The sequence below is a fragment of the Tachypleus tridentatus genome, chromosome 5 (assembly GCF_004210375.1).
Source record: "Tachypleus tridentatus isolate NWPU-2018 chromosome 5, ASM421037v1, whole genome shotgun sequence".
Classification (NCBI taxonomy): Eukaryota; Metazoa; Arthropoda; class Merostomata; order Xiphosura; family Limulidae; genus Tachypleus; species Tachypleus tridentatus.
In genome coordinates, this window is record NC_134829.1 from 23,071,892 (window position 1) to 23,216,070 (window position 144,179).

Genomic DNA, 144,179 nt, shown 5'->3' on the forward strand with positions numbered 1-144,179 from the left:
CTATCAGCTATAGCTAACAAACCTGAACATAAACAGTGAAGTCAAATTATAGCAGTCTTGAAGCCAGTTTCTGATAGCAACACCGAATTCACCAGCTTAAATGTTATACAACAATAACAAGTCTCTGATTGCAAGGCTAGAACCACCTCCTAAGCTACAAAAGGTGCTTCTTGACATGGACCAAACCACCTTCTAATTCTGTGCTTTTCAGAAACCGAATGCATAATCTAATACGTAAATACATACCAGTTACATAATTACAATCCGACTACGTCATATTTCTTTATTAGTATAGCGAGTTTCAAAATGACGCAACATTAAGTCACTTCACTCTCAGCCAAAGCATAGCGGCTCATAGAACGGTTGAGTTTTTGTTGTTGTTGTTTCTTTTTTTTAAATACAAACTTTTAGCTTATAGCTCCGTTATCTCTTGACCGATTTGGAATCTAATTAAAGTTTTGGATTCATGGGGTTAAGCACTTTCGATTGATGTTTTACGCTGTGAAGAGTTACTTCACCCAGATGTGACGCCCAAAGTGTTCCATGGATTTAAAACGTTTAAGAATCAGTTTCGTGCTATTATACAGTACAGACTAACGTTCAGATATAAAACATATTCTTAACTGTTATACAGTACAAACTAATGTTCAGATATAAAATATATCCTAAACTGTTATACAGTACAAACTAATGTTCAGATACAAAACATATTCTAAACTGTTATACAGTACAAACTAATGTTCAGATATAAAACATATTCTAAACTGTTATACAGTACAAACTAATGTTCAGATATAAAACATATTCTAAACTGTTATACAGTACAAACTAATGTTCAGATATAAAACATATTCTAAACTGTTATACAGTACAAACTAATGTTCAGATACAAAACATATTCTAAACTGTTATACAGTACAAACTAATGTTCAGATATAAAACATATTCTAAACTGTTATACAGTACAAACTAATGTTCAGATATAAAACATATTCTAAACTGTTATACAGTGCAAACTAATGTTCAGACACAACTCATTTTCTATACTATTTTACAATAAAATTAATGTTCAGAAACAATCCATCTTCTAAACATTTATACCGTAAAAACTGATGATCAGCGGTAAAGTGGTTATTCAGTTATAGGTGGATACAACGTACAGGATAGAAACTGGGCCCTCGAACGATTGTATAGGAGGAAGGCGATATATCTGGTTTGGTTTGGTTTGAAGTTCGCGCAAAGCTACTCGAGGGCTATCTGCGCTAAACGTCCTTAATTTAGCTATGTAAGACTAGACTCACTAGAGGGAAGGCAGCTTGTCATCACCACCCACCGCCAACTCTTTGGGCTACTCTTTTACCAACGAATAGTGGGATTGACTGTAACATTATAACGCTCCCACGGCTGAAAGAGCGAATATGTTTGGCATGATGGGACCATATCTGAACGATGACTTCCTTATGTCACTTCCCGGGGGATTTGAGAGCACATGTCATGTTTAATGACAGTGGATCTAGCAGTTCGTCTATTACAAGGGTGTCCCACACAAACTTTTGTCGTATAAGTATTTAAAAGATTTCTCCATTACACAATATACTTATTCAGCAATATTTTATCATTTCTTTTCAATGAATTTTATGTTTCATAAATGAAACTGAAACTGTGATATTTTATTTAAATATTAATTAAGTTTCGGATAAATTATTTAAATAGTTTAAAATTTATTATATACAATTACAGAATGAGAAAGAGACATAGTTTAATTTTGTAATAATATCAACCTATTGGAAAAATTTTATGCTTTCAGATTGATTGTTTTTGAATTTCGCACAAAGCTACTCGAGGGCTATCTGCACTAGCCGTCCCTAATTTAACAGTGTAAGACTAGAGGGAAGGCAGCTAGTCATCACCACCCACCGCCAACTCTTGAGCTACTCTTTTACTAACGAATAGTGGGACTTACCGTAACATTATAACGGCCCCACGGCTGAAGGGGTATGTTTGGTGCGACGGGGATTCGAACCTGAGACCCTCAGATTACGATCCGAGCACCTTAACCCACCTGGCCATGCTGGGCCAGTTAGATTGTGATAAATATGATTAACACGTGGTTGCTTTTCTTTTTTGTAGTGAATGTTTAATAAAGAATAGCAGACACAAGCAAAATCGTTGCTGTATAATTCCAAATTCACAAACACAAAATTATGATATTTTGATTAGTTATATAAATATTAAAAATACGAAGAGCCCCTCAGTAATACGGCGATATGTCGTGACCTTAAACGCTTTAAACCTAGTTTTGATACCCAGGATGGCAGAGTACACATTGTGTAACTTTGTGCTTAACTTCAAACAATAAGACATGTAACTTTCTTCACATTTCTTCAAGAAAATATTAAACAATACGAGCATTTATTTCTTCTTCTTGATGAAGATGTGTCACGATTTTAAATGACTTAGAAGATCCCCTCCAGAGTGAGATAAACAACTCATTAAGGGGATGGTGCTATTTTGCTTTGTTTTTAAAATATTAACGTTCTATCCTTCCCCTGAATTTATGTACTGGGTCATTCTTTTTCAAAATGTTTAACTCCTTCTCATCTTCTGTACGCGCTCCTTGAAGTGTATGATGTTTGTAAATTAGTCATTTTCATATTCTCTCAGTAACAAGTGCTTTTGAAACAAAAACACCGTATAAAAAAATGAGACCGTCATAACTGATCAGACAGCACACAACTTCATTGTGGAAGCTGAAGTTGCAGAGCATTTAGGCTCAGAGAAAATGCCTGACCATTTATTTTGTAATGTCCAGTAAAGCCTCACGTTTAATCGTATAATCGTGAAGCACTGAGCAGAGTGTGAACGAGACATTGAACATCATAAGATATATTTAATTTTTTTGTTAATGCCATAGTCAGTGCAAGAATAATAATTGAGCAAGCACTTGTCTACATTACAATACTGATAAACCATGACTTTAATCACAGATCTTGGAATAAGGCGAATGAAAATGGCATGCACATTTTGCCAAAGAAGAACAGATCTGTGAGTCGAAAGATAAACGCTTTAATCGGTTAGCCCTCACATATGCTATTGACCTGTATTATTGTGATGATGTTGTATCACTTCCGGAAAAGTTTGAACATGTGACAAATTAGTTGACATACGTTGTTCGATGCTTTCTAGATTTTTACTTTTTGTGTTATTGCTCTTCTTTGAGTACACTTTGAAGAACCATTCTTGTCATTCACTATATCCAGTGCATCTACGTACTCAAAACTCGTTCCAGTTTTCAGAGAGCTTTACAATGAATTGATGGAAAAAATAAACCAAGTAATTCTGTTGAATTGATAGAAACCAGCCTTTAAGTTTGTTACAGTGGGTAGCTTTCAGCATTTAAAGTACAAGAATGAGATATGTGAGGCTGTTGAAAAAGTATCTCAGGAATACCACCAACAAGCTATAAAGCTACTCGGGCTTATGTTTCCAGCATTAGGAAAAGCATTCCGGAAATGAAAAGAAGATATATTGGGATTTGGTGAACATGATAAGAGGTCACAACATCATGCTCTGTCCAAGATGGACGATGAAAATTTTGACAAAGCACCATTCATAATCTCGATTCAGAGAAGAATGTAAGATTGATCGATTTCGAATTGCCAAAAGAAGAGCAAACCAGCTATGTTCATCTTCATCTTCACAGATTAAGGCAAATCAAAGAAAAGATTGATACAGGATCATACAAACAGAAGGAGAAGCTTATCAGAAGAGGCAATTTGATCTCTGATCCTTACCTAAAGTGGAATTCTAAGCAAGTAGAGCTTGAGAAGATGAAACTTGAAGACAAAAAATAACCAACCTTAGATTAATGGTTTGGAAAGTCTGAAAGCTTCAGATGGTCCCTTTATATCTTCCAAGCAGGTAGATTAATATCTTGAATCAGAGGCAGATACCAACACACAAAATTCATGAGGCTTTATATAAAAGTTAGGCATTCAAAGGACACCTTTCTATCCCTACTAAAAAAATAGTGATATTTTTATACTTATGAAGGATGATAAGAAGCTTCCTTTGCAAACATATGTTGCAAACTTTTAGCTGTATCGAGAAACGCAGTTTTAAATGGTGAGATCACGATAGAGGAAATCAACAGAACAATTTATTATAGTAATGAAAAGTGTCAGATGGCAAATTTGATAATGATTGAAGTTAGTTTTATATGTATGATTTCTTATGTCAAAACAGCAAACTGTCTTTGATAACATTTTGGTGGCACTAACTTCAATTGATCCAGATTACATTGTAAATGATGTAAGCAATGTGACGATATTTTAGATTTAGATTTAAAACACGATATTATGAAAGGAAAAACATGAGTATTCTTACATTAATCTAAATTTTCTGCCATCACTATGCTTTGATTAAACTTCATGCATGTAGAAGTCATGTTTAGTGGAATACATGTCTAAATATTTCAATAATTAATTAGTTTTTAAATTTTTGCTTGTGTTAGTTTCCAGATGTACTGTACAGTGGGTTATATTTTTAAAAAGTTTAGAAAAAAAAGATTTTTTATCAGTTTTTATTCATCTCCATATTTTGGAGGGTGTAGAACGTGAAGTTGGTATTAACCCCCCCCCCCCCAAGAGTCACATCACTGGTTTTGAGGTAGTGTATTTCACTCATTTAAAATTATCAACGTATTTTATACGATTCATTCAAGAAATCAGATGTTTGCCTTTCTCATTAAACATTACTGAATCTGGAAGTTTGCCAAGGGGAGGATTCTGGAATTGTTGAGAATGTCTTTCAATAGAGCCTTAAGTATCTGTTATCATGAAGTTTCTGATAAAATAAAATAAACGTGCTTTATTGTTGATAAAATATAATTCTGTTGTTATCGTAGTAGCGCCATTCAGTAATTACTTAGATAACCAGTGCCAGCCTCAGTAAAGCGATATCACGTGACAGTCCAGATTATTGAGCTCTTAGATTAACATTTATACATACTGACTGTTCAGTGGAGGCCTGTTTCATCACTCCAACATCTGAGAGCCGCAGAGACACATAATTCAGTGCCTGATTCAGTATTAACACAGGTAAGTAAATGAAAATTTGTGCTTTTTTCTATGGAGTTTCAAGGTATTATATGACGTGATAAACTGAAACAAAAACCAACGAATATTTACTGCAATTAAGTTATTATCAATCTATTATAGGCTGAATTTCTATGACGAAACGTTGAAAAGTACAATCATAAGTAATTTTGTTTAGGTAAAATTGGTTTATTTTTTATCAGACGAATAAAATAAAGTAGACATCGTTTTGCTAAGATGCTTCTTACAAATATATACTATGCATTGAAGTGTTGTTTTTTTTGTTTTTTAGGATCGTGAATTCTATTATTGGCATGGGGTTTGGTTACTGTATTGCTTTCATAAATAAGAGTGAAATTCTGTTGGTGTCGCGAACCAGAAAATTGCATATCAAATACAAAACTTTCAAACTTTGGATATTATTAGTTTTTGTCCCCATTATAACAGACGCCTGATCACTTGAGTAAGAGTTTGAAATGTGGCCCGGCATAACTAGGTGGTTAAGGCACTCGACTAGTAATCTGAGGGTCGCAAGTTCGAATCCTTATTATCCCCAACATGCTAGCCTTTTCAACCGTGGTGCCGTTATAATGTTACGGTCAATCCCACTATTCGTTGTTAAAAGAGTAGCCCAAAAGTTGGCGTTGGCTGTTATGACTAGCGGCCTTCCTTCTAGTCTTACACTACTAAATTAGGGACAGATAACCCTCGTGTAGCTGCGCTTGAAATTCAAAAAAACAAACCAAATGTTGATTTACTTATACTTTGTACGCATAGTTCGTGCATCAACCTATATCAGCTATCATAGAAATTTTAATGTTGTAGCGCTGATAGCCCTAGCCGTCCCTAATTTAGCAGTGTAAGACTAGAGGGAAGGCAGCTAGTCATCACCACCCACCGCCAACTCTTGGACTACTTTTTTACCAGCGAATAGTGGGATTGACCGTAACATCATAACGCCCCCATGGCTGAAAGGGCAAGCATGTTTGGTGCGACGGGGATGCGAACCCGCGACCCTCAGATTATGAGTCGCACGCCTTAAACCAACTGGCCATGCCGGGCCCTTATTCATTGGTCATTTGCAACTTTCGTGACGATATATTAATGTGTAAAACAGATTATTAGCTTTGCTCATTTTAACAACTTATACTAAGTTACGTTTTACTTTAGTACTCATAACTAAAAGACGCTAACGGGTTGTGTTTTGAAATATGAAATATATGTACTTACATAAGTTTGAAAATAACATCTTAACATACTCGTTAACATGGAACATGTTTGGGATTGATATTATGCTCCATTTTTTCCAGACAGGTTATCATGTCTTACAAATTAATCGACTACGACTTCACCACTGAAGCCGATTTGGCTCGTTTGATTCTTGATTACAAGGGAATAGAGTACGAATCTGTAAGATTGAGCAAGGCAAACGCTTCCGAAGCAGAAGCAAGTAAGATCTTTCTAAATGTGTATTATTAGTCATAAACTAGTTATTTTATCACCGCCAACTGTTTTTTTTTTTTTAAAATGGGTTCAACATTTTCAATACAGGAGGCAGTTAAAACAAAGAGTACTAATTATTTCCCGCAGTTAACATCTCATAATACTAATACTCTCTCTTGAGTCAGCGGTAAGGTTACGGACTTACAACACTAAAATCCAGAGATCAAATCCTTGTTATAAACATAGGACAGATAGTCAATTATACGGTTTCGCGCTGAGAACAATTCTCCGGGAATCGGTAAATATCCCACCCACCCCCAACAACATCAAGTGATACAGTCCTCCGTTTGAAATGCATGCTAAAAACAAACAACAGCTGAGCTACTCAGTGGCTCAATAGTAATTCTGTGGACTTACAACGCCAAAAATCGGGTCTGTATACCCGTGGTGGCCCATTGTGTAGAACTGTATTTATCTACAAATGCACTAAGAGAAATATAATCTAAAATTCATTTTCAATGTTTACAAGGTCCTCCAGTTAAAATTTTTCTCTAGATTTTCTTGTACAAAATTCAGCAATGTTATTACATATATTTTTCTCACACGTGCGTGGAATAAGCAACTGAGCCTGTAGAAACATCAAATAGCTCAAATTTCGTGTGCAGAAATGCCAGCACTTTGGTCATGTTCAATGTTAGAAGTTTGTGAAGAATTACGGCACGCGCCAACATGTTCGAAACCTAACTTACAAGCAAAAATTAATTAACAATATAAAACTGGTGTTTGTAGCACGTAATATATATATTGAGTTATCAATAAGAGAAATGAGGATATTGAAATTCATGCAACCTGCTGTTAAAATAACTAACTGGTATTTAACAGTATTATATAACAGCAAGTAAATTAGCTACTTACATGTACAGAATAAAAACATGAACTGTTATTTTTACTTATTTTACACAGAGTATGTATCACTGTACGGGGTATTTTTATATACGTTTTAATGGGATAATATGTTTTAACTGCAACTATATAATTCAGCATATGTCTGAACATTTATATATAAATAATTTGCAATTATATCGTTCACACACGTATACTGCATTTTAAAACTACCTTTCGAAATCTACTTTCCTAATTGGTTACTTATTAGTACAGTTTCTTTACAATAAATCAAAATCAGACGAGAGTTTACATCACAAATCATGTCAATCAGTGTGTGCTCCTTGAATTGGGAGGGGGAACCCTCTCTCCAAGGGTTTTTCTCTACACCGTAAAATTCTTGAATTATGTTTATAAAATCATGTCGCCCATTTTGTTCTTTTGTTGCCAAGTGCTTGAATTTTGATATTCGTTTTTATAGTTGCTTTCACATTTTTAGGGTTGTGAATTACATATTTTAGCGCCCCCCAGTGGCTCAGTGGTATGTCTGCGGACTTACAATGCTAAAAACCGGGTTTCGATACCCGTGGTGAGCAGAGCACAGATAGCCAGTTGAGTAGCTTTGTTATTCATTCAAAATAACAACAAAAAAACAAACATATTTTAGTGTTTCTATGAACAGGAATTTCAAGTAAATGGAATCAGCAAAAACTGTCTGATAAGCCAATTTAATACCTCACTGCGTTGTAATTAGCAGTGTAAGACTAGAAGGAAGGCAGCTAGTCATCACCACCCACCGCCAACTTTTGGGCTACTCTTTTACCAAAGAATAGTGGGATTGACAGTCACATTATAACGCCCCCACGGTTGAAAGGGCGAGCATGTTTGGTACGACCGGAATTCGAACCCGCGACCCTCGGATTACGAGTCAAACGCCTTAACACACTTGGCCATGCCGGGCCCATTATTGCCGGTATACAAGTAGCTAACAAATAAAATGCAATATTAAAGAGATATAAGTTACAACAATGCATTAAATCAAATCTAAGTATAATCATACATTGTCCAGTTTAATGAATTTAAACAATCAGTTTTTCTTTTGGAGTACAACATATTTTTAATATAAACTATTAAAGCTGTATAAACAATGCCGTATCGTAGGTGTTCTTTCATTGGGTTAGTCTTTTAGATTTCCTGGTGAGGCTCAGTCCACATAACCAGGGCCGTATTATTTATTAGGCACAGTACTTAGGGCTACGAAAACTATGGGTCCATGAAAAATTTCCTTAAAAGTTAATCTTTGATTTAGCTTACATGGCTGGCACAGCCTAAGAACAAAAGGTGCCTTGATTCGGCACTGTGCATAACGATAACAAATTAGTTTGCTTCTTTCACACTGTTTGCCACAGGTTTCCTTCACATACCCACAGTTGTATCAATTAGTTTTTAAATAACGTTTTCTACAGAATGTTGTTTTTTTCTAACTGGTTCCCATATTTTATTCAGCACTACATCACAGTTCGTATTTATAAGGTATCCTTGTTTCTGTTTTGAAAAGTCTCTCAACAGTTAATATTTATGAAAATTCTAGGAATACTTTAATAAACTTTCTAAATATACTATTATCATCCTGTGTCTTTCTAGCAAAAACTAAATTAAAACATTAAAAGTGCTGCTTACAACAAAATATTTAAGGTTTCTTATTTATTAGAAATAATGTTTCGTTAAACGTTTTCAGTTTAGCGACTTTTTTTCTTTTTTTGAGCTGTTTTGTTATACACTAATCTGTTGCATTTGTCTCAGATGCCCCCTTCGGAAAGTTACCAATCTTGGAAGAAGATGGAGAAGTTACTGTTGGAGGGCCTGTATTACCATCGTACTTGGCAATGAAACATGGTTAATAAAATATTTTAGGTTCAATATCCACATTATTTTGCTAGAATATATTACTAATTGATCAAAGTTTAATAGCAATATCACTGATAATATGTTCATAAGATTTTTGTTGTTGTTGTTGTTATTTTGCTGTTTTTTTTTACTTGCAAGCCTAAAAGCTGTAGAGTCGAGTTTGTAATTTATAGAACTAAATCAGTGGCTTTCGAATGTAATCGCTTTCATACATTTATATATTGTTGCCTCATCATATCAAGAAAATTATGAAAGTATAATATTTTAGTGATGAGCAAAACTGGGTTTTACTTGATCCAGACTTTGCAGGATTAGACTTCAAACAAAAAGGCAAGTGTGCTACAATCATCGTTGGACTTCGTGAGATGTTCGTTAAATTTCGGCAGGAAGATATGATGAAACTGACTCAGGAAGAGAAGGTGTGTTTGTTTTTTTTTAGCATGAAATAATTAGGAAGTAGTTTATGTTCTAAAAAAGTAAAAGTGCATTTTAAAAATGTTACAAATAATATATAATCAACGTAAAAGCTGATTCTAAAAATATGCTATTATAAAGCCAATACTCTAAATCTGTGATAAAAATATTTTTTCTTCATATTCCTATTAATTTGTCCATTTTGCACTCGAAATGACAGGCGTAAAATAAATTTTAGATCTATATTTTGTTTCCCACAAGTTACTACGCCGTTTGTTAAATTCCATTACACATCAATTGGACTAGACGGTGATTGTTCGTTTGTTTTTGAATTTCGCGCAAAGCTACACTGCGCTAGCCGTCCCTTATTTATCAGTGTAAGACTCTTGGGCTACTCTTTTACCAACGAATAGTGAAATTGACTGTAACGTTATAACGCCCCCACGGCTGAAAGGGCAAGCATGTTTGGTGTGACGGGGATTCGAGCACGCGAACCTCGAATTACGAGTCAAGTGCCTTAACCATCTGGCCAAGTAGACGACGAAACAGACTATTTTCTGGAACGCTATTTATATACAGAGTAAAGAACTTTACATTTCTGTAATAACTCTAAACTTTGACACTGGAAACCAATTGGCCTTTGGTTTAACATTTAAAATGTACAAATTAAAAAAAAATTGTAACAATAACATTTGATGTTTACGCGATTTTTGCTACAAATTTTAAGCCTATTTTACTTTTTTCCCCATGAAAGTATTAAATTAAGTAATTTGCTTGCACACTTGGTTTTCTTTCGTCACTTCTGTTTGGCACATAGATATTGCTGCATTGTTCACCTTAAGGAAATGGAACGTAGGATTTTATTATTGTAAATCTGAAAACTTATTGTTGACTACATAGAGGACGATACATCACAAAGAATTTGGTTTTATCTCATTTCTTCTTCTTCACTGAGCTTCGGGTCATGTTGCATTTGATAACTAATAACGCAAAACTGCTCCAAAACATAGTAATTCTCACAAGATATTATGTATATTTTTCAGTAGTAATTTTAATTTGTATCCAAGCCAGACATTACATAATTCGTTGTTTTAACGGTGCTTCCAAGGGCCAGGCTCGCAGTATTTGAGGTGTATGTCAGACCTTCATATATAACTTCATTCTTCAAATGAAATTCCACACAAAGCTTTACGAATGAAAGTGTAGATTTAGTGACGTTATCGCAAGTTGTTGACTCTCACAGTGCATAGTAATAAATTTAGTCTTTTTGGTGAGCGTCTACCGCAGAGGTACGTTCGGTGTTGTTGCCTTAACCTCTTGATCTCTTGGCTAAGATTAAGAATAGTTTGTTATGTTCTTGGCTATTTGTTCGCGTTCTTTCTCTTTACTTTCAGAATATACACGAAGACTTTGACCTTGGCGTCAGTGAGATAATTCTCATAATCGTAATCAGTGGTATTCTACTACTTTCAGTGCAGGTCGTTTACAGTTATACTAGACAGAACGTACTGTAGCTTCTTATTGAAACCCAGGCTCTCCAGTGGTTCAGCGGTATGTCTGCGGACTTAAAACGCTAAAAACCGGGTTTCTATACACGTAGTGGGCAGAGCACAGATAGCCCATTGTGTAGCTTTGTGCTTAATTCAAAACAACAACTGAAACCCAGACTTCAATCGAGGAAAGTGCTATTTAGTTGTTTCAAAAGCTTGTTCTCCAATCTTCAATTTCTCTTTCATTTTTTTTTTAATGTCACCCACTAACATAGCAGTCAAAGCATACGTTTTTTTCTAAATATATTTCCCTGAGATAGTCTATTGCACATTGTTGGCAGATGAGGATAGTTTTGTGTCATATTTCTTACAAATGTCGCTTCCAGTCACGTTCATAAGACCATATGGATTTCCTTGGAGTACACTGGTGCAAAGAATCCTGAATACAGTCATGCAGAACGCAAACAATCGATTGTTCTTGTCAAGAGCATTGAAACTTGGTGACTTTTGTCAAACTTCTTCATTTAAAAAGTTTGATGTCGCTGTGGTTCAGTACAAAAAAAAATCCAAATTGAATAAACAACGTTCCCACGCCCTTGTTGGAATACTAAAATAATATATTGCTTTCACACTTGAGTTCTTGGAATATCTGCTTGTTTCTTCGGTGTCATGAAATCCATGGGCTCTTCAGAAGTGTCACTCTTCAATGGAATATCACAATCAATCCTTCCTATTTTTTCTTTTCTCGTGCTTTTAATTTGTCCTTTGGCTGCTTCCTACCTGCTTTTCGTGTCATTTTAACCTCTGGGTCTAAACTGTTGCATCCACATTGATAACAAAGGCATTTACCACAAGTACTGCACATATACATACCTTACATTTACAAGCTATTTTCTTCTTTTCCTGTGTTAACATTGCTTTACAAATACAAGATCAGTACAGTTATTCACTGAGTGTCGATAGTTTGTCGATATCTGTTGTGTGGGTAGCTATGAATCCGGTTTTTACAAAGGGTGAGGCAATCACCTACTTTTTGTCCAGTCAAGGTTTTGGCAAAAATGTTAGTCAATAAACAAACGATCCGAAATTACCTGAAAAATTTGGCTCTGCAAAATTCTGGGTGCTTGGGCCCAGATAGTTAAGAGGTAGATCTAAGAACTTCTCACGCCAAAGATCGGATTTTGACACTCGTGGTGAGTATACATAGCTAGTCCATCTTGCAGCTTTGCATTTAAGAAGAAATAAACAAACAAAAATCATATAAAAAAGTACAATACGATAAAACATGTAATGTCTGACGAGAACACAAATTAAACTAACCATTGAAAGATATTTATCAAATGTGATGAGAATCAGCGTGATTTGAAACAGATTCTGACATAATTTTGTGTCGTTAGTTGTCTAATGTACTGTTCTTTTATGAGGTGGACGGCGTTTGCCGTCCGTGCTGACGACTGGGGTTCAATTTTCCCAATACTCCCTAGAACTCAGTAACAGCTCTCCTCTACCGAGGCTCAGCATAGCCAGGTGGTTAGGGCGCTTTACTCGTAATATGAGAGTCGCGGGTTCGAATCCCCATCACTCCAAACATGCTCGCCCTTTCATCTGTGGGAGCATTATAATTCGATAGTCAATTCCATTATTCATTGGTAAAGTAGTTGCCCAAGAGCCGGCAGTGGGTGATGATGACTAGCTACTGTCCCTCTAGTCTTAAACTGCTAACTTTGGAACGGCTAGCGCAGGTAACTCTGGTGTAACTTTGCGAGATATCGAAAAACAAACAATCCTCTGTGTGCGTCTAGTGAAATACCGCTTTTTTTTTTTTTTTAAGGAAGTTGGCTTCAAATATCATTTGCTTTCTTGCCATTTAAATTTGAATTGTACATAAATAGGTACCATTACCTAGAAAAAAATCTTGATACTCCTGTAACCTTGTGTCTCGTCACGTACTTTATTCCGAATTTTCTTTTGGAAACTAAGGTCTATGTGATACATTAAAATTTTCAAGTTAAAATAATAAATCATTTCAGAAAATTTAACTCAATAAATGTAGTTTGCTATCTTTTCAGAACGTCATCTTTTTCACGGTGCGGCATGGCCGCGTGTTTGACTCATAATCTGGAGGGTCGCAGATTCGAATTCTTGTTACGCCAAACCTGCTTGCTCTTTCAGCCATGAGGTGTTATGCGACGGACAATCCTACTATTTGTTGGTAAAAGAATAGCTCAAGAGTTGGTAGTGTTTGTTTTTGGAATTTCGTGCAGAGCTACGCGAGGACTATCTGCACTAGCTGTCCCTAATTTTGCAGTGCAAGACTAGAGGGAAATCAGCCAGTCATCACCACCCACCGCCAACTCTTGGGTTACTCTTTTACCAACTAATAGTGGGATTGACCGTCACATTATAACGCTCCCATGGCTGAAAGGGCGAGCATGTTTGGTGCGACAGGGATTTGAACCTGCGACCTGGCATGGCCAGATGGGTTAAGGCGTTTGACTCGTAATCCGAGGTTCGCGTGCCAGTTGGCAGTGAGTGATGCTTTCCCTCTAATCTTACATTGCTGAATTAGGGGCAGCTAGCGCAGATAGACCTCGTGTAACTTTACGCGAAATAAAATTTGAAAACAGAACTTTTTCTGTTTTTCTCTCTTTTTGACAGCCGCTGTAAGTATAAGAAACAACTAAAAAAATTTTTTATTATTATTAGAAACTTCGACAGCTAGTTCACCAATGATTATTATGTTATTGTTTGTTTGTTTTTAATTTCGCGCAAAGCTACTCAAGGGCTGTCTGCGCTATATTATGTTATAAAATGTTCGCCTTACGATATAAAATCTATAATACATTCTAGAGTGGCCAAGCACGGCTTAATGGTTAACTAGAATGGACTGCAAATCTGAAGGCTACTGCAAAATACGTTTCGAAATTTGGAGCTTTAGATGTTATTATAAGAGTAATGTTCAAATGTCACTACTACTGGATCGCCCAAGAGATGGTGTTTGATGATGATGACTAGCTGTCCTGCCTCCATTTTGTCAATTCAAAATTAGGGACGTTTATGCTCACATAAAAGTCTTACGTACTTGTGTGAAAATTGTAAAACGAAAATGTTCTCTGAACTATTAAATTAAGCGAAACTGTAAATTACTCTGTTCATACTTTCGATTTTTTATAGGTTGTGATTTGGAAGAAACTATTAGAAGAAGACGTTCCTGTTTACTTGGACCATTTTGAAAAACTTCTAAAGAAAAATGAAGCAAACGGTGTTTTTGTTGGAGATCAGGTGGGTGATTTATCCGTTTTCAGAGCTTTATATCGTCGTATTGGTTATCAACCTGTACAATCAGTGAAGTATAATTATGTATTTACTACTTTGTTTCCCTGGTTTTTAATTTATAACCAGTTTTATCTTGACTGATCTGGCAGGACCAGATTGTTTGGGCGCTCGATTCGTATTATGAGAGTCGCGGGTTCGAATCCCCGTCAAACGAAACACGCCCTTTCAGCAGTGGGGGGTGCTATAATGTTACGGGCAAACCTACTATTCGTTGGCTAAAGAATAGCCCAAAAGTTGACGGTGGGTGGTGATAACTAGCTGCCTTCCCTCTGGTCTTACAGTGCTAAATTAGGAACGGCTAACGCAGATAGATCTTGTGTTGTTTTGCGTAAAGTTCAAAATCAAACCCGTTTTATTCTATATTTTGGATGTGTATCTGCTGTCGTCTTTAGGGAAATCCTGAGGAGTAAGTTTGTGGTGGTAGATCGGTATTATAATCTGACTGATGTGCTATTCACTTGCCTGGTATATACTCTATTTGAATTTTAATCAATTAACCTATTTGAATGTTTTCTAGGGGTGTAAACAGGTTTTGTTGACTTCTAATTCAAAGTTGGCTGTACATATGTTTTATTAGATGGATGTAGAAGGATCCCTTTATTTTTCTTATGTGTGGTACAAATTAGTTCCAGTGGATATCTAGACGGCAGTAGACAAGAGGGCATGGCCCCCTCTAATAATTGTAAGGAAAGCCAAAATATCACTTGTCTTCACCTAGTATTTCAAAAAACTGTGTTCCAAAGAGAGAAATGGCAGTCACATGGTGCCTTTAGAGCTACGGAACTATAACTTATGGAAGCCAATGTCTCTTGCTTGCTGGCGGGCCATGTATCTACCAAAAAACAGTTGTTTCATAATTCTACCACATTTTTCTCTAGCATGATAAGCTATTGGTTTTCTAATGTTAAAAAAAAATTCCAGAGAAATAAGTGGTAGTTGTGTGATAGCTCTATAGTTACATTACTATAATTTATATGATATAGGAGAGACCACTGCACTGATTGGTTATCTGTTGACCAAGAAAGTATTGTTCTATTTTTTACTGACACAATGGTCTATTTGTATTACCCAGTTTTCTGTTTCTTATGCTCCCGAATTCTAATTTTTGATGGTATTTTTATTTCTTCAGTGTATTGGAGTTAATGTTTGCAATGAATACGTGTCAACTGAAATCTTATTGTGTTGCATCTTCTAAATACTATTTTGACTTATGCTGTTTTAATGTCTGCTGTGTGTTTTTAAACTGAAATATGATTATCTTTATCATAGCTTCTGGATGTCCATTGTTGATGAGGGTTATAGTGATGTTTTTTTCTGAATTATAGAATTATAACTGAAGACAGTAGAAAATTAGAAGCTTATGAATTAGTTAATAATGTAAAATAGAAATAATTACAGAGGTCACAAAGGCTACTAACCATAACAGTGTTTAATGTCATATTTCTGCAACTCTACCATAAGTACTTTTATGAGGATATTGGCAAGGGTCTACTATCTCATTCTATTTATAAACAGCATAGCATCATATCATGATGGTTTTCAGTGTTGCCAGTGTCAACTTATTCTATAAGCAGACTACCATTAAGTTTGTTAACTGAAGCTCAGTCTATCTTATCAAAACCTTAAATTTATTCAGCACAAAGAAGTTATAGAGGCTTTTATCCTGTTGATTCTACAGAGTATTGTCAACTTGAATTAGATTACCTCTTACCCTTCTCTCTTCAAGAGAAAATAAGATATCTTAACTTATCCAACCCTGGTATGATCCTAGTAACTCTTCTCTGAACCCTTTTGAGTAAGTCAGTATTTAGAATGTGAGTAAATTAATGATTTGTACAGAGACAACTACCTCTTTCAATTTTAATCAGTATGTTTATAAGTAAACCCATTAGCTGTACCACCAACAACTGAGTACCGTGCTGATATCTTAAGTGACTCATCTACTGTGTGCTTTTTTTCAGTTTTGTTACAGAGCAGGTTCCCATCTATACTAAACATGTCATCCAAATTATGATAATCTGAAATGGACCAAGATGTGTTTACTATAATCTAATGTTATTTGCGACCGTTGTACATGTAAAAGCGGCTGGTTTGTGTTGAGAAAATGTAGAGGAACAAACAACGTTTCGATCTTCTTCGGCTTCAACCCAAACCAACTATTTTTACATATATATTTTTCTCACAAGTGGAATTTCTCATAATCACTGATTATTATATGCCACCTATTTTACAATCTTATCAACTGATACAAGTTAGTCTTTTTGCCACAAATCCTTTTTGATTTCTTTTTTTTCTTTAACTAGACCTCTAACTTTCCTGTAAATTTAAACCTTTTGATTAATGTTGTATTATCCCCACTTTATACTGTATATCCTTAATAAGCCAATTAGGTTTGATCTTTTCTATTAAACTTTCTTCTTTTTTTAAAAACATTTCTATCTCAAGTTAGAAAGAATTTTTATGGATTCATACTCAGCTTGTCTGTGTAAAACTTAAATTCATAATTTTTACATTCTGAACTTTTCTTTTTTCCTGTAGGTGACATATTGCGACTTTGGAGTAGCTATTACTTTCCATGCCATCTCTCGTCGTATGCCAACGCTACTTGATAACCACCCTTTGCTGAAGGCTCACATGGAGAAAATCATGGCTATCCCAACTGTCAGCGAGCATGCAAAGAAACGTGAACAAAATAAGTGATCACACCCTTAAACGTTTGAACTTATGTAATTGCACAGTGAACAATAAATACCTGCTGAAAAGAACACGTGTTGAAACTAATTTAATCCAGTATCAATAAGTCTAATGTCTTGTTCTATTTACTGTGGTTTTCAGTTACTGTTATAGGTAACACTGTCTCTCATATTAAAATAACTAAGATATTTTCAAATCAGTAAGTTCCATCATAATACTTGTAACAATATGTTTATTAACAAATGTTCATATTACAAATCACTGTTGTTGGAATGTCTAGATTCCAAAACAAATGTTGAGAAAAACCTGCTTAAAGTTGTTGTCATAGTGCTGCTATTTGTAATTACTCCAGTGTTTAAACCTGATGCACAACATCCTTTTAGAAGTTTTTGTTACTTTGAAATGGTAAACAAATAAAACAATCTATGCATTAACTATTTCAGTTCTGTGAAAAAACCAAAACAAAGACATTTACATTCATTTCGATATTCCTTCTGAATCCATCTTAAGTTTCCATCCTTAATAAAGCTCAAGTTCTAATTCAAAATTGGATTTTTTTATTTAACACACATGAATATAAAGTTACATATTAAATGAAACAGACCAAAAACATGCTTATAATAGATATCTTTATTTGAACTCATATCACAAAATTATACTTTCAAAATGGGCATAATATTTCATCTGAAACAACAAAATTAATTATTGTAATTATTAGGGTTGAAGTTAATGAACCCTGTAATTATGTTATAATTATGGTACCAGTAATTTCACACTTGAATACTGTACGAAATATATTTGACTGGTTACTGAAACTGAATATTTTACAGGAATGATACCTGAAATGTTTACAACAGGAAGATGCATATCAGCATCTCAAATGATGTTAAAACTCTGATACTTAAGGGTTCATAACAAACAGATGTATGAATGAACATATTTATTTCAATTTTTTTTTATCCTATTACACTAGTAACCAGTCCATCTATAAATACTTCATTTTATCTCTAAATACAACTAATGCTTGCTTTATCTTCAATACTGTTTGTAAATAAAATAGCTTCTAAATTGGAATGGCACATAAACCCAGCTAATGCCTGGAAAAAACATACAAACAAAAAACATTACATTTAAGTCATTCCTTTAAAGAATTTCAACTTGAAACATCAAACCACATTACAAAATCACTTGTATTACTTAAACACAACAAAGTTAATAAAACTTTTCCCTATTATACAAAAAAACCCAAAAAAACAGTTATCTGCTTTCAGTCTTTTTTTAACACACTTATATAGAATTACATCTTACCATGTGAATGGAATGAATGATGCAGGTAAATTGAAAAATGAGAATATATACCTCTAAATCTAATTTTACATAATGAAGGGCAAGATAATATTGGTATTCTATTATACAAAAAATTACCTGAAATACAACAGACAGCAAAGAACACAACAAAATACAAGTTTTAAAGAAAATAACCTAAGCATATGAGGAACAGAAGAGATATGATTTATATGTCAATGAAAAGGAAAAAGGATCTTCATTTACAAAACAGTTTACATTGAAGAAACTGGTGTTAATTAAGTTCTTACTTCTCTTAGCCGTAAAGGTTCAAAATTTTTAACTTGTCAACAAACATTTAAATATCATACTTCAAGTAAAACCTTTCCACAAATTTGTTATACCGGCCAAAAAAATAAATTAACTAGTAACTTCTAGTTAAAAGGCATATTAGTTTGTTTTTTTTATTATAAAAGTATCACAAAAATAATGAAGCATGTTCTAAGGCTAATATAGAACAAATTAACATACTTTTTAGTTTTAATAAATTTTAGTTTCAAGTTATTACGTGAAATGAAAAACTTTTGACCACTTTTTTTACCACAGAACTCTGTCAATTCATGTTCTTTCCATAAAGGTGCAATAAAGCAGTTTTCTTGCCATAATATTATTAATATTTCTTCTGATTTCTCAGTTCTCCAAAATTCTAGAAAGAACATTATGAAAAAGTCAATATTTGTCATTTTCTGAACTTTGCAGTGCTTTTTGTCAAAAACAAATTGACAGATTATGTTACACAAATGACAAATTTTAATAAAAGACCATTCCTCCAAAGAAGACCTAAAAGTCTCACCTTTGTTACTAAGTTAAGCTCAGTTAAGAAATCAGAACTGCAACACAACAAACAATAAGTCTGGCAAAAAAATAAACATAAAACCAAAAACCTTCAATGCCAGACAGGAACTGTAGGAGATAGAAAAAGTTCTTGTGCATGAGAATGTACCATACAATGGAAAATACTGTACTATAAAATCACATCACTGAGATCAGCAGTGCATTAATCCTAGAAATGTTATTTTTAATCAAATTTGTCACATAGTTATTTCAATGAATCTAAGCACTGCCTGTATCATAGAGATCTAATACTGAATTAACTTACTACACACACCTGCAGATTATATTAACAAAAACAATCACTTTAAAATGAACCAAGCACCCCCAAAGAGATGTCCTACAAAAAAAACTTTTCACACACATTTAACACTTATTAAAAGTAAGCCAATGTTATGTCTTTATAACTCACTGAGGACTGGCTGGCAGAGTTAGACACAACTAAACCTGTAACATATTTAAAATTACTGTAAGAGGTATACAGCTCAAGCATGTTCAGTTTGTTGTAGCAATTATAGGAAGTTCTAAAACACTTCATTACAGGTATTATGTTCAACTTTAATGTACTTCAATTTGATATAAGAAGTACATGGAGCTGAAAGGTACTTTAGTTTGGTATAGGAGCAACACAGAACTCCGAGATATTTCAGTTTGTTGTAGGAGCAACATCAAGCTGGTAGATACCATATTTTGTTATGGAGCTGTTAGATACTTTGTTATAGAAGTTATACGAAGCTGTTAGATATTTTAGTTTGTTATGGAAGCTATATGGAGTTTTGAAACACTTTACTTTGCTGTTGGAGCAACATGAAACCAAAATATTTTAGTTTAGTGTAGGAGTTGTAAGATACTTTAGTTTGCTGTAGAAACTGTATTGAGCTGTAAGATACTTTAGTTTGCTGTAGAAACTGTATTGAGCTGTAAGATACTTTAGTTTGTTGTGGAAACTGTATTGAGCTGTAAGATACTTTAGTTTGCTGTAGGAATTATATTTAGCTGTAAGAGACAGTTTGCTGTTGGAGATATGCAGAGCTATGTGATACTTTAATTTGCTGTATGAGCTATGTGGAGCTGTGAAATATTTTAGTTTACTGCATAAGCTACATGGAGCTGTGAAATACTTTAGTTTGTTATGGAAGCTACATGGAGCTGTGAAATACTTTGGTTTGTTATGGAAGCTGCATGGAGCTGTGAAATACTTTAGTTTGTTATGGAGCTGTGAAATACTTTGGTTTGTTATGGAAGCTACATGGAGCTGTGAAATACTTTGGTTTGTTATGGAAGCTGCATGGAGCTGTGAAATACTTTGGTTTGTTATGGAAGCTACATGGAGCTGTGAAATACTTTGGTTTGTTATGGAAGCTGCATGGAGCTGTGAAATACTTTGGTTTGTTATGGAAGCTGCATGGAGCTGTGAAATACTTTGGTTTGTTATGGAAGCTGCATGGAGCTGTGAAATACTTTAGTTTGCAATAAGTTGTACCTGTACATTAATTAAAACATTAAATCACTGGCCCATGAGATGTCAAACTGAAAGACCATTTTATCATTTTTGTGCTTGTTATATATCATGAATATTATATTCTCTTAGTGCATATTTGGCTTTCGCAAGATACTTTTTATAAACCACTAAAAACATCAATTGATTATTCCTCAATATATACACTAAAAAATAACAATTTAACACACACAATGGAATGATACCAGCTAATCTGTATATAAAATATAAAGACACAAAACAAGGCATAATAAAATAGTAATTTCAACTGAAGTAAAGAAAAAAGCATGCTAGTTCAGTTAGTTATACCTATATATATATATTTTTTTTAAAATATTAATATTGTCTCCAAGCTAGGCCATTAGAAAAATTTAAATGTTTTATAGAATAAAGCACAATAACAACTTTACTAACTTGTTAATGTGTATGCATTACAGTATATATGTTATTTTAAAATGCTAGACAAATTTATTAAGTTTGTAAGTGTTGCTTTCAACTCCATTTCTAGTAGTATATGCATTTATTTTTATTTTTTATCTGCTATAGGATCTCACAAGACATATAAATGTCTTTGTTTTTATACTTAAATACTAGAAGTTATCAATAAACTTTCCGGGAATAATATATTTGAAAAACTTATTACAGCCATTACTCTCACTTAGCTTATTAAATACAATTTTGTAGTTGACAGATTAAAAATATGTTTATTATGTCATCTTTTCTCCCCATTGTTTAATTCAAATTCATACTCATATCTGAAAAATCTAACATTTATTAATAACACAGAAGCCCCTATTATATTAACTTAAAGAGGCGTATCCTCACATAACACTGTAGTTACTAGACATAAACTATTACTGAACTAACTTGCACTAGGTAATTACACTGAATGTGATATTTACTACCAGACATATTACTAATGCTTCTTGATGAACTGTAACAAATCAAAAATATGCTTGACCATCAATGGCAGTGGAATAGTTAGTCATCATAAAATATGATTACTTCAAAATACAATTTCCATACTGATATCTAAGGTCATTCTGTATTACAAATACAACTACTTAACAGCACATGTGAGGTAAAACAAACACAAATGTTAAAATAAATGGAGAAAACTTGGCAATATGAACTCCAAGAAGAGAGGAATGAATTTATCTGAAAACTTTCTAGATTTCAAAGCAACAATAATGACTCCAGTGTATTAAATGGTGCTAGTAATTTACATATTTTCACAACATATTTTTGTCATATAAAAAAAAAAGTGTTGCTTTTATTTCTTTACACTAATGGAATAAAATATGCCTGATTTTTTGCTGTTGTTTTTAACTCCTGTTAAAACTGTAAATAAAAGTAAGGTTTAGCAACGTGGTAACACTATGATGCAAAAGGTACTACTGGTCGAGACTATAATACCTCTAGTACCTCATTATAAAGATCACTATAAGAACAGTAAAAACGTGAAATTTAACATTAACAACCTCGAAGTCAGCCCTGGTTGATATCTAGTTAAATCTAATTATTTCAAAATGAGTTGAGAGACTGAGTACATATGAATCAATGATGAACTTACTTATCCATCTAGATAATATCCTGTCTTCTTTTTAAGCATTAGTAAATCATAAAAGGTACAAAATTTTCTCACAGTACGGCTCATATTCAACATACGTAATACTATGTATCTTTACTGGTGCACCAGTTTCCATGAATAAGCTATTATTTCAGCAACATTCTATAGGAAGTAAACCTTAATAAATAGCTACAACTTTGGGATTTAAGTCAGTAATTCAGAAAGCCTGGCCATTGATCTTTGATTGCTATAAGAACACTTACTTCAGCATATGACTTACTGTTATCAAAAATACAGTAGTTTTGTACACAAATTACATTAACAGTGACAACAGCATTATACGTAAGATACTTGGCCCTTAATATAAAGCCACTAACCACCTTTCATGATTCTAAAATATAAACTACCATATTGCTACTAGAATTATATCTTTCCACATCATTAATAATTTCTTAATTAGATAAAGCTCTTGTATACTAAAACACCAATGCAAAAAAAGTATTCATTAATCAATAATGCATTTAAAGTACAAACTGGTACAAAACTATGTATTTATAATCAAGAAGTACTATTTTAGTCTCCTTGGAGATGTTTTAAATACATTAATTTGAATACAGATGCTTCTAAGACTTCTCTACTTTACCATTATTTATCTTTGATAACATTTGTCTTAAAAACTTCTTTATCTATAACTTTGGTAACAGTTGCTTTTAAAATTATTTTTTCATATGTCTTTATCCATCTTTGACAACAGCTTTTTTCAGAATTTCTTTGTCTATACACCTATTTATGTTTGATAACAAATACCTTGGTAATTTCTCTGTTTATAACTATTTTTGATAACAGCTACTCCTAAAATTTCACTATTTGCATCTTTATTTGTGTTTGATAACAGCTGTTTTTAAAATACCTCCTTATTAAATGTTATGATTTTGTTGAGTTTACTGCTGGAAATAGTTTCTGATAGAGACTTAAACTTACAATGTTACTTGGATGAAGCTCTATATCAGAGTTACATGTTATCCGTATGAAGGTTACAATGTTGAGAGTTTATTGCTGGAAATATTTTCTGATAGAGACCTAGAGTTACAATGCTACCTGGATGAAGAACTATATTAGAGTTACAATGTTGCCCGGACAAAACTCTATAGGTACAATCTTTCTTACACGAAATACTTTCTTAGATTATAATGTCACATAAAAATTTATTATTTTTTATCCAGTAAAGGGTTATCATTTAATAATTTCCCATTAGTGTGTTCAATTCATTCTTTCAACAACACATTTTCAGTTTGTTCTCAGTATTCTGTGTCTAAAAATCAAAAGTGAGTCTATAACAGAGAAGTTTAGCAGACAGAGAATATAATAGTATAACTTAAAATAATAGCAGGGTATTATCTTTACAAATTACATGCTTATATGATCATATCACATAGATAAAACTGTTTCTTGCCTCAGACCAGCAGTAAACCATACACAACATGCAACACAGAAAAATGTTGAAAATACAGCAACAGTTTCTGTTTCAGCTGGAAAGTGATACTAATTAACTAGATTGTACTTACATCCATCCATTCACAGAATTTATGTGTTATCTCACTTAACCCAGTTAAAGCTTTAAAAACTTGAAATTCTTTCTAAAGCTAAGAAAAATAAATATACTTCATTGATTGCCATATATTCTTCTGTAACTTCAGTTTTTTTTTCTCACCACATAATAATCAATATCTTAGTCTGATTTCTTGGAAAATCTCAGACTATCACGACTTTCAGACCAAATGAAAAATAATTTCCATCACCATGGATGGTTTGGATAAGGCAACTTTGCTTCCTGAAATGATACAATTAAGCCACATTTTATTCTGTTTTGTCTAGTTTTCAAACAGTAGACGTTAGTTTCTTTATTCTGTCAAGTTCCACTTGTAATGCCATACGAAGTTTCTTCTCCTCATCAACTTCCTTCATGAGGTCCACAACAAATTTACTGTAGTGCTTTCTCTGCATTTCTACTGAATCTTCAAGTTGTTTAACCTGGCAATAAAATGTTAGTTTCATTATCTGATGTGTCCCATTACTTAATCTTAAGTTACTTACATGGCACAGTAATCATCACTCAACATTAATTACTTTACCATTACTTAATCTTAAGTTACTTACATGGCACAGTAATCATCACTCAACATTAATTACTTTACCATTACTTAATCTTAAGTTACTTACATGGCACAGTAATCATCACTCAACATTAACTACTTTACCATTACTTAATCTTAAGTTACTTACATGGCACAGTAATCATCACTCAACATTAACTACTTTACCATTACTTAATCTTAAGTTACTTACATGGCACAGTAATCATCACTCAACATTAACTACTTTACCATTACCTGACAATACCTTCTTCCCTTGACACAATATGTAACTCCACTATTTAGTTTTATGTTCTTCAGCTCAGTAAAGTGTTATGTCAAAAACACACACAAAACAATCATTATAACTGAAGTGCAATAAAACCATTTTATAACCTAATTTACCTACAGTTTTTGATAAAGGCTAGCATCACAGATAAGGCTTTTTGTTATATCTCTGCTTTCTGACTTACCAGACAAAAGATTGACAAACAAATAAACTGGAAAACTTAATTCAATATCAGTTCACATCCTCTTAACTGTTTCTGAAAGTTTGTTTTGTTACTTAGGTACATTTGTAACTACAAAGTATTTATTCTCATATAAGATATTATGCTAAGGTTGTTCTTACTTGTTTCTGAAGATCATTATAATCTCCCTTGTTGACACTTGTGCTTTTTAGCAAATTCATCTCTTTCTTTAAGTTGTCAACTTCTTGCTGTAAGGTCACCACATCAAGGTTAAAAGACGATGGGCAGTGAGTGGAAGGAGAAGACTGAGCACTGATGGACAATGTCGGACTTGGAACTGGCTTGATTTTAGACTTATTATCTGTTAAACATACAGAGGAACAAAAATAATTCTCAAACAAGGAATAGACTCCTGTTCTACTTCCTATAACTCATTAATACAATAAAAATTAGAATCAAGTAAATAACAAGCTGTAACTTCCGTAAGAAGTCTTATTCAACAAATACCAGTTAATAAAATTTCTAAAACAAACTAAAAACAAATTGAACTTGAAACTTACCTTCATCTTTAGTGGAAATCAGAGAAAATTTTGAACTGTTAACTTTAGCTGGTAATATCCCAGTCTTTGCTTCTTTGTTAGGAGATGTTTCCTGTAATTTAAAGAACATTTAGTAGAATGTCATATAAAAATTCATTAGATGTAACATTTGCTCATTCAAAACAATACCAAATTCACTGAATTAGAAAGTAACAACTATTTCTCTAAAGAGTTAAAACTATAATATTAACACTATAAAAACAGAAAATCACATTTTTTCACATTTTCCATACCAACAATTAGACTGATTATAGGTGTACAACAAAAACAATTGGCAATTGTTTTTACACCTCAATGTACTAATAATTCTTTTTCAAACAGTAAATGTGTGTATCACCAAAATCTTTTTGGATGATTGTAGAAAAGTAAAAATAAGCAAGTAATTTTAAATTTATATGGAGTAAAATTATGTAGATTTTTGTATAGAAGATATAAAATACAAATTTAATTATTAATACATTTTTTATCAAATATTTGTTATAATGATGTATTGAGAAATCTTGATTTTATACCAGCCTCATTATATTACTAACAAGCCCCATATAAAAAAATACATTGGAGTTACACATTTGTAATGAGAATACTTTTTGCTCTAGTGTTAAAAATATCATAAGAAATTAAATAAAAAACATTAGGCTACAGCCTTTCATGAACAATAACTCATTCTCATGTTGAGTTTGTCTATAGAACTCATAACTATTCGTACTTATGTTGAATTTGATTACATAACTCATGACTACTCATTCTAATGATGAGTTTGGTTATAAAATAAAACCCATTACTACAACATTCTTGTGTTGAGTTTGTTTACATAACTTGCAACCAATTATCCTCATGTAGAGTTTGGTTAAAGAACTCATAATAACTCATCCTTGTGTTGAACTTACAAGAGTTACAACCACTCAACATCCTGTTGAGTTTGGTTAAAGAACTCATAATACCTCATCCTTGTGTTGAACTTACAAGAGTTACAACCACTCAACATCCTGTTGAGTTTGGTTACAGAACTCATCCTTATATTGAGTTTACTTTCAGAACTTATCCAATAACCAAACAAAAATGCACATTTTCAAGTGAGTAACAAAAAAAATCCAGGTTTCTTTACATCTTGGGCAAAACAATGAGAATTATAAGAGTGAGAGTATATTTCTATTATCTCTATGAAGCTTCAGGGGTATCACTGTCAACATGTTCCGTTTATGTGATAAGATCATGTATTAAGCATGAGCCTACCAGTGTTTTTTTAATTAGATTATTGTTAACTAAAAAGACTTCCTCCAGAATGACAAAATACAGTAATATATTTATGGTTTACTTTAGACACATTATAAACATTCCACTGATGCTGATGAAAATATATTTATACATGTATTAAAAATTGTCTCCAGATACTAATTTTATAAAGCTTTCTTCTGACATTCAAATAAGAAACACAAAGGTGCTGCAAAAGTCCTTAAAAACTTCGTGATTTATTTGCAGAAATAAAGATAAAAACATCAAGTTTACCCACTATACCAAGCATTATTCCAACATGAAATGTTCTATAAAACCTAATGTATGAAACATGGAAATTAAACCCTTGCCTTAAAACTTGTGATAAAATCATGTAAACTGCCATTTTCTTTTTTTCCTTATTCCTCTTTAGTTTTTTTATTCTGAATTCAAAATCAGAGGCATGTAAAAGTAACATTTCAGATCTGTCACAAGTCATGGACAAGAGGCTTTTTGTTAAATACTAGAACTCTTCAGTTAAGCCACATGATGAAAGACAAGACTTTTGAATACCAGTTATACATCCACAGTATAATAGTTCTAAAGTTGTTATTGAACAAAATATCTCTTGAGCAAAGATTTATTGGAGATAAAAGAAGAAAAAAAGTGTCATACTTCTTTTTACATCCTTCCAATTTTTAATATAAAATGCAGATATTAAGTGGAAGGCGAAAAAAATTGAAGCTTACGTTGCTTTTGTGACAAATTTTAGGCACGTCACTTTATTAATGTTTCTCAGCTTTCTGCATTTAAATAAAAAATCCTTGTCTTGTTATATTTACGAGAAAAAATAAAACCCCAAAATACAAACTAGTTTGTTGAGCTACAAACAACTTTGAAAAGGTTTGTTGATCAGAAACAAAAATAAACAAACTAATAAGAAATAGATATTTCTAAGAAAACAATTAATATACAACAAAAAATGGAAACCACTAGTCTTTTTAAATACCATGTTTTAAAATTCTTCAGGTGAAAATGTATCAAATGATGAACAAAAACAGTTTCACTCAAACACTGACCATCGTCAAAAACAAAACAGTAAAATGTGTTCAATGGAAAAATGGGATAAAAGTTACGAGACTACAGATTGGATCCAATTATTACAGCAATTAAAAAATACAGTAAAATATTACCAATACTTTAATGAAAAACTACTTCATAATGTGCTAGACAATAATAAAGCTTACCTTAATGTCTTTAGTTTCAGCATAACACTGACTAGCACGTTTTGACTGAGATTTGAGGAGTTCACATAACCAAGGTGGCTGTTCTGAACCCAAAAGATCTCCATTTTCTTTTCCCTGTAAAGAAATGATTAATTTTAAAAATATGGGCATACAGAGAAGAAATATGGAGGAGAACAATCAACTGAATAATGCATGTGGTACAAACACCTATATGGTTCTTGTACTGAAAAAATACAAAGGTAGGATAAAGATATAGAAATCCCAGAACCATCACAGCTATTAAAAATGATGTTACTTTCTCTATTAAATGGCCATAGCAAGGTATAAGAAATATATATTTTTAACTGTAAGCAGTACAGACGACAGAAACTCAATTCTGTATTAGTTTGGATTATGTTTTAACTGTAAGCAGTACAGACAACAGAAACTCAATTCTGTATTAGTTTGGATTATGTTTTACATTTTGCAGTACAGACGACAGAAACTCAATTCTGTATTAGTTTGGATTATGTTTTAAATTTTGCAGTACAGACAACAGAAACTCAATTCTGTATTAGTTTGGATTATGTTTTACATTTTGCAGTACAGACGACAGAAACTCAATTCTGTATTAGTTTGGATTATGTTTTAAATTTTGCAGTACAGACAACAGAAACTCAATTCTGTATTAGTTTGGATTATGTTTTACATTTTGCAGTACAGACAACAGAAACTCAATTCTGTATTAGTTTGGATTATGTTTTACATTTTGCAGTACAGACGACAGAAACTCAATTCTGTATTAGTTTGGATTATGTTTTAAATTTTGCAGTACAGACAACAGAAACTCAATTCTGTATTAGTTTGGATTATGTTTTACATTTTGCAGTACAGACGACAGAAACTCAATTCTGTATTAGTTTGGATTATGTTTTAAATTTTGCAGTACAGACAACAGAAACTCAATTCTGTATTAGTTTGGATTATGTTTTACATTTTGCAGTACAGACAACAGAAACTCAATTCTGTATTAGTTTGGATTATGTTTTACATTTTGCAGTACAGACGACAGAAACTCAATTCTGTATTAGTTTGGATTATGTTTTACATTTTGCAGTACAGACAACAGAAACTCAATTCTGTATTAGTTTGGATTATGTTTTACATTTTGCAGTACAGACGACAGAAACTCAATTCTGTATTAGTTTGGATTATGTTTTAAATTTTGCAGTACAGACAACAGAAACTCAATTCTGTATTAGTTTGGATTATGTTTTAAATTTTGCAGTACAGACAACAGAAACTCAATTCTGTATTAGTTTGGATTATGTTTTACATTTTGCAGTACAGACGACAGAAACTCAATTCTGTATTAGTTTGGATTATGTTTTACATTTTTTCTGCCTAACTGTTCATTTACCAGTTTGTAATTTTCTAATAGTATTTTAAAGTATAACAAGTTATTCTGATGTTAAATAAATCATAAACTCAAAGACAATAACAAAAAATATTTCCTACAAGAACTTACCGTTTCTCTACCAAGAAACTGGGACGGAGGTCTACGATTGGGTGCTTTAGCTCTGCTAGCTGTTAGGTGAGTGAGTTTGTCAGGAAAAACTTCAACACTATCAAATGCTGACTTATCTGTCCAAAATAAAATTCAATCTGCCGTACAACAATACATAACATTTGTATAAAAATGGAAAGATATGTCACTGTTTATATATATGCTTATAAGTTTTATTTATTGTAAATAAATAACATCATTACTTACTACCATTCTGCAAGCTGTACAGTGTACAGTAATTAGATAAGTTCAGGTTTCACCAAAGAATGTGCTTCTAACCATCAAACACTGTTTCACATCATATTAACTATTATGAATTTTTGTACTAAAGCAATATGCTTATATTAATTTGTTTTACACAACTTCATCCATTTTATATTCACTTGAGTGGACTGACTGTATCAATACCCCACTATTTTACTATAAAAAACAATCTATACGGTTTGAAAAACTTTTTAATGTATTTTTGTATATACAGTAACAATACTAAAACTAATACACATAAAATGCCCATTTTGTTTATTACTTTACCAACAAAATTAGGTTTTTAATTATTATAACAACAAAACATCAATTTATACACTGAATTTTCCATATCATCCATTTTTCTTATGAATGTTTAAACACGGGGCTACAGTTTTTTATAGTCTACCCTACACAAAAGATTTCTGTATAATGCAAAAAATTGCACAAGATTTAAGGACTCACATATGCACTAAAATAAACTAAAATCTAAACCTAGAATACATTTTTGTTTGATGAATTTCAGTCAAAGCTACATGAAGACTATTTGTGCTAATTGTCCCTAATTTTGAAATGAGAGATTAAAGGAAAGGCAGCTAATCATCAACACAACCAATAACCAGCTTTTGAGTGACCCTTATTACATCATGTAGTTTGACCAACACAGTAATAAAAAATTCATGACCTCAAATAACTTTTTTTTGTCATCTGGGGGTAACAGAATGTAAACTATGAAGCCTCAGACCCAAGCTTAGCATACTATCCAGTGGCCCATGATTATTTCTAGGGTATGTTAAAACTACACCTCCAAAGTATCTTCTATTTAAAACAGTAAAAATTCTATCTGTACAATTTAATGTTCTTCACCCTCAAACCACCACCTTGTTTAATACTATTCACTATGAAGTAACTTTGTGTTTACACTATTCTGTGTAAAGATCTGACCAGGACAAGCAGCTGTTTATCACTTGTTTGTTATGTAAAAGGAACCCTGGCAGTATTTGAGACCAATTGCAATACTGATAACATTTTTGTTTATATTTTTTCTGCAATATGTTTATTATTTTAAACTCTCATGTCGTCATGAAAATCGTCATGTCCTCACAGTTGCTATGTAACTAGATAATCACCTCCATAAACGCAAAGTGCTGAAAAACCTAATAACTTAAGGAAATCTCTGTAAGCTACTGTGCGATATTGGTAAATAAATGGCTTTGGATAGTGCACGGTTGAAAGCAGAAATCTATAAAGGGGTACTACTTTTGGAATAAGACAGAAGTGACTGGCAATATTTTATAATTCTCACTGAAAATGGTGCATTTTAATGGTATCTGAGACTGTTTTTACATATTTTAATGTGGTATCCAAGACTGTTTTTACACATTTTAAATATGTTGTAATCATAAATATGGTGAAATTTAAAGGATATGATCTTACCCGCCCCACTCCTTTTACACATGTGCAATATGACATGATACTTGAATGCTGACAGAAAACAAACCAATGAGGTTAAGCTTTATTTATTGACATACTTATCTTCATCCTGATTACAGCCCCTACGATTACTCCATGAGGATGCAAAATAAATTAATTTCAGCACAATTTCAAACACTTATTAACCAACTGTTCAAGTCACTTTAGGCCCACCTTGTAAATGTATGCATGGTGAACACAGACTAAATGGGGGTAAAAAAATTCCAGGACTAAATTGTCATTTCTAAAGACCAAATTTACTGATTTTATTAGAACATAACTCCATCAGATTAAAGTAACTAATGTTTTATTATATTTTTAAAAAATACAGTAACAGCTAGGCTAAACATTCTAGAAACACTAGTACAGTAACAACTGAACTATCACAAAATTTTTATTCATGCAACAAAAAATAGGCCACTGGAAAAAATTCTAAATGGTTGCATGCTACTGAACAAATAATTAATTAATTCTTAATGAATTATAACTCCCTAAAAACATATTCCAACTTTTCTCAAATTCAGTTTAGTTTGGGCCAGACCACAGTGTTTGTAAGGAAGATGCAAGGCTTTTATCATTTGTTATTAAACTGAATTTGAGAAAAGCCTTGTATCTTCCTTACAAACACTGTGGTCTGGCCCAAACTACAAACACCTTTAGCATTTAACCAGAGACAAATGTTATTTCAATATGCCAACAAGACAGCAAGTCAACTTCTACCTAACTTGGCTATTGAACATACATCACAACACATCAACTAAGCAAAGATTTGCAATCATATTGTTAAACACATTAACAGTGTTTGTACATCCAAGATTTTCCCACATAATTGCATTCAATTATTTTCAAATGTTTTCTCATTTTACTGCTTATATTTCCACCTAGCACAAAACTTTTCAAAGTGTTAATCTTGTGGGTGAATAAAACTTTTATATTTCAAAATGGTTTTCAGCCTGTAAGCTTTCTTTTATGATAAACACATTAAAACAATGTTTAAAATAATTATTATCCTGAAGAAATTTATTTGTTGACAAGAACATCATCATGTGCATCAGTTATCATAAAATGTGACGATTACATTGAAAAATAATGAGTAAATTTTTTAAAGAAGTTTATTCATTTCATATCTAAAAGAAAAAAGTAAAAACATAGAGGGACAAAGTAATATTAATACCATGCTTCATAATATGCAAGTTCTCACTATCCTACTTTATGAGAAATTGCCCAGATTTATATATGTATATCTTTAATTACAATCTGAGAAAGAGCACTAGCTTGAAATAGCGCCTTCCAGAAAAAAAAAAATATTAGAACATCCAAATAAAAAAAATCGAATTTCCAGGATTTCCTGCAATGAACAATTTGTTTACAAAACTCCATGACTTTCTAAGATTTTATTGAGCTGAGCATACCCTATACAAACACATACTTCTGTGTACAGACAACATAATCTGTACACTCAACAATACCTTCTGGTTTCTGTTGCTGGCACCTAACCTTCATGTCATCAGTTAAACGTTCTGTTGTAACTGGTGATACAATGGGTGTAGAACCTGAAGGAGAAGCAACAGATGGTGAAGGAAGCTTACTTGTTCCTGGAATCGAAGCTGTAGAAGCTGACGACATCAGAATGGAAGAAGTTTGTGGTGTCAATAATGTTGAAGGTTTGACTGGAGAGACTGAAGATCTTTGAGGCTTTTTCTTGGATTGAAGTAATGGTTTCTTACCTGGTAGTGGTGGAGCTGGCTTGTCTTCTGAGAGGAAAAAAGAAAATGAACAGCAAATTACACAGCAAAGAGAAAATGTTAATTTTCTCTCAGCAAAGAGAAATTGTTACTTGATTTGACATTGTTTAAGTATATATAATTCAACTAAGTGGTTTAAAAGCCTTTTATTAATTTTTACATTGGTACTAGTTCACTACATTTCACTTCTAAATGTACTTGCAGCAATAAATGCTAAGATTAACTTGCTAATCTGCATTACTATAATTTAACTTGAATGACTGATTGTTTGTTTCAGATATTCTCAAAATAGCTACATAAAGGCCAATCACACTGGAATAGGTGGCAACTGCCTTTTATAGAAAAAAAAAAAAGTGTAGTGACTACATTTCAAACGTCTTCTATCTTCAGAGCAGTGTGTGTATATAATGTAACTACGTAACATAACAGGTATGGCAGTTAATTTAGGTTTTATATCTAACAAGCCCTGAAGTAGATTGAGAGATAACCAGGGTTCTCAGAAAGTGTTGTTTCTCCTTACCCCACATGCAATTTTAAGATTGTAATTATATTGGATAGTGATTATTTTAAAAACACCATGACAGGTATGATATATACCACTAGTTATAATAATGTTAAGGTATTTTATAGACATGTAAAGAACCAAGATTTAAAGATCAAGTGCTACTTCACATTGGTACAGTTATATTTAACTATACTGCCACTGTAGCATCTGAGAAAAGCTGAGAAGATTGCATTGCATAAAAGGATGAGTTAAGATGAACTTGTCTTCATTAAAGCTTAAGGCATGGAAAGACAGGAGCATGTAGGAAAATGCATGTGTGTTTATTTAGTGTGTTAGTGAAGTCCAGTTGTGAAGGTTACCACTGTCAGAGATGTGAGCAGCATGCCCTGCTGAAGTGAATCATTTAGTGAAACACAACTGAGTTTTAACTTTTAAGACATTACATTAAGTTGACATAACAGAAAAATTAAACTTATATTGGAAGAAGATGGTATAAATTAGATTTGAGTTTCAGATTAGACTGGTAGGGGAATTTTCAATATAAGTAAGCTGTTGTGGGTCTTTCATCCTGGTAAATTGTAGAGGACTTGTTGTGATTGGTTGTTTATCCTTAGTTCTGATTGGTGGAATAGCTTCTTGTGGCTTTAACAAATGGTTGCCATAGGTTATTCACTTCTAATCCAGAATACCTTTTCAGTGAAGGTTTTATTGTACTGATAGAGAAAGTGTTTATTTTCTTGTTTTCTAACTGTTTTCAAACAAAAGGGAAGGCACGTAATCAATTTCACTCATTAACAAATATTGGGGTAATCTAATCAAATAGTGTTATTTAACAGTCATCTTATTAGGCACCCATGGCCCTAATGTATATAGAGGATATTTTGCAGTAAGCCATGGAATCCTCATATCCACAATCTGGCATATTAATCACTAAGTCACATCTAACCTGATCTGAACTCAACATTTCTTTATCTGGTGCACAAGAAATCCCTCTTTCTAGAAAATGTGCTACAGTTTATTTTATTTACATGTATTTCTTAAAACATGGCTACCTATTTAATGAACTATAAATAACTACATGAACAACTCTGTGTTTTGTATCAAATAAAGATGCACATACTCAGCTACCACTAAAAAAACTAAAATCATTTCAAAAATTCAAATTTTATCACCCATAAAATTACTTTTATAAAACTGAGGATAAATATTAGCATTTCAATTTGTCAAAGATTTTTAATATTCTTTGTAATGATGACCTCTTGTATTAATACTTTCATTCAAAAAGCCATCCCATCAACAGTCAGAAAAAAAAAGAATAAATGCAGGAAAGATTTAATGTAAAAGCAGGAATAAAATAGAGCAATAAAGGAAGACATTTATAGAAATGTAAAGATGAAATAGGACATTAAGAAAATAATTTAAGAAGAAAGTGAAGATGAACTATGACAATACAGGAAGACAGAAAAGAAGTATGACAATATAGGAAGACAGAGAAGAAGTATGACAATACAGGAAGGCAGAGATGAGCTACAACCATACAGAAAGGTAGAGAAGAAGTATGACAATACAGGAAGGCAGAGATGAACTACAACCATACAGAAAGGTAGAGATGAACTACGACAATACAGGAAGGCAGAGAAGAAGTATGACAATAAAGGAAGGAAGAGATGAACTACAACCATACAGGAAGGTAGAAATAAACTACAACCATACAGGAAGGTAGAGATGAACTACAACCATACAGGAAGGTAGAGATGAACTACGACAATACAGGAAGAGAAGAGAATAATAGAAGAAGTATGACAATAAAGGAAGGAAGAGAGGAACTACAACCATACAGGAAGGTAGAAATAAACTACAACCATACAGGAAGGTAGAGATAAACTACAACCATACAGGAAGGTAGAGATGAACTACGACAATACAGGAAAGTAGAGATGAGCTACGACAATACAGGAAGGCAGAGAAGAAGTATGACAATACAGGAAGGCAGAGAAGAAGAACGATCAACAAGAAAGAAAAGAAAAGCTAATACAGGAAGGCAGAGAAGAAGTATGACAATACAGGAAGGAAGAGATAAAGTACAATACAGGAAGTTAGATAAATCAAGAGGTAAGATGAATAGTACAAGAAATAGCAGAGAAGAAGTATAAAAGAATGGTAGATGATAATACAGGAAATACAAGGCAGAGATGAAGAATATGACAAACAGGAAAGCAGAGGAAGACGAACAATAGGAGCAGATGAAATATGACAACAACATAGAAAGGGCAACAAAGATGAAGTATGAAAACATAGAAAGCAATGCAAGACAGATGAAAAGTATGACAACACAGGAAGGTACAGATGAAGTATGACAACACAGGAAGGTACAGATGAGAAAAACAAACACAGGAAGGTAGATATGAGATGACAACAGGATGACAACACAAGGAAGAAAGTAGAGAAGAAGTATGACAACACAGGAAGGTAGAGATGAAGTATGACAACACAGGAAGGTACAGATGAGAATGACAACACAGAAAGGTACAGATGAAGTATGACAACACAGGAAGGTACAGATGAGAAATGACAACACAGGAAGGTACAGATGAAAAATGACAATATATGAAACATTTAAGAGAAACATCTGGATGAAGTACAGCAATAAAGAATGGATTTTAATGAAAGGGTAAGCGTACAGTAGAAGTAAGGGACTACTAAGACTTAATTTTACTTGGATAGTTGTTGTTGTTTTTTGTTTGTATTTTGTGGATCCCTCACAACGTAACTCTTAAAACACATTTATATTATATTCCCTCTGAACCTGGCATGACCTGGTGGTTAGGGCACTTGACTTACAATCTTAAAGCTAGGAGTTCAAATCCATGTCGTCAAACATGCTCCTCCTGTATGGATGCTGTCTGGGCTGATAAAGTGGATGTAGAAGTTCTTGGCTTATAAGATTACCAGCCAATCTCAAATTAATTGAGATGAGAATTGTTAAGGGGAATATAATGTTATACTTATTTTGTGACAACCCACTTTTATGTATTTCACTTTTTTATCTTTGCAAAACCAGAAGGCATTTCCTGGTTATTATACAATATTATTTTAGATATTAACAGTCTTAAATTAATCAATAACCTTTGTAATTAACTAATTTTTCATTAAAAATAATAATGTATTACAACATTTAGGTTCACCATATGGTGCCCTTCTTCCTGATAACCTCACAAGTATTTTAAGCAACAGGTTGCAGACAGTATGTTGAGGAACAAATGTAAAACAAAGTCAGATATTCTAACAAAAATTCATGATTCTTAGAAGTAAGCAAAAGGTCTGGAATCAAAAGAAAAATCATCACACCTCAGCAGGAGACCACATCACATCTGTCCCAGGTATACTCAACTTTTTATGACTGTGTTGTAAACATAAAAGGTGGAAAAGCATTATAAAATCCCAGAATATATATGACCAATCAATGGAACTCTTGAGCGATTAGTGACTAGGGCAAAACAGGCTGTAGTGAGAGTTCAACTTCATCCAACACCAGGTGGTATCTGGAATGATACATCAGATCTTCAATAGGTAGAAGATCATCTACCTCTTCACCTCAACATGGAAACTGGTAGGTAAGACAAGCTTTTGTACCAAAATCCATCTCCACTTGTATCCATTTGCAACACAATCAACACCAAATCATGCAGGAATTGATATCCAGTGGACTGTAGGAAGGTGGAGAGCCCTTGGGGAATGACATTTCTGATCCAATACCTGGCAACAATGGATATGGTACTTCCTGTAGGAAAACATGTTGTGTCAATCTATAACCAATCAAAGATCCCATGGAAACTGGAAACCAGCAGATGGTAGGAAGGACTGCAAACCTGGGGTGCATCTTCAGTCAAAAACCTGGTGATAGTGGGAATTTGTCATCCAGTTTGGAAAAGGGTTACTAGCCTGTTCACATATGAAGACTTTCTTAGTTAGACCATCTCCAACCAACACTGTACTCAATAGGAATATACATCCTGAGAGAAATATTTCAATTATATATATTTGTGACAAGGAAAAGTGCTTCAACCAAAACCTGGCAGCATCTGGAATTATGCATCAGGTCCACGGTAGGAATAGTTATAATGTAACTGGCCATCAAGCATAGTCACAGGATAGAAAGTGAAGTACAGATTTTCAAAAAAACAGTACACCTGGTCAGACACCACTTGCCACAGAGTGGGATCCAATCCACAATACATTAGCCAAAATGCCCCTAAAAAAATAATAGTTGAAAAAAAGCAACCTTATACAATTAAAAAAAATTAAGCAAATAGTAAAGAAAACTAAGTTTGTAGTACAAAGGCAAATGTTGAGAAATATGCAAGCAACAACCAACACATCTGGAAAGAACTGCTTACTGAGAAATAATGAATGAGTACATACGTAAGAAGGGCACTTGGTTACAATAGGAATTGGGGGATAGCTATTGCACAATCATCTGCATGTGGATATGCAAAAGCAGAAAGTGGAAGGCTAGTAAGAAGCATTGAAAATATGCACCAACAGAGGGCAGAAGTAATCAAGAATTGTTTTGTGAGAATAGATAACATACTGTATATCAGAATTATAATTTTGATGGTTAAGATTCTTTGTAGTCTAAAATATTCCATGAAAGCAAAAAGAAAAATAGCACAAAATATTTGCTATGGCTTTGATCATCAAAAGAAACGAGCCCCATAACACAATAAAAAAATACATTTTTCTCTATCTCTACCATTTGCAGAGTGTCAACAGTTCAATTAATTTTTCCACTGACGTGTAAAGGTCCAAAGAATTAAAATAACATTCTGTCAGGCTGTAAAGAGTCTTAGAAGAACAAGTGAACCAATATTATTTTCCAAAAAATAATATGGTTTGTTTTCAAATGTATGGAAATATACAAAAAAATCAAGATTAATTTTAGCCTGTATAAACTGTTTGAAATTTTCAACATTCTTCTTATTGCATATAAGGGAACTTTCAGTGTTTGAAACATTTGAAGTGGTTTTTTAACACAATATCTGTGACTTCCAATTTTGATAAGATTTTATAAAATGTTTTCCTTAGTGTGAAGATATTCAATATGAATATTTATAAGAGTGAGCAGAAACAACAACAAAACACTTTAATGAATCAATAGAAACACAGAAACACAATAGGGTTAAATATTCATTTAAAAAATATAAAAAATAAGGCAACGTTATAAAGGATGTCTACCACTGCTTCTAATTTTGAATTACTAATGACAAGGCAGATCAGTCAGCAACACCCTACCACACCTTCTTGATAATGAGAAACCCACTTGAATTAAAAATGTATCTCAGAATGGCTGGTTGGGTATTAACAATTTTACTGATAAGGAGAGAACAGTGTTTTGACCTTTCTAGGTCATCTTCAGGTTAAGAAAGAGAGAGTGTTAACCTGAAGATAACCTAGGAAGGTCAAAATGTTGTTCTCTCCTTATGAGTAAAAGTGTTAATACCCATACCAGCCTTTCTGAGATACACCCTACCACACCAACCACAGCTTAAGGTACAGGTAAAAATTTGTGGTATTACTTAGATTTGAACCTGGCTCATCATCTTCAAAATCCAGAGCTCTACCACAATGTCTACCTGCAGTTCTCAAAAAATCTTAAATTTTTTCTGTACCCTCAATAAAAGCCTCCATGAATTTATCTTAATTTTTAAATATGTCTGACTGTTTAACAAGAGCATCATAGTCACATGGCCTCAATAAAGTTTCATTTTTGCTATTTTTCTTTTCCTTCCCAATTTTTGCCCTTTTCTCCTTTCCCATGACCCAAAAATTCTTCTCCTACCATATGGACACATATTCAGAGGAATATTTTTACCATAACACATCAGTAAAGCAACAACAGAAATAATTCCACACATCATCAGATTTGAAAGTGAATTATGTTCAGGATGCATAGAAGAAGAAAAAAAAATCACACCTTTCTTTGGTATAGCAGGAGGAGAGATTTTGGAGCTTGCTGTACCCTTCTTGGTTACTTTCTCTGTTATTGGACTGTCCACTATACATGATGGAGCATTTGTCTGAGTAGTTGAATGTACATTTGTAGCTAAAACAGCAACAGCAGGCTTTTCTGGTCGCTCTGGCTTTCTTGATTGAGCCTAAATTGTAAACGAAAGGCATTAGAAATAAAAACACACAACTTAAACCACAAAGGAGATATTCTACCACACATAATTGATGAGTCTTTAATACAAAGTTAGTAGAATACAAATTGAACAAAACTACATTGTAGGTTTTTTTTTTCTTGAATAAACATAACAGTAGTGGATGAATCACACATTACATGATCTAATTTATCTTGATACTGCTTAATTAAACACTCCACTTTCAGATTTCTTCTTTTACATGTTCTATAAATACAAGACAAACTGTGGTTTATTTTTAAGTTCATTTACCAACTACAAGAATGGGGTTGTTCTTTACAAAACATGTTAAAAAATTTATTTGAAAATAAATATAATTTTTTAAAGTATCTGTACCTCATCTGCTTTGAGTACTTCCACAAAATTGTCTGGGAAAACTCCAATTTTTCCATTTAGTTCCCCTTTCCACCAACCTTTATCTTCTACATCCTTTGTTACAATAGTGATGATGTCCCCTTCTTGTATAGTCAGTTCATCTTCATTCTGTGCCTCATACGAAAATAGTACTTTCACTAGTTCTTTAACTAAATGTAGTAAACAAATAGGAAAATATTAACATAATGACATAACTGCTTGTGTTTTCAAGGTATTATTCACAACAATGTTTTATATAGAAACAAAAACAAACATTTGTGAATGTAAAGTAATTTTTTTAAAAAACAAGATACTGATTTTAAAACAAATTTAGCTTTGCTGATTAAAATACTTGATTTATGGTTTAAAATACACAACTTAAAACCTTTATTTTGTAACTATCATCAGTATCAAAAACAGATGAAACTCATGAGGACAATGCAGTTACATTCAATACACTGAAAGCATCATTTCCATGTGAGATAACAGATGGTTTCAGAATACAGATTTTTGATTGTGTGTTTTAAAAAACCAATCATGTTGAAAACTAAAAATTAATGCTTAATCACAATGAGTTAAATACATTTTTGAAATCTGTTTGATAGTGTGGTATTTTTAATAACACAACTTAAACAACTTTATTCAAAAATGTTCTCTTACTCCATTTTGTTTTTCAGTATAAAAATTATTTAAACATTATTTCCTACTCTCTATTCACCACAATAAATGTCTCCTTACCAGTACTGAAATGAACATTTGAATGTTAAAATTTGATTATAAAATGATGAATATTCTATTTGTAGTTGAATGAATTGATTGAACTTTCATAAAGTTGGTAAAATTGTTTCCAAGACTATCCATATTACTTTTTGTTTCAAATTTTGAAATATTCCCTGCATTCTGCATCTACTATAAGACAGCTTCAGTTTAGGTCTAAACTTTAGATGCTGGCAACAGTTTTACAGCAGGATAGAAATAGCAGTATGTAGGGATACTTCAAATCATATAAAATCAAGTTGATTAACACAAAAACACCATATCAAACAGTTTAATGAACAAGTTCTAAAGTTAACATTTTCCAACACTGAAAAGGTATTTCTGAGAGATACTTACCTCCTGCCACATAACAGCTTTCCTTGATTTATACTGCCCTTTATATGATCAATTTTTGCTCATTACTAGCCTACAGGCTCCCATGTAATATCATGTGATTACATGTGATGTAGCACACAAATAAGCATGTGACAACCTTCCACCAATAGGAGTGTGACACACCATCCTGGTGCAGCTGACTCTCTCTGTACTGAAGAGAACAATCATCATTTCAAGATTAGGCAAAAAAAAGAGATGCACCATAAAAGATGCAAGTGTCTATCGGAAAGCATTTTCAGTGTTGGAAAATGTTATCTTCTGATATGACACCTTATCTCTACTAATATCATAGCTAGAATCCTACATTAAAGAGGTGGAAGGAATGGTGCAAAAGTTACCCAGATGATCACTCTTCAGAAGGTATCCAAAGAGAACTAATAGTGTGTGACACCATAAAATATAGGGTCACACTTTAGGAATACCATGTCACATATGTATCAGGATATACTCTTCACTCACTCTAAAGATTTTTGTCACTACTTCAAGTAAAAAAGATACAAATCCACACAGTAAATGAACAAGTCAGGTGACACAGAGTGGCTAGACTACAAAAGACCCTATTTGCAGTATCAACTTCAAACCAAGCAGCACCAAGTATGTGTCTCCCAGAACACAATAGAAGGAGGGTCCCAACTATCTTCATTTCAAAACCAGAAAGTAGAAGGAAAAATAGCAACATCCATTCTGGCAACCTAGTCATGACATGTGTGTGCAGATCCAGTATACCCAGCCACCTGTGAACCTGACATCTTGACAATAATAGGAAGGGAAATTAAAACAAGGAAAGCCAATTTCAGTTCAAAATCAGATGGTGTCTGGAAATTTTCATCCAGTCTGTGATAATAGGAGATTCCCTACCAACTAAATGTGTGAGGACTCACACTGGCTAGTTGTCTGGTCCTATTCCAATCCAACACTAGGCCACATGAGAAAAAGACTTCTAGGTGGCAGTATGATAGAGGAAAACCAGCCAGATGGGTGGACTGTATGCACTAGATTTGTCCAGTCTAAACTCAGGAAGACTGAGCATTTATCTTATAGTCTTAAGTAGAAGGAGAGCACTCATCATCTACAATAACATAACACCATCTCCCTACCTTCAACTGAATGGAAGTGGTCACACTCTGAAAGAAGCCTCTGTGGTCTACTTCCCCAGAAGCTCAGAACTGATAAGTGGCAAGGGCTCCTTTAATCTATTGAATAAAATAGAGAAATAATGCAGTGAGGAATCTGAGGAACAAAACACCTTAAGCTTGTAATGGATAACCACAAAATTCCTATTTTTAAATACAGGCCAGTCCTGGTTTATTCAACTAGCAATCCCAACACTGCTTTATGCATAATAGGCCATCAGTTGGTATGGTCTGGAAAATACTTTATTTATGAAGCAATATACAGCAAGAAACCCTTGAGCAGTCTTGTGAAACACCCTATTTTCTCAGTGAGCATCATAGGCCTTCAAAAGGTTGCATGGTACACATTTCACGAAGAAATGTCTGTGAACCATCCAAAAAAAATAAAAAAGTTCTAATAGATGAATTAAGAGACAGCATGTCATGGTACCAATGACCCAAGTTCATGTAAGAGGTAAGACCCCAAACAAGAGGAATACCCACTATAGGAGTCATTTTATCAAGTCATCAGGTGACATTTTTTCGAAACAATGTCTTTGTAGATACTTCTATAGAAAAACATGTAAGTCTGAAAAGTTTTTAAAAGAAAAAGAAATATTTCATTACACCACACACACACAAATGCCAAATCAAGAAGTGAAGGTTATGCTCTACAGTAAAAGGAATAAACTGCACTACGAAGATGAATTTCACTCCTATTGGTGGAGATCTGTTATATGCTCATTTGCCTGCTATAATGCAACTATACCACATGCAAACACATGTTGTTAAGTTAGAAGCTTCAAAACTAGCAGAGAGCAAAAACTGCAAATATAGAAGGCAGTACAAATCAAGGTTTGAAGGTTTGTTTTGAATTTCACGCAGTGTTACTCAAGGACTATCTATGCTGGCCGTCCCTGATTTAGTAGTGTAATACTAGAGGAAAAGCAGCTAGTCATCACCACCCACTGCCAATTCTTGGGCTACTCTTCTACCAACGAATAGTGGGATTGACCATCACAGATGAAAATGAGAGCATATTTGGTGTGATGAAGATTTGCACCCATTACCTTTAAATTAAGAGTCAAGTGCCTTAACCACGTGGCTATACTGGGCCAGTACAAATCAAGGAAAGCTATTATGTGAATTGAGATAAGGTATTGTGCTGGAAGTATCACATTCTCAATGCATGTTAAGTAACCAAAATAATCAGACATTTTTGCATTTGTCTTAATTATTAATTTTTTGTTCATTAGTCATAGCACAAGTGTTACATTTTGAATTCAACAAAACTTCATAGTGACATAAAATTTCAGTAACTGATGGAGTAAAAGACAATTTTTCCTCGACTGTTTTAAGTCTAAGTTGTTGAGAAATGTAATTGCTGCATTTTTAAATAAAAATAGCATATTCTTTGGAAATCTTAAAAACTAAGAAAATATAAGAGAAACATAATACACTTTTTTCTTTCTTTTCTTTTTTTTTTACAGGAGTTCAATTTTTTGACGTTGCATAGTAGTCAAGGATATTCACTTTACAAATTGTACAAAACCCAGTCACTCTTTGTTCATTCCTCAACAGGAATCCCTCATGTGAACAAAACTTCAGTGCATGTATGAAGTGAATAATGAAACATGAAATGAATAACCATCATAAATATTCAGACAGCAAAATAAGGTATTCATTTCAACACTAATCTTTACAAAAAGAAATGAAAGAATCAATCATGATTAAATTATAACTTAAAAACATCTGAATGAAGAGTCTTAACTATAGACATTTCTACTTTTAAGTAAACATACAGCAAACAAAGCTTATCTGAATGTATAACAAACACAGGTAGTGCCATTCTGAGCTACAAATATTTCATTTCTGTAATATTCTTTTCACTGTTTTTTTATCAATATTTAAAATCTTTTAAAAAACTCTTTATGAAACCACATTTCTCCCTCATTTCACCATCATGGATTATTAACTTGCAGAGAAAACACTTTCCAAAAATCATACAGTCATATTATTTCTTTCACTAAGTACACAGATAGTATGAAAAATAATATTATTCAAGGAAGTAATTACACTGCACAACAAAGTTTTTGCTTCTTGAACACTGTTGGGTGTTCCTTATAAATTTTTGGCTGCTGATCACGAGAATCATATCCAAATTTGCCCATCATGTACCGTTTCATCAAAATCTTCAGTTTTGCTGCAATGGAAAAACGATATCAGGGCAACTGGAATCCGTCAATGCTTGCTGACTACTATTGGACACTGCAACGTGATGCACCGGACACTGAATACAAACAAAAATCAGGAGCAAAACACTTTTAATTATGTTGAGCTTGATAGCATATTAGAAACATAAACGCAATTAAATACGTTATTGCCGGAAAAGAGTTAACTGTCTATTTCTCAGAGTCCCTATGTGATAGCGCAAAACCAAAAGTATATTTGTGCATACCCACCAGTTACCTGTCACAAGTAGCAAAACGTTTTCAAAAAGCAAAACTTTTCAAAAAATTGTTGTGCATTGTAATATAAATAAAATCTTTTAATTTCATTCAGATACATAATTTGAACATTTTTAATGTCAATAAAACATTACTTAAATATAAATCAGAACTTTTGTTTTTACAATGCACTTTGAAATAAATTCTTTTTTTCTAAAATCTAATGTAAATGTGTACTAAGAGTCATGTAAAACATTACTTTAAACAATCTTTTTTGTTTTGAGTTTCTTTATGGATATTTACACAAAGCTACTCAAGGGTTATCTGTATTAGCCATCCCTAATTTTGAGATGACAGATTAAATGGATGGCAGTTAGTCACCAAACTAAATTGTAGTACTTGGCCATCACTGTTGAATGCATCCATAGCCCCAAAGTGCATAAAACAAGATTTTTTTATTGCAGTAAGTGGACACAAACAATGGACTAAAAATTCCATAGCCCAATATGCTATCCAATGAATCAAGCTCAGCCCTCTTAGAGTGAAAACTGTGAATAAACGAAGTAAATGATCCACTGACTAAAACCTAAGCTTCTTCCACTAGCACTGATTTCAAAATGAATTATGAAACCATAGACAGGACAATATTTTATAAAAATTTTGTACTAGCTATTGTAGTTTTGCTTCACAGAAATATGAGCAAATATAGTTTTCTCATAGAGGTTAGATATAAACAAAATTATCATGTATGCACACTGTCAAATCTGATGATTTTCACTAACCCTAGGGCTGTACAGATGGTGTTTCATATTCTGTTTAACATTTGATTTTCACAAATTTAATTACTTTCTAAAGAAAGTATCAGTTAGAGTCAGTGCTCAAAATGGATAAAATAACTAATGATATGGAAGATCAGCACAAGAGAAAAGTGGTGAATACTTAGACTATTTCAAAATGTTCAGTGCAATTATTAAAACTCATTACATATAACATCATTTTTAGCAGTAATTATATAAATTTTAGTGTAAGCTTCTTAATTGTGGCTAACAAACATTAACAACAGTTTAATATTAGTAGGTGGATGAATAGAAGAAAGAAAGAAAGCTGCAGGTGCAGATGAGTAAGTAGGACAAAAAGTTAATTTTAGTAGCAAGTGCTACAACTGTCTTAATGAAAAACCTCAATCACGACCAATTAAGAAAAAAACACACAAAAATGACTGATCAAAGAGCAATCTGAAGTTCTTTCATGTGAAGATGAAAGGTGCACCTTCCTAAGGAGTTTCAGTCAATGTTTTATTAGCTGGGAATTGTTTGGTTTTTAATTACTTAATCACTTAAATGAAGTAATTAAAGTTGGACCATCAGTTGAGGTAAAAGTGTTAAATACTTAAAGAAAAGCTATACAAAGAAATGATATGCATTTCAATGGTAAAAACAAGGTATTTAAAGAGCTAAGCTGCCAGCTTAAAACCTATCAATTATTTATTTTCTTTTAAAGCCCAAGTAATGAGCTCACAAATTGATAAAGGCTTTTTGTAATTAGTTAGATGAAAATAAACAGAAAAAGGTAATTGTTTTTCACTTAACATTTAAATTGTTAATAATTTGTGATAAAACCCTAAAATACACGTTTTTAACTTCCAAAATTTGAACTAACCAAAACTTCTTAAAAACACAACTTCAACTCTGATACACACGTATTTTTCTGTTGGAGTAAATCTATGACACTGACACAAATTCATGTATTATTCTCTGTAATGGAAGCATGTACTAAACTGACATGTAAATAATCTGTTAATCATAATTAGAAATATCATGGTACTATACACTTTCTGGCTTGTACATTTTACTTGTGAACAAAATGTCCGAGGGTGTTTTTTTTCACTTTCAGAACAAATAGTGAAAGAAAAAAAATTTAAAATTGATCACCTGGTTTGGGAGGCAGCTTTGGAGCATCTGAGTCTGTTGGTAATTCCAGCTTCTTTTGAAAAGAAGGATTCTAAAAGCAATGTAACGGGCTCACAATAAAAACTAGTTACTTCTTGAACAACATAAGTATAAAGAAAAAGCAGATTACCAAATAAAACTATCTTACTTCATTTTCCACAGAAGTATAATACTAAATAAAACTGTTAATTATGTAATCAACTGCAACTTTGCTGAAAACTTGAAACTGTAACATATTCTGGTTATTAACAATTACTACTTTTATTTTCCATATCATCTTCAATTTATTCTAAGCATCATTTTACAAGTTCTCTCACAGCAACTTCTACTTTACATGTAAAATAAACCAAGATTTTAAAAGCAAAAGAAAAAATAAATGGCTACCAAACTCTTCTACCATACTGAATAGTTTATGATGATTTATAACTGTTACAAAGAGTTTCTATAATAATTTTTACATCTTCATACACATTTTTACAGAACAAAAATGCCATAACAACTTTTTACATAAACAATGTAAATGTTTTTACATGCCATATAAAATCCAGTTAGTACAATTTTAAAAAATTCAAATGGAATTTTTTTACAACACATAATAACTACAAGGAAACTTAGAACTTATGATACAATTACAGTAAAAAGTTGAAAGGAAAACTACCAACGTACTCTTTTAGCTGGGCATGTAGGTTTTAAATTTACTATGCCATCTTTGAAAATGTTGCCATATCCAATTCCATGTACTGGCTTAGGCTTAACCTCTTCTTGTGTAGGAGAATTTGGTAGAGAATTCTCTGTGAAAAAAAGTTAAGAAAGAAAAGCACAACTCATGAAAAATACAATATTAATAACTGTGAGTATGAACAACCCAATACCAGCATATAGCAGTCATATGATAACTGTGTTTTAAGCTGAATCAAATGTGTATTGTTTTTAGGTGAATAAAGATATATTAATCTGCTGTGAAAGTTTGGAAAGTCATACAAGTTGTAGTGAAGACTTTAATCAGGATAAATTTATGTTATGTACATGAACTGCATAGAGAGTTTGGTCATTACGGTGCCATAAGATAAATATTTATTTAGTGACTTCCTTGGTTTCTTGATGACCTTTTGTTTTTAAAGATGGTATATTCTTAATAATATCCACTGTTTTATGAATCCAAGTGTAAAATGTTTCACAACAAATATGTCATACTGATTTTTTATTTCATTGTATTGCATTATAAAAACTTTGAAAACTATTGAAAAAAAGACAGCAAAAAGAAATAAATAACTAATGTTTCATAAGGAGTTCACCAAGGCTTCTTGAGATGTGTATCAACCACTCCCAGAATATTGATCAGCAGGAAAAAAAACAAACTGGCAAAAAGGAAAAAAAAAATCACACTAAGCAGCAGAAAGACGTTCACACTGGTCAATTGGATAAAATTAATATTGGCTAGTAGATAAAAGTGCAAATTGGTCAAAAGAAAAAACCCACATTACGTTGTGGGACAAATTTCACACAAGATATTTACAATGAAAAGCACTCAAATAACTTAGGTTGTTGTTTAAAAAAAAAAAAAGACACTGACATTAATTTCAAGAATTTATTGATTGGAATGTACAGTTAAATAATGAGTCTTTGCATTTGAAGGGGACAGTTCTTTTATTGTGTTCATTTAGTGACAGTATAAACTATAAAATTCTTTATAAAATCATGATTAAAATCCTCATATCACAACTGGTGGGCTAAAAAAACACAAAGTATGAGATTCTCAGGAAGTCATAAGTTAATTAAGGAAAATAGTGATTTTTCATTTTCTTTTCATTAAAAGTTCAGAGATTTCAGGTATTTCAACCTTCATTATAATTTCAAAATCTGCAAAAAGGTTCAATTTTCAATATTATAATAACTTATAATGGTTAGGACAGGTTAAAAGCAAACCCTTGTTGCAAAAAGGAGAAACACCAAATCTTAATAAAAACTTACATAGAGCAAAACTGAATGAAAATATTTATTAAGAAAATTATATTTATTATAGTGGTATATCAAGAGATTGTTTTCCTTCAAAACTGTCTATAAACTGTTCAGAGTACCTAACTGACACTGTTGTTTTTTTCTCTGTTTTTTCTATATAGCTTAGCTATGCCTGGCTATCAGCTGTATCCATTGAGGTGAATTGAACCTCTGATTTTAGCTTTGTAAATCTTTAGTCTTACTGCTGTCCCACTGGAGAATCTGATACTGTGATTAGTGAGAATTACCACATTTTTGAAGCATAACAATACAGGAAAAGATATGTGGCAACAATGTTTTAAACATAAAATAACAAATAATTATAAACAAAAGCCAAAAATTAATAGATGGAGGTAAACAGAAAAAAATAACCTATTAAAAATAATACAAAATAAACTGAAAACAGTAACACTGATTTTAAAATTATACAAATACTGAAAATAAAATAACAAAACAGTTGTTATAAAGTACAGTACAAAGATAAAAAAAAGGTTTGATCTACATCTGAGTGGTTGTGTTGATTCACCCAATAAAAAAATGTTAGTCTTTATCTATTTTGAACTTTAGTCAGTGCATTTCCAATAATAATTCACAGGCCACTAAGATTGCTCTTCATTGCTTAAGTGTCATCCCATCAGTTGGACAACATTATGCTGTTTAATGTAACAGTAATAAACTTCTTGAGACTCTTTCTATAGATTAACCCTTATCTGTCATATGTATCACAACTATAGATATTCAGATTTCCAGAAATGTTACAAAGTAGATAAAACATTACAGTCTGCAAACAAAATGCTATCTCATTGTAGAGGTAGTTTTTATGGCCTTTAATCTTACATAGCATTGCTAATGCAGCCATATGTACTGCCTAAGTCCACGAAGACAAACAAAAGTAAATTCATCTTGATACAACAACAAGCAAATATAGCTATCAACATGAACAAAACATGACAGTTTTATTTTCCTCCATATTATATCCTTAAAATTTCATAATTATTCATTTCATTATCATTACCTAATTGCACATCAAATACTAATGCCATTCAATGCAGATTGGGTGGATTTGATTTCGTTACTCATGGTTTACGATGATGTTTTTACTTTTCATGTTATTATTCAAATCACTAATATAATTGTAATTCAATTAATAAGTCAATAATGGCTAACAACATCCAAAGGCTTTTCAATTTTCAACACTGCTAAAATTGTAAACAATAATATTAAAATAAAGCAATAAAAAATTAACTCAAATTACTGCTTTACATAATGAAAACTCATTGGTATATTATGCATATCATTAGCATTAACAGTTTAAGATATATTCATGTTTTGCCAGAAGTTTTAAATATTAAGAAAAGGAAAGACATCCAAGAACAACATCAAGGTGGCAGGATGTTGTCATTCAGAATTTCAACATCCAACTGACACAAAACAGTAAAATATAATAATAGGTATATAATAATTTCCTGGTGAAGATTTTTTGTTTGTTTTTTTGCTTGCTTGTTTGACTTTAATTTTGTGCAAAGCTACACATGTCCTATCTGTGCTAGCTGTCCCTAATTTAGCAGTGTAAGGCCAAAAAAAAGGCAACTAGCCATCACCACCCACCTCCAACTTTTGGGCTACTCTTTTATCAATGAATAGTGGGACTGACCATCAAATTACAGTGCTCCCACCAATGAAAGGATGAGCATGTTTGGTGTAATGGGGATTCAATCCCACAGCCTTCAGATTGCAAGTCAAGCACCCTAACCACCTGTCCATGCTGCACCCTAAATTTGTAAAAAAGGAATGGAAGATATTCTTAATGTTGATGGTATTATGAAGATGAAGCACTATCACAACACTGTGACTCATTACACTTACACTAACATATGATACCCTATAACTCTTAATTCTTTTTAAAGGTGGACCTTTCCTATTCAGTTAGCCCCTGAAGAATCATGAATACACTTTATTAAACAGACCATAACTAGCTGGCTTTGATGTCAACAGTATAATGATCCAAAACATACTGCCTGAGTGACCAAAAGGTATTTAGAAGAGAAGAAAAGAATAGATGACATGTAAGCAATGAACTGGTCAGTCCAAAGTCTCAGTAGTTTTCCAAACAAAAATTCGTGTCACTAGTATAAATAAATTAATAGAATAAAGAAGTCAACTAATCTATAGCAATTATAGATTTTGCATAGCAAATACTGAAAGAAATACTAGTTGACAGTGTCAAAAAATAACATCCATTCTTGTTCAATGCTGTCACAGTTTAATTCAGAGGAAGGCCAATTAAATTAAGAGGGTTAACTGCACTTTATTTGTGTGATTTTTGTCAATAATACAGTGGCATGTCACTGCACATAAAAGATGCCAATGTCAACAAGATTAGCACCTCTCTTTTGGTCATTCATTCTGCCTTCCTCTAATGCCTTGCAGCACTGAGGGAAGACAGGGAGTGGTTTTTTGTTCATGTCCTGTGTCATCATGTTCCCAAGAGTGATAAAGGCACCTTCAATCCACAGTCTGCATGGTTTAGTTTTCTATCCATTTATCTGTGTATTAAAACTTTTTGTTGCAGATACTTTGTATGTTGTCTTGGTGACTGAACAACTTGACTTATTGTCTCTTGATGCACCTTTTCTCGTGAATGGCAAAATCCTCACGATAGACTTATGACTTGAAGAGTATAAAAAGCCTTTCCAACAGAAAATATTCATAAAACTAACAGCCAAAGAAAACAATATTTCAAATAAGATAGCTTTCACTGCTCTACAATGGAATAAAAACACTTATGCAGCAAAAAATTTAGAACAAATTATTCCCAAAACCACATGTAAAGTCAGTTCAGAACAATATCGTCATGTGCAAATTCCTGCGAAATCTGTGGTTATAAAATAAATATCTTCAGCCCACAAAAGGGCCACTTCAATGAAGCTGGGTATATCTCCTGATACCATTACTTATTTTTGGATATTTGCACAAAGCTACTCACTGGCTATCTGCACTACCTCTCTATAATTATGAACTGATAAACTAGAAAGAAGGCAGCTAGTCAACAGCACCCATTGTGACCTCTTAATTTGCACACTAATGGGATTTGGCAATCACCCTTATGCTTTTGCTGTAATGTAACCTGCTGATCCATAGGGCAGCATAAACCACACTCATCCCTGGTACAACTAACAAGATAATAAATAAATATTTGAAGTGGATGAAGGCTCACACACTTCCAGGTATAGCTATAAATTAACAACTCTTTTCATAAAACAAACTGATAAAAATAACATGAAATAAGGCAGTAGACAACTACATGTAGACAACTACATGTAATAATTTTTAAACTTGATTTACATATAACCTTTTCATGTTTCTTTTTTTTTAGGTGATTTTTTTTGTCCACTCAAGCAGTTACATAGGCCAAACCAGTCTACTACAAACAAGGTCTAACACAGTATGCTTGGTGAAATTAAACAGTTTATTGCAAAATGATTCAACTAAGCTTACCTCACCTTGTTCCACACGAATGAAAGTTTCTTTTTCTACATTACTTCAACATCATAACTCATATGAAGTATAAGATTATAATGTAAGCTTTAACAAAACCATCATGGCCATATTTGTAGTTCATAGATATCTTTTCTTCTAGCAACCTTATCACAAAGTTAAATTTTATCACTATTTTTTTTCTTCCAAACTGTATACAATGTTCTACTAAACTGGAAGTCCTGACAGCTTTTACTGTTCAAGAGAATGGACAAAAAAAAAAGCTTTCACAATGTCTAGATCAATAGCTTATGACTTTTCAAATGTGAGATATTCACAAGTACATCATACTATGACAACTATGACTGAGGAACAGTGATTGTTAAAATTTGATAAAAGTACATTTATGTAAATGTTACAAGAACAAATATGATGAATACTGTAATCCACGATGACTAGAAACCCACTGGAAGTAAAAATGGTATGTGTATTAAAACTTGAATTAAAATAAAGTACAGAACAACATGAAGATGACCTAAGAAGGTCAAAACATTGTTATGTACTTTATTTTAATTAAAGTTTTAATACCCATATCAGCCACCTTGAGAATACATGAAGACTATTAAGTTTTATTATAATACTTTTCTCCTGAGAAACTATAACTACCTCAGAAATATGTTTTGAAACATTCTTCAATTAATAAGACATCTATAGGTATTTAGGAGTAAGCTCCAGTTCTAAACCATTGAACATGAAAATGCATCATATGTATATGTAATTCAATAAAAACCCTGTAACAAGCTGAAAATATAATTAATTGCATCCCATATGATTCTTTTTATAATTTTTCTTGAGAATATTATAATAAAACCAAATAAACTAATTATTTGATAAAAAAGAATTGTTCTTAAATTCCATGCAATAAAACTTGTAAAGACTGTTGTCATAGTATGTGATATAATACAATTTAGCGAAAACAAAGTATTGCTGACCCTAAAAAAAAGCAAAGACATAAAAACATTTACTATTTGGCAAGAAAACTTTTGATAATACTAAGTTATTTTTTGAAAAGATTAAAATGATTCAAAAGCCAGTAATCAAGACATTAAATGGATGAAAGCAAGTAACACTACAGCAAGGTCCCACCCAATCAGACACAAAATTCAGATGAAGGTATCAATGAAAAAAAAAATGAAAAAAATCTGTACAGAGGAAGATGACAGGGGAAGAAAACACTCTATCGTACATGGAAAGAGAAAAAGTAATGGATGAGGCTTCCTTATAACCAGCAATGGTGGAGACCAGCAAACCATTGCCAACAATCAAGTGAAATGGCAGAAAGGTATGTCACGGTAGGACAACATGGAGGAAGAGAGTAGCAGATGGACCAATGATGAAAATCTTACCAATTATATTGATAGACAAAGTGGAAACATGATATTAATGGGATAAGAAGAAAAACCTACAAGATTAGTGAGTCCAGCCTGAAGAGTGACAGACTGGACAAACCCATGCATGGGGATAAAGGAATGATACTCTTAAATGGAAAATGGTTTGTGTGTTTGAAGCAACAGAGATAGAAAACTAGGTAAAGGAAGAATAGTTTGGACACCAGTCAAAGCAGAGGAAATGAGGACTGAGCTGGTGAAAGGAGCACCACTTATAGGACCTGCCAAGGTAAGTTGCATATCAAAGTGAATACCCAAAGAAAAACAGGCATACATTAAAACGTGAGGTCAGTCCTCATTGAGAGCATTGATGGCTAAAGCCAAAGGATGAGAAACTGGGGACCAGAATAGAGGAGGCTTGAAGTTGACAAGAAGTAAAAGTATCCATGGAATGTGGGTTAAATGAAGAACAAACCAAAGAAAAACCTGGAGGTGAAGAAACCATCCCAAAGGCAAAATACAGATTGGCCAAGAGAGGCAATCAGCCACAAGGTTCAAAGCCAACAAGCAAAAAGAAGAACTTTATGGGATAGAGTCTAGTAGAAGAAGTTCAACACCTGAAAGCAAAGAGTCTTGGAGTAATTGCCCCCTCAACAGGTTAGATTAGAAGCAATTGTGGAATTGTCAAAGAGGATTATGACTAACTAATCCATCATAAGAGGTAAAAAAGGGAGCATGCCTCATAAACAATAAGTTTAAGTATGTCAAAATGAAGTGAACTTTCTCCCCATGCCCAAATACCAGAAGACATGGTATCATTTAGAGGTGCACGGAAACCCAAAATGAAAAAAAACTGTTAAGAGATAAATATCTAGTGAAGGGGTGGTAATAAAGTTTTGGTACAGGCATATTCTAGCCATCAAGACAAATCCTCCAGAAGTTCAGAGTTGAGAATAATAATATTCCACTGATTTCTTATGGATCTCTGGAAAAGACATGTGGGTGCACCCAAAGGAATTAGTAGTGGTTCTTAGAAAAACAAAAGCCCCCCCAAAAGCAAAATAATTTTATGCACAGGATAAATATGGGAAATGTACACCATAGTGACCAAATATTCTATATCTCACAGGCAAAGAGGTAAAAGATGACCAAGATGAGGTTAGAAGATAATGCCCACAAGTACAAAATATCAAGTTGGCATGCAAAAGAACTTGCAAAGTGTGACATATCATTCCAATCAAGCAGTATCCTGCTGAAGAAAGGAAGATATGACAGTATATCTTCAAAGAATAGGGAAGTAGAATTCAATGGATCATAGAGAAACAAATATAAAGACCTAATCCATGAAGATGAGAAAAGACCTTCATGACAAAATTGAGAACATAAAAAAATTGATGCTATTCCAAAGGGAAAAATACATACATGAAAAGCTAAATTCTAAGAAGAGTAAATTTAGAATAGTGGAGAGAAAAAGATGCAGAAGCAGAGAACTAAAAAGTGAAAAAAAAAAAAAAGATTCCAAAGACAAGGTGTCCAGAAATGGCAAAGAAAAATAGCTGGAAGTCAAAACAAAAGAATCAGTAATGTGAGGTTGGATCAAGCATGTGGATATGAATGTCAAGCTGTTAAAGAAAAGAATCAGCATAAACCCTAATATTCAGTAAAGGAGGAATGATAAAGCAATCCCAAGAACTGATTTCATGAAGTAAAGACATGAAGAATCAAAAGACCTGCTAAAGATAATGAAAGGAACAGACCCAAGAAATCACATCAAGAAAAAAATTTCAATGTTAACCACTGCAAACCCAAGTGAAGTGGAACAGTCAATTAAATTTGTTGTACACCTGGTCAACAATAAACTGTAGAGAAAGGACATCAGCCAAAAGGATAGGAAGAGGAGAACCAGTTTATCCAAAGGAACTCACAACAAGTTGTACAATAGCTTTAACACTCTCAACAGCCAATTACCCTCCAGAAACAATAGTACAAATAGGTCCTATGTTTGTAACTCGGTTACTCTCACAGGACAAATCAAGTGTTACTATCACTTGAGAATTCATTATGTGTTAATCAATATTTTTCAAACAAAAACTATAGCAGATCAATAATGTAAGCTTCATAGATTATTCCAAATCTCAGTAAACTGAAGAGAGACCTGAAAAAACTAACACATCTTCAAGGTAATGTTGTGGAAAAAAAAGAAGTTATTTTGAGTGCAAGTGCTTAAGGCAAGTTACTACACATGGAGATTGTGTCACACTCCTATTAAAGGAGTTGTTGTTGCATGCTAATGTCCTCATGTACCAAAGCAGTTCACATTAAATATGTGAATTTTAATGGGACTTAGCTCAAGGCCAGTGGCATGCAAATATCAGAGACAGATAAATGAAGAATATAGATATTCTATATGTGGAGATCTGTTATTGTCTCAGAAGTAAATAGCTGTAGTTTTCACTGTGAATTAAAGTTAGTAAATCCAGTCTCCACATTGAACAACTTTAAGTAAATCAATCTTTACACTATTTAATCATAAATATATACAATCTCCACACTGGTTGTGCATAAATTCAAACAGTTTTCAGACTTGCTATATGCCTTCGTAAAATTTTCCATCACTATTTATGGAGACAAAATGATAACATTTTTGCATTAGTAATTGCTTCTACAGTCGTGGCATTTTTTTTTATAGTAACATGTCACAGAATTTAAAATATGTTTCTTTAACCCATACCCAACTTTACTTCACCGATTTCTGTCATTTACCATCATGAAGATTCAACTTGTTCGATTATAAATATTTTGGAACCAGTGACTCCAAACACAACACTAATTAGTCGCAAGTTCCATATTTTAACTTGTCTACTGTGATATCCTAAAAGTAAATGTAAACGAAATACAACTATGCATTGTTTTATAACTATAAGATTAAATTATGAATTTACTGTTCCTATACAATGCTATACAGTTGCAACTTAAATGTTTAGTAGCTGAGAGATATATATTTAAATTTCATTATCAATACTTTTAGAACAGTACAAGTTAATATTCAGTACAAACTGAATATTGAAAAATATCCATTGAAAGTGATTGTTTTCAATTTTTTGTTGAAGGTGACAATGTTGGTAGATAGACATTTTACGTTACTACCCACAGTAAAACTAGTTTATAAGGTAAATGCACTAAACAATGTTTTTTCCAGAATAGCTAAACAGAATGTCAGGAAATATGAGAATACAACTCATAGAGCTACTGAATGTCTAGACATTTAATTTGGGCAGACATAGTGTTGTAGTTAAAACATGCATACTTCCATTAAATGGAGCATGGAAGTGAGGTGTAAAGTAATAAATGTTATTCATAATGGCCACTGTCACTTTTTGCAAGTGCTGTTATGCATTCCATTAAGTGTTCAATAGTTGTAGATGTTAAGAAGCACCTGATATCACTGAATAGTTTCTGTGGCTCAAATGAACTACTGAACATCATAGCAGAAACCATGTACAAAAAAACTGGAAATTCTGTTCCCAAAATCTTCCACATACACAAGCATGAGCATCACACCAGTTCAGCAGAAATGGTAGGATCATCTGGAAAGTTCTCAATCACCAATGTTCAGCAAATGCAGTGACAGTAGATACAACATCTACTTCTCTGCCCACCACTCCAGGACCCATACACAGCAAAAATAATAACAAAAAAAAAAAACACCTTGATGTAGCTAGTAAACCTGCAATCAGATGTACAAGGCATTACATAGAAACTACATGCAGATTGGTGGACATGATAAGAAGTTGTTTAACAAGCCACATTGTTCTTCTGGTTGCACCTTTACATCTGTTGCAATCCACCCTGTGAAATATGCATGTGGTATCACTTATTTCAAAACCCCTAAAGAAATTCCACAATGTCTTGATTTATAACCTCAAATTTCATAACAATTTAATACGTTAAGATGTACTGAAAATAAAGTTCTTATTTATTACAGTTACTTCATGAACTCTGTAAACATTCCTACCTGACTAACACCCTATTTACATATTGTGGATATTACACACACATCTGACACTATTATATTAGTATTGCTTAAAACTGATCACACATCATTACACAAACCATGCTTAGCAACACAAAACATGAGATGCAACTATGAAACATTGTCTTACTTGGAGGAGCTGCAACAGTTCTTGGATCATTATTTATCTCGGATTCTTTCTCAGTTTTTCCACTCGGCTCAAACACATTACCATTTCCATCTTCTTCTACTACAAAATTTGATGGAAATACTCCAACAAGTCCTTTTAACATTCCCTTCCACCAGCCTTCTTCCACTTCATCTAGAACCTCAATAATGTCATCCACTTGTAACTGTAGTTCATCATCATTAACAGGAGTATAGCTATAGAGAGCCCTTGCTCGGCCACGTTTAGCAGTAGCTGCAAAAATGTTTGAGTCTCGTGCTAAATATATGAACAATTACATGCATAACAACAAGAAAGTTTAAAAACCTTGGATATTTAAATCTAGTTAAACAAATAATAGTTTATTGCACATGTTTTGCTGAAACATGATAATATAATTACATTCTCATTAAACACAAATGTTTTTCCTGACCACATACGTAAAAACATTGTATATCCTAAGATATCTCTTAATGACAGCATCACAAAAATACATAATCTGTGTATCAAATAAACACAAGTTGATATTACTTAATAACCAAAATAGCTAAACAGAACAAAGATGATAAGTTACAAGAAAGAATGGATATGTTGATGAAATAACTTTAGAAAGTTTCACAGAAATACTACAGTGATTGCATGAATTACTTCAATATAAAGTTGAATGTAAAAAAACATAGACACTACATAAAATAACAACTGAAAGTCCCATGAAGGTAAAGAGAAAACAATATAAAAACTGAATGAAAAACAAAAGAAAATTTCTTGAAGAGAGAGGGTTGTCCATTTCTCTTATCATTAAAACACAGTTTATATCGTATGACAGAAAGTTTAATGAGGAAACACTAATTTATCTTATTCTACAATGAAGGCACTCAGATTTTTCTGAACTTCAGCTCTTCTCAGAAGACTGAAAACTAATCCTGTATTAATATTTTTCATTTATTCAGCAAAGTTTTCTAAGTTTCATCAACTGAGGAAGATTTGCTCAAGAAAATGAAACATTTTGATATTTTGATAAAGTACTGATAAAGATGAATGTTTTTCAAAAGTTAAATTATTATATGGGGGGGACTAAAGAACTGGATCTTTCTTTAAATAGTGCATTTCACAGTTGAAGTAATACATTTATAGCAGAATATAAATATATACTAGCATATGTCCTGTCAAAAATGATGAAACAAGTATTACATCCCCCACCTTATAGTATATCCTAACTTCACCTTTCATAACTTTCTGCAATAAATAAATTTTGCAAAATCAAGTCTAAACAGAAAAGAAATATATCTTTAAGATTTGATTACAATTGTTAACAATTGATTAAACTATACTGTTATCAGTTGTTTTTTGCATGCAAAGTAAAAAAATTAAAATTAAAAATTTAGGTACCTCCTCCACTCACAAAAATAAGAAAACATTTAAAGTTATAAGCTTTAGAATTCTGCTTGGCATACCGAAGAGCCCCTGAAAGTTTCATTGTGACTTGGGGTCAAAAAGTTAAAAAATGTTTGTCACTACACACAGATATACTCACAGCCACTAGGTACTGGGAAAACAAAATGTTTAGATCAAGAAGCTGACCAAAATGGTTTTTCAAGAAAAGCACAACTCAGAATTAATACACTGACAATTTTTATGATTTACTTTATACAATTCTAAGAACACATAAATATAAAAATATCACAAATACTAAAGCAGAATATCTTCTTACTTTTCCCAGCATTAGTAGCAGTTGGCGACTCCACTTCCATTCTTTCCTTCTTATCTCTTTCAGTACTGAACTGAAAAAATATTTTCATTACATCATATGAATTAAACACTTTTTTTAGCAACAGAGAGGTCACAAAATAAATCATATACACACGCATATGTGCCTACAGCATAAAGTAACAAATACGAATAAGGATAATCATAAATGATTATTTTATGACTCTTTAACCTGAAAATCGTAGTTTCAAATAATTTATTTCAACACTGATAGAAAATGCATTTACTCCTTTCCAGTTCTCTTTTTATAATACCAGTAACATAAATAATGTTCAACATGAGGACAACATAGTGATTTGTATAAATACGTTTCTTTTGACTTTTAAGGCTTGATCAAACTCAGTTTCTAATGTGTGCAGAAAATTAAAGTCACCAAACTGGCCCATCTAAACATAAGACTAGTGCTATACTGTAGGATACCTTTCAACTCATTTTCTTGTTTATATGTAGTTATTATCATGAAGACCCATGATTTTCTTAAACTATTCACACAATTTGGTGCTAGAGCCACATTTTACTAAAACAAAAAATGCTATCTGAGGCTACTGGCTGTTAACTTTTTATTTCAGTGATATAGTATTAGTTTTATATAAGTGTACATCATATATGCCTGATGTTGTAGCTCTAATGTCACAATTCCTTTCTGTGTATCTACCATAGTTTCTTCCCAAATTGGACTTTATAATGACTCAGTAAAACTCATTTTTCCACAGATTTTTATACTTTTCCAGGATTTCTGCCTTCTTGCAGGAAGTCACTACTTATTTTAAAGAGATAAGTTACAGAATGATAGAACAATGTATAAATGGAAGAAACTGAAAAATCCACAAATTACGACAACAATATATAGATACTTTATTTCACACAAACACACACACACAAACAAGAAAACCTAAACACAACACTGAATCCACAAGAAATAATAATACAACTTTGGGCTTTCTAAACTCATAAAAATGTAGTTCCCATGCCAACTAGTAATACTTGCTCTGTTTTACAGAAATTAAGTATTATTCATTATCACAAAAAATACAATAGCCACAGGAAACTGACAATATTTTCATCATTTTCCAAGGACTGTGTCTGTTTTAAAACTTAGGTACAGCAATCTGATACAGATGCTAATTCAATCTTTGTTCCATATTCCACATAAATATAGATCACAAATATGATTAAATACAAAAAAATTAAAATCACCTCTTATTAGAATTACACTTTAATGCACGGCCACCTCGAAAGCTTAATTAAATTAGCAGGCAATGTGAAAAAAACTATAACAAACACACCTACTTTGACAGTAACAGTTACAGTATAAGATATACTTGAGGCTGTGAGTTATATTACACAGCAAAAGATTCCAACACAACAATTCATGTATATTTATAAGCAAGGAAGTTGATAAATAATTGTTGTATCATCATGACACTATTTATCTCCTGAATATAATACAGAAAAAAATAAAAACTTTTCACCACTGTACTGTTACCAAATGGAAGTGAAAAACAAAGTGTATCAGTATATAGTCCATGAATATATACATGACAGGTTTCATGAGCTTTGATGTATACAACTGCAGTGAGTTTAATACAAAAAACAATTTCCTCTTGATAAAAAATGTCAAAGGGGATATCACTGAAGTGTTCAAAATCATGAAGGAATCGACAGGATTGACAGGAACATTGACTGGAAATAGTCACAGGAACAAAAAAGTCAAGACTTCAGTGTCAAATACAATGTAAGTAATACAACAGAAACATTTTTAAAGTTATTTATTGCAATAATAGTATGATGTAGAATATGTAGCATTACATGTCATACAACCTATTTGTAGTATTATGTGAAAAGTACATGACATGCACACATTGATAACACAACTCACACAGTTGTTGTACAAGGATACATATATAAAAAATAAATGAGAATCAAAGCTACTTGCCTAGCTTACCAACACCTGAAGCATGACTAAAAATCTGACCTAAGAAACTTAATGCTAAACCTGACCTTGAGGCAGATCCATCTGGATTACAATCCTGAATGCTCCTTTTACATTTTGTACATAATATATTGATTTGACTAACACATCTAACGTAAACATTTCTCCATTTGTAAGCTTCATAGCATTATGTTTTTTGAACAAATGACACTATAAACAGTCTGTTCATTAGAAAGTATATTTATATATAATGCACAGTCAAGTGCACTTTTTAAACATATGAGGTCAATGAGTGGAATAACTATGAACTTAAAAAATGATAAACATAAATTTTCAAATTTGTATATTTTTCCTACATCTGATGCAACATCTTGTGTGTTTAATGGTAAGAATGGTACAACTAGTGGATATGGATTCAAGATTTGGCAGGGTATAATGGGTCTCCAAATTAAGCAATTTGGGTGGTTACCTAACTGAATAGACTGCTCTCATGTAATGAATAAAAGAGGATTGGGACAGTTCGAGAGAGAGTTTGATAAGATCTTGACAGGATATAGACAATTGTGTATTTGATTAAATGAATGGGAAAGCCACAATGGCCCAATAAACCTACTGTTGTCTCTCAGATATTATGTTGATACTTAAGTGTATTCAACTAATGTACTAGTTCAAAAAAACATATCAAATGATTCAGGTTATGCTTCAGAGAAGATACCAAAGCTCAACACATATTTTTCACTCACCTTAACACTATCTTTGCAAAACAAACCTTGCTGACCCTCTAACTTTCCTACCCGCCACAGTTTTTCTTTACACGATTCATTTTTAATTAAATTACCAGGCCTAAAAGTGAGCTCATTACTCTCGGGCAGAAGCTCTGACCGAGATCTTTTTGAAATACAAAGCTGATGGTTATAAAGCCTATAAATGCATTCAGAGAGAATGCTTTTTTTGACAACTTCCATCACCCTTGCTTGTGATTTAATGTTTCTCTTCTTAATCACAAGTGTAATGCTATCATTTTACTACAAAGTAATTCAGAGGACCAGATCAATTACCTCTTATGAGTTTATGGAAGCAAAATTCAACTATAAAACCTTTTTCACACATTCTAAACAGCAAGTGATACACTATTAACCAGTATAACACAGCACACATTCTTTAACACCATGTGCACAAGAGAACTAGAGTATAGCTTTAAAACGGGTCAGCTTTCATTACAGATAATACACAAGTACCATCACATAGTAATTATTTAAGCTGATCTGAAGGACAGAACAAAGGAATCCAAGAACAGATATACTTTTGACTCGTGTTTTAGCTCTCTGTGAAGCAATTTTAAGAAGTTTGTTGCACACCTGTACAGAGTGTTATTTGCATGGAAACCTCCACTCCTAGCTCATCAGAATGAAACAAAGACAATATTCAGGAAGTACATACATGTTGTAATGACACTACAGCTGTTAAACAAGACAGCTTTACTGACCCATGACAACTGACATATCAATTTTGCTTTTATGTTCAAGTATGGCACCAACCCTGAAACTGAACACTACTACACCCAACTATTAAATAATATAACTAAAACATTATTTATTTTTTAACTTCTTAAATGCTTTAATAATTAATAAGTTATACAGTTTTGTGGGATAAGTTTATTAACAGCTGGGTAAAATAATTTAAAAGTTAACTGCTTAGCCTCAATCAACAAATTCTTATATCAAAGTGATTTTTTTTTCTCTTTTTACCTCTGAGAATTGAAGGAAAACAATGATACCTGAACAATCCACATAAATGAAAGATACTTTAACTATCTGTTTAAGACCCTGTGTTGATTAGAGGTATACATGTGATACCTAAATGATCTTAGTGACATAGTAGAAAATGATTAAACACAGACAAAATACTCTAACATCATTAGAAAAATACTTGATAGTTATGACGTTAAAACCCATTTAACACTCTTGTAAAACTGTATATTGTAGAAACTGTGTATTCAGGAGTTATTATTATGCTAAAATAATAACATCAGCACATGTGCTTCAAGCCAAGGGTTACACCCCATCAGGTCTTACCTCTTCTGACTATATAGTGCACATGGAAAAGTACTTGACTGGTTCATAAAGCTATAAAGTTAGTGGGTTTTAACAGATATCTACAGAAATCTCTTAACATGAGAAAATTTATAATGTACAACATTTAAGGAAAACATCAAACCTGTTGGTCGACTGAAACTGTCCCATTCATGAACTCCTAAAAAAAAATTTCAAAGCTAGCCTATACCCATTAAATATTTACCAAGCTTTCCCTTAAATTCTCTAAATGTGCTTCACCTCAATGATAATGAGGTTATCAATGTTTCTTATTAAAAAAAAAAAAGTACTTAGGGAATAAGAGAACTGTATTCCTATTAGTCTAGCTCCTTCAAGTCTATCCATGCACAACTAACCATTATCTTTCAGACATTACATGTTCCCCTTTTAATAATTCTAAGGTTGTTGTAGTCTTGTAAAATACTGGAAAATATATCTGAAATATGTTTGCAGTTTTGGTACCCTTAGTTTAGAAAAAATATCAATAACTGGAAGGAGTGCAAATTGAAGCACAATTTATAAATGATATCTGGTTTAAGTCATTAAATGTGTGGATAAGCTTACGTGTATAGGCTTAATTTACTTATGGAACAGACGAATTAGAAGGAGCTTGATATATGCATTAAATATTAAAGGTTTTGCCATGAAATCTTTTTTTTTAAATAACAAGTCTGAATGGTAAGTGAAAGTTAAAAATATGAATTTAATTATAACAGGTTGGTTGGTTTGGGCATTCTAGGGTGCAAAGCAACTAGGCTATCTGTGCCGTAACAGATAGATTTAAGCCTTGAATTGTTTCATTTGTTTTAAACTAGCAGAATGGTTTGTTTTTTTCTGGAAAGGTGCATATATTTAATTGGGTTCTTGACTAGATAGTGCATGGGGCAACAACCTCCAGCTCTATTCTTCTTATGGTCCAATTACTGAAATGCATTGTGGATCTCAGTATCTTGTGTTTACACTGAATTTCAAAAACAAAAAAGGGCTCTTCTTGTTATTACTTGGATTGCCAACCCCTGCCATAGTATGATATTGTGTTAAATGGGTTTTTTAAAGTTGATAGGCTGTGTTAAAAGGTTTTTTTTGTTTTTTAAACTTGGCTAAAATGCAATTGACCAACTATAGTTTTTGTTTACAAATTTCAATTTTCATTTTTAACAGAAATTTATATTTAAAAACAATAATTATCAGTTAAGACCTGTATGATATCGTGAAAGTGTTATACAAGTTAGTATACTTTGTAGTTGTAACTTAAATATTTCATTATTGAAATGTGAAAAATAATATCTGTTGCAAATGTACAACACATGCTACAACTAAATTAAAGCTACAATAGTATAATTCAGTACAAAAATGACATATTTTATCTGTTGCATAAGACAGCCACTGAAATCAAATATACTATCTATATTAGCAGAGAAATCGGATATGATATATATCACCCTAGTACTAGTATTACTATTAGCAGCACTGCCACTAGTGGTAGAAGTACAAGCTTTACCCTGCACTGCAGTTTTAATGATTACAAACTTTAGTAGCACAACACGATCAACTGCTTACCGTTTCTTAACGTATCATATAAATGAAAACATACGGATAATTTTAATTTATCAGACAACACAAATTCTACATACATGTATTTCAATCTAACTTTTTAAATTAAAACATAACCTAGACTACCAGTACTAACGTTTATATCACCGACCACTGTCATCACTAACGTGTTTAATTAGCTATTCATAAAACATGTTGACTAATTTTTATCATTCAGTTATCTACAAACTTTATTAACTTATTATTTCTAACTAAGCTATTTATTCGTTTGTGAGAATAGAAATTATTTAATTTCATAATTGAAATGCTCTTAGATGCTTGAAATGTTTTGAAAATTATCAAATGCCTTTTAATACAAAATAGAATTATAAATTTTATTTTATTTTTATATTTCAGTTAGCAATTCCGTGTTTTTTCTAATACTTGAAGACAATTTTTGAAATGTGTTACATGTATCTTTGATGGTACTATTATATAAAATGTGTATATTTATAGGAGCATTTAATAAAAGGAAAATAGAATATTTACAGATTATTTGTTCCTTTTCGATGATTTACATTCTGTAATGGTCATACGCAAACATTATTGGTGCTGTCATCTGTGGACGTTTATGGACATCACAAATTGTTTGTTATAATACAATGTAACACCTGCTGTCCAGATATCGAATGTGATACCTTACTGAGGCAACACGTTCCCCAGCGACACGTGTTACATAGATACAACGAAAAAACATTATCATTATATTAATTCATTGAAAGAAATACTATTAAGATCGTGTAGTTTAATTTTTTAGAAAGTAATGTCTGTTGGTTGTTTTAACGTTATTCATATACAGTCATGTGGAAAAGTTAGGACACCCTATGAAAGCTTGTGTATTTTTGTAACATGTTTGGATATATACATATTTAATCTCAATTTCAACAATACTGAGAGATTATAGGAATATAACTAAACAATAAAAACTGAAGAAAAGACTTTTCAAGATCTTCTGTAAATGTAATTCTACAAAAATGCATATTCTAACTGAGGAAAAAGTTAGGATACCCTACCACCTAATAGCTAGTGTTACTCCTTTGACTGAAATAACTGCAGTGAGACGCTTCTTGTAGCCATCTACCAGTCTCTGACATCGGTCTGAAGAAAGTTTGCCCCACTCCTCAATGCAGAATTCTTTCAGCTGTGAAATGTTTGAGGGGTTTCTTGCATGTACAGCCCGTTTCAAGTCACCCCACAGCATCTCAATGGGATTAAGATCTGGGCTTTGACTCGGCCATTCCAGGACTCTCTATTTCTTAGTTTTTAGCCAGTCCTTGGTGAATTACTGGTATGTTTTGGATCATTGTCGTGTTGGAGGGTCCAGTTCCGCTTCAGCTTTAATTTTCGTACAGATGGTCTCACATGATCCTCAAGCACCCTCTGATACACAGAAGAATTCATGGTGAATTCTATGATTGTGAGCTGTCCAGGTCCTGCTGCAGTAAAGCAGCCCGAAACCATGACACTTCCACCTTCATGCTTTACAGTTGGTATGAGGTTCTTTTCCTGGAATGCTGTATTTGGTTTACGCCAAACATGTTCTGGCATCCAAATAATTAAATTTTGGACTCATCTGTCCAAATAACATTATTTCAGAAGTCTTGGTCTTTGTCTACATTCTCTCTGGCAAACATCAGTCTGGCCTTGATGTTTCTCTTAGAGAGCAAAGGTTTCCTCCTTGCACACCTCCCATGCAAGTTAAACTTGTGCAGTTTCTTTCTGAATGTACAGGCATGCATTTTCACATCAACAGTAGCCAGAGTCTGCTGTAGGTCCCGTGATGACATGTTAGGGTGTTTGGAGACGTCTTTTAGCATCTTGCCGTCTGCTCTCGGGGTGAACTTCCTTGGACCATCAGACCTGGGCATGTTGGCAGTTGTTCTGAAAGCCCTCCACTTGTTGACTGTTTTCCGGACAGTTGAATGGGTGATTTCAAAATCTTTTGGGACCTTTTAAAATACCTTACCAGACTCATAAGCTGCTACAGTTTTCTTTCTGAAGGCCTCAGACAGCTCTTTTGCTCTCACCATGGTGCTCACTCTCACTTCAACAGTCAGGAGCACACCAAACTAAATGTCTGAGGTTTAAATAGGGTTAAGCCTCATTCAAAAGGCTGAATAACGATCTTCTAATCATGTGCATCTGGTGTGATACACCTGCGTGTGAGTTGGGCCATTTTAAGTGGGAATAAATGTGGGGGTGTCCTATCTTTTTCCTCAGTTAGAATATACATTTTTGTAGAATTACATTTACAGAAGATCTTGAAAAGTCTTTTCTTCAGTTTTAATTTAGTTACATTCCTATAATCTGTCAGTATTGTTAAAATTGAGATTAAATATATATATATCCAAAAATGTTACGAAAATACACAGCTTTAATAGGGTGTTCTAACTTTTTCACATAACTGTATATCCTACGTTGTCTTGCATATGTGAAACTAATTTGCCATTATAATCAAAAGCAAAAGCTCCTCCATCTCCATAACTTGTGATTAAATGTTTTGAATGGTCAACTACTGGAACAAGGTAGATCTCCAGATAGCAGAATTAGAGTTTCCATTCAGATTCGTTTCTGACTTGAAGGAGTAAAACATACTGATAAAGTTCTGACCCTGTTTACAAAATTCACAGTGTCTGTTCTTTTACAATAGCGTGATAAGCTGTTGTCCTGGTTTATCTTCTGTTTTCTTCACTAATTATATATCTATATATTAAAATCACAGAAACAGAGGAGTCGCTACTACTTAAAAGATTGGGCGCTCGAGCTCACAGCCGTAAGAATTTTCGGCTTTTCAAAACAATATCGATTATGGCTTTCAGTTCTGATTTTTTAAAGTACCAATTTGTGATTCTTGTGTTCTTACCAATCGAATTACATAATTAGGCCTAGATGTAGGCTTTTTCAGTAGCCGAAATGTACATCTTTAATATAGGCGGGCTTCTAAGCTTTTCGTATCAGTCAGTAGGTCTAAGTATACATGCAAAGCTTGCAAGCAATATCACGTCTTGTACGTAGTGAAAGATTAAGTAAAATTTTCATCACAACAGATTGAACAGAGCATGAAATTCGAAAATATTACTTCCAAGCGTAAACTCCTGTGATCTAGACCTGGCAGGCCATTTGTAACTGCATCAATCTTATGTGTATATTGTGCGGTTTTCCTATGCCATTTGTTCTTATGCATGTCTAGCTGGTTTTATTGTCGAACGCCTTACTCTCCTCAGCTGCCGAAGTCTGTTTGTTTGTTTGTTTGTTTGTTTTTTGGAATTTCGCACAAAGCTACTCGAAGGCTATCTGTGCTAGCCGTCCCTAATTTAGCAGTGTAAGACTAGAGGGAAGGCAGCTAGTCATCACCACCCACCGCCAACTCTTGGGCTACTCTTTTACCAACGAATAGTGGGATTGACCGTAACATTATAACGCCCCCACGGATGGGAGGGCGAGCATGTTTAGCGCGACGCGGGCGCGAACCCGCGACCCTCGGATTACGAGTGGCGCGCCTTACGCGCTTGGCCAGGCCGGGCCAGTGCCGAAGTCGCTGACCATAGTGTACGTTTAGTGTACAGTTAACGACAGGTTCGGACCGCTCGGATCCAGACGCGCCCTACATCACCCCCCTCTGCTCCCTTTAGTCTGAGCCTCGATTTTACAACAGGGCTCATTAGATCTGTGTTTGTGGCCCTCATTAATCCATGAAATTTCAGATTATCACCGCCCTCTAATAAAGTGATGGTTCTTTATGGTAAAAGAACAATATATTCTCTAATTATAGATAGTAAAAATATTGTTTTTTCTTGTATAATTAGAACACAAAAGGAGCGATTTCAACGGCCTGAAGCCTCTACTCGAATTGTATTGCTAGTTTTTGTTTAGGTGTTTTTATTTAATAGACGTACTTATAGACATTATATCACAACGTGTTTGCCTTTTGATGAGCTTTAATGGGAATAAATATATTTGTAATTGTTTAAGTATTTTTCGAGAAACTTGCAATTACTTGTGTTGTAACTAGCACACATTATTGTCCCAGCGATGTCCAGGCGATCAGTCGGCTCGGTAGTCACTGTGAAGTTCGCGCGTTCGACTCAAATACATTGTACAGTTCAGTCCTACTTCCATTGTGTTCTATCTTCGTTCGTTGTGCGTTAGAGTTTTTCAATAAAGACTGTATTTTAGCCTTTGAGTCATCTGGGAAACAGATTCCAATTATTACAAGCAAACGTCTGAAACTTTCCGATATTAGACAGTTCTGCAAGCCAGTTACTAGTACTACAAGTGACAATGCGGATGCAGATAATCCAACAACCTCAAGTAAAGGAATAGAAACTTGCCATACAGAGGAAATACCATGTTCATCAGAGGACGAATCTGAAAATGCTTGTGCAACTATTGCACATCATGAACCACCAGACAGTTGTCAAACAAGTTTGTGCAGTAATGAAAAATCTGACACTCCACAGATACAATGTAGAAAGCCATATCACCCAGACGCACAACTAATATCACGACAGAAAGCAAAATCTCAAAATATCAACTTCCAGGGCAAGTGGTTTGATGAGTTCCCATGGCTGCACTTCGACAAGCAGACTCAAAAAGTCATATACTTTCATTGTGCCAAGGCAGAAAATAGAGGCCTTTTTACAGGGAAATTGTAGAGGCCAGTGGAGTATACCTTCATATCCACCGGTTTTGCAACTGGAAAAAGGCAAAACAGAAATTCAACGAACACCAATCCTCCTCTCAGCACAGATTTGCTTTTTCTCCAGAAGTTTCACTTGATGTAACTCCAGTGATTGTCCAGCTACATGATGGAAAAAAGAAGCAGCAGGAAGAATGCAAGAGAAGTCTAGCCAAAATATTCAGAAGTTTATGTTTCTTACTGCGTCAAGGTTTAGCATTACGTGGACATACTGATACGGAGAGGAACTTCCTGCAGTTATTGAAGCTCCTAGAAGAGGAAGATCCTGAGTTTATGGCCTACTTGTCAAAGAAAACCACATTCACATCACCCCAGGCTCAGAATGAAATAATGGAGATGTTCAGCCATCAAATACTGAGGAACATAGCACACGACGTGCAGCAAAGTAAAATCTTTGCATTAATGGTTGATGGCACTCAAGATGTTACAGGTACTGAACAGGAAGCAATATGTGTACAATACGTAGATGAGAACCTTGACGTCCATGAGATATTTATTTGTTTGTACAGTGTTTCTAGTACAACTGGTGAAACAATATCCTCGACGATACTTTATGTACTGACTAGACCCAATTTACCACTGTGAGGATTAAGAGTACAGACTTATGATGGAGCCGCTAACATGAGTGGTGCGTACAGTAGATGCCAGGCAAAAATAAAAGAGAAGCAACCGTCAAATTTTTTTTTCACTGCGGAGCACACAAAACCAATTTAATAATGCAACATGCATTTGAAGCTTGTGAATGTGTTCGAGATTCTATCCAGTGGGTACATCAATTTGGTGTCTTGTTTCAGAGGTCAGGCAAATACAAGACAATCTTTGAAAATATTGTATCGCCAGACAGCCACAATGGTGAAGTTAAATACATCCGCCCACTGTGTCCAACACGCTGGTTGTGCCGCCTATCTGCAATTACATGTGCTAATGATCATTACAGTGACATTGTTGATTCTTTGTCTGAATTAGCAAATGAAAATCAGACGTAGCAGTGAAACACGAGGTCTGCTGGACAGAATGACAAAGGAAAGACAATTTTAGGATTGTTGATGACTCAGCATCCATTAGCTGCATTAGAGGACCGTGCATTCCAAGCAAAATCAGCGGCAGTATCTGGCATGATTGAAGCATCTGCAATGACAGTTGAGCAATTGCGGGTATTGCGAACAGAGAGATGTGTAATTTTCAAGAGCTCGCAAAGACATTTTAATTATTTTTATCAAACAACATGAATAGTTTTTCAGTAGATATAAATTTATCAAGGGTAATTACTAATTTTATTAATATTTTAAAATATAATTCATGCAATGAAAGTTATTAGTAACGTTGTTAAGTATTAGGTTGAGGAATAATTCGTGAGCGTTTTTAAATAATTTCATTCAAGCATTACATGCAAGACTATACAATACTTCAATGCATGAACACATTACATCCAAAACATTTATTATGATACTTTATTTCATGTAATACCTAGGTATATAGCATGCATTGTTTTAAACGAAATTGCAAGAAATTAAATGCGAAAAGCAGATGATGTCGAAAATGCTCGATTTTGTCCACTTGACATTCCATTTAATGAGCTGAAAATGAAAGCAAAAATTAAAGACATATGAAAATCAAACACACCATCTATTAGAGCAAAAAATTATCTTCCAAATGACATGAAATATTTTGCGAAAGCGTTTCATTTATGAATATATTTTGTTAACTTGAAAAAACGCTCACGAATTATTCCTCAACCCAATATAATGGCCATCTTTTATACTGTGCAGTGTGCAGGAATAAATTCATGTGGCAGTTAATTTGTGACACATTTGTCTTTATTCTATTGACATTTTGAAAACTGTTCACAACACCTGACTTATACAAACCTACCTGGAAACCTTAAAGTATCGTGGCAACAAGATTTCTCTGTGACTGCATGTTCACAGCTTTCAGGTTCACGTAATCAGAGATTATCAATTTGCAAATTGAACATTCCACATAAGTGGTTGCAAAAATCATCCTCCCCATCGGGTGTAAAAAATCTACACCCCTGATTTTCATTCTTCTTCGGACTGAGTGTTTATGCACTCAACTGTGAAACCGTGGTACCGTTAATGATAGTCTGAAATTGCCATGATTTCCCTCGAAGTATGAAAAAATAGAAACCATAGACTATACTGCAAAATCGATGCCTGAATTTCTTACCTTCAGACTGAACCTGACTTATAAGAAAGAGACTGGTTACAACTCAAAACAAGCTTAAGTGTATCCTTCACTAGGCAGAGAGAGAGAGAAAGAAATTATTATGATTTATCATAACCAGTGGTATTTATTTGTATACTTACCTGAAGTATTTGATATTTTCTATCTCTGAAGCATGTGTCTACAGCTTGATCTATCTGAATCCTTTATTATCATGTAGTCTCTTCCTAGCTTCTAATAATAATTGAGAAAACCCGGTTTTTTATACACAAATCAAACAAAGGGCAAGTTTTTCAAGACATGTATATTAATTGTACAACTGAAGATACTGTCTATTTTGGTACACCATAAAAAAGAAGCTAGAGCTATCTTAACTGCTAGACAGCATATGTGCCACTCTGGTAAAGTGGCTTGATTCTATGTGTAATTAAAGCGAGGAAGACTTAACGTTTTGTTAGACTTTCTATATCGAAAGTTAAACATGCACAAACATTTTGAAAAACTATACCTTATGTAAATTAAAGGGAGAAGAGAAAACATGATTTCCTTGCACAATAGTGAGATTGACCGTAACATTATAATGCCCCCACGGCTGAAAGGAAGAGCATGTTTAGTGCGACGGGTATTCGAATCCGCGACCTTCAGATTACGAGTCGAACGCCTTAAACCACTTGGCCATGCCATGTTTCAGAGTTCGTTCAGTCACTCGTAGAAACTGTGAAGTATATTTCTAACCGTAACTCATTTATAATACTGTTATTAATATAATGTTTTATGGGTCTTTTTTCTAATATGTTCGAAAGATTTAATTGATATTTTGATGTTTTAATATCACGTGCCTGGTCTAACTTTTGAAAATGTTTTAAATGTTACCACAATGTCTAATTTGGCCATGCACATGTGAGAGGGCGATAGACAACAATCGTTTAAGCGGGTGGAAGGAAATGAGATGAATGTTATAAAATTGGAAGTTGTTGGAGTTTAGCATTTTTAACTGATGAAGCTTCATTCTTTTTAATGTGATTTTTAACACAATGCTTAGTGTATATATAACTATATTATTGTGGCTATAAATGTAGAATAATGAAAATATGTCAGTATTTTACTTCTACTAGGTACTACTAGTAGTAGTACTAAGCCTGATATATAAGTTGACCATACTAGTAGTAACAGCACTACTGGTAAATAGTAAGTTTAAGATTATTTTAAAATTTACCATAATCAGTGTAAGTTAGAAGGCTCAGTCTTAGTCTGAACATTTTTAGATTGTGGTATATCGTATAGTGACAGTGACACTCTACTAGAGAACTAGTGCTAATACCAAATAGAGGTTTACACTTGTATTTTTTTAAACGTAATAAAAAGTAAAAACACAGTTACCAAATTACTGACCGACCTTTAGAGATTTCTCCGGCAAATATTAAGTGGTACGCGAAAATAAACTATTTAACTTTAAAATCATGAAAACTACTACTAGAATCATAGTAATACTAGTTGTGGAGTTAAGTTACAAAATGTAATAACAGTATTGCAACTTGTATTGTTACTGTAACTTGCAAGACATCTAGGCTGCATTTAGAAATTTTAGACATGTCATGGTATACATGATGAAATGAGCCCTTGTTAATTTTAAGTAAATTTTTCTGATCATGTCTGTATAAGAATATGTGACATATTATTTTGATTTCAGCACATTATGTATAGTAATTTTCAGCATTGTATTCAGAAACAACTGTCAGTTCTATAAAGCCATCAAATATACAGAGCCAAGTGTATACCAAAGTCAGTTGAGCTTTTGGACCTCATTATAATGTTTTCCATCACAATGTAATCCCAGTAACAACATGCTTAGTTTTTGAAAATGGCTGGCAAGGAAGGACACGTGTTTTTTGAATAATACATGTTTCCTGGTTTGATATCTCCAGATAAGACAAAAAATGAGAAAGAAAAAATATAAAGGCTGTGTATTAAATATGCATCAAGTATTCAATAGAGCTGAAGGATTAACGTTTGGTAATTGATTAATATAATTAATATAAAGGCTCAGTAATGAGCTATATGTGATTATGTATGAGTTAGTACATGAACCTTCCTCTTGTATAAACATGAAAAAAAATAATGGTCTGTTACTTTCACAAGTTTTTCCAATCACTGCCTTGTTCTAACAAGGTATTGGTTTTCCTGTTTTCATTCACCCCAGTTGTACAGTTTTTATATCTGGTATTTAAATTCAAAATGATGAAAATGAATAAAAATGACAGTGTTAAAGCGGCCAAACATTTTATCTAATAGTGGAAGGGCATCTGGATTAAATCCAAAATAATTCATTGTATTTTATGTTGAGAAGATTGCCAAGTTTGTCAAATTTTGATTCTATAAGGTGTCCCATTGATTGTGCAGTGTTCTTTTCAGTAATTATCAGTGTTAACTTTTGCTGTCAAGTTTTCCAGTAGCACGAATGTGTTACTTGAAACATTTGTGTATGAAACAATTGGATTCATCTTGTATCTGTGGCTGAACACTGTCTGTACAAGTTAGTGTTTTTAAGTGTGTAGGACTTATCTAAACCATATGAATTTGCAAAATGCATTTTGTATATACATGTATTGTCATTATTACAGGCTAAACAAGGAGTATATTCTTTAGTTTTCTACTAGTTTATTTGTATGATTTTGGTATTCAAACCAAGTATTCTAATCCTTTGTTGAAGTAGTTAAGTTTCCTTCACAAAGGACATACTCCATGAAACAATATCTTGATCTGGTAGTTTCATTTTTTGATATCATATGTAACTTTATAGGTAACCATTGGTTAACAATAACTTTTGAAGTTTTGTCTTGGCTTGCAGGTTTTCTCAATTTTATTGACCGATAATGGCACATCTTCTGGTAGTTGGTAAACTGTGGGAGTTGGAATGTAGAGTAATAGATTTAGCATATAGTTTAGAATATATGGAAGTAACAAGTTTGTAGTTTACAATAGTGAATGTGATGTCAAGAAAGAGTATAGATTTTTGGATGTTATGAATAAATGTATTATGTCAGAATGTTGATTATTAATGATTTCAGTCAATTCCAAAAGAGAAGGTAGTCTGTGATTTCATGTACTGAAAATGTCAATACATCTGTACCATTTAGTAGGTTCAATATTAGTTTCAGAATTCCACTAATTAAGAGCTGATGATTCTTAGAAATGCATAAAAATAGAGACCATAACAACAGTGATATTATTGCCCATAGTGATGCCTTTCATTTGTTTGTAGAGTTGAATCAGATTTGAAATAACTGTTATTAAGAATAAATCTGAGAAAATTTTCAGTGATGGGCTGTAACTCAGTGAATTTAGAGCTTATATCTTTCTCTGTAGTAATAATTGATATGAAAGTAGAGTAGTTAAAAAGTAATTATTTCCCAATCTGTGACTAATATTTAAAAAACTTTAGTTTTTTATAATCATATTCAGACAAAGATTTATAGCTTTGTTAAACAAAGAACCTGTTAAAAATTTAACGAGTTGGTATTTGTAAAGTAATATAATTTGCATTTTCACTTATTTTTGCATAAAAAATACAAAAAAATCTTTTTCATTAGAATTCTGATTTACTAATGAAAACATTGTTTGTGTAATAAGTATGTTATCGTTGTTGCAGATGTCCTAAACAGCATAAACTTTTACAAGAACAATTCTATGAAGTCTAGATAAGTTAGTGTCTGGAGAAAGCCAAGGCACAAACATTTAATTTGACATTATTTGGTTAATATTATTGTTGTTGTATTAGCTTAGAAATAATTGGTTACTGGCTCAGGTTTTAAGTGGATTGCTGTAGACTTCAGTTGTGTTTATTTCAGAACCCCCACCCAAACAAACAAACAACAAACTTTTACTGTAATTACTAGCTTAATCAAATAAAAACTGGCATTTTATGTTTCCTTGTAATACTTTATGGTAATGTATGAATGTTTGGCTTTTTATTAGTGTCTGAAATTAGACCCTTTTGCTAGATCTTTGCCTATGTATAGAACATTAAATAGTAACAGTTACTACTATAAAAAATTGTGGAGCCAGACATTGAATCTGACTCTTAGATACATGCCTACTTATACAACATTGAAGAATATGGCTATTAATTTCTGGAAAAAAAATGGATGGAGTCTGGAGCTCTCTAGAATTGTGCATGATTGTAAGTTGTTAATGTGAGAAAAGTGGCGAGTTTACCTTTTATTTAATATTTAAGTAAACAGAGATTTGGGTGGGTCCCAGCTAATTGTCTTCCATCTAGCTAGCAATTCAAAATTAGTATTGGTGGCAGATAATCTAGTAGCTTTATCATAGGAAAGACAGAGCAAGTAAATATTTCCTGCAATGGAAAAACTTTCAGTGAGTGTGATAAAACAAGTCATAGAAAATCACTTAGTAAAATATAAAAGGAGATAGCATACAAAAAGGAAATCTTACCTTACTTAGCTATTAATTATTTTCAAGGATGTTACTTGCCTGGGTGATGGAAAGAGTATGGACTATTTGTATTTAGATTTTCAACAAGTTTTTAAAAGGTGCCATAGAAGGTTAACTAAGAAAACCAGGTGCTACTAGTGTGCAGTCTACATAGATGTTTACACTGTAGTGTGCAGGCTACCGTATACCATCATCATAACTGTTTTAATGATTCACTGAAACATAATTTATATCAATTCATGTTTTTTCTTCAGTAAGTAATTAATAAGTTGCATGTTGCAAAAGAATACAGCAAATTTAGGTAATTGTGCTAGTTCTGATTGTTGAAAGTTATTTCATTCTTCTGGTATTTACTGAAAAAAACATTTATTAGTTTAAAAGCTTTGTTTATAAAAATGGTGCAAATTGCAAATAAACAAAAGTTAAAATGGTGGTGGTGGTTGTGTTAGTTTCTGTGTAGATCACACATTATAGTGTAAATATTTTTGTAGACTTTATGCTACAGGAGCTATGATTTTTAAGAAGTTTTAAAATTATGTAGTATGGTTTGGAAAAAAGACCAATTAATTTGATGTAAGATGGTTGGATGAAAGATGGAAAAAGATGGCAGTGACTAAAAATATTAAGTCATAGACCCTCAACTTTCTAGAATAGGTGATGGAGCTTTAGGAACTATGTTCTATTTAAAATGGTTTGTATACAAAAAGAACAGTAACAGTGTCAGAAAATATTAAATACTATTGAGGTAATTTGTCTTTTTTTCTTGATATGTAAAATTAGTACAAAAATTATAAATTTCTATCCAGCTTTATAAAGACAAGGGATGTATCAGGATAAAGGTCTGTAAGAAGTCTTTTCACCAAGGAACAATAGATATGTTAACAGTCATAATGTTTTATGTTGGACCAGAGATGCTCCAATGGATTCATAGTGGGTAACTATTTAGCAAAGCATGCCATATATTCATGTTTGAAATGTTACCTTTTTGTTTATTTCTTTGTCCATTAAATATTTGATTTCACACGATATTTGTGCAAAGCTTTTGTGGAATATCTCAGGGTTAATGCTTGGATCATTACATTTTTTTATATACCATTATGATACTGATATTGTTATAATTTGTAAGTTAGTAAAGTTTGTTTTAGCTGATGATATGAAACTCGGGTATTTCTAGCTTTATTTAGGATGTTAAGGTAATACAGAATAACTTTAATTAGTTGGTAAATTGGACAGTTATTTGACAGATGGTCATCAATTGTATAAAGTGCAAGGATAATGCATGAGTTATAATTTTAATTGCACATTTAAGATAATTAGGAGCCCACTCAGTACTGTAACCATAGACAAGGACCTTGGCTTTGTAGTAGGTAGATCACTTGAACCATTGAGGCATTACTCTGTTAGTTATAAGACTATTAATCTTTTAAAGTGTAATTATAGATTTATTGAATATAAGTTAAAAAAGGTAATCTTCATACAAATAAATAGTTAGGTCTCAGCTAAAATAATGTATATATTTTTTGTTCCTTTACCTAACATTATAAGTTATTGAAAAGAGTTCAGGGGTCAGCTACTAGAACAAGAATGATTCCATAATAGAATGACTATTTTTAAAGATGGGTTAAGATATTTTATTTTTTATTGAGGAAAGAAGAACAGTCTTATTAACATTCACTTATTGTGAGATATATTTATAGGATAAAGGCCTTTGATTTCTTTATATTGAATTTTGAAAACTGTGGGAAAAGTTGCAAATTTATAATATGGAAAAAAAGAGTCTATGCCCTTAAGATAGTTTTACTGCCCTAGTAGGATGATTACTTTATAGAATTAATTGCTATCAGTGATAAAGTAGGTCAGTATTTTACAAGTGTTTACTTGAAAAATAAATTGTGGATTTAAATTGTTACTTTTCCAAAAGGGTTGTGTGTGTGAGAGGATAGGTTTGGAAACTTCTCCACATCTTATCAGAGCCAGTATGTTTCTATCATTTCATTGATCTTTAATAGTTACTTATCTTACCATATCCCCACCAGTACTAGAAATAAGGTTTAAATAGCATTTTTCATATTAGGAAATTACCCCTTTTGAATGTAGAATTTCAGATTGTATAGTATCATGTGGAAAGAATGCATTCTGTGTTAACCAGATCTTTTAAAACTTGAAGTCTCTTATAATAATGAGCTTGACATTGTTGGAAGTATAAGTAATGTTCTGTGTGTTATTATCAGTGGTTTTTCTTTTTCAGTTCAACCATATACACCAAATTGCTTGTAGGTTTAAGACTGTTGGTTATAAGGTCATTAATAACATGAAAGTCACAAAACAAAATACTATCATTATTGCACTTAATTCCACTAATTACTCATGAGGTTCCCTTTATATATTGCACAGGAAATGGTTAATTTAACCCACATTTCCCATCATTTCTTTATACTGAGTGATGGTGCAGGAAGTGCAAAATTATATGTATACCCCGTAATTGTGAATTAACAAGAAACCAAAAATAAGCAAAAGTAAAAAGATGTAAAATATATATATCTTAAACTGTTTAAAGTAAAAACCAAATTAATGTTTCACTTGAAATAATTTATTCTTAAAGGTTTTGAAAATAATTAACCTACAATATTGTCACTGGATTGAACATTTTAGCTTAGGCTTTAACATTACGTATCCTAAACTAAGGGTTTGATTAAGTGTTATTACTGTCATAATTGTTTGACACTGTGAGATAGCATGTGATATATTTATACAGTCAGTGAAACTAATGTCAGTAAATTGATAGTAACTCGATAGCTGAGACATAGAGGTGTGTTTAAATGTTAAAGGTAAAAACCTTATAATCTAGGATTTAAAGAATTTAATCGCATTTTAGATATTATCAGTAAGTAAGCTTATGATAAAAAGTCAATGTGAAAGCTTTAAGAAATTGTAAATTATTAAACACTTGATATTTTATGGAATAAGGTAATCACTTGTTAGTTATGTTGACTTTGTTTTCAATTTACAGGTTTTGGTTACATGAAAGGTCCATGTTTCAACACAGAAGTTATGGATACAAGTAAAACTAGAAAGATCAAATCCCTTTTGTTGCAAGCATGGAGAGAACGTTGGACTGATATAAAGTGGGGAATAAACATTAAAAATGTCTTGCCCCGGGGTGTTAGCGGTGATGTTTATGATTTGGCAGATTGTATTCTACAGCAAGCATTAGTAGGACCAGGTCCAAACAGCTTATTTTTGTCCTATTTGACTCACTGTCTTAGCTCACATGTTGTTTCCTATGGAGCTGTATTGATCAGTATAGGACGGTACCAAAGTTTCTACAAACCATACTGTATTATAAGTTTGCTTGATCTCTTAAAATCAATCCAGCCAAGAATTAGTTGTCACTATGGGAATGAGGAGGAATGTATTGGTCTTTGTCAAGCAGTTGTTAATGTTACACACTGGTTATATTCTTGTGTTCATCATTCACTTTCAAAGTTAGCAGAGCTTAAACAAAGTCCAGAAAACATATCTATACTAGAAAAGGCTATAGAATCCCTTAGTTTCTTTTGCAACTCCACATTTCTGAAAGCTCTCTTATTTGTGGGAAAACATGAAGATCAGGGTATGTATTCACAGCTTGTTCAGAAACAGCAAGAATTAGAGAGTAAGGTGACTCAATTACAAGGCTTCAACTTATCTAAAGATAATATAGAAGTAACTCTGAGACTTGTGAAGAGTGTAGAAGATTTACCTAATATTTCCAATAAAAACACCCTTAATAAGTGTTTGAGGCCCCAGCCAATAGTATGTAGTTTGAATGCTTTGATTGCTATTGATGCAGTACTAAGCCCTGCAAGTGATATTCAGGCTTGTGTTGATCAGTTGCTACTTGTACAAAAGCTAGAGAACCTCTCCCTACCAGAATTTTATTGTGAAATTATAAGGGCTTGTTTCATGGGCCTTGCTGATGCAGCTGGGAGCTCAGAAGATCTTAAATGGGCAGCTTTTACCTTTTTAAAAGTCCCACAGTTTATTGCCAAAGTGCATAAAGCTTGTAAAGAAGACCCTTTGTGGAACATTGGAGAGGATTCAGTTCCACTTGAACAGGGTTTGGAACTGTTAATGCAGTACACTCCTTTACTAGATCTTACTGACACCAGAAGTAATTGTGATTGTTTGCAGTTTTTACTTCACGAGCTCTGCAAAGTGAAACTTCTGAGTGATGCCCAATATGACAGATTACTGGCACGCAGACAGAGAGAATCATTACGGCAAACACTTCCTCGTTCAGATCAACAATCCAGTCAAGCTGGAGCTAGCTTGATACTCCGAGCTGAACCTACTGTGACAAGCATTCTTAAAACCTTAGATTCTGATTATTCTAAAAACCAAGATGCTCTTCTTGGAGTATTGAGTCATATGAACACTGGAAAAAGCTTTGAACTGATTTTGTCTGCTGCAGCAGCTACTGGTAAACTGCATAGTTTTGCAACAAAACTGATAAAGTTCAATGAATACAACAAAGAAAATTCTGGCCCACCAGAAGATTTCAAAGCTGCACAGACTCGTGCATTGTTATTTGACATTACTTTTCTAATGTTATGTCTAATTGCTCAACAATATGGAATTGAAGCAGTTACATCTAATCCAGAAACAAAAAATTCTTTCTTCTATACGTGGGTTACAGAATGTTTAGCAGAAAGTGGCAAGTACAAAAATCCTGACACTGTTTTAAGTAGATGTGATTCATCTGTTGTTGATAATTTGCTTTCCCAGTTTACTAACCCAGACCAGGAGTTCAGAACTACTCTTGTCAAATGGCATGAAGTGTGTATAAATGGTCCCATGGCCATCAAAGAAATCCTTGTGGCATGGCAATATGATGCATTACCTACTGCAACTGTTAAAAATATTCTTGATCATGTGAAAAGCAAAATGTGCTGTTTGCCTGTTTGTATTTCAGCATGGTTGTGCAATTATGTGAATATTCTCCATCATGATGAGAGATTGAAACCTGTGAACATGATACAGCACTTTACAACACCATACTCAGGAGATGGTCTTGGAGGAATTTCTTCAGGTCAGGAACAGGTAAATCAGTACTATAAGGAAAGATCAACCTTAATGATCAACATCATTAAGAAAATGATGTATGACTTGCACCCTCCATCCCAGACAAAATCCAAAGGTGCTCTTGCCATTTCTCAAGGGCTCACTGTACGGACTCCTCTATGGGAAATAATGGATGGAATTTTTATAATTGCCCATGGTAGAGGCTGGTTAGATCTAAAACCACCCATAGTCTTGACACATTAATGTGTGTTGGGGGACCTCAGTGGTTTTGTGATACACTAGTGAGGCAGGCTTTGAAGTTCGATCATCTTGATGACTTACACCGTGCAGTGGAACTAATATTTGGTCTATTTTACATAGACATTGAGCAGTGTGCATTAGCTTTGTTGCTGCATGTTTTGCCAACTTACATACGTTCTGAGTCTCGTCAACATTTCTTAGCTGAACCACATGGATCAGCCCTTGCTAGACTTGTAGTACTTACTATATATGCAGCACTTCAAGCCAGACAAAGTGCAAACCAGCATGGTGGAAGGAGTGGGAGAACGAAGAGACCCAGGCGAGACATGGAAATGGAAGAAATGTATGCAATTTTTGATAGAGAGAGACCAAGTAAGATAAGAAGAGGAGTAAGTGACATGGAACTACTAGATGAAACACCTTTTGGTTTACAGTCAAATTACGAAGAGACTCGTGCTATGGCATGGGATCCTTTGAACAGAGCAATTGCAGATACTATGCGCATGTTATCACATATTGCATCGGACAATTTTGTTAGTCAACGTTCCACATTCCCACTTCTAATTCTTGAACAGCTTGTTCTTTGTGCCAAAGAGCAAGCCAGTGCTGTACTACAGTTCATGCCACTTGGACTGGTTCCTCATATGGTTAAAATGATGCCTGAATTCTTCACCTTTGAACTAGTACTTGCTGTGAGCAGTTTACAAACAGCCCGTGCTCGGAAGGTTGCAGCCAGGACCCTCTGTCAACTAGATGTTGCACGAAGTAAAATAGAAGCTTCATAACTCCAACAGTTTTTCTGATGTTGAGTTAATTGAAAACAATATTTACTCTGCATTCAAAAACATCATTGATTTAAAAGGTAGTTGGGACTTTTTGAACTTTAATGCAAACTGATGCTTAGTAAGACAGGACATGTAAGTTTTAAGTACAAGTAAGGAATTACTATATATAATCAGATGCAGGAAATGACAAGATTTGGTTAAAGGTTTTACCATCATGCTTTGGACAATTAGTTTTGTTTTTCTCTTTCACTGTAAAGGTAGAAAAAAATGCTTTAGGTGAATTTGTAAGGAACCCAAAAACTTCCTGAAAATTCTAAACTGCAAAAGTCTTGCCACATACGTATGAAACTTTACAAATGTGTATCTCTAAAACTAACCTAAACTATATACACCAATACATGTATTCCTTTAATTAACAAACTGTCGATAACATACACAGTGACAACCATATTTAAATTAATGAAACAGTATTATATAAAGAACATACAATTTGACTGCTAGCTCTAGGTAGAACATTCAACATAAGGAAAGTAGCAAAAGCATGGCAGCACTTATGTCAACTTTTATCAATTGTATGTGTAGTATTTTACATGCTGTACTGTAAAATGGCATATATATAAACAAATAATGAAAAAAGGATGGAGTAAGGATAGCATTGCCAACGAGTACAGAAACAAGGTCAGGATGAGTTCAAAAAACCCTATGCAAGTAGTTAATATTTCCAAGAAATACTTTTATCAGCCTCTGAATGTTAGTCCTTTTACTTTCATGAATTTGGGTTCAAATAAAAACATTTAAACTGAATAATGCTATAAAGTCTTACAATAATTAATTCCAATAAGCTTGTAACATTGACTTGGTGGCTACTTGTGTTGGGATTTTGTATGGTTTTGTTTTGGCTTTGTTTCTGTACATTGCCATCTCTGTATCTTTATTTTCTTAAACTTTTTTTTATTGTTTCCACATCTGTTTTTTAAACAATACCAATGAGTATTTTATAAATAATGGGAGACACTATGAAGGCAGCAGTTACAGCCTGGCTTGATGAGTTATTTTAACAGACATCATGGTTTGAAGTTAGTGAAATGCTATACTGCTTTGCACTTTCGAAGTTAAAATTTGGTGTTCTTTCTTTTGGACAAGGAATTTTGGAAAATTCCACATCTGCCTAAGTGCATTAAAACTGATGGTCTCAAAAACTGAAGACTGACTAATAATACAGTACCATGAATCAAAAATCAGTTTAGTTTTTTGGTCATTAAATTGTGTAGTTAGTGTGTGCTAAAAATCAGAGCTGATTGCATAATTAAATTAAATTTGAGAAAATATTTTTTTCTTACTGAAAGTGATGTGTAAACTTTTACAAATAACGTATATATATATTTTATATATTTTCCATTAATAAATTCTGTACTTGCAGAATAACTATAACTGGTGCTGCAGTGTAACGGAATAAAACATCATGGAGAGAAACTGTGTAAAAATTTACATTGAAAATCAAGCTTGAATGTACTAATATACACAAAGCTGCTCCAGAGGATGTTCAGAATCTCCTAATAATTTTGAAAATAAATTTTATAATAAAATATTAACTTAAACACTGCAAATCCCAAATATACTTATTATTTAACTTTATAAAATTAAGAAATAAAAGTATTTATCCAGGCTAATCAATTTATTTCATATTTAAGTTGAAAATGAAAATTGATATTTTTGTCAACAGGGCAAGTCCTGGAAACCTAACGATAATACTTGAATCCTATATAAAATACAGATATTAATAAATTAGCAAGGTTGTGTAAAAAAATACTTGCTGTGGTTGTTTGAGAAGGATGAAATTTATATTTTTATCAAATTTCTAATTAAATTGGACTTAGCAGGTTTGAGGTGTACATATGTACTTTTGTTCTTTGATTAACTTTGTTTTGCACTGAGATATATTTGTTTTATCATAGCTCTAAGTTTAATTAGAAAACTTGTGTGAAAGAAGGATGACATTTAATGAAAACTCCTCACACTATAGAAAGTTTAATGTATATTTTATTAAACATTTTATGTGGTTTATGAAATACTTTTGATTTTTGGTGTATCATCCAGAAATAATGTAAACAAATAAACTTCTGGTATTTAAATTAAAAAAATTGTAACAACTGTAAACAGCTATCAGTTTTAATGGTTTTATGTGGCATAAATTAAGAAGCGAAGATATGTAAATCTCTAATTAGTCTCTTTTTGTCAAATAATAATGATATATAAGTTGATGTAATGAAAGCTGACGTCTTAAATGTTATCTAGGTCATTCAGAACATTTTGTACTTTTTTTTTTAACAAGCAACGAATGTTTACAGCTGTAGTTAATTGATGATGACTTGGTAAGATATTTTGTAGTCAGATTTGACAAAATATAAGCTATGTATATCCTTTTTTAACATACATGCATATGCAGCAAGTAAATGTGTTTTACAAGTTAAACATTTTATCTCAGTATCCTTTAACTTTTAAGAGTAAGAAATCTGTTCTGATTAAAGTTTCAACCTTGGCTCATCATTTCACTCTTATGCTCTAAAACTTATATTGTATTTTTTTTACTATCTGAATTATGAGCTTTCAGATAACTAACTAGAGTACTCTTCATTTTGACCACTCAAACAAGTTTCATCTTCAAACTAACTTAAAATACAACATGACTGATTCTTCCTTTAGTGATGAATGATAGGGTTTAACTTGAAGAAGACAGTGACATGGTATTATGAAAAGTCGTACTGAAGCTTTTTAATATAGTTTCAAACAAAGTCAATGCTTGTAAAGGATCACTTTTTCAAATGTGTTGTGATTTGTTTAATACTATTGTCTTCACTAACACAATACATACAGATATCCTACCCCTATGAGATGCAAGAATTATTGTATTTATTTTTGTTTAACAGTGACTACAGAGTTGAAGTACAAAATATTCTTCTGTTTTGCTTTTGTACACTCATAACTACTTAAAATTACTATACAGTACTTCCCTCCCTCGCAAGATTAGCTATTCACATTTTTGCTGCCCTTTATATGCAAACTTTTTATTACTTCTGTCACAAACCTTCTGCAACCCACCCCAATACTGAAATATAATTATTGCACTGTGTGTGTGTTATGTAAATTGGGAGATTTGTTGGCCTTTATTCACAGGAAGGATGAACATTAAATGGGTAAACCGCTTTTATCAGAATTTATCCTATTTCCTCCTGAACGTGGAACCCAGGCAAACTGACAAGACTTTGAGTGCCTGTTTCCATTCACCCCATGTATTTGCTGTGTCTTCCCATGCCCTTCCTGATGATTCTGTTCAGTTTTCCATAGTTTGAACTTTTTTCTCAGTTATGTGAAGCTTTGTATCTTGCTTCTATATTTTATTGCCAACATCTTTCGTTATTACAGACTATACTTTCCAACCCTGTTTGGTTTTTCTCCCATCCTCCTAATATTTGGATTCATAGTGACCAATTTGCATTTCAATTGGGAAATGATGTTAGCATATCTCTTTCCCTGTAGGCTTCTGTTTAGTATACCACTGTATGTCATGGGGGTTGCTTACAGGGCTCCTGGTGTGGATTCCTCTACATGGTGAGGGCACCTCCCAGGTTCTGTCCTTTCATTTTACTTCCTCTGGCATCTTAGGCTAGATGTAAACATTGGTTTTATGCTATTTATGTGTTTTTTAAACTTTGTTTTGTTTTACCTTAATTTCCTTTCATGAATTGTACTAAATTTACTTTCAACTTTTTACCAGATGTTTGGCACAGATGATAGCGTAGCTGCTTTGTGCCATAAAACACTAAATCAACCAACCAACCAACCTCCAGGATCTAAAACATCCCCCCACGTATTTCTCGTGTGTGGTGATCCATGAAGGGGGAGAGGATCCTGGTGGTTGAGGGGTGCAACCTAACACACTACTTTGGCCATGAAGTCCTGTAGATGGGCAGCCATGGGGTGACCCCCTAGGGTCAGTCGGCTGCTCCATTTGGGCTATGGTCAACCAAGAACCAGTGATGGATGATCTCAACAGGTGTTATGGACATTGTATCAGATGTTGTTATTTGGGTATATTACTCATGAAACTGGTGTTGCTGCAGAGTCCTTGTTTGGCATTGCAGTATGTCCTCTCATTGAGCTCCATGGTGGGTGGAGTCAGTAAGCACTGAAAAAAAAAATATTATGGATCCTCCAAATAAAAAGTTAAATAAAATAGTGAAAAACAGTCCATAGGTAAAGGACCACGTCTTGAAGACTCTGAGCAGCAATCTTCAACATCTGTACCACCTGTTGTACCTCATTTTCTTATACTACATTCTCTTTCAGACGAACCTTCAGGACAAATGTCTCCCTTTTTCATTCAGAAGGGATTAGAGGGACTTGCTGGCTCTCCAAAGTCAGTAAAGAAGCTTTAATTTGGTGACATATTGGTGGAAACATCTACATCTCAACAAGAGGAGTGAACTCCTCTTACATTCAAAGGTGATTGGGGATATACCTATTGGAGTTATGCATCATGCTACTTTGAATTCATCACAAGGAGTTATTATTAAGAGGGATTTAAAGAACATTCCCGAGTCAGAGATTTTCGCTGGTTTCTACACCCAAGGAGTTTCTACAGTGAGGGGTATCTCCACTCACAAAGATGGAATTATGATGCTGACCAATATCCTCGTTTTAACATTTATATCATCGTGTTTACCCTTAACTGCAAAGTATGGCCATACATTCCAAACCCTCTTGGATGTTTCCAGTGTCTGCAGTTTGGTCACTCAAAGACATCATGTCATGGTACCTTGACGTGTGCTAAGTGCAGTGGCAAGGACCACGATGCCCGTGAGTGTGAAACGAACTCTCGTTGCATCAATTGCAGTGGCTCTCACTCATTCTACTTTCGTTCTTGCTCTAAATGGTTGAAAGAAAAAAGATGCAGTGTTTGAAGACAATTCAAAACATTACATTTTCTGAGGCTCGAACATTGCTGTCCACCATTTAATCTCAGATGTATGCTGCTGCACTTCGTTCCACTACTACAGTGGGAATGTAGATGGATCTCTCTGTGCATCCAAAAGAATCATTTTCAAACCTTACAAAAAGTCTTGTGACCTCCATGGTTAAAAAAGTTAATGAATAAACATCAACACCCATCTCTTTCCCTAGCACTCATTCTAGCAAACCCCAAGATCCACTTCCTTTGGTTCAGGGCACAGACATTTACTCTAGTACGTCTTCCACCCCAAGATGCAAAACAATCATTAGTCACGTCCTCAGTCTCTGGAATCATTTTTCAACAACAACGACCTGCACAATCGACCCAGGGCAGGATCCATGGAGGTCGACAGACCTCCCTTGAATAAATATGGTAAAGAAAAAAGATGTGATAAACAGAAGAGTTCTCCATCCAATTCGCTTACACATAAATTAAAACGACCACCTTGATACAGCAGAACTGTCGAGGTTTACGTTCTAATCTGGATGACATCAAAACACTGATTGCTTCCTACCATCCTGTTTGTCTTTCCTTACAGGGAACATTTCTGAAACCTGCTAATACAGTCACCTTTTTGCAGTTTTCTTAATACAGAAATGACAAGATGTGTGATGGATGAGTGCATGGAGGGGTGGCACTGTTGGTTGATCAGCATGTGCCCACCCTATCTTTGCTACTTGACATACCCGTGGAGGCCACAGGCATCTGTGTTTCCTTGGGTCGTACCACTACTGTTTGTTTTCTCTACCTGTCGCCTGGAGAGGCCAATGATCAATCAGGCCTTGATGGTCTCATTGAATAGTTGTCATCTCCCTTTTTAATCCTGCAAAAGTGCTGATATTGATGGGAGGTTGCTCTGTAGAGCATATGCTCTCTAATCACAACGTTTCTCTTTTCAATACTGGTTCTTATACTTATTTTCACGCACTTAATCAGTCCTTCAGTATTATTGATTTCAGTTTACTCCCTTTCACTATTATCTCACTTTTCATGGTGAGTTGACAATAACCTACGAGGCAGTGATAATTTTCCTTTAATTTTGAGAGAGACAGGTCGTGGTCGATGCCACCTGACCCGCATGTATCAATGGAAGCTGGATCAAGCAAACTAGCCCTCTTGCAGAACTTATCCTGCCATTGTCTGTAAGCCATCAATAAACAACTGGCAGCAGTAACTGACTATTATACAAGCAGCTACTCAATGTATTTCTAAAACCTTGACGTATTTTCCACGATATCCTCATCCGTGCTGGAATCGTGCCTGCCACATAGCAGAAAATGCTCAAAAACGGTCCTGGAATACTTTTTGTAGGTATCCCACACTTTCAAACCACATTGCTTTTCACCAGGTCTATGCTCATGCTTGGTGGATAAGACTTCAAACCCAGACTCTTGGACTAAGTTCACAACTAACATATCTTCTTTCACCAGTTCCAAAGTCATATGGGACAAGATTCAAAAGGTCAGTGGGCAATATAATTCTGTCCCCCTCTCAGTCTTGCTCTCTGATGGCCAGGAAGTAACTGATACCCGCAGCATCGCCAGTTACTCTAGGTGAAAGATCTTGCCAGCTGTCTAGGACTTCTGCTTCATTCTCCACCTTTTAGCCACCAAGACTCGGGCAAGGCAACCACCTTTATCCTTTTGAGCTGATTGTCTCTATGGCTATAGTGATTCCTTTTCCTGGTGCCGAGCTATTTTCCTACTTTTCTCTAAGCCTGGGCAGGATCCCAAGATTCCTTCAAATTACATTCCAATTGCTTTGAATAGCTGTATCTGTAACCCATTAGAGAGGATGGTTAATACTCGTCTTGTTTGGTTTCTCGAATCAAACAACCTCTTCTCGCCCACCTTAAGTTGGTTCTAACGACAGCACTCCATCAATGGACCACCTGATTCGACTTGGAAAATCAGTTAGAAAAGCCTTTCTCAAATAACAACATCTTGTATCAATATTCTTTGGCATTGAGAAGGCCTATGACACTACACGGAGATGTGGCAGCTTGCAAGACATCTATTTATGTGAATTACGTGGCCATTTGCCCATTTTATAAAAAAATGTTAACGGACAGGCGAATCTAAGGTCATGTGGGTTCAACATTTTCTCATTCTTTTCTACAGGAACTTGGATTCCTTCATAGCTGTGTTTTGAGTTCCGCACTTTTCAGTATAATGATTAATGCCATCATTGATCAATTCGTTAGTGCTGCAATGGGCTCTATGTCAACGACTTTCATATGTCATATCAGTCATCAAACATGAGATATCTTGAGCGGCAGCTACAAACTGCCCTCAATCATTTACTGAAGTGGACCACAGCAAACGGCTTTAACTTCTCTCTCTCTCTCTAAAACCATTTGCATGCACTTTTGCTGCCAACGGGGTATTCACCCTGATCCTGAACTCTGTATTGGTGAAGTTATGCTGCCTGTGGTCCCCGAGACAAAGTTCTTGGGGCTTATCTTTGACCATAAGCTGACCTTTATACCACACATCAAGCAGATATGGGGCAAATGCTCAAGAACACTGAACATTCTTCGTGTCCTCTGTACTACCACTTGGGGAGTGGATCGATGTTTTATGCTAAATATATATTGTGCTCTTATTTGATCGAAACTCGACGATGGATCACTGGTCTATGGCTCTGCCAGACCTTCGGCCTTATAGATACTGGACCCTATTAATTATCAAGAACTTTGGCTTTGCACTGGGGCTTTCTGCACTTCCCCAATTCAGAGCTTCTACAAAGTCTCATGAACCTTTTTTTACACCTGTCATTTCCAGCTGTTTTTACTGTATGCTTAAAAACTTTGTTCCTTACCAGAGTATCCCATCTGGGGTTGTGTTTTCCTTCCTCGTTGGTCCATGCTTTTCCAGAACAGACGATCTCTCATTGCTTCTTTTGACCTTCATATCTAGGCACAGTTGGATGAATTGGATCTTTCCTTGGATAACATTGCTGTATCCACTGCTCAGTTCATCCGACCATGACTTATTACAGTCCCCAAATGTGACCTTTAAGTTATCTGAGAAAAGCAGATTCTCCCGATGGAGTTAATACCGTCTGCTATTTGCTTGAACATCTTTCGAACAATCCTTCTATTCCTATTTATAGGATGGTTCAAAATCAGGTGAATGTGTAGGCTCTGCCATGGTCTGTTGTGGTTCGGTGGTTGTGCGCAAAATTTCCTCTATGACTTCTGTGTTCACTGCTGAACTGTGTACTATTTCTCTTGCCCTGGATCACACAGAAGCTAGCAGAACTCAAGATGCATTATTTATACTGACTTGCTTAGTTTTTTACTGGCCCTGGAATTGCTTCATGTTAGTTCACACCGTGTTCTCGCCGATATTCAATACTGACTGGCCCATTTCTCTTTAACATCTACGTCTGTTCAGTTTTTCTGAATACCGGGCCACGTTTGTATTCGCGGGAACGGGTTCGCCGACACCGCAACTCTGGCACTATCACCGCTGTGCCTGTTTCATACATGGACTATGTTCCTGTATTCAAGGCTCGGCTCTGTGCCAGATGGTAGTTGACTTAGAGTGAGCAACGTGAAAACATGTTTTTCCAAATAAAACCCTCTATTGGACTTTAGCCGTCTTGCTTTCCTAAGTATTAGAAAGAGGAAGTTGTCCTAAGTAGACTTCGCATTGGTCACAGTTTTTTGACTCATCGTTTTCTTTTTATCTGGGACTGATGCACCAATGTGTTGTCTGTGTAACACTCAGGTTACAATAAGCCACATTTTACTGTCTTGCCGTCGTTACGACTCTCGACGACGGCACCATTTTAGACATGCTTTGTCCCAAGGTTTATCCATAATGTTAGACAGAGTTATTGGCGATGATGATATTTTCCACCTCAGAAATGAATTTTATATTTTTAATATATAAATTAGTCCTTTTTAAATGTTATTTCATCATAAGAGTCAAAATACATCTAGTTCGATTTGAAATCCGTAAATAGCCTAAACATCAAATAACTCGAAACCAGGACTGGAAAGGCCAACTTCAGGTGTCTAACGCTGTTTGAACTACCCGTTAGTCATCCTGGCGAGTTATAATAATTAAAATTTTGCTACAAGTCTATTTAAATTTGTGTTGCTCTACTTTCTTAAAACGGCCATAACGTCAAATAACTCGAAGCCAGGACTGGAAAAGCCAACTTCAGGTGAGTAACGCTGATTTTTGAACTTATCCATTAGTTATCCCGACGAGTTACGATAATTACAATATTGCTATAGAAAGTCCTTTGCAACTTGTATTACTGTAGTTTTTCTCTTACCACTAGAATAGATATAAAAATTGGATGTAATGCTATTTATGTTTTTAATTCAATAATTAAACTTTGTTTTGTTTTACCTTGATTCCTTTTTAATTTTTTACTGGATGTTTGGCGCAGATAGCCTAGTTGCTTTGCCTCATAAAACACCAAACCAACCAAAACTAAGTTAACGACGTAAATAAATTTAAAAAATAGGTTGAAAATTAGTAAAAGTAATTCTTAAAACGAAATTGTCTTAAATCTCAAGCTAATACGCTAAAAACTGAAGCCTACAATCTTTAAGATGCTTTGAGGTAGCCTTGCTATTAACGATAATTTCAGTTATACAATATTAACCAACTTAGAAGATCTAGGTTAATTATGACATTGATATACAAAATTAATAGTGTAAAAATCATTATTTAATTTTGGTTTATTGTCAGAGCTTCTTCACATATCATGAACAGGAATTTTACTTGAAACTTATAAAGAAAAGTGGAATAGAATGAATTATTACCTGCGAAGCACATAAGTAAACCTAGAAGTGCTAATAAGATCTGTAAAACTTACATTTTCATTGATGCACATTTAGCACAATACACCCGTGGGCATTACAACAATGACCAAAATTCATAACCAAAAGAGCATTGACCTCCTATACAGATCAGAATACCGATATTGTATTTTGTATCACATTTTGTGCAGATAAAGATAATATCGGTATAAACAAGTATCTACATACGTTTTGGTGTTTGTTTCTTGAAGAAAAATTTCAATGATTTGTGATATTTTAGACGAGTATCAGGTGGTACCCCTATCAATAGCAGATTCGCTCATGAAATAAGGAGAGTAATGGTGAATGTGATAACTGGGTTTGCCTAGTGTGTATAAAATAACAAGACTGTACAAATTTAAGGAAAATGGAATCAATCGTTACTACAGAAAATATAAAAAGAAAGCAAAGTGCGAGTATTGGCAAGTACAATCAAATTTCAACTGAGTTAAATACCAGAGTTTTTACTCTCTTGGATTTGATTTATGTAGAACTGAAACGTATTTATATTCAAGTAAGATCTTCTTTCAACAATTTTTTGAAAGAACTGAACAAGAAAAAGTCGCGTGAATTCAACAAGCGAACTCAGTTTTTGTTCAGTCGACACCCTAATTATATGAACCATCATATCATTAATCCGCTGCTACATTTAGGTAAAGCCAGCAAAGGATATTACAGTCACTAATACCCTGAACTTAGGTGCTTTATTCTCTTGGGCATAAAAGACGTTATTTACTATAAAGAACAAAAGGTAATCTCAACTTTTTAGACCATTTTATTTTTTGGGAAAACTGTATACAACCAGACAAGCAAAAAAGTTTCACAATTCCTTTGTAATGAAAGAAAACACACCTATGTTTATGGATGAAGACCAAGTTTTCAGAAATAAATATTTGGAGACTGCTTAACTCGGTAATAGTTTTCAATATCAACAAAGACTAATGGTTTCTAGTACAGATTAGGCAACTGGTGTTATATCTTCATTAGCTGCCCACCGTAACAGATATCGATTGGATTCATTCTACTTCTGGAGGTGTAACATCATACTATTTGTTTCAGCATATAAAAAATAGATTATTAGAATTATCTTTCACGCATGGAATCCTATTTCATATCGTCTTAATTATTAAAACTGTTTAACACTGCAATGGAATATTTAGTTTTCTGGGAACCTTTGTTTAAAAGGAAAATCAAACTTAACTAAATATTATATATATATATATATTTTTTTTTTTAAATTACAAATTTCACTTTTAATAAAAATGAGCCTGGCATGGCCTAGCGCGTTAAGGCGTGCGCTTCGTAATCTGAAGGTCGCTGGTTCGCGCCCGAGTCGCGACAAACATGCTCGCCCTCCCATCCGTGGGGGCGTTATAATGTGACGGTCAATCCCACTTTTCGTTGGTAAAAGAGTAGCCCAAGAGTTGGCGGTTGGTTGTGATGACTAGCTGCCTTCCCTCTAGTCTTACACTGCTAAATTAGGGACGGCTAGCACAGAAAGCCCTCGAGTAGCTTTGTGCGAAATTCCAAAACAATTTAATAAAAATGTGTATTTTTGTCTTTATCCCTCCAGTGGCATAAAGTGGAAGTAGAGAGCTGAGTGGCTTGAATGATGCGGTTAAGTTTTTGATTGGCATTTATTGCTTTCTTTTTATTTAAAAAATCTGTCATCAGATATCCTTTAGACCTAAGGTTTGTTAGCATTTTAAACATGTTTTATTAGAAAAAGGGAACAAACAAGCAATTTTGCCATATCTTGTATCTTGGCTTACGCAAATAAATATTTACGTTATTAATTTTAATAATGTTTATCATTGTTTGCATCAGTAAAAATTATCAGTAATACATATATGTATTAATTTTGATATCAAACTTTCAGATTACTTTCGTCATGGTAGTGCGAAACCTGTATTTGTTCTCAAGCTTATTCATTAATATTAATATTATCAAAGATAGAAGTTGGAACTCTTACTCATAAAACTAAAATTTCAAAAAACAACAACTTCGTTACCAGTGGTGTTGAATTTACAAAAGAATGTCAATATTTGCGTGGGTTAGTTGTAAGTATGCATTACTTCAGCTTATCTAGATTGTTACTCAACACGGTGTTACGCTTTTGATGTAAGAGTTGCCAACATATACATTGTTGATTTTGTGGTAAGTCATGTTTGAGTAGAGAAAAACCCGATATATTCTGAAAACAACAACACACCATACAAACTGAATATGCATCTAGGAGGCTGTAAAGGTTTTGCAGCTGCAATTTGCAAACTGTGTGATGGACAAAAGTATTTTTATTTTTCACATCAACATCAGTTTGCACTCTGACTTGTCAGAGTTTGAGACAGGCCGACTTCAGCATTTCACAGACACATGTTTAGTACAAAAACTTTAGTTAAATATATTTGTAAAAATGGCTCGTTTGGGTTGAGAAAATTTTTGTCCTGAACAAAAGGCACCAGATCACCTTTGATGTATTAGAGGGGGGTATTTTGAGGTTTGAGTTATTATAAACATTATTAAGGATATTAGTTTAGATGGAGCTGGATGAAATAAGGTAATTGACTGTGTAAGTCAAATATCACTTCATAATACAACCAATTAGTTACAATTAATTATAGTTTCTACTTTTTTTTTTATAAGAAAATATTCTTACAGGGTCTCCAGTTTTCATTATACAAAGTTATTAAAACACTAGTTGTTTTTTGTGCATAGTAAAGGTTAATTTGTGTTTTGCCACTTTTATGAACAATTTTTAATAAATAAGATAATATTTCATCAAAAAAAAATATAGATGTTATACAATACAGTTAAGTGATAGCATATTCTAAATCATAAAACTAGATTATATGTCAAAATCATTTGGACAGAGTGATTTACGATACAAAAGTAATATTTTATGAAATAATTCATTTCAAGTTGCTATGATTTTTATAGTTTTTATTATGTCAAGAAAATGAGAACAAGTGCAGTGACAGAAGACCATTCACTCCATCAGGCATCATACAAGATTAACTATTTTCTGTCCAAACAACTAGTAATTTGTCTGAACCTAAATGAAAGTATAAAGGTTTAGATCAAACTATTCACTCTACTGAAATATATGTATGGTACTGAAGTTTTTATTTTTAATGATAATTTAATTATGGAGAAAAAAGGGTATAATATAAAATTTATAAGATTTTTGAATTATTAAAGAGAAGAAAATATAGTTTTTACAACAAATTAAACAAAATTAAGGAAATTTCAAATATCTTTTTCATAGTAAATATTGTAGTTGTAGTAAAACTCATAATATGTAGAAAAAAGTTAACAAAGGAATAAGTTTTTTGTTGTTTTTTAAAAGTTGCTGAACAAGGACAACATAACTTATTGTCTGGAAGTATGCCAGTGAGAACTTTTTTGTTTCTTTAAGTATAGAGGATCAAGAAAATATGAAGCTTACTAGGAGTAATTAAGAAGAACGTTGTGAAAGTTGGCGTTTAATATTCTCTGTGTAATTCTTATGCCTTTCAAACTGGATTGAATTTGTTTTTTCATGACAGGGAATTTTCTTTCTATGGATAATGATCCTCATTAGATTTAAGCATCTTTACTTTTAGTAAACTTTGATAAGATGACAAGGCTGTCCATGCACAATCACCTTTGAAAAGAGTAAAATTCTAAACTAACCTGTTATTTTTTTAGGAAATCATTTATTTCCATCTTAAATTCTTTTAAAGCACTGGCTTATACTACTGATGGTGGGAATATTAGAAATATAAAACTATCATAACTAGTATGTCTTTTTCCAAATCTTAAGTTTGTGTTCTATCATTCTTTTATCTCTAAAATACAGTACACAAAAATTAAAAGGTCTTTTTCTTTTACCATCAGTTCCCCGGACAATCTTGTATACTTTGACCCTGTTTGCATAAGTTGGAGTCAAAATGGGACATGTCATGACCTTTTACAGAGTGCTGTGCAACTGTTAGTTTTCCCCTACATTGGTAATTTAGCAAATGTTTATGGTAGTGGAGAGTAAATACTATATACAGTATATGTAGAGGGATGTTGAAAAAACACTACTGTAGACATGCATATTGGAGGTCTTGAGGTAATGCAAACAGATTGTGTAACCTGAGCAATGGACATAATGTTTTTTTCATTCTTCGCATAAAAAGTACGTTGAACTCATTTATGTGCTATTGCCTGAATCAGACCAGTGTCATCAATTCACAAACGTTTTATGAGTACAAATACTTTTTAACACACCTGATTTTGTGTGTACAACTTATCTGTACAGTTTACTAAAATATTGTCACATTTAGTATAGACACATAGTAAATTTGGAATTATGGTCAGCTTAACTTTTTAATATGGGATTGGTCCAATGGACGATTGACCCCTTGCACATTTATTAATGAGATCACTTCTTGCTCTTCACATGAGTGAAAAAAGTTGAGATATTTTAATATATTCTTGTAACATAACCATTCCATCTCCAGGGTCATACTAGAGTTCTCCACAACTGTAAAGATCCTTAAGGACTGGATATAAATAACAGGATGGTGATAATGTTTTTACAATAGATAGAAGGTGGTCCATCAGGTGTGTATTTGTGTGGAATCTTCATTAGTGATTGTTTGCATTACATATTTAAAAAAAATACATGGGAACAAATATTTCTGAATTCAGTGGTAGTATTAAGATACTGTAAGAATTTTTTTTTAATACAGAAACTCTTTTGAAAAGTGTAAAGTATGCATACGGGATCTAAAGGTTTCAAAAGGAGCTAGTTTCCTTAAGATAAATGTTAAATGTAATTTCTGGTAAATATTGATGGAGTTCTGGTATGCTTTTTTAAAACTTTTAAGAATATGAGAAGTTACTGTAACATTGTGTATCACTTTATTGATAGGTAATATTGTACTGTGATCAGTTTTAGTTTCTAAATTGCATTAATACAATATACATGCTAAAACAACTGAAGATAATGGCTGCTCCAGTCCTCCTGTGCTCAAGAGAAACAAGTTTTGAACTTTAATAACTGTTCTTTTAGCTTGAATCATTTAAACCAAGTTCTCTACACTTTTCCTGCAATAAATGGACCAAAACTGATGTGTTTTAAACAGTTTTTATAATATAGATTTCCATAGGTAGAAACAAGAACTTTATTATATTTGTTATCTTCATCACAGTTATGTGTTCTGAAATAGTTTTGGAATTATGACAACGATTCTATTTGAACCCTCTCCTTCTCTTTCATGCCAACAATTCTATTTTAACCCTCTCCTTCTCTTTCATGACAACGATTCTATTTGAACCCTCTCCTTCTCTTTCATGACAACGATTCTATTTGAACCCTCTCCTTCTCTTTCATGACAACGATTCTGTTTTAACCCTCTCCTTCTCTTTCATGACAACGATTCTATTTGAACCCTCTCCTTCTCTTTCATGATAACAATTCTATTTTAACCCTCTCCTTCTCTTTCATGATAACAATTCTATTTTAACCCTCTCCTTCTTTTTCATGATAACGATTCTGTTTGAACCCTCTCCTTCTTTTTCATGATAACGATTCTGTTTGAACCCTCTCCTTCTCTTTCATGATAACAATTCTATTTTAACCCTCTCCTTCTCTTTCATGATAACAATTCTATTTTAACCCTCTCCTTCTTTTTCATGATAATGATTCTGTTTGAACCCTCTCCTTCTTTTCATGATAATGATTCTGTTTGAACCCTCTCCTTCTCTTTCATGACAATGATTCCGTTTGAACCCTCTCCTTCTTTTTCATGATAACGATTCTGTTTGAACCCTCTCCTTCTCTTTCATGATAACGATTCTGTCTGAACCCTCTCCTTCTCTTTCATGATAACGATTCTGTTTGAACCCTCTCCTTCTCTTTCATGACAACAATTCTATTTGAACCCTCTTCTTTTCTTTCATGATAACAATTTTGTTTGAACCCTCTCCTTCTCTTTCATGACAATGATTCTATTTGAACCCTCTTCTTTTCTTTCATGATAACAATTTTGTTTGAACCTTCTCCTTCTCTTTCATGACAATGATTCTGTTTGAACCCTCTCCTTCTCTTTCATGATAATGATTCTGTTTGAACCCTCTCCTTCTCTTTCATGACAATGATTCTGTTTGAACCCTCTCCTTCTCTTTCATGATAATGATTCTGTTTGAACCCTCTCCTTCTCTTACTTCCATCACCTGCAAAGGTGGTTTTTCTTTTACATGAAACTTAGTTTCTTTCCTGATTTTCTACATCCATGTACATAATTTACAATATTTAATGGTAGATCTGTTTTTATTTTTTTACCAGATTTAGTGAGATCTTATTTGTAGTACGGTGTTCAGTTTCAGTCCTCATATTATAAAATAAATATTGATTTATTTGAAAACATTTATATTCAGCTTACCAAAATGATTCATGGTTTCAGACATATAGGCTGTGTAGAGAGAGACAAGGGTACGAACTTCTTTTCTCTCGAGCATACAAGAATTAGAAATAGCATGATTTAAATGTGTAAAACTGGGAGGGGTATTGTAAAGTTTTTTTTGACTAATGAAAGAATAAGGTTGGTGTTCAAAATCTTAAATGTTATGGAGAACTTCTTTTCTTTCGAGCATACAAGAATTAGAAATAGCATAATTTAAATGTGTAAAACTGGGAGGGGTATTGTAAAGTTTTTTTTGACTAATGAAAGAATAAGGTTGGTGTTCAAAATCTTAAATGTTATGGAGAAATAAGTAAAAAAATTTAAATCTTATGTCCTGGCCAGTTATGGCAATTTTTTTAACTGTTAGAGTTCTTAAATTGTGGAAGGAAATGCCCTTTATTTGAATTCAGTAAATCTTTGTTGAATAGTAATTTTATGGATGACAGCAGACATGATTAGGTTAGGCTGGTTTTGATGTTGGGTGACCTCAATAGGCTGAATGACTTTGTGTAACTTTGTCTCTTTTTTAAATTTTTTTAAACCTTTAGAAATTTGGAAAGCAAGGAAAAAAGTTTATAAAATTATGTTGAGAATATTTAGTTCAATGCCAACATTACCAAATCTTTTAAATGACTTTTGACAACAGGTTACAATATTTTTCCAACAAAAACAAATTAATAGACCTATAATTTACCTATATCATCTTGTGACCTTATCATTTTAAAATCGTGAATAATCATGGCAGTTTTTCCAGTCATAAAGAATTTCCTTGGTATCAAAAGGCAGAGAATGTTTGGTAAATAAAATCAATTTTGTGCTAATCTGCAAAAGCTTTGGGATAAATCTCATTGAGGTCTAACAAAATATGGGTTTTATTTACAACAGTCCCCTCAAGCTTTTTGAAAATAACTTGAGTACTTCAGTTGAAATAGAACGTAAGAGAAAATAATTCCACCTTCAGTAATTGTTAGCTTCGAAATTTACCATATCGTGAAAAGCACTTGTAGACAGATTATTTTGCCTGTCTGAGATTTCCCATCATAATTTTAAAATCTTTACTGTGGTAATTCACAAAAGGTTTGGGTAAGATTTTTACATTTTAAATTTTAGAAACTGTAGAAAACTACTTTTCCACATATGATTAATTTCATTGTAATTCTTTCAATTTGAGAGTAATTTTGACTTGTAGCTATAATTTGGGGTCATAAACAAACATAGAGTGATTGAAAGTTTTGGGACCATCAAGTACCTATCCATAAAAACAAAAACAGATAATCCAGACTAAATATAGCACTTTGTATTATTTTATCTTTGAATTAAATTTATAAAAACAACATAAATTGTGTCATTTAACCTACCTTTTTCAAGTTTGTAACTGCTTGCACAGATACTTTAATTTTTTATGTTTGCACTTTTGACCCCAAAGTTATTAACAGGACGCTCACGAGCCAGTGGAGGTCAGTTTCATTCAAAAAGAAAAAATTATCCAATCTGGTTTTTCTTAATTTGAACTGAAATTTTCTGAACATTTTTAATGGCTAAAAGGCAGGCATTTCTCACACTTATCATGAGCTTAACAGCCAAGCATAGAAGTCTCCATATAGCATGCAGAAGTATTCAGGAACTGTTTAGAACCACTTTGGTATATGTGTGTATGTATATATATATATATATATGTGTGTATGTATATATAGTGTGGAAGATGAGTACAATGTTATGCCTATTGCTGCTTTTAAAGTGTTTTCGTCTGCTCATCCCACTGTTGACTATCATGATACTTCAACCTTTCCTACTGAATTGGATGTGAAATTGTTTGTATCTCAGTTGAAAGCTAAATGTACTGGCAGAAGCACAAAAGATTGGCAATTGCTTACTTACTGATGTTGAGAACATGGCTTTATTGATATATACTGAATTTACTGCTAGTTTGTAGACGTTTGTACTAGTTAGTATAGAAATTTGAAGATACTGTATTTTGTTTAAAAATTTATTATTAGTCAACAAAAACTTCTGTCAAAATTGCGTGAAAAAGATGCATCCAAAACTAGTTTCTTTGGGAATTTCTGAATTGAACTTTTAATATTCAACAAGTTAAAATGTAAAGGAACCACTTGGCTTGTGAGGGATGTGTATATTTTAAATACATTTCAAATTTCTAATCAGTGATGTCAAGAAAACCCACTTGCAGAGAAAAATATATATGTAAAAATGGCTCATTTGGTTTGAGAAAATTTTTTTACGTAGAGGAGCGAACAACGTTTCGACCTTCTTCAGTCATCATCAGGTTTAAAAACAGCCCAAACGAGCTGTTTTTACATATATATTTTAAATTTCTGTTTGGCAACCCTTCTGTTATTTGCTTTCAAGCTAATTCATTAGAGGATTAAAGAATGAGTGTGTTGGATTGTACAATTTTATCATTTCTGTAATTCTTCGTATATTTTTTACACACAGGATTTGAAAAATGTGCACTTCATTACTGTGTGTGTGTGTGTATATATATATATTTTCAAAAGAAGGTTCTCTAATATTTATACTGGCCATGTAGTGTTTGACAATATTATTTTTTGCATTTTTTCAGGATGTTTTATACACCATAGGTTTCAAGTATCTGAAAAAAAAGAAAAGTAAGATACATTTTTGTATAGATTTATAATTAATGTTTTTGCTCATTTACTGTAAATATTGTAAGACTGAGTTTTGTTTATCTTTGTGCATGTTTATATCTGTTTGTGTAATTTTTTGTAGCTAATGATGTTCTTAAGTTACCAGTGCATGATTTTTTATATTATTTCTTCTACACCTTATTTATAGTTGAAAAGTTATTATTATAGTTATTACCCAGAGATGATGTTATTTTTTAGTCAGTTCATCGTTTTATTTGTTTAACTTTGTAATGATACTTCCACTGTAAGTGTTTGAGCAAACCTTTAAGGTAGGCTGACTTGGCGCTGTTAGAATGTTTGTCTTCTGAAAATGGCTTGTATTCCATTCCACTGTGTGTGTTTTTTTTTTAAGGTAAATAATTTATTAAATAATAAAAATGCTTGTTTTTCCAGAAATTATTGTCATTCATTAATAAGTTTCAAGTAAAATGTCCAAATGTGGTGAAACTTTGATAAAAAACAAAGTGTGGCTAGCATCACTTTATTTCACCCTGTCCAGTTGTACACCAGATTTTATATTTCAACATTTACATAATGTTTGATTGCTTTTAATGGTGAGCATTGAAAATATTCCTGAAAAAAATGTTTAAAGTTTTTTTAATTTGTTGTATTGTGTGTCAAGAGCCTGCTCAAGTATGGATTAATAATAGTAATCCTGTGGTATTACGTATTTTATTTATTTAGTTAAAAATGGATTATGACTTCAAGATGAAAGCTACTGCAGAACGAACGAAAGTTGAAGATTTATTTGAGTATGAAGGATGCAAAGTTGGTAGAGGAACATATGGTCATGTGTACAAGGCTCGTCGAAAAGACGGGTGAGTTTTTCAGATTTGGACCTAAGCTGAGAAAAGAGCAAATAATCAAATTGACAAGACTATTTCTGCTACAAATTGTGGGCCATGTAAGGAAATAATTCTTTATCAAATTCAACCATATCAACTTTTCTTATTCCAGCTATGTAGCTTATGAGGATTGTGAAAAATATTAAACATACAGGTACCAACATTCATATTTAATGTTTTATTGTATATTATTTGTAGTCTCATCTTTGTGTATTATTTTGATGAAAAACTCGTCAACAAACAACAGTAAAATTTTTGTTTAAGCAGCATTCCTGAATTATAATTACAGTTGTCACAGTTATTACAAATGAGTTTGACCAGAAATGTATCATAATTCTATACAGATTATAGAATATAGTTGTTTAAATAACTTGAGAAGGTAAAATGACAAAGGAATGTCAATTTTTGTCTTCCAGCTCAGATCCTAAAGATTATGCCTTAAAACAAATAGAAGGAACAGGAATTTCGATGTCAGCATGCCGAGAAATTGCAGTAAGTCAAGATTATTACAGTAATTGTTTGAAATATATGAAATGTGGTATAAGGTTATCAAAATAACTCATAAGAAGATTTTGCTGGAAGTATTCTTTATTTTGCAGTTGTATGATTAAGCAGTAGTCTAGTTAAACATTTTCACCATTATACAAATTTACGGGAAAAAATACTATTATATTAAATATGCATGTTTCCAGTAGTTAAGAAGATGAAAATGATCTTTATGTAGGAATAGTTAGTGGTGGTGATGGTGCATACTTCTTTATAATGGAAGCGTATTGGGGTTTATGATGTAGAAATAGATGGTGGTGGTGCATGCTTGTGTATAATGGAAGCTTGTTGTGGCTTATTATGTAGGAATAGATGTTGTTATTGCTGGTGCACTTTTTTTTATAACAAAAGCTCATTGTGGTTTAGGATGTAGGATGTGTTTGATGACGGACACAATGCTGTATAGATGCTTCTGGCATTTTGCCCAATTTGTTATTGGGTAAAAATTTCCTTAATCTCTGGTCTACAAAGAGAAAGTTTGGATATGTCTGCCAAGTTTTGCCATTATCATTTTTACAAATGTGGGCTTTGAAATATTTGTACATCTTGGGTATTTCTGGAGAAAAAGGGTTACCAGCTTCAGCACTGAAAACAAGACCAAACATTTAGGTGTTAATTTCTGAATTACCATATTTTTCAGTGTCGAAGATGATCCCCATTTTGATTAGCTAAATTTTGAAAAAAAGATAAACATAAGAATATGATCGCAACACTTCCACCAATCTTACCAAGATGTTTCATGGATTGTTTAATGACTTACAGTATATGAATCTGCTTGTCCACTTCTCGTTTTATGTGAGCTATGTGCCTATCATATTTACTTTTGAAAGTGTATATCTTATATTACCACTGGAATATCTGTATTATTACCAGTAATAATATTATTCTAAGCCTGAGGAGTTAAAAAGAGTGCTGATATTACAGCACTATGTATGGTGACATGTTCTTACTTATTTGTTATTTAATATTAGTGTAAGTTATACATTTCATTTTGGGTCGTATAGAGGTGCTTGGACTACTGTCTAGTATTGAAATGCTTTCTCTAGGCTTAGTTTTAGGTCTATGAGCAATGTAATCTTTGGCTTGGAAGATCCAGGGTACATTTTTGAGGCTTATTTTTGGGTTAAAAATAGCATCTTTGATGCCAGAAAATACTGTAATTGATAAAGGAAAATACTTTTATTAATTGATCTAATTTTTTACTGCCCATAACTTTCACACATGAGGTGGAATCCATTGTAATGTAATTGGGTTTTTGAGAATATTGGAATAATCTGGGAAGTAGTTTTGCTGTTGCAAGAGATTTTCCATCCAAGATACACAATATTGACAATAAAATATAAGCTTATACTAGGTGTTTTGTAACTATGCAATAAAGTTAAAACATAAAATGCCATCAGAACTACAATTTGGCAAGCCTATCAACATGATGTTCCTCTTTTGCTGTTTTCAGCAAATCCATTAGTGGAAATATAACTTATCCCTTCTCATTATTTATGGTAGACATGTAGTAACTTGAGTTGTAAAAAAGTGATTGACTAGCAAGTTGTAGTAGGTGAAACTTTAGCTCAGTTGTTAGAGCACTTTCCTGGCATATAATAGGCCTCAGGCTCAAATAATAGAATTAAAATTACCACATATACAACAGTGAAAATGTAATTTTGTCAAATGGTTTCTTTTATTTTCTCAAGTGCAAGAGAATGTAGACTGCAGGAATCATGAAATCTCTTGAAATAGGTTTTTAAGGTCAACTGAAGCCAAAACACTATGGTCCATAGGATGTCAGATAGCACACTATGTATTTTATCTCAAAGGTGAAACCACCATACAACAAACCAAGCCACTCCAAGTGGTTTGATTTTCCTCAGGTTTTCTCCAGATCTTTATTTCTTGCAATGGTGACCTAGACATTTTAATCACAAAATCAATCTAGTTCTTCCTCATCAACCAGAGAAGTGAGATAATTATGAGGTAATCAGATGCATGGAGAAGATAACTCAGCAAGAAAGCTAACAGTCTTGAGGAATCAGCCATTTTACTGGTGGTTACTTTTATATTATTTTAACTTTCATTGTGCAATATTTATGTGACATTTTCAGAACATTAATCATCTCCATTACTATTTTATGAATCATGCAAGCTGTTTTGTTTAAAGATTATAATGAACAGTAATGCATATTTTTACAGCTACTCAGAGAACTAAAACATTCAAATGTCATCCACCTACAACGTGTATTTTTGTCTCATGTAGACCGCAAAGTATGGTTGTTATTTGACTATGCTGAACATGATCTTTGGGTGAGTATTTCTTTCATGTACTTATTAGTATACATTTCATATAATAACTTAGAACAAATCATAACAGTATTCATACAGAGGCAAACAATTCTTTGTTTTTTATTTCTATGATTACTTTTTTGAAAATATTTAAATAAATATATCACTATGCATAGTGACATAATTCTAATTGTTTTTACTGTAAATATATAACTTGCACTTAATCTATTTACAAATTGTGTGCAAGGTGATTCTCATTTTAACTATAATAATACTTTTTTACATCTTATAGTTATGTGTTTTACTTTCATAATCACCAAGACTTCTTAAATGAATATCAGATTTTTTGAAGTTAAATGTTTATATTTTATTTTTCATTTTCTCTACTGTATCTTTCACTCTAGCTATTATAATCAATATTCAGTGCACTAAAATAATTAAAATTAGGAAATAGAAAAAAATACATACCTATTAATGTTTTGTTGATTATCTTTAAATATTTTTGTTTTCTTAAATTCATAATATCAGGTTTTTCTTTTTACATGTTAATTTTTAATGTTTTATTTTTCTTTCTTATTCTTTACTACTTATTATTCATTTTGATGCAAGTCAATGATGCTCTTAAAGCATATAACAGTGTCTCTGGCATACATGTGGAATCTTATGACAAAATGTTTGTGTTCTGCATAATATCACAAAAGCCATGAGAACTTATGCATAGGATGATGTACATTTAAAAAATATTTAAACTTTTCAGTTATGCCTTTTAAGATATAAATAATTAACTAAAATGTAAGAGTAATACGTAAGTGCAGTACTAACTGTATCTCTAACTATAACATATTAAGGTGAAAAAACAGCATTACAATCAGATACATATGTACTCAGTGATAACAACCTGCACATCAGTTTTAAAATAATAGTGTAATATAAGCTCTCTCTGGTGAATATACATATGTGTATGTGACATCTATGTGTAGGCTATAAAACTAAAATAAAACTGCTGTAGGTGGGTGTGGCAGCTGTCAGGGAAGGTTGAAAAAATTTATTACTTTATTCAGTTGCAGCTATTTAGAAAACCTTTAAATGTACAAGTTCAAATATTTTGCAAGCATCTCGTACTTTAGATATACAACTTCACAACAGACATTTTTTATTGAAGCTACAGAATGCCAAAGTAGAACATTTTCATAGTTTGTTGATCATGTCAAAATACATCAAGTATTAAGTAGTTTTTAAAGGTTTCTTTTGAAACAAAGAACATAAAATTTTGATAGCATAAAACTGGGAATCATAACAGACATTATGTTAATTTATTTTACGTGTGTGTGGGGTGGGATGTGGGCAGGTTGGAATATTCTCTGTAGTCTTGATTATAGTCAAATTTAGACATTGAAACTGTTTTTTAGACATAAAGCATACAATAGCCTCCTCTATAAAACAGCTGCTATATTTGTGAATTATGATTCTAAAGTAGGCTAATGTTGGTGTTATTTATATAATGCATAATATCAGGTTTTATTAGAAGCTGATGAAGGATTTGAGGTTGTTCTTTGTGGTAATCTGTTTGTTATAATCTTTTATGAAAGCACATAATTAAGTTCCATCGAGCAGCTAAAGCGAACAAAAAGCCTGTAGCCACTCCAAAGGGAATGGTTAAATCTCTTCTATATCAGATCCTTGATGGGATTCACTATCTCCATGCCAACTGGGTTCTTCACCGGGATTTAGTGAGTTGGTTTTAAATAATTTACAAAGTGGCATTTTTAAAAACATTTTTTCCTCATTATGGTGAATAAAGTTTTAGGATATCATGGTCATTAACTTGACTGTGTTTAAATACATTTAAGAAAAGGTCACTGTTTTAAGCAAGTGATAAAGTTTTCATTGCTTTCTTTTGTTAAAGTTTTACTTCTTCAGTCTATTAACCAGTTTTCACTTATTTGAGATTCTGTGTTCAGTAAGTTTAGTTACAAGAACTAGTGACCCAGCTAATAAAGCCAATTTGATTGAATATAATATTTTTCTTGGTTATTTTTATCATTGATTCAACTTCATTTTTGAAAGATATTATGTGTCCTTCAAGAAGATAGGTTAAAAATTTGTGAATGGCTCACACACTTTCAGTTAACCAGTGAATCTGATTCATTATAGTAATTTACAGTAATTCCTTCTTGTAAACTTATATTAATTATATAAATAGTTAGTTTGTGATATTCATTTTCCTTTGATTAGTTTTTAGTCATCAGCATATGTATAACTGTGTAAATTCATAGTTTTATTTAAACAGACATTCTGAGTTTTAAGTACATTTAAATATTTCATAATATAAAATGTCTCTAATGGGTCTTAAAATTTATTTTTTTTTTGGTATCTAAGATACATTTATATTTGTTTAGAAGCCAGCCAACATTCTAGTAATGGGTGAAGGTCCTGAAAGAGGTAGAGTTAAAATAGGTAAGTCAATTAAATAGAACAAAATTTGTAATAAATCAGTGTGTATGTGTACATATATATAATATTGGAAATCATTATGGAAAGAGTAGGTGAGAGAGGTATGAAATGCAAGTATATCAGATTAATCTCCTATCATATTAAAACCAAGTGCACCAGAATACAGTCATGTGTTGGTAAGTTTAAACTGCAAATTGCTGTCATTCCAACCAATCAAAGAGTGTCACAGAAGCTTAATGCTTTTAAAAGTATAGTTCAATCATATTGTTTCCAGTATTAATGTGGTGATTGTGCATGTATGGCTTTTACAGTAGAAATTCCATATGATAAATGTCTATAAGTTAAAGTTTTGACTGGTGTTCACTTCACCTGACAAATTGAAGTGAAATCTATTTTCACAAGAATTTTATGGAACTTTTGAAGAGGATATATGACACTAGTAATGTTGGTCGAAGCAGAAAGCTTAATTTCTTCTGAAGTGATGATGTTAAGTAACTTGGGATTTTTCATGTGATATATGACAGTCCAGTAAATATCTTTTCAACGACCTAATTTTAGGAACCTATGTGAATATTACTTCTAGAACAGTAGTATACAGGCTAGTATAAAAGGCCTCAGTAAATACACAATTGCTCCCAAACCACTGCTCAGGAGAGATAACCAAACCAAAAAAACTGAAATGATCATCAGACTTCATACACTTAAGAGTATGAAGCACCTGGAAGCAGGTGCTCTTTACATAAAATCCATATTTAAATTATTTGATAAAAATCAATGATAATTTATCCAATGTCAGCAATGAGGACGGTATCATGATGAGTGTAAAAAAATCTCGAATGAATTATGCTGGAGTACAAATACAAGTGTGAGTTGCATCTTACTAAATGGCTTTGGAAATGCACACAAACTTGAAGACTGATTCCCTTGGAAACAAGATCCTCTTAGATAGGGAATTATATTCCAGTAAGATTGTGATCCAAAGCATGTAGGAAATGTGTTGAAATGATATCTAGAAGGAGTAAGAGGTCAGTAAAACACTTGTAACCATAGTTTATCCTAGAGAAATCCCTTTTATGAATATTATTATGACTGTATGGGCTTGTATGGAAACTCAGAAGATCAAATGACAACTAAGCTTGACTGAATTTTGAGGAATAATATTAGACATTTGTAACAATTTTTCACAATCATGCATTGAGAAATTTACAATAACATAAAAAACAAAATGTGTAATGTATTTGAAGCAAAGAGAAAATGCTAGCGCATTGTTTAGCTTATTCACTTTTCTTTAGCATTTTGTATAATAATTATTGTACTACTGATAATTGTTTTTGATTTTGTGTGTCATCTTTACATTTTTGTAAATTTTACAATGCTGTACATGTCACTCATCTAAGTAACACAGATCTAGAAAAAAACCATTAAACAGAAAAATGAAATAAAATTATTGATGAAATATATCTATAATAGTAAAAGATCACGTCTGTGTATCTGCATGTGACTGCCATGACTCCAAGAGGAAAGAAGCTAGAAACTTGAAATTTTGCACCCATTAGGACCATTAGGGTGTGCACCTGGGTAGTATTACTTATCCATGTGTGTATATACATGTGCATTCTTTTAATGAGGCAAGCTAGTAGAAAATCACATAGAAAAGAAAGGGTTCCTCATATTAGAAATTATAAATCACAAACAGACAGTCAGTCACACATATGCATATCATTTTTAATGGAATAAGCTAATGAAAAATAACACATAGAAAAGAAGTGGTTCCTTAAATAACTTCTGATTTATATAAAAGCCAGTATGTTCTGGTAACATGTTCCAACAATGGCTTTTATGCCATGTCATTTAGTAACAAAAGTATAACCTAATATTGTTGTTAGTCTATGTGCTGAAAACATAAAATGCAATGTATAAACTACAAGACTGGAAAAATATATGTTGGTTTCTTAGTTTAGAGTATGTTGATTAAAGAGGTTTATTTTTTATTAAAAAATAGGTTATGTCATGTATCTGTGCTCTGATTTCTTTACTTTAGAACCTTCTAACTTTAGCAATAAGCTTCTCAGTTTTTCTATTATGTAGGAACAGAAACTAAACATTATTACAAGCAAAAACCAAAATTTGAACATGCTGCTTTGTTGATTCGCTAAGATTTCAATAAATAAGTCAAACACATCAAAGAAACCCTCCTTCCTTATCTTTCTGACTTTTGAGATTGTTTACTAATCAGCTTTCCACAGCTGATGGATCTTATTGCCAAAAGATAGAGCAGGTTATCCTTAATATAAATTTTCTGAGCTGTTGTTTACTTTCCCACTGAAGAGGTAAGTTGCATAAATTGTTTGGTTTGTGGTGATCATACGTAGTTGCTCTGAATGTTTAAGGAAATTTTATTATATTTTACATAATTATAGCTTAATTAAAAACTAAATAAAATGTAGAGCTACATGAACCCTTTATTTTGGACACCTTTACTTCTGAGATTCAATTAGACTTATGGAGGAACAACTTCCATTTTCACTCGAGTGCAAACCCACTGGAATGTGCAGTGAGTTCTACGTATACTTGTTTTAATGTATATATTTTATTTATTATATATTTTGTTACAGTAGTAGTAAATACACAAATAAGAATCTTCTCAGCTTTAACATACCTACAGTGAAGTGAAACATTTAAGATTTACAAGTTTTATCTCCAGAAAGCCTCACAATTACATGATGTTTATATTATCTCTAGAAGGATTAGCTACTTGGCTCTTTCAGTGATTTATTGCTTTTCATGTGATAGTTATTACTTCAGTGGGTGAAATAATATAGCATAAGCATTACCAAATTGAAAAGAAAAATGACAAAAGCTCAACAATTGAAACAGTAACTGTGTTAATACTGAAGTCCATGGTGAGGAACAAAAAGATATTAATCATTGTATTTTGTATTTTCAAATTTTTATTTCACTCTACATTTATTATTATGCCACAGTTAGTGTTAGGATAGAGAAAATAATAAAATAATATGAAGTTTTACTGGAAACGAACTTGATATTCATTAAGGAGATTTTAGAGATTACGCCAGTGGTTCTTAACCTTGTTAGAGATACTGAACCCTGGAAGTTTTGTACTTGTATTCACTGAACCCTTTGTAATTAGAAAAATAAAATATGATTTTTTCAAATTCAAAACATAAGTAGATATTTTATTAGTGCACAAAATGAACCATGCATCAGTTGCACACAATATCACTGTGTTCAAAGAACAAAACCAACAAAACATGAATTTCACACAAAAACAAAAACATAACTCAATGAACATTTACTGCAAATCAATGTGGCTTTTGCTGTTGCCTTTCAGAGACAAGTTCAGAAATGCACGGCTTCACCTTGGCAAGTGCTACTCTTATATCATTTTTGCAACAAAATCTGTTCCTTTTCTTCATTTTTATGTCTACCATCCTCGAAAAGGATTGCTTGCAAAGATACGTTGTAACAAACAGTATGAGTATCTCAAGGGCTTTCTTAGCAATAAGAGGGTATGCTACGATTTGGTGACACCAAAACGTTGAGAGCATTGTTGTTCTGAGAAGTTGCTGTTGAACCTGGCTCTGCTGAAGTTCAATGATTTCATTGAGGTATTCATCATTGGCATCTACTGTCGCAACACTAAACGTGAACTGCTGTCTCACCCATGCTGGATATGACTCTCTGGTGGGGAAATATCTGTTGAGAGACTTTGCGAGCTCATCTAAGTGCATGGCAATTACTTGCTTCAGTTCCCCAGGTACAGAAATGTCTTCGATTTCAGACACATCTTCAATCTTACTTACAGAGTCGTCCATCAGAGGAAAGTTTGCGATGTTATCATTCTCTGTTCATCATTTCCATAATGGTAGCGTTTTTTAAAAAGCCTTTAAGTTTTCTTCGCTTTGATGATGTTCACTCCACCGCCCTACATTTGTTGATTGAGATGATTGAGAGCATTGAAGATATCAGACATGTACGCCAAAATGAGAATGAACATGCCAATGTTGATGCTCTTGTAAAACCGGGGCTAATTCCACACACATGGAAAAAACACGATTCAGCACCTTTCCTGGGATAACCACTGAACATTAGAATGGTACAGAAATACCTCGAATTCAGAGCCCATTTCATTACACAGCTCTATGAAGATGTGGTGCTTCAGGGCACTATTTCACACTTTCCACTACAATTTTTAATAATTCTGCTAGTGTTAAAGGCAAGGTTTTTGTTGCCAATGCATACCTGAGCAGAACACAGTGCATAACAATGATGTGTGGTGCATAGGCGTTCACCAGCGCACCAAAACCAGAATTTCGTCCCAGCATGACTGGAGCTCTGTCTGAACAAACTGCAGAAACCATATCCCACGAAAGATCTTTGTATCTGAAGAAGTCATCCACAAGTTTATTCACGTTGGCTGCCTTAGTTGTTGTTGTAAGAGGCTTACAAAATAAATCTTTTTTTATCTCATCGTTCTTTACATAGCGTACGAATACAAAAGCTGGCTTAGATTGGAAATTTTGGTGGTCTCATCGAGTTGAAGGCTGAATTTTGCTGGGCTTGAAATCAGATCTGCAACTACTTGAGCCAAGATGTTATCACTCATGTAATCTATTCTGCTGCTGATGGTGTCATTTGAAAGAGGAATTTGGGATAACTTATTTTCAGCAGCTTTTCCCAACACGATATTTGCCATCTTCAATGCAACTTGTTTTACGAGTGCTTCACCAATGGTGTTGGTTTGCCCTACTTTGCGATCAAGTATGCAACTTCGTATGATACTGTGAGGATCGGTTTGTCGATGGGTACAAATCCAAGAACAGACAAAGTAGCCTTTTCATTAAACCTGGCTCTCTTTACCTTGAATTCAGCAAGTGTTGTGTTCTTGTATTTCTTATTTCCATGCAGCTTTAGGGAGTGTTCTCTTAGTTTTGCTGGTGCTAGAATAAAATTGCTCAATTTGATATTGCAAATCATGCATTGAGGATGCTGACTCTAATCATGTTTTGTTATACATGTGAATCCATATTGTACATATTTGTCCGACACTTTCTGTTTTTGCTGGACATAGTTAGTATGAAGGGATTGAAAGATTAGGAAAAAAATCACAAATGATGCATGATTACTACAGTCACAAGTTGACTGCTAAGTGCATGAAGTTCCCTGCAGCACAGATATTAAGGCCAAGTGATGTGACGTGATCAGCCACAGCCAATGATGGCCAAGTTTGGCATGATGTCACAAATCATTTGAGTGGGGTGAACGGAACAGACACACACACAGTGTGTGTGTCTTGATCTCCGCTGAACCCCTGAGACTGACTCACCGAACCCCTGGGGTTCGATTGAACCCAGGTTAAGAACCACTGGATTAGGCAAATGAAATATAAAACATTTAAGATGAGAAGTATTTTTATTTGGAGCATGAAAAATCACTTTTCACTCATTCTGACTTTGTAAAATCTTTCTAAATTCACAGATATAACTTTAGTAAACATATTTTATTTCTTAAATAATTAGATTTTTTATGCTATATACTTGTGATGTTTGTTGAAAAGCTCTAAATTTCACAAAAATACACACAGTACACTCAGAATTATAGTGAACATTAGTATGTGTAGGCTCAAAGTCAGTTTGAACAAGCCTGTGAACAGATGGTTAAGCTAGCATTTTATAAAAATTAAACAAGATGTCACACAGGTAACTGTTCTAGTTGAAAGAAAATTATCGAGCTTTTAGATTTGAGTTTTTGGTAATAAATTTGGTTATGAATAATTGTCCTGGAAATTCCTGACCAGTTATGCAGGATAGGTGCATGATGTTAACAGAATTCTGGTTAAATCTTTTATACAGCTGACATGGGCTTTGCTAGGCTTTTCAACTCACCTTTGAAACCTCTGGCTGACCTTGACCCTGTTGTAGTAACTTTTTGGTATAGAGCCCCAGAACTTCTCCTAGGAGCTAGACATTACACTAAAGCTATAGGTGAGACTCCTTGAATTCACATATTTCCAAATCTATAACTAATTAATAACCACATAACAAAGCATTTGTGAATGCAGTAGCTTTAACAATATTTATTTAAAACTATAATATTACTATTGGATTCTTCTTTTTTGTGTGTGAAGATTTTTGATAAAACAATTTAATGATACATTTTTAGTTTTCAAAAGCCTTATTTTTTCTTTTGCAGATATATGGGCCATAGGTTGTATATTTGCAGAACTTCTTACATCAGAACCTATATTTCACTGCCGACAGGAAGATATCAAAACTAGTAATCCATATCATCACGATCAACTTGATCGAATATTTAATGTCATGGGATTTCCTCAAGGTTTGTTTTATTCTGGGTGAGTTTCTTTGTATAATGTAAAGAGATCAGTTTGAGTTTGATAGCAATTCCAGTCTTCTGTAGTTCTGTAATATTTACTTGTTTGACGTTGAGTTTGTACTTTTTTTCCCCTGATATAGATTAGCAATATCAACTATTATATATCTTTATTTGCACAAAAAACAAGTTTTAAAAGTTGCAGTAGCTTACAACTTCTCTTTCTATTTACAGAAAAAGATTGGGAAGATATTAAGAAAATGCCCGAACATGGAACATTGTTAAAAGACTTCAAAAAGACTCAGTGAGTTTACAACCATGTTTCTGTGTTGGAAAAAATTAAAGTGGAATACAAATGATAATTTTAGTTAGATTATCCTATAGTCTTGAGTTTTGTGCTTAAAAGAACTTTTTCCAGGTATAAGGTTTTACATACAAAACTTTGATTTATGTGATAAGTAAATAATCAGTGTATTGAATGTTGAATTACAAATATTTATTGTTAACTATTGAGTAGTTTAAGTATGTTTCTAAATGTGCATATATATCCAGAATTGCAGATATTACCTCATAAAATCTATTTAATGTTTCCCTAGTGTTTCTGTTGTTAATTATTCATTATTGCAGTTTGTATGTTGGTTTTGTAACAATTTTATGGAAAATGCGGCTCAAACATGAAGTTAATGATGAGGTAAATCATTATTGTGAGCTGGTTTTATCATCACAATATTAATTTACTGTTTGTTTGTGCTAAGTTGAGATCTTGAGAAACCATTCTTAAATTTTAATGTTATCCTATCTGTTTATAACTTCTAGGTTCAGATAGGGCACTAACCTATTCTCATTCAGTTCTGTTCTCCATATGAGAGCTTTTTTTTTTTTTACTCATGCCATGAACCTTCATTTCCTCTTCTGTTGCAATTGGAAGGTTCCAACCTGTCTCTCATGCAAATCATCATGTGTCACTTCTTAACCAACAGGAGCATAACCTGCTCATGTGAAGCATGTGGTTTCTTCCACTCACCTCTACTGAACCTTCACTTCTTGTGTGGCAGTGCCAGTTTTTTGTCTTTCTTTAGTTCCAGTTTCAACTTGAAGTGGTTTACTTTAACTTACATTTTATTTCCAGCAATTTTCATTTTCATTTTGAAAGCGTTATCTTTCTTTTATTTGTATGATTTTGAGCATGCATTCCAAAGTTCACATTACCACTTTGAATCCATCTAATTTGTCTAAAACCATACTTCAGGCCACGGGTACACACAACTTGTCAGGGATTTAATCTACATCTATCTGTGGGAGTTTGAGAGTTATACAAACAACCTTTCTCTTATCTGAGTTTCTTCTGTGATACAGGCCATTCAGAATGCTGTGTCTGCTCTTTCACTTTCTACTAGCAATGTTCTATCTCCTTTGGGAATGTGTAATTTGATGATCCCTCTCATACCTCTCAGTCTGGCTGATATGATGTCCACACATTGGTTTGTAGTGGAACATTCTCTTCTGATCAATGTACTTAAACTCTTTAATGAATTTTGGGCTTTAGATCATTTCTTCCTATCTTCGGGGGTTGTTTGGTCATGATCCACTTTCATGATTCAACAGAGGTAGCTCCTATCTGTAACCAAGAGTGCACCTGGTCGATATTCCAGCATTTCTCACTTTGGATCCAATTTTTTGTGCCCCAGATCATCACATTTGTTTAATTTGCATGTCTTGTACTAGATGCTTTCAATCTTGTAGCATAATGTCTTTTTGGACCTGTCTAGGTTTACCTGATGGAGTGGTCCCTTCATTACTTTGTTTTTCAGTGGCTTTGTGATCCATTATCTCTGTTTGAGTCTAGTGACTTGTATTCTTTGTTTCACTTATCCCTCAAAACATCTCTTGGCCTGCAGGTGGCACCAGTCAGATATGTTTGTTTGCTATAGCCATCTCTCTTACACTGAACTATCCAAAGTCGTCTTTATGTGGATCATTTTTTCTTTCACATGACCATGTCAGCTCACATGGATAACTCCTTCTTTCTCATTTTTATTCCAGCTTTTTCTCACTTTACCCTCGTTCTGATCCATATGTATTCTATGCCCAGTGCATGCACTGTTATTATATTGTCTGTATTGCTTTTGTCAAGAGTTTCTGTTTCTGGCCCTGGCTGTTTATTTCCTGGCAGCTCTCTTCCTCTTGGGATTTTTCTCCCTTTACTCTTACCAGTTGGTTTCATAATTTCATCCAATTGGCTTTTTCCATTTTCCATTCCACCATGTTACCTCACATTAAATCTACAATAGGGCATTTTGACTGCCACAATGATGTTCATATCCCATTATCTCTTATGTTGCAGTTTTTGCATTGTCAGGGTATTGCCTACTTCCTGTGGCTGTACTTCAGATTTTGGTGCAGCTATGGCACTGGCTAAGTCTATTTTAATGCTTTATTTTCTTGCAAGGGGCCCTTGCTTTAAATACATCTCTTGGATCTAACTCTGTGGTGAGTAATGTCTGGCTAGGTATTCTTTAACATCAAAAGCCACATTGTACTCCACATTTACCACTTTGTAGATGAGGTGTTCCACAAGATCACAAGAAGGTTTATCTACCATGCTATAATTGCTTCATAAACTAGTACATTCTGGATTGTACCACCCGTGGACTGAACGGCTAAAGCAGAAGGGAAAAGCTCCCCATCCCTTGAATGAAGAACTCGGTGTGATCTGCTTTTCAAAATGAAGTGTTGTGGTCATTCATTGCACTGTCTCTTGTGGTGATGGTCCTCGTGACTCACCAACAGTTTTACCCCCTTCTTCAAGTGGAAAAAGGGAGAGTGGTGTAGATGCAGTGTGGCCTTCTGTGGAGTTGATTCATCATCTTCTAAGATGACATAGCCTTCTGACACTATATATGTGATCACAGGAGTTGGTTTGTCACCTTTCTGGATGACTTGTCCACCTGATACACTATTTACATATTTAACAATACCCACAACCACTGGAGTCGATCCATAGCCATACTGTCTGATGTGGCTTCCTGTTACACATTCCATTCCACCTGGAGTTGATCTGTCACATGTGCAATTCATCCTATTTGACTGAAGATCTCATCCTACCTTCATGTAGACATTGATTCCCAGTGTTTAGGTGTTGGAACTGAATTAACCAATCAACACAAGTTCCTTGCACAAGTTGAATCCATCCTCTTTATGGTGGATGACCAGTCCTGGATTACTGTAGGGTATTTATTTTTGTATTGTACCCAGAAATTAGTGCTGATCTTAATCCCTGATTCACAGGTTGGAGATGAAAGTGGCGTGATCATGATCCTACCCTCACATAGATGTCAGCACCCTGTAGAGGATATCATTGACTTGCCAAGTACGGAGTATGGTTCCACATGCCTGAGCCACTATAAACCTTGTGATTTCTGACCATGTGTTTTAAGAATTTCTACACATGGGCAAAGAGTATACCTGGCTCAGAAATGGTGCAGTTCTCCTACTTTACTCTCCTGATCTCTTTCTTTCATGGCAGTGCTTCTCTTGTTTCATAACACTAGTCCCTCCTCATTCTCAATGTGGGATTCTAGTCAATCTTGTCAGAAGAGGTAAATGCTGCATCAGAAGTTATAGTTTTGTACACTGAAAATATATTTCCAATAGGTGCTTACCTCCTTCCAACCTTCCCATCCTTCCTATCCACTTTTCTGGTGCTCACTCCTTATGCCAAAGTTTGAAGTGAAGATTTGGTAGAGGGAGCCACATCCACTATGTGAGTATGTTATGCTCCTATTGGTTAAGAAGTGATGCATGATGATTTGCAGGAAAGACAGGTTGGAACCTTCCAATTCCATCAGGGGTGATGGGAGAGTGAAAGGCTTGTGGCATACATAAATGAACAGTTTGCATATAGAGGGCAGCACTGAATAAGAGTATCTAAGCTTGTGAAAAGAGGTACATTTTGAAAATACATTTTCAGTGTAGGAAAATTATAACTTCTGTATGATACAATTATATTTGTTTTAAAACTTCCAACTAAAAACAAAATTTATTATAATTGGAGAGATTGGAATTGAAAGTTTATTTTTTGAAGGGTTAATAGTACTTTATAAAAATAATTTGCATGTATTCATACATTGACATGCCACAACTGTTATGAATCATGACATCATATTAAGCAGTTATATACATAATGCATAGCAAATTCCAAACCATTCAACAGTGGAGTGATGCTAATTGTAGATATATATTTGCAGGAGTCTATTTTACGTTTTTAATAGAAGATATTCACATTGTAAAATAGCAAAGAGAGTGCAAAACTTGGACACATCAATCCTAGAGAGTTGTCTATGACATAATGATCATCAACAAAGAAAGATCAGCACACACTATGAGAATTTAGAACTATTTTAACAACATCCCACCACAAATAGTACTGCTGCAATGGTTATCAAGTTAATACAGTGTTGTCAAGGAAAACTTCTTACTTAGAAAGAAATTACACTGTAACTCACAAGCTGCCCCTAAATATATTAGTGAAAGAAAAACTGCATAAGCTGTAAATTAGAGTTGAGAGGTAGAAGGAGTTCCTTGCAAATATTGAAAGTTTCTTGAATTTGCAACAAAAAGAGTGATTTGATACCATACAATAGATGATGACGACTTTCCAGTGTGGTACAGGTAATGCAAAGAAAGTATTTCATTGTACTTCATTGTTGATACAGATGTCCCATATAATGGGAAATATAACTTCATAAAGTGTACAGTAGAACAAAGGTTACAGGTTGGTTCCATCATTTTCTTTATGTGATCTACTCTTCATAGATTGTACTGCATTTTATCTCATCAGATTTGTTACCTTGCTCATTCCCTCACCACTTATTTCTGAAAGCTATGTGAAATCTTTCAAGCTGACATGTGGACTACTTCTCACTTCTTTGCTCATTGTCTTCACCATCTGTCTGTCTTATCATTTTTCATAGGGTACCACCAGGTGGCTGATGCTACCTCCCTGGCTATACTTATTTCCCAAAGTTCTGTATTCAGGCAGGATAATGGAATCTGCTCTGGTTCCATGTATGCCCACTGATTAGGTTGGGGTAATCCTCATGGTATATTTCTATGTGTGACTACTTTCTGATCTGGACGATACCTATTCCATGGATTATCATGAGAAAAGCCAACACAAGGGGGTGCTGTGCCTCCTTCCCTGGCTCACACTTGTTGGATTTTCAAAGTAAGGACGTGCAGTCACCCATTGCACTGTCTCAAGAAAAAGACCTTTTCAGCTGAAATAAGACCAATGAGGATTTGCTCGTGGACTTTCCATAAAAATTCCTCCCCATTATTTCTTTGAGTAGAGCACAGGAGACCCTCTTTACTCTTCAATTCCAAGCTATTGAATGGACCTAATTATTGAGGCTAGAACAAGGGGTAATGATCAGTTGGAAATGGGGTAGTGTCACCTTATATTACTATATTTATGCCACTTGTGCCTTAAATGTGTTCAGTAAAGTTAAGTACTTGACAGGATTTTGTTCTCCTGCAGCTTACAACTGTTTAGAAAAGTTTAGGAAAGCATTTTACAAGTTCTCTGTCCTCTTCTTGCAGTCTGTAACTGTCCACTGGAGTCAAGGTTAGCACACCATTATACCATACCCTCTGAATGAGGTCATGTTTATTAGTAGAGTTGAGATGAGCACTCTCGAAACATGTTTTCCCCTTTTGCACCATATCTGTTCAGTTGAGTCAAGGCATGCACATTTACTATTACACACACTGTAACACAAATCTGTGCCCTCCTCCTTCTGCACCTGGTATTGGTTTGATGATTTGACAAAATACTGTCTGAGAATTTATTAATCACTCTACACTTACTGGCTTTCTCACCTCTTGTATGCAAGTACTTGGATGACCATGCTCTTATTCTACCCATCTCTGAGAGACATGGGTGAAGAGTATACCCAAGAAGAGATGAACTGGTCTCCCATGGGTGTGACGTATGAAGTTCCTGATTGTTTATCATACCCCATTGGCTTTTTCAGGTGCTTCCTGAGGGCAGCTTGTCTAGGTAAATCTTTGCATCTCTCTCTCCACCACTTTAGTGTGAGATTTTAGCTTAATTGTGTGAATAGGAAGGTGTGTATTATTTCAGAAGTTAATATTTTCCTTTGCTGTATCTCTGCACATATATTCTCACCCTTCTTCCCCATTTCCAGTGCACTTTAGTATTCCGTGCCTCATCAAAGAATGAAGATTCATGAGATGGAGCTAGTGACCAGGAAGGTGTTTTGATTCTTCCTATTGGCCAAAGGCTTTTGTTGTATAATAACATCATTATGCAGTAATGCACATAATGAGATTAAATAGGAGTTGCCTAAAAGCTAATGCTGTGCAAATCTCTAAGGAAGTTGCATGGGAAAGATAGTTTAGTTGTTTAAAGAGATGAGTATTTATCAGAAATGCATTTTTAGTTAGAAAATTGTAATTTGTTAACTTTAGAACTATTTCCACATTAAAGATATGAGTGAACATTTCTCTTTGTGTATTAAGTATTCTAACTACTTAATGTCAAGTTATGAGAGAGAAAATTTTTATTTTAGGTATTCCAGTTGCTCATTGGTAAAGTACATGGAAAAACATAAAGTGAAACAAGACAGTAAAGCATTCTTGTTGGTAAGTTATCTTGCTACAATTATTTTTACTGTATATAAAAAATTTATATTGAGGCTTTCAGATATTGATTGCTGTCATATTTAGTGGCCTATTTGAATACCTAAGCACTAATTAATTGCTAGATATTTACCAGTTAATTTGTATTGTATGTTTGGGCTACTAAATTGTTCACATCTTCAACCTATATATGATGACAAGGACCAATATTTAATCTTGGGTCATCTTGTTAGAAAGGTGGATGTACTGTCTACTTATCAAAGTTATAATCATTTTGCAACTTGAATCAGTTAACTGTGTGAATGGATCCTAAAGAGGGATTTACAGGTTTTACTGATTTGTATGCTAGTTTGATTAAGTGTTTTATCAGTTACAAGCAAAAGTATCTATCTCAAGTGAGGGTAAAAGTTTAATTTATTAATTTAAATTATTTCATGGACTTTCAAAAGGTTACTCATGTTACACTCTTGGTTTAACTCAGAGCTTTGTCTCTGAGCCATGCTTTGAGCCACTAAACAATAACATATTGTAAGTTTGTGCTTTTATTCTTTACATTACGTTACTTAATAAAACTTGAATGATAGTGTGATTAATTCCTATCACTAGTGTTAAATATCCTGCTTGCAAAATAAAATTTGGCATCAACATTATTAACGCCTGTTCTCTCGTCATTTCAAAAATGAATATTGAGTGCAAAAGGGAGACAGATGAATGCTTAGAGATACACCATGGTTTACAGTAATACAAGATTTGAATATGGAAGGTTACTTTGATCTTTTTTTTTTTTTCTCATGAGTGATTCATGTCTCTTTTTGATAATGCTGTTCCAGTTTATTTTATGATATTCTTTGGCAGGATAAATTGATGCAGATAGTTCATCATTGAAGGATCTTTTATATTAATTGTTGACCTAAAGTCTGACTTTAGTTTATGTTTCTCCATTGTACAGGAGTTAACATTCACGAGGAAATTAAAAATGGTATTTTTGTTCTACATTGAGTTTTTAACTAGTTTTTACGTGAACTAACTGTTGTCACATTGTGACTGTTGAATGCCTTTTTGACTTTTCATTGTTTATATATCTTCTGTGTATTTTCAGATGAATCTTTGATTTAAAGGAATATGGGTGTTGTGTCTGGAATTTCCTTCCTGCTTATTTACAGTCCTACTTCACTAAAGATTACAGCAGATCAGTAGCCAAAACTGGAGTTATAAACTAATTGCTAACTAGTATCTGATAATAATGAAGTAGTAATTAGTATAATTAGTAATTATATTGAGGTGATTGTATATACTACCAAACATGACAGTGACTGATGTCTGATCTTACCATAAGTGTTCAATGACCTTGTGAAATAATAAATTTTGTAAGGAATTTAGAGTAAGAAAGACTTGCTTGTAAATTAGGTAAAGGAGATAATTTCAATTTCCTCTATAAATTTAGACAACACAAATTCATTTTTAAATGTCAAGTCATCTGTCAACACTCCAAGATGCCATTTAACTTGGAACCTTAAAAACTTTCTGATCAACTAAATACACACACTCAAGACAGAATGACTATCATCTCTATCTGAATTTAAGTAATACAACAGGTAACATAGACTCTGTCAAGATACACACAACTCTTAAATCTTCATAGTAATGCACATTCATGTAATAAGGAAGTTTATATGTAAAAACTTTTCTCGAAAACCTCCTAATACTACAAAATTATTTTAAAACATACAGTACTAAAATTTAGTAAATAGACACTAATGAAATAATACAAAATGTGTACTAAGTAAAGGAGTAAGTTTACCCTGATACATAAAATTCCCATCTTAGATATAGATATATTTGGAATAGAGACAGTCAAACAACTAAACAGTACAGACCACACATAAATAGCTATGGTCTACCTAAAATTCATGAATAAATCTATCCTCTCAAGCTTAACTGTAATGGATTCACCATGCCACCCATTAACTAGACATTTTGAGCATGCAATATCATCTTAAATGGTCTGGCAGGGTGCTTGCGGGTTTAAATCCTCGTCACACCAAACATGCTTGCCCTTTCAGCTGTGGGAGTCATATAAAGTAATTGTCAATCCAACTATTCATTGGTAAAATAGTGGTCCAATACTTGGCAGTGAGTGGTGATGACTTGTTGCCTTTCCTCTGGTCTTATGCTGTTAAATAGGGGATGTTTATTGCAGATATCCCTTGTGTAACTTTGTGTGAAATTAAAAAACAAAGTCATGAACTAGTAAAAAATTCTCACATCAGAAACAGATAAGCAGCTGAAGTGAAGGACATAAACTAATTGGCAATTATAATATAATAATAATCAACCAGTATTTCAACTTAGGTGATCATATGGGCCACTAACTATGACAGTGTGTTTATAAGTTTCTAAAAGTGCTTAATGATTGAAGACAAATTTTAAAGCAGCATGTTTATTGTATTACATATCATAATGTAGATAACTTTGGTACATTGAAATGTACAATATAAATAATGGAATAAATCTAATTATATGTGTTAGAATAAATATGAAGGTGAAGAATCTTTGTGTATGATAATAGCTCTTATTTTATTTCATCCTTACATGATAGAGGTAAACATTGGACAGTTATTGACTAGTTATGAGAGCTATGAATGATCTGTTGGAAAAAAATCAATTAGTAATTGTTTCATTCCACTTTTCTTTTTTTCTTCAGTTTAATAAAATCTGATCAGTTTGCACTGTTATATAGCATACTTATTGACCTGAATCCCTGAGCTTACATGTAAATCTTAAAGTTTAAAATTTCTGTGGAGATTTTGATCTCATTTTAAAATAAGTAATAAATCAACAAAAGTTAAAAACTGTTTAAATTTCAAAATATTTTCAGCCTATTATTTGCTTATACCAAAAAATATAAATATGCAGATGTTCAGCTGCAGCATAAAATATGCCTAGAATGCATACAAGGCTTGAAATATTGGTTATAAATTAGGCCTAAATTTATCTTCCTTTTCCCATTGTACTACAAAAAAGTGTCATCTACAAAGTTCTATCTGAATGACTCCACATTTCTTCAGTTGTAAGTAATGTTAATCATGCAACATGTTCATTTTATGTGTTTAATCAAACATTTTGTAATTAGGCCTAGATCAATGAACTTGTTTTCAGTGTGCTCTAAAATTGTCATTTACACAGTTCTACTGCACTTTGGTTTTGCCTTAACAACTGGACAAAATTAATATAATTTGTTGCTTGGCTCTAAAAACAACAGTGAAAAGGTTTCATACCATGTTTTGTACTCTTTGCCAGTAAGTAAAGAAGTCATGTAAGAGGTAGAAAAGTATATCCTTAACCCTTTTGCAACATGTACCCCCTTTTAAACCCTTTTCTGTGTGAGTCATTGTGTTACATTCAGAACTTAACACTTTCTCAATGGGTCAGGGGTCAAAGACCATGTAATTGCATTTGTTGACCTAAATTCAAAATTTTATAGTTTATTTCTGTGGTATCAGTGTAGTTATTTATGATTTTTTGGTTACTTGGTTACTCAACTATATATATAGAACCTAAACAAAAATTTTGTTTGATATCATCCATGTGCAAAATTTTAAGTCTTAGCAACCTATGTTTAGCAGTAACCAAGTTCAAAGGTCACAGTGAGAAGAGATAATTGTTTGCCGTACTTTTGATTTATTGTTCTATATTTTAAGAAAAATAAGTTTAATACTGTTAGAAATACATAATTAATCTATATACATATGTATAATGTATAATAATTGAAATGTGACTGTATATTGCAAAATACTAGTCAACTAAGAAACAGTCAAGACAGGGAAGGCTAATGGTCAGTTTTATATTAGTGGATACGTAATCTAAATGCATGTGCACCATGTTATATAATTTTAGATAGGCATGACTGGAAGTTCAATATAGTAAAAAATAGAGATATACATGTTCATGTAGAGCATTATGAGACTTAAACTAAACATTTGTATTTTTGTGTTATAATATGTAGTCATTCTAGCATGAAAGAAGGATATTTATTTCCTAGTTTTTCATGATGGTTACAAGGTTGGTCAATTGACAGACCCCACATACTTATAGCATAGAAAATAACATAAAATATAAAGTCTCATTGAAAAAAAAATGCTTGAAATGTATTTAGGAGGTTTTAGAGATTACACAAATTTGAGATTATTGAGGCGGCAATGTTTTTTTTTAATCATAACATGAAATCACTTTGTATTTACACTAGTAACAAAACAGATTCTATTTTTACAATCAGATCTTTAGAAAAATATTTCATTAAAAAAATTCTGAGTTTTTGTGTACAAAAAGCTTGAATCTTTACTAAAGTCTTAAATTTTGTGAAGATACACATGTTGTATCAAAAGCTATAATAAAACTACTTAATGTGTGCAAATGTGTAAAAAATTTGTGTATATTATACCCGAGCCCTTTAGCATCAACATATGTGAATAAAATTATAATGTATGATTTTGAAATTGTGCACTATCTAAATTTAAGTTTGTTATTTAAAAAGGAACTCTTAAAAACTTCTCAAAACTTGTCTATTGTCAAATGACCAACTTATTACTTTTATATTGTAATTACTTATATTATTTGTTTTAAAATGCATAATTGATAGGTTTAAAGATTTTTTAATTATACATCATACTTTACATCACTTCTCAAGGCTTATGATATTATGCAATGCACAAAAAGATTGCCAAAAGGTTGCACATGTAAAGCAGAGACACTGGTATATGCTTTACGAACACTGTTGACTTGTGTTGAGATGAATACAAGTGGTAAAGAAGGAAAATAAAACATAAAATTTAACAAACTATGAAAAGAAAAATGCCTAAAATTATGAATTTAACAAAAGTAAAATCTTTAAAGATAATCAACAAAAAAATTAAAAGTTATATACTTTTTTCTATTTCTGTAATTATTTCATTACATTGTATGTTGATTATAATAACTGAAGTTAGTGATATGGTTGAGAGAAAGAAATATAAAATATAAACATTTATCTTAAAAATGTGTGATAATTACTTAATAGGTTTTAAAGGTTTATGCAAATGAAATATGAAAACTATAAGATGAAGAAAAGTACTTTTATACTTAAAATAAAACTCACCTTGCAAACTCTTTTAACAGTTTGAGAGCAAATATCTGCTGTAGATAAATAACATTTTTATTATGAAGGCATAATTAGAATAATGTCATTCTTTGTTTACAAGATACTTACAAACTTTAATAAAATATTATGAGGTTTTGTGAGGAATACAGAGTTGAGCAGATGGTAATCATGACCACTTGTACTTAAAAGGTTAATAAAAAACTTACAGTAAGAACATACATAATACCCATTATTAACAATAAATACTAATGTATGGTTAGAAAACAATGTTTGAAAAACTTTTTAAAAAGGAGGCATCTTTCAAAATAATTTTCAGTGTTTTCATTATTTTATATTCCAGTAAATGATAAGCTAATGTTATGTTACTAGTTAAATAAGCCACCCATGTACATGACAAGATATATAACACATTTTCTACTAATATAGAAATAACAACACATTTTGGTTTTCATTAATAGCTGTGTTTATAATCTTGTGGCTCTTAACCACATAAGGTATGGAAAGTACAGTAAGTGATCTGTTTCTAATGTCTTGTAGCTACAGAAGTTGTTACTAATGGACCCTACCAAGAGAATAACATCTGAGCAGTGTCTTCAAGATCCATACTTTATGGAAGATCCTCTTCCAACTCAAGAGTAAGTCTTCACTTTGCTAACTTTTTAGTAAAATTGAGGTTGTAAACGTAAATAGTGAACAATATGTGTATACTGATATATAGGCATACAGACACACATTAATTGAAATAATTATGAAAATGGATGATAACTTTATTAATGCATCACTGTGAAACATTCCAGATGTATTATATTACTTCTGACATTTAAAAGAAATTGTGTTCGGTTGCCATTTGATTACATTTGCAGCATATTTGAAGTCATTATCTTTTGGAAGATGAATTTCTGCTCAACATATCTTGTTTATGAGGGAATGGTGTGATAGATAAGTTTGTGGTTATACCTGTCAGCAGTCAAGGTGCCATTATTTTGGTCTACACTTCCAATTTCGTTGGCTGAGACACAACCCACACTTGTATTTGTCCCCCAGCATGCTTCACTGTGGATATGTTATACATTGTCTAAGATGCTGATCTCTCTGCTGTCAAACATACTATCACTGACTGTGGTAAACAATATGAATTTGAATTCATATATAAAGCACACTTTCCTCTGCCTTTGTCCATCCTAATTTTTGATGTCCAGTGCATGTGTCAGCCTCTTGGTTTATTTATTTCTCTTAAGAGGTGATTTTTGAGCAACTTCACATCTGTTGGAGTATCTCTGTTATAATGTTTATTTTAGAGTTCAGGAGGTAAATAATTTGCAGAATCTCTACTGTATTAACAGGTAGCATGTAAAGAGCATAATCAAAATTACATAACATCACTTGAAAAGTTTTGTCTCATTATCTTGACTGATTCAATTATCAATAGTATTTGTTTCTAATACCTTCTACAACAGTGGCTTCCAACCTTTTTATCACCAAAAGCCCTCGAGTAGCTTTGTGCGAAATTTAAAAACAAAACAAACAAACAAATTAACCAAAAAATTCATCAAATAAACCTTTTTTTATGTAAAATATGTAATTATCAAGATGAATTGAGATATTGATGTCATATTGTAACATTTTTTTTTATTTTTATGTTAATGGGGAGTTTGTAACCAAATATTTAGGGATACACAAGTAATTTGATGCATAAATAGTTTTAAAAAATTTGTGTAAAAAAAACTGATGGGTTTTCCTGTAAATTAACCTTAACAAAACCAATGACCTCTTTGTTGAATGCATGTTTAAATATCATATTTCAACTTAAAAATTCTAATTCTATTTATTGCATTTCTAAAATAAAATTTCTAACTGAAAAATATTTAAGAATTAACATCAGTAATTAGTAATGTTAGGTTCACATTTCATTACAGTTGTCATCAGTCTTGCCTGGAAACATTTCTACACCTATCTCAAAGTATAGGGTTAATTTTTGCTATATAAGTATATCCATTGAGAATATAGCTGGGCATATCTGTTTTCTATTGTTATTTTCTTTTTGTGTTTGATATTTTATTATTTCAGTCCCTGTTTCTAACTATTTGTAATTTTGTAGCATGGTATTTTCAAGTAAGCAGATAAACTAAGTAGGTCTACTGTATATAACAGAAGACTTGGCAAGATAAATTGTGAAGTTATACTAGATTCCACTTGAACTGGCAGAGTCTGTGCTAAGAATGAAATGGACTGGACACAAAGTGTGGTACACAATGACAGTAATTTTATTCAAACATAAATATAATTTTGTTTTTGCTACCTTTGTTCTTTGTCATTCCACTGAAGATAACACCTAGTCTGTCTGTGGAATATATATAGATGTAATGATGTACCTTGTTCATAAAGGTTGACAGCAATGTCCTCCAATGGTAGGTCAGGTTATATCTCCAGGTTACAACCTCCCTTCTGTTTGAATCGGAATGACCAGAGATATGGGTTGTGCTAACTGCTCTGCATAAGCCTAACATTATTAATTCAACTAAGTGACAAGAGGTATAGACAGTCTAGAATATCATATTTTGTAAGTAAGTTAGTTTGGAAATAATTCACAACAGTAAAGGTGACTGTCCAGAGTCCATTGCAAGTACACACATTATATTTATGTTTGAATAAAATTACTGTGTACCACACTTTGTGTCCAGTCCATTTCATTCTTAGCATAGACTCTGATAGTTCAAGTGGAATCTAGTATAACTTCACAATTTATCTTGCCAAGTCTTCTGTTATATACAGTAAACCTACAGTGGAATGACAAAGAACAAAGGTAGCAAAAACAAAATTAAATTTGATACAATTACTCACCCCCATACTGTTTCCTCTTACAGTTGTGCCATTCTGCCACAGAGATTTGCATGCCACCAATCTTGTGCAACTCCAACCTAAAATTCATGTGAAAACACGTGGATTTATACTATTGTATGATGACATATCATGCAACAAAACCTTTCACAAATAGGAGTACAACACACCTTCCCATATAAATGCTCTCTCTGCATTCATCCATAAGGTGAGGTACATGGTAAGGAGAAGCTGTTATAAAGTAGTGAAGTCAAAATGAATAGTAACAATGACACCAAAGTGAGAAATGTGTATTGTATTTCAGCACACTAAAAAAAGGTACAAGGGCAACAGGAGTGGGAAAAAGAGAGAGTTGCATGATCTGGATGGTGGAATGGACAATCCCACAGGCATAAAAGGATGTCATGCCTGATGAAAGAGCAGTATGTGAGGGTGAATCAGAATGGATTGAAAGTTGGGAAGGGGATGACTAGGCTGAGTCTTAAGGAAGTAGAGTAATAGAAATAAGGTTTGGATAGACTGTGAGGAGCCTCCAATTGGACCCATTAAGGGATTTCCCAAAATTGAGCAAGAATCTGAGAGAAGAGATGGAAAGGTAGACTTGCACAGAAAAAAAAAGTGGAATAGACTAGGCTGAAAGTATAGACAGCCAAGGTTGAGGATTGAGGTAAAGGAGATCAGAAAGGAAGAAGCTAGAAAAGATGGAAATGAAAAGGCAACAAAAGGAGGAAGAATAATAAGAAAGGAGATCAACAGAACACCAGTTGATGAGGAACTAATCTGTGAACAGGATGTTGTTATGTCAAGAAGACAGCCCACAGTGATGTATAGTGCCCGTAGAACAGGACATATTACGAGGACATTTAAATGGCATAGGCTCTTAATCAACTCTGAACACTATCTTCTATATGTGTATGTAAAGGAGTAACAAAAGTAGAGTGAACATTATCCACTTGTAACAGAATAAGTAGCTACATTAAAACATTGATTATTTGTGGCACTGTTTGGAACAAGCAATTACATCTAAACTCCACCTTCTAATGTTATGTGAAGTAGTAACAATTAATCAGATCTAATCATTATAATCTGTGTGGACGTGAAGGAATAAAGAACTAGGATGAAACATGACCTACAATGTGTGCATGCAACTGAGTAATGAACTATAGCAAAATAGTATTGTCTGTGTGTGACTTGTCAAGGAATAATAGTCAAGAATTAAACATTATAATGCATGGACACATATTAAGCAGTAGAAAACTATGACAAATCATTAAGTATACATGTTAAGAAGTAGTGAATGAAGTCTATATATCATTGGTAAAGTATTGTAAATTAAGAAGGAATAAATGATACTGAAATATCTCCTAGGCATACATGTTAAGGGACAAATAAACAGAAATACATGTGCACTTCTAAGCAGGCATGATAAAGAGGAACTTATCTATTGTGTGTACATATTAAGAAGTAATTAACTATAACTAAACAGTACCCACTAAGTCTAGTTTTGAAGGAATAATGAACTGTGATGAAACATTATCTTTTAAGTGACATGAGTAAGAACTAGGACTAAAGATTAACATGGTTGTGTATGTGACAAGGAATAGTGAGTCAAATGAAGATGTAATGAAAAAGAACTAATGCTTAGCTTACAGATATTCCTGTCAAAGGATAAGGAGCTAGAATCAAACATTAATAGTGATGTGTACGTGACAGGGTATCCTTAATTAAGAATAAACATATGAATGGTACATGTGAAGAAGTGATGAATGAGATTTAGACATTATGTACTATTTGTATATATCAGTTGATTAAAAAACAATAAATTAGAACAAAATATCAACAGTGGTGTGTTACATGTGAAAAATAACTAGCTGTAACTAAACATTAATATATATGTGTACATAGAAAAGAATAGGTAAACATGACCAACCATCAATGTCTGTGTAGACATGAACTGTGACTAAACATAATATATGAAGTAGTGCATGTTAAAAAGTAAATAGTTATTATTAAACATTATAGTCTTGCAAGTATATAGATTTCCACCTATGACCATTTGTCAATTCAACCTGCACCTGTGATGGTTGTGGATATTCATGTTTTATTCCTTCCTCACCATTCTTCTGTTTTTAATCCAACTAGGTTTTCACTGTGCTGCTTCACAGGATACAGGTACCCAAAATTTTGCACCAGTCCAGAATAATAAAAAGCAATTGGACCATCCACCATGGCCCAGTCAGTGTCCATTGTGAGGTGGGGTGTTCTGCAACACCACTGGAGTTCTACTCATGATGTTTATATATAACTATTTCCAGTCCAGTTCAGACTGTGCTCGTTCGATGGCCTATCTTGAAATAAGCCAACACCAGAATTGTGCTTCTGCCTGCTTCTCTGGCAAGTATTTGCCTGCTTTTAAATATAAGGTTTTGTGGTTAAAAGTTACACTGTTTCCAGTAAAAGACCGTTCCAGACTGAAGAAGAATACAGAAGAAGAAATCTTGGATTAAGTTCACAACTGGTATATCTTCTACCACCAGTTCCAAAGGCATATGAGACAAGATTCAAAAGGTCAATGGGCAATACAATTCTGTCCCACTCTTGATCTTCCTCTCTGATGACCAGGAAGTACCTGATATCCAGAGCTTTGTCGATACTCTTGGTGAAAGCTTTTGCCGGGTATCTAGCACGTCTGCTTCTTCCTCCACCTTCTTAGCCATCAAGACTCAGGCAGAGTGATCACCTTTTTCCTTTTGAGCTGATTGTCTCTATAACTATAATCATTCCTTTACACTGCTGGAACTCCAACTGGCCCTTTATTGGTTTGACCAGATGATGTACACTATGACATGCTGCGCCATCTATCTCCTGCTTCGCTTGCTATTCTTCTAATTGTTTTTAACCGGATCTGGCAGGAGAATGTTTTTCCTGATACCTGGTACCAGGTTATTGTCCTACCTTTCTCTAAGCCTGGGAAGAATCCCCAGATTCTTTCAAACTACCGTCCAATTACTTTGACGAGCTGTCTTTGTAAGACCTTAGAGAGGATGATTAATGCTCATCTTGTTTGGCTCCTTGAATTAAACTATCTCCTCTTGCCCACCCAGTGTGGGTTTTGACGACAGTGTTCCACCGTGGACAGGACCCTCTGATTAGACTTCAAACATCAATCAGAGAAGCCTTTCTCAAATGACAACATCTTGTATCAATATTGTTTGAAATTGAGAAGGCTTATGATACAAAATGGAGGTACGGCATTTTGCGAGACCTCCATATATATGGGTTATGTAGCCATTTGCCCATTTTTATTAAAAATTTTTAATGGACAGAAGATTCAAGTTTGTGTGGGTTTGACACTTTCCCGTTCTTTTCTACAGGAACTTGGAGTCCCTCAGGGCTGTGTTTGAGTGTCACACTTTTCCGTATAAAAATTAATGTCATCATTGAATAAATCCCTCTCACTGTTGCAAACAGGCTCTATGTCGATGATTTTCACATCTCATATCAGCCGTCGAACATGAGGTATATTGAGCAGCAGCTATAGACTGCCCTCAGTCGTTTACTGAAGTGGACCACAGCAAACGGCTTTAATTTCTCTATCTCTGAAACCATTTGCATGCACTTTTGCCACAACGCGGTATTCACGATGATCCTGAATTCCCGTATCGGTGAAGTTGTGCTGTCTGTTGCCCTTGAGACCAAGTTCTTGGGGCTTATCTTTGACCATAAGCTGAACTTTATACCACATGTTAAGCAGCTGTGGGTCAAATGTACAAGAGCACTGAACATCCTCTGTGTCTTCTCTACCACCATATGGGGAGCGGATCGATGTTCTATGTTAAAGATATATCATGCTCTTATGCAGTTGAAACTTGACTATGGATCACTGGTCTATGGCTCTGCCAGACCCTCGGGCCTTAGATGCTAGATGCTAGACCCCATTCATCATCAAGGACTTCTGTTCTGGGGCTTTCTGCACCTCTCCAGTTCAGAGCTTATACATAGAGTCTCATGAACCTTCTTTGCATCTCTGCTGTTTGCAACTGTCATTACTATATGCTTTAAAACTTCATTCCTTATCAAAGCGTCCCACCTGAGGTTGTGTTTTCCTTCCTCAGTGGGCCATACTTTTTCAGAACAGATGATCTTCTGTTGCTTCTGTTGACCTTTGTATCCAGGCACAGTTAGGTGAATTGGGTCTGTCCTTAGATAACATTGCAGTATTTACTGGTCAGCCCATCTCACTATGGCTTCTTACAGTCCCCATATGTGACCTTTCTTTAAGTCATCTGAGTAAAGCAGATACTCCCAATTGGAAGTACAGTTTTTTATTTACTGAACATCTTTCAAACAATCTTTCCATTCCTATTTACATGGATGGTTCAAAATCAGGTGACTGTGTGGGCTCTTCCATGGTTTGTTGCAGTTGGGTGGTCAAGCACAGAATCCCCTCTACAGCTTCTGTGTTTACTGCTGAACTGTACACTATTTCTCTTACCTTGGATCACATAGAAGCTGAGAAGTACTAAAACTGCACTATATATACTGACTCGCTTAGTTCTCTTCAGGCCCTGCAATAGCTTCACATTAGTTCACACCCTGTTATCACCAATATTCAAAACCGACTGGCCCATTTCTCTTTAACATCTACTTCTGTTCAGTTTTTCTGGATACTGGGCCACGTTGATATTTGCAGGAATGAGCTCACAGACACGGCAGCAAAATCTATCTGCTCTGGTACTATCACCGCTGTGCCTATTCCATACATGGACTATGGTCCTGTATTTAAGGCTCGTCTCCGTGCCAGCTGGCAGCCAACTTGGAGTGAGCAACACAAAAACAAGCTTTTCCAAATAAAACCCTATGTTGGACTTCGGCCATCTTGCTTCCATAAGGATCGGAAGGAGGAAGTTCTAACTAGGCTACGCATTGGTCACAGTTTTTTAACTCATCGTTTTCTTTTAATCTGGAACTGATGCACTAGTGTGTAGTCTGTGTAACACTCAAATCACAATAAGCCACATTTTACTTTCTTGCCATCATTACGACTCTCAACGATGGCACCATTTTAAACATGTTTTGTCCCAAGGTTTGTCCATAACGTTAGACAGTGTTACTGGTGATGGTTACAATGTCCACCTTGGTAAAGTTTTTTTAAAGGCCAGTAATCTTTTTAATGCCATTTAAGTTTTTTTAATTTCTACGTTAAACTTTTTTTAATGTGGTTCCATTTTAAGAATCACAGTCTCTCTCGTTCAAGTTGAAATTAGAAAGGGGCAGTAACATTGAATAATTCGACACCAGGACTGGAAAGGCCAACTTCAGGTGACTAACACTGCTGTATGAACTATCTGTTTGAACTACCTGTTAATCATCCTGGCAAGTTGTTATTAAAATTTTGCTATAGGTCTTTTAAAACTTTTATTACTTTACCTTTTGAAAATGGCCATAATGTCACATAACTCTGAACCAGAACTGGAAAAGCCAACTTCAGGTGACTGATGGTGGTTTTTGTACGTACCTGTTAGTCTTCCTGGCAGGTTATGATAACTACCATTATGCAATAGAAAGTCCTTTATGACTTCTCTTGCTGTAGTTTTTATCTTAACATTGTAGACTAGATGTTACATTGATTTTGTGCTATTTGTTTTTTTTTTACTCTGTTTTGTTTTACCTTAATTTCCTTTTATGAATTTTACTCCATTTACTCTAATTTTACCTTTTTTACTGGATGTTTGGTGCAGATAGCTTAGCTGCTTTGTGCCATAAAACACTAAATAAACCAACCAACCAACAAAGTACGTCTTTGAAAAATACTTGTAAGTTAAGTTTAAATACATTTGAAGAGAGCAGATTATATGCTGTTTAAAACAGCACTTAGTGAAAATATAAAACCCTAAGTTAGTTAGGGTTTTATGATAAGACCCCACCTCCTGCAAGAATGAATTTTGAAATCTGAAGTGGTGTTTAAAAAACCTTTGAGGCAAACAACAGCCCTGGAAATTTTTATACTTTTTTTAGATATTATTTTCATTTCTGAAAAAATGCTTTTCTGTTAAATTATTTCTGTTTGAAAGGTATGGAAATCTTTTTAGGCAACAAGACATCATGTAAACTTAGTTAGGTTTAGCAAGTATGGCAGGTGATTGTAAACTATTCTAGTGACTCAGTTTCATATTTATTGAATATCTTTATTAAGTTTTATTTTATTCAAACAATATAAATAAGTAAAATAGCTTGTCATTTACTACAAAGAAACAATATTTCTTGGATAAAAAAATTGATTTTGATAAAAAATTTATCTAGCGTGATAAAGGTAATGGTGAGTGATGCCAATGTGAAATGTTATTTGGAAGTTGCCGATAAATATTTGTCAATTCTTGCCATATTTTTTATTTATAGCAGGAATTTGTATATTGCTACAGTAGGCAAAATAAAGTATCAATAAGAAATATATTACTGAGTATCAATCAAGTTGAATCTGACTGGATTTATTAAATGAAACTTTTTGGTCAACTGTAAAAGGTACTGAAATTGTAAGATGAAAGGAAGTAATTTTAATGTTTTTTTAAATAGTTTTGGGAGAAACTCTTTGTTAATTTCACAGCATAAAAGTGATAAAAATGCTAAATCTAATTATGTTACTGTTTAAAGCTAAAATTAAGTGTAATAAAGACACACCGTATTGTGCCTTGCAGCCAAAATATCAACCTGCAGGACACACTATGTGTAATTAAAATGAGTGGTAGTTTAGCCATTTTTCATGTACTGTACTTCAGACTGTGGAAATCCAAACTATCATGTATTTACAGCATATGTGCTCTAATGGACTGTAACTTCGCATACCAAATTTCAAGGCAATGAATTAAGAAATAATGTAACATCTCCAATTTTGATTGAATTTTTTTCACAGGTGTTTTTTCTTTGCACCAAACATATGGAAATTTTATTTGATAGAAAAACATAACTTTTATGAATTATTTTCTAATTTGGTATGCTGGTAGATCTTTACAAACTGATATTAGGAGTCTCATTTGCAGCAAATATAAGCCACATGTTTAAAGTTTTTCAACAAACACAGCTAAAATTTACCAAAACTATTTGTGACACCTGTTTGAAAAGTCACTTGAGCTATTAATCTAACATTTTTAGTACAGCTTCACCTAAGAGTAAAATTGTACAATTTTTAGTTTTTTTGTCATTCAGATAAAAAAAAATGATTGAGAGCACCAAAACATTTTAGTGAAAGCACTTAACAGGTAGATAAGTATTGGTTAGGTCAACCAAAGTAGATCAGCAGTTTGTGGCTCAAGTTTTCAAAAGAATCATACAAGTGACTGATTGTTATTGGTTATTCTTTGCCAACTTTTAATCTTAACTTTGCTCAATTTTATGAAGATATCCTACTTAAAGAGTGATCAGCATCACGTGATATTAGTTGGAGCAATTAGCACAAATAATTATGCTTCATACAGCTGAACCAATTGTGCATGGGGTGATGACAAGAAACTGTTAATCTAAATTCCATGGCATTTGAATAAAGGAAACTGTTAACATAGTTTTAGAGATGAAAACTACTACCATATATTTGAAAGAACCTGGTTGGTTGTGTAAAGGTCTGCTCCAAATAATAGGGTTGCAGTCCTGTAACTGATGTTTAGTATTAGGTGTCACATTCTTATTTGGTGGTTTTTATTGGTGTGTATCAACAAAAAGTCACGAAATTTGAACAAAATCACAAAGTGTGAAAAACAAACTACTAATAAAGGATTCATCATCCAACTTAAAGGAATGAAATGAAAATCAGCAGACAAACTGGTGACTACACTTTTACTATTGATAAGAATTTTGTAACATGGACATTCATTAGTTAGCTGGGCCATGTGTATTTTATTTTATCCATCATCATATCACTAGTTGAACAAAAAATGTGACCTAGCTAACCTATGCAAAAAGTTGAGAGTTACTCATCTAACATTTTTAGTACAGCTTCACCTAAAAGTAAAAATGGACTGTTTTTAGTTTTTGTTATTCAGATTAAAGAAGGCTGATTTAGAGCAGCAAACTAAAGTGTAGGTGTTTTTGGTTAGATTTAGTGAGTTTGTGCTGAGTTTCATGAACTTTGCTTAAATATTTCCTCTGTAAGAAAAAGAAGAAAAAATCAGCAAGTGTCATGACCCTATTCACCACACATTCCCAATCTGAAATGTGTTAAAAATCTGACTTTGAAACTTTTGAGAATAAAATGATGTGTAAATTTTTTAACCCTTTTGACACTGAATAACAACTTGTAATGTTTGGCATGGCACTGAATATATATGTTTGATACTTCAACTAATTACGGTATCAGTACTAAAAGCATGATATGTCAGCAATAACTCAACAAAAGTCCCTGAAATATTCAGTGATTGTACCCAATACTATATATGTTAAATTTAATACATAAGTGTAACAGGAATAAAGGAAGGTCGCCTGTTGTGCTGAGCCTTCAAGCTGACTGAGGTCGCCAACCGTTCGGAAAGGGTTAAACATCTAGTAATACTACTAATGTACCTGTGCTTTTTCAGTAATTCCATTTTCTAATATATGTTTGTAAAATCATAGACTGGTTAATTTTTACTCTGTGAATCTTGATTTTTAAATAGTGTTTTTGCTGGATACCCCATTCCATATCCCAAAAGAGAATTTTTAACAGATGACGAACAAGAAGACAAGTCAGATAATAGTAAAGTAAGTACAAATGCTGCTTAAGATTCCAGTTCAATTTCTAACAACTGGTGTGCAACTGAAATATTTTGAATATGTATTGATACAGTAAAAAGATAGCAAGTTATTGTTTGGTACATGTGCTTGGACGAGCTTCATAAGAACTTATATTACACTGTAGTTGAAAATTTTAGAAAATAATTGTATACAGTTCCATGGCCTGATGGTGTCTGCTACCAGCTAAAACTTTTGAGTAGTAAGGGCACCAGAAGCTGGTAAGAAAACATTTACAAAGTAAAGCGTAACAGTTTCTCAGTCTTCTACATGTGTGAAACAGGATGTAACTTGAAGATTAGGTTAAGTAACCTGAGTTAAGATTTTTAACCTCATTTGTGATACATGCTAAAGTTTTAATTATTGTTTTAGAGGTTTCCTTTGAAATAAACGAATAAAACTTACAAAATATTAATCTTTAAGTTATAATGTACTTGATAATAATAATAATTTTGTAGTAAAAATTTTTAATTCAATTTTAAAGGTAACTTTGTAATATATGCTGAACAGAATGTCAGTGCTGAGACATGAACCTGCACTAAGAAAAGAAAAACCAGAGAAGCCTTATTAACAAAATTAAACAATCCCATAATTTGAAAAAAAAATACCCAGGCACATTTCTATATGAATTTGATCATTATTTTTCCAGAATTTTGTAACCGTATGCATATATTTTGCATAACATATTCCACATTTCCATATTTATTTACTGCTTTTTATTTTTGGTTCAACTATAAATAAAATCATCTGTCACTTTCTGTGGATTAATGTACATATGCACAAGTTATCACTATTAATTCTAAACTTTAAATGCATTATTTGATTGTTTAATGTTGGTTTAAACACTAAAACTTTTTTTTACCTTTTAAAACTTGAGTACTTTATAATGATTACATCAATTGTTCCTTATATTCATTTGAAATACATTTGTTTTTATTACAAGTTACAGCTTTTGTGAAATGATATTCTGAGATGTAAACTAACTCTTCTTAGAAGTTTTGTTTTTAATAAGGGTTTTTAAGATTTACTTTTCAAAAATATTGTTTGAAAGTATTTATTTTAGTTACAAATTTTGTATTTAATCCTTTTTTCAATGTATATATCTTAATGCTTGGAAGAAAAAATAGACCTTTTGTGTCCAAGGAACAAAATTAGTTGCGACTTTAGTCATCATTAATCAATATCAACTTATTAATGTTAATATTTATTTCTTTAAATGATTATTCAGTTGTTATCACAAATAAATTTCAACTTTTGTTTGCATAATACAGTTCAATAGCTGTTCAGGCTAGTTTTGACAATTTTACCTTGAACTTTTCCTGTGTGAATTTTGTTTACATTAAACAACAACTTCTTAAACATTGATTTAATAACAATAACATAATTTGAATGTTCAAACTGTACTCAAGTCTAATAGGTTTCTTTGTTATTTTAGAATAAGGTTTATTTTCAATATGTTTAAGTAAGTTTTATAACCTAAAATAATTATTTCAGTTTTAGGATATTTTAAGAGCATTTAGATTTGTGAAGATATAAAGTATAATAATTTAATATTTCTCTCAGACAACAGCAGTGAACAACCAGGGTAATCAAGATAACAACAACCATGGACCAAGTGCCAAACGTGTACGGATGGCTCCACCCCCAGCAACTACATCTACAACATCTACCAATCAGGTTCAAGCATATTTCCTTTTGAAACACTAATTTATTTACTCTTATTAATTGGATATTAAAAGTAATTATTTGTGTTTGTTGTAAGGAATAAAATATAAGCCTTAAGTTTGTAAATAAAATTTTAAAGATTTACTTTAAAATTTATTCAAACTAACATAGTGCAAATATTTTATCCAATTATATTTTGCTAGTAATATTTATAAATGTGCTCTTTAGTGTTACTTGATATTAAAAAACATAAAATATAATTTTGTTTTTTGGTCAGTTTTAATATTAATACATTTCTATTTCCAGTCGCATGGTTTGGGGGGAGGCGTACAACAAAGTCAACCTACTATGCCTTTCACATCGGCAGCCAACAACCCACAGACTGCGGGAGCGGCAGGTTTTCCACAGCATTTCTAGTCCTCATCATCTGTGATAAATAATTTTCTTCCAATGCTCGGGTTTATTGTCAACATGAGAGTTTAAAGGTCGTATTAAGAAACATTCCTGTCTGTATGAAGGTGTTTTCTAAGTGTGCTAGGTATCTCCTAAATATCTAGTAATCAGTGAAAAAAAGGCAGTGTAAGAGAATAAAAAGCAGAATGTTGTGAAGCGAGACGTTGAAAATTAAGATCTGTTTTATATTATGAACTAAGAATTTGTAAAGATGTGTTGTGTTTTTTAATTGTTATTTTAATGTGAAAATTCTACAGTGTAAATAAAACAACAGAAAGCTGCTTGAATGGGTTATCGTGCTTCATAAAATGAACACATTTTTTATATCTTCATTTATGTTGATAATCAAACCTAATTAATATTTTGTTAGTATATTTCAAAAGAAACAAATAATGTCATTTTTGAAATGAGAAAAAATTTAAGGTTGGTTAACAAAAATTTTAATTAAATTTTAAAAAATCACCTTTTACATGCATTATGATTATGAAGGCTTTGTTAAAGACATATAAGTATTTGTCATTGTGATTCTATGAATCTTTTTGAAATTTCCATGTATAACCACTGAGCTATGGAAAAAGACAGAAATAAAAAGTATTAAAATATGTCAACCAAACCAGGTTTGTTGAGTTACTTGAAATGTAATTTTATGGGTATAAAAATACGTATTGTATCATTATGTGTAAAAGATATGCAAAAATTGCATGTTCTACCATCTTTTACTTTTTTATTTCATACATGTCCAAATAATGTGTTTTTACAAATATGTAAGAATATTTAATTCACCAGAAAGTGTTGGAAATTGTTAAAAATTGTGGAAACCTTATTAAGATGATTGTTTCAAAGAGTGCTACAATAGAGAAGTTTGAATAGTTTAGTAGTTAGATGAGCTAAAATAATGCTGAGAGTTATTTGCACATTGTAAAAATTGTTGCCTTTGAAATAATTTTCTTTGTCATTGATTATTAGGTCTTATGGCTATGGTAATGTATTATTTTTTGATAATATAACAAGCATATACAGAGGATGACACGGTTAGTCATATCTTAGACTTTTCCTCTGCACATTGATTTGTACCTTAAACACTTCATTTAAGCAAATCAAAAACACAAGTCCTTGGATTTAATTTGTATTTTTGGGTTGGAAGGTTTTTGTTTGTAATCAGGTTGTTTTTTAGCATGAATTCAAAGCCCTTTTTTATTCTGATTACTTTGGCAAACAATTTGTTGTTCTTTCATGGGGAACATTTATTGCCCCTTCAAAACATTTTTATTGGATTTGGATTTAGCAGTCTAATTGTATGAATATTTGTCCTTGGAAGGCACTGTGACATATCTTCCAACCACAAGTCTACAAGTAGTGGCATTACACTATCAAGTATATGGGAATTCACAGTGAACAAACTGCATAGATGCTATTCGCGTTACTCGCTTTGCTTTGGTTGGCACCTATAGCAATACGTTTCAGCATACTGATAGCACTGATTTACCCTTAGGCTGACAAGGCTAGATAACAGGAGATTTGTCAAAGTATTTACTGTGAAATAATTCTTTATTTTTTGATTGAATGGGTTTTCGAGAAGTAAAGGGAAACTGAAAACAAATATACAATAACAATTTTTATTCAACCAAACAGTGCTAAACTGTGCTTAAATGGCAATTTAAGCAATTATACAATTTTCTTTACTGGAGAGTTAGGTTTTAAGTCATAAACAAGTCTAACTTTGTTGAGATCCAATTTTATACTGAATAAATCTCATGTTGCATAGTTAACTCCAACTTCAGACTTGCATAGAGTGACTATTACTACCTAAATGACTGGTCATTAGCAGTGAAACATAAGAAAGGTCATTACTCCCAGAGATCACCTGACTGCCAGTAGAAAAGATGACTGGTAACTTTATATACTAAAATAACAATGTAACTCTTTATCATAGAAATTAAAAAAAGATGCAACTCTAGGTAGAGATGACACAGCACAATAGGTTGTAAGAGCAAAAGAAGCTTAATGACCTTGATCAACATGTTATGTGGAAACTACAAATACTAGTACACAAATTATGAAAAATTCCTGTGTTAATATAAGGAGGTAGAAAATGTGGTATATGTATATACCATAAGAAGTCATTCTTATAAAGTGTGTTTAACCACCCATATTTCTGAAGTAAATGTTTAAATTTTTTTTTTTCCATTTACCAAGTGTATAAAGTAAATTTATTTATTGTAGACTTTTATTGTAGTACAAATAACGGTATGGAAGTTTCACTAGCAGTGTTTTTTTGTATATTTTTAATTTTATCACACTGTGTACAACAGAGATTTTCTGAAAAATTGATCTATTTTATTATAGTTGAAAAGTTTTCAGGGTTAAAGATGCAAAGGATAATTTTTATGAGCCAATTGGAAAGCTAGTACTAATAACTCAAACACTATGGCAAATAAAACTAAGATTAAATACTTAATTTTATGTGTGTTTTGTTTCAGTGTATGACATACATATAGAGTAATCAAGAAACACTTCTAAAATCTAAATCCATCATGTTAACCACATGCTACGTCAGATGGCTTTCAAGTACTTAGGCTGTATATGTTTCAAGGTTTCCATTGTTATTTAATGTCCATCTCAAAGACATTGATTATGAATCCAGTCATATATCTGAACTCCTTTTGTTTTGTATAAAACTATTAAGTGTATTTCAGATGCCTTGTTCTTAATGTTGAGTTTGTTAACATTATGAAACGATCTGAACATAGTGTCAATAAATTTTATTTCTTAAATGTGGTGTTCTATGACTTTTTAAAGACGATATGAAACACAGTGAACTGTAATAAAAATGGTTTCAAATAAACTCCTTTTTTTTCTTTCTTAGTGACATTTGATATAAAATTTTCATCCAAAAGCAGCATTATTCACATCAGTGTTCTTCCTGTGACTATTTTATGATGGCTTATTAGCCATACAACAGTACTGTAAGGTGAAATGGAGACAAGTTTATCTCAAGTTAAATGTTATGACTGTTACCTGTAAATGTAATTGATACAGGAACTGCAATGAAATGGTTTTGTTTAATAGTCCATTTCTCACCAGTAATAACCTAAAATGCTTTTGGTGTTTGGATAGTGTGACATGTTGCCTCTATCACTTATTCAGTGGATTAACTGTTCATTTATTTGTGAATTTCTTTTCTTAAGTGAAGGCCTAATCTAGCTTTTTATTTGCTACTTTTACTGCAACAAATTATTTTTATTAAAGATCTATAAATCAAAACCAAACACACTGCTTATGTTCTACTACTACATGAGGCCTAATTTGTTTATTTGCTTCACTCTTCCATGTAGCATTGATGAGTTGTGAACTTGGCAAAACTCATCCAGTGTAGCAAAAGTAGCAAGTCAAAGAATTATATTAGGCCACTGCATCATCTTTTTCTTACTGATATTTACTTTTTGGTGAGGATATGAAATTCACACAAAAATTGCATTTGAAGTTAATAAGACAAAAAATTATATATAAATTTGAATTTAATTTACTTATCAAGCAAATCATGCAGCCACCAATTTTATAACTTAAAAAGTACTTTTTTTTTTTTTAGTAAGTTTATGTTGAAGCTTTATTAAAGTATACTAGTAGTTATGATTCTAGTGAAAAAGACATCAGCATCCATTAATAAATATGTTATGGAGAGTCATGAAGCACTGTTTTTTAATGCATAATTATTTATTTTACAATAAATCTATTCTATTAGGTCTTCAGAGAGATTTAGATTTTAAAAATATTAGTAATGTCTACTAATGCTACACATGGAGAGTTATTAACAAGAGCTAATGCATGTTAGTTGAGACAAGAATTTTTAAGCAGAATGCAACAGTTAAATGAGATATTGGATGTCAATATTACAAACATCAGGTTAATTGTTCAGTTCATGGAAGGAATGCCTTCAGTAAGTATATCATTTTAAACAGTATGAGAAATAGTACATTTTGTAAAGGGGCTATTCAAGCTACTTTTAAATAGAAGAAAAGGAAATTACTTTGATCTTGGGGTCTCGTGTCATTGTTTTAGAACATTTAAGTAAGTCAGATAGCATGGTTTAAACATTTTGTTTTTCATATTGACAGAAGAATTCTTTATAACAAGTTGTTTGAATTAAACATTTTGGTTTTAGATAGTAAGTATGGTAGATTCCATTGCTGTTGTTGGATTTAAGTCAGATGGAGATGTTAATATAAAGTATTTTGAGATAAATAAAATGGAGAGGATTAAATTTGCTTGTTAGTAATAATGTTGGTGTTTTGGGTAGACATTTGAAGGTTCCTGAAAGAAATGGAAAAATAGACTTATTTGCACTTCACATTGGCCTCCTGGTCAACAAGTTCAATGAATAGTAATACTTACATACAGATAAGTTATGTTACTAACAGAATTATACTTAATATTCAAGAAATTTTGGTTTTGAAAAAACTGTTTGGGCAAGTATGTTTTATTTTTATAGTGGTGAAGAAATTCTTGACATAGTT

General features: G+C 33.1%; 4 protein-coding genes across 14 annotated transcripts; 3 read left to right on the forward strand and 1 right to left on the reverse strand.

Moving 5' to 3' along the window:
• Positions 1-4,940: 4,940 nt before the first annotated feature.
• On the forward strand, positions 4,941-17,334 carry LOC143250707 (glutathione S-transferase-like). Of its 2 annotated transcripts, none has more exons than XM_076501616.1 (6): positions 4,941-5,099; positions 6,407-6,546; positions 9,225-9,317; positions 9,630-9,748; positions 14,408-14,515; positions 17,108-17,334. In XM_076501616.1, the coding sequence occupies exons 2-6, from the start codon at positions 6,417-6,419 to the stop codon at positions 17,267-17,269; spliced, it is 612 nt and encodes a 203-aa protein (XP_076357731.1). In that variant the 5' UTR covers positions 4,941-5,099; positions 6,407-6,416; the 3' UTR covers positions 17,270-17,334. The 2 variants fall into 2 exon arrangements, with proteins under 2 accessions (XP_076357731.1, XP_076357732.1); XM_076501617.1 differs by having other exon boundaries at positions 4,953-5,099; positions 6,411-6,546.
• A 541-nt stretch (positions 17,335-17,875) lies between these two features.
• Positions 17,876-65,828, reverse strand: LOC143250706 (SH3 domain-containing kinase-binding protein 1-like). 5 transcript variants are annotated; one of them, XM_076501613.1, is made up of 13 exons: positions 65,809-65,828; positions 59,645-59,714; positions 57,919-58,188; positions 47,559-47,683; positions 46,875-46,944; positions 40,215-40,402; positions 39,653-39,833; positions 32,898-33,182; positions 29,674-29,789; positions 28,167-28,280; positions 25,669-25,759; positions 25,270-25,469; positions 17,876-24,537 (listed from the first exon to the last, which is right to left on the reverse strand). In XM_076501613.1, the coding sequence occupies exons 2-13, from the start codon at positions 59,682-59,684 to the stop codon at positions 24,385-24,387; spliced, it is 1,833 nt and encodes a 610-aa protein (XP_076357728.1). In that variant the 5' UTR covers positions 59,685-59,714; positions 65,809-65,828; the 3' UTR covers positions 17,876-24,384. The 5 variants fall into 5 exon arrangements, with proteins under 5 accessions (XP_076357728.1, XP_076357729.1, XP_076357730.1 ...); XM_076501614.1 differs by lacking the exon at positions 65,809-65,828 and adding an exon at positions 65,287-65,476 and having other exon boundaries at positions 32,898-33,179; XM_076501615.1 differs by lacking the exon at positions 65,809-65,828 and adding an exon at positions 65,287-65,476 and having other exon boundaries at positions 33,018-33,182.
• Positions 65,829-75,766: 9,938 nt separating this feature from the next.
• Positions 75,767-84,903, forward strand: MED24 (mediator complex subunit 24). The gene is given in 4 exon segments (XM_076501618.1): positions 75,767-76,382; positions 77,464-77,587; positions 79,668-81,938; positions 81,941-84,903. Coding segments are annotated over 4 exon segments (3,240 nt in total). The 5' UTR covers positions 75,767-76,343; the 3' UTR covers positions 82,747-84,903.
• Positions 84,904-94,150: 9,247 nt separating this feature from the next.
• On the forward strand, positions 94,151-142,439 carry LOC143250709 (cyclin-dependent kinase 8-like). 6 transcript variants are annotated; one of them, XM_076501619.1, is made up of 16 exons: positions 94,151-94,271; positions 97,067-97,169; positions 101,595-101,640; positions 102,364-102,497; positions 102,941-103,016; positions 105,258-105,368; positions 106,937-107,077; positions 107,747-107,804; positions 113,675-113,806; positions 114,015-114,158; positions 114,387-114,456; positions 120,746-120,818; positions 126,490-126,587; positions 137,433-137,517; positions 139,111-139,224; positions 139,519-142,439. In XM_076501619.1, the coding sequence occupies exons 4-16, from the start codon at positions 102,370-102,372 to the stop codon at positions 139,627-139,629; spliced, it is 1,341 nt and encodes a 446-aa protein (XP_076357734.1). In that variant the 5' UTR covers positions 94,151-94,271; positions 97,067-97,169; positions 101,595-101,640; positions 102,364-102,369; the 3' UTR covers positions 139,630-142,439. The 6 variants fall into 6 exon arrangements, with proteins under 6 accessions (XP_076357734.1, XP_076357738.1, XP_076357735.1 ...); XM_076501621.1 differs by lacking the exon at positions 94,151-94,271 and adding an exon at positions 94,537-94,639; XM_076501623.1 differs by lacking the exon at positions 113,675-113,806.
• The last annotated feature ends 1,740 nt before the right edge of the window (positions 142,440-144,179 follow it).

Coding starts and splice junctions, on each gene's coding strand:
- LOC143250707 (XM_076501616.1), top strand. CDS start 6,417: ATGTCTTACAAATTAATCGACTACGACTTCACCACTGAAGCCGATTTG. Junction 6,547..9,224: donor CGCTTCCGAAGCAGAAGCAA/GTAAGATCTTTC, acceptor CATTTGTCTCAG/ATGCCCCCTTCGGAAAGTTA. Junction 9,318..9,629: donor GTACTTGGCAATGAAACATG/GTTAATAAAATA, acceptor TACTTGATCCAG/ACTTTGCAGGATTAGACTTC.
- LOC143250706 (XM_076501613.1), bottom strand. CDS start 59,684: ATGGAAGTGGAGTCGCCAACTGCTACTAATGCTGGGAAAA. Junction 33,183..39,652: donor TCCTGCTATACCAAAGAAAG/GTGTGATTTTTT, acceptor TTTTCCTCTCAG/AAGACAAGCCAGCTCCACCA. Junction 25,470..25,668: donor GATTTCCACTAAAGATGAAG/GTAAGTTTCAAG, acceptor TATGTTTAACAG/ATAATAAGTCTAAAATCAAG.
- LOC143250709 (XM_076501619.1), top strand. CDS start 102,370: ATGGATTATGACTTCAAGATGAAAGCTACTGCAGAACGAACGAAAGTT. Junction 114,457..120,745: donor AAAGACTTCAAAAAGACTCA/GTGAGTTTACAA, acceptor TTTTTATTTTAG/GTATTCCAGTTGCTCATTGG. Junction 126,588..137,432: donor GATCCTCTTCCAACTCAAGA/GTAAGTCTTCAC, acceptor ATTTTTAAATAG/TGTTTTTGCTGGATACCCCA.